Below are 144,179 nucleotides of genomic sequence, written 5' to 3' on the forward strand. Positions count from 1 at the left end.
GGATCTGTTTCAAGTCAAACAGAGGCTTCAACGATTTCTCAAACATCAAGCTCTTCTAAAACAGAGCCCTCCACTACAATATCAACACAGGCTTCTTCAGTTGCATCACCTTCAATCACAACTGAAAAGGAATTTTCCACTATACTGGAAACAACTGGTTCAAGTCAAACAGAACATTCAACTACTCCGCGTTCATCAACTTCTACTCATACATCAACCTTACAGACTACTGAAATTTCCACATCTCATGCAGTGCCTTCAACCTTTCCAGAAATGTCACATTCAAGTCCAACAGAAGCTTCAACAACCGCAACATCTGTCAGGTCATCCCCTTCTGAAACCTCAACTATTTCATCAACGCTCAGCTCAACACAATTAGAACACTCAACCACGGTATCGCCATCAGTTTCAAGTCACATAACACCTTCAACCATCTCTCAGTCAACTTATTTTCAAGCAAAATCTTCAACCGCAACAACAGAGGTCTCATCTGTCTCATTAACTTCAAGTTCATCTAAAACTAAAAGTTCTACTTTAGTGAGAACAACGAGAGGCCCCTGCCCTTCTTTCGCCTTTGGAATATCTTGCGATATTGGATATGGGAAAGTGCCTGTTAATCTTAGTAAGGAAATTTTTTTTTTCTTGTCATACACAGTTTTCATTCCTCTAAAACACCTTTTAGCTTTTTTAAAAACAAACAAAAAACATCTATTTTCAGGTTTACTTTTCCTGTGTAATTAAATATCGTGAGGTATAAGAAACTGTGTATAGAAATGAAAAATGTCAAATATGAATCACCCCTTGGTTAACTTTAAACTTTGATGATTTTGGTGTGGTTACCATTTTCTTGTTGCTAGTTTTGGAGTAACATAATATTCTCGGATAGGAGCTTAAAGCTATATGTGTCTTAAGATTTTCCACCCATCTAGTCTGTCCATATTTCCCGTCTGTAAAGACCTAAATCTTAGTTAGTCGTTGGTCTTGTCATATATTCTGTTTAGCCACATGCCTTTCCCATGCATGTTTAAATATATTTACCATAATTAATTCATATAAAGGCATATTTAGGTTAACATGAAAAAAAAAAAAAAAAATGCACCGGAAACGAATTACATCTGTATCTCTGTAGATTATTTTTCTTCTTCAACCCGTAGAAGTAGAACATTTAATAAGCATTTAAATGTTGATATATATGTTGAGTTTTGTTAATTTAAACAGCCCACCGAATAAACAAAAAATGTATTGTTTTCACAGATACTACATTGGCTCCACAAAAAATTGTGATTGTTTTGGTTTCAATTAATCAACCTTTTGATAGCGACCTTGAAAATCCAAACACTACGCTGTACCGGAACTTTTCGACAACCATTGAGAATGTGAGCAAAAACTGTACTATTTTATTATTACTGCACCTAATTGTAAATTGGCATTTCTAGATGACTATTAATATTGATAGTTTGCTTTCAGTGCAATTAACTGTATCACAGCTATATCATAGGGGTTATAGGTTTTTGGTTTGTTCTAGGCCCATACGATACTTAAATAAAATATAATAATTTGTTTTAATGCAGGTAATGAACTTGCTGCTTGATCTAACTTTCATATGTTTTTTCTTTAGAACTTCACCAAACTATATAGAAACCCAGCGCCAATGTATTTTGACAAGATGGAAATAAATAAATACAGGTATTAAAAGGGAACTTTTTTTTTTTCATTAGTAGCAATTCTTTTAGCAAACATTTTATCAAGGGAACATAAAACATCTTGGCATTTTCTTGGCATATTGGCTTTTAACATTTTATACATACTATTTCATTCTCATTACTGTATACACTTTGGATTTTAATTTGGAGCTGTCTAATATCACAGCTGGTCGTCGATCCTCTAGGGCTGTCCTTCTATCTCTAGGTGTGAATGATTGGCATTTGGCTCTACACAATCCCAGCCCTTTTTTCTCAGGCCCAGCCCTTTCCTTCGGCCATAGAGAGCTAACCATATCTTTACATTGGCCCAGCCCTACCTCCTAAACACCTAATCCTTCCACCTCCAATGTGAAGCTGAACCTCTAAGAACCCAGAAACTCATTTAATCCATAAAATGATGACACGTTGGGTTGGATTTCGAAGATCTGTATTTTAAATTATTAAACCCCTGGTTTTCTTTACAGCAATGGAAGTATTCTGGTAAACACTTCAGGAATTTACAATTATCCCAATAATCAGACGGGGATAGACTTTATAAATGAAAATCTGACGTCAGAAGTTGAAAAAGAATTTAACCTTATGGAACTAACCATAAATAATTCAACAGCCACCGTCCTGAGCGTCACATCTCCGTCTTCTCCAATATCAAGTATGGAACATGATGAGTATTCATTTTACTTTAAGTAAATGTTTCTGTGCAAGGGGTAATATGTGTTAGTAACTCTTGTAACTGTACTATTTTGGGTATGAAAAACTATAAAATTCCGAACAAACTATGTATCTCTTTTTCTTTTAGACGTATCACAACTGATGAACTATATAACATGTAACACAACTTTTGCCAACTATACCAAAATATGTAACCAGTCCTGTGAGTGCATTGGACCCTGTGAAACTAATTTAAACTTTTGTTTAAATGGAGGAACATGTACGAACCGAATAAATGGCTCTGTATGCACGTAAGAAATTTTAATTTGATATTAAATTCTCATTGAAAAAAGATTATCAAATAAAATATACATCATATATGAAGTAATGCTCCTCGAACTTAATTACAGTATTTTTTCTTCCTCTTTTACTGACAATGTTTGCATATTTATGATCAAGTGTTGCATGTCATGATATTTTACTGTAGAATGAGTATTACAACGATTAACTCCTATCACTTCTTATTGTCAAATAGTTGCACCGATTCATTTTCTGGAGAAAACTGTGAGATTTCAAAATCCACAACAATTGAACCTATTACACATTCAGAAAACTCAGAAGCTTCAACTTTACCAACAGCATCAATGTCCAGAGAAACAGAACCGTCAACTATCATCCAAAAATCAAGTTCCACCCCCACCGAACCTCCAACTCTAATACCGAGTGAGACGTCATCTGTAATACAAAATTCAAGTTCTCCTCAAACGGAGTATTCCAGCACAATACCATCAGAAACAACGTCTTTCGCATTCCCTTCGATTTCAACTGAAAAAGAAATGTCGACTACACCGGAAATATCAACTGAGACATCAGAGGTTTCACAGCCATCACATTCTACACAAGAAGGATCTTCTAATATAACGCCAACATCTATAACAAAAACATCAAGTTCGTTTCAAACAGAGAACTCTACAATAATACCGATACAAAATTCATCTGTGACCCCAATGTCAACGTTCTTTCAAACACAGCATTCCACTACACTAACAAATTCAATGTCAAAGCAAACAGAGCCTTCAACAATTCCCCAAGTATCAAGTTCCACTCAAGAGCCGTCAACTATAACATCACAAGAAACCTCCTATTTTTCAATATCTGTTTCAACTCATTTTCAACCATCAAGTTCTACCATTGAAGTGACTTCTACTCTTGTACCAATAAAGACAACATCTGTTACAAAAACATTAAGTTCATCTGAAACAGAGCTTTCTACAATAATACCAACATATATGTCATCTAAGGCACCAACTTCAATGTCCTTTGAAACAGAGCACTCAACAACAACAGTAGCACCCATTTCAAGGCAAACCGAGCCTTTAACAATTTCCCAAGTATCAAGTTCTACTCAAGCAGCGCCATCTACTATAACATCACAGGAAACCTCCTTTATTTCAACATCAGTTTCAACTGAAAGAGAACTTTCTACTATACAGGAAACATCAACTTCAACCCCAACAGAACACCCAACTCTTCCTCAACTGTCAACTTCTACCATTGAAGTGACTTCCACTATTACACCAACACAGACTTCATCTATTACAAGAACACCAACTTCTTCTGAAACAGAACCTTCTACAATAGTAAGAACATTTACCTCATCTATGGCACCAACTTCAGTGTCCTTTGAAACCGAGCATTCAACAACAACAGTAGCACCCATTTCAAGACAAACCGAGACTTTGACAATTTCCCAAGTATCAAGATCTACTCAAACAGTGCCGTCAACTCTAACATCACAGGAAACCTCCTATATTTCAACAGCATCAGTCTCAACTGAAAGAGAACTTTCTACTATACAGGAAACATCAACATCAACCCCAACAGAACACCCAACTCTTCCCCAACTGTCAACTTCTACCATTGAAGTGACTTCCACTATTACACCAACACAGACTTCATCTATGACAAGAACACCAACTTCTTCTGAAACAGAACCTTCTACAATAGTAAGAACATTTACCTCATCTATGGCACCAACTTCAGTGTCCTTTGAAACAGAGCATTCAACAACAACAGCTTCACCGATTTCAAGGCAAACTGAGCCTTTAACAATTTCCCAAGTATCAAGATCTACTCAAACAGTGCCATCTACTATAACATCACAAGAAACCTCCCATATTACAATATCCGTTTCAACTGAAAGAGAACTTTCTACTTCAAAGGAACAATTGACCTTAAGCCAAACAGAAGTCTCACCTCATTTTCAACCATCAAGTTCTACCATTGAAGTGACTTCCACTCTTGTTCCAATACAGACTACATCTGTTACAAAAACATCAAATTCTTCCGAAACAGAGCATTCTACAATAATACCAACACATATGTCATCTAATGCACCAACTTCAATGTCCTTTGAAACAGAGCACTCAACAACAACAGTAGCACCCATTTCAAGGGAAACCGAGCCTTTAACAATTTCCCAAGTATCAAGTTCTACTCAAACAGTGCCATCAACTATAACATCACAAGAAACCTCCTATATTTCAACAACATCAGTTTCAACTGAGAGAGAACTTTCTACTATACAGGAAGCATCAACATCAACCCCAACAGAACACCCAACTCTTCCTCAACTGTCAACTTCTACCATTGAAGTGACTTCCACTATTACCCCAACACAGACTTCATCTATTACAAGAACGCTAACTTCTTCTGAAACAGAACCTTCTACAATAGTAAGAACATTTACCTCATCTATGGCACCAACTTCAGTGTCCTTTGAAACAGAGCATTCAACAACAACAGCTTCACCGATTTCAAGGCAAACAGAGCATTCAACAATTTCCCAAGTATCAAGTTCTACTGAAACAGCACCCTCAACTATAACATCACAGGAAACCTCCCATATTACAATATCCGTTTCAACTGAAAGAGAACTTTCTACTGCACAGGAACGATTGACCTCAAGCCAAACAGAAGTCTCATCTCATTTTCAACCATCAAGTTCTACCATTGAAGTGACTTCCACTCTTGTTCCAATACAGACTACATCTGTTACAAAAACATCAAATTCTTCCGAAACAGAGCAGTCTACAATAATACCAACACAAATGTCATCTAAGGCACCAGCTTCAATGTCCTTTGAAACAGAGCACTCAACAACAACAGTAGCACCCATTTCAAGGGAAACCGAGCCTTTAACAATTTCCCAAGTATCAAGTTCTACTCAAACAGTGCCGTCAACTATAACATCACAGGAAACCTCCTATATTTCAACAGCATCAGTTTCAACTGAAAGAGAACTTTCTACTATACAGGAAACATCAACTTCAACCCCAACAGAACACCCAACTCTTCCCCAACTGTCAACTTCTACCATTGAAGTGACTTCCACTATTACCCCAACACAGACTTCATCTATTACTAGAACATCAACTTCTTCTGAAACAGAACCTTCTACAATAGTAAGAACATTTACCTCATCTATGGCACCAACCTCACAGTCCTTTGAAACACAGCATTCAACTACAACAGCTTTACCGATTTCAAGGCAAACAGAGCATTCACCAATTTCCCAAGTATCAAGTTCTACTCAAACAGCGCCATCAACTATAACATCACAGGAAACCTCCCATATTACAAAACCCGTTTCAACTGAAAGAGAACTTTCTACTGCACAGGAACGATTGACCTCAAGCCAAACAGAAGTCTCACCTCATTTTCAACCATCAAGTTCTACCATTGAAGTGACTTCCACTCTTGTTCCAATACAGACTACATCTGTTACAAAAACATCAAATTCTTCGGAAACAGAGCATTCTACAATAATACCAACACATATGTCATCTATGGCACCAGCTTCAATGTCCTTTGAAACAGAGCACTCAACAACAACAGTAGCACCCATTTCAAGGCAAACCGAGCCTTTAACAATTTCCAAAGTATCAAGTTCTACTCAAACATCAACTTCTTCTGAAACAGAACCTTCTACTATAGTAGGAACATATACCTCATCTATGGCACCAACTTCAGTGTCCTTTGAAACAGAGCATTCAACAACAGTAGCACCCATTTCAAGGCAAACAGAGCCTTTGACAATTTCCCAAATATCAAGATCTACTCAAACAGCGCCGTCAACTATAACATCACAAGAAACCTCCTATATTTCAACAACACCAGTTTCAACTGAAAGAGAACTTTCTACTATACAGGAAGCATCAACTTCAACCCCAACAGAACACCCAACTCTTCCCCAACTGTCAACTTCTACCATTGAAGTGACTTCCACTATTACACCAACACAGACTTCATCTATTACAGGAACACCAACTTCTTCTGAAACAGAACCTTCTACAATAGTAAGAACATATACCTCATCTATGGCACCAACTTTACAGTCCTTTGAAACAGAGCAGTCAACAACAACAGCTTCACCGATTTCAAGGCAAACAGAGCATTCACCAATTTCCCAAGTATCAAGTTCTACTCAAACAGCGCCGTCAACTAGAACATCACAGGAAACCTCCCATATTACAATATCCGTTTCAACTGAAAGAGAACTTCCTACTGCACAGGAACGATTGACCTCAAGCAAAACTGAAGTCTCACCTCATTTTCAACCATCAAGTTCTACCGTTGAAGTAACTTCCACTCTTGTTCCAATACAGACTACATCTGTTACAAAAACATCAAATTCTTCCGAAACAGAGCATTCTACAATAATACCAACACATATGTCATCTAAGGCACCAACTTCAATGTCCTTTGAAACAGAGCACTCAACAACAACAGTAGCACCCATTTCAAGGGAAACCGAGCCTTTAACAATTTCCCAAGTATCAAGTTCTACTCAAACAGTGCTGTCAATTATAACATCACAAGAAACCTCCTATATTTCAACAGCATCAGTTTCAACTGAAAGAGAACTTTCTACTATACAGGAAACATCAACTTCAACCCCAACAGAACACCCAACTCTTCCCCAACTGTCAACTTCTACCATTGAAGTGACTTCCACTATTACACCAACACAGACTTCATCTATTACAAGAACACCAATTTCTTCTGAAACAGAACCTTCTACAATAGTAAGAACATTTACCTCATCTATGGCACCAACTTCAATGTCCTTTGAAACAGAGCACTCAACAACAACAGTAGCACCCATTTCAAGGCAAACAGAGCCTTTAACCATTTCCCAAGTATCAATTTCTACTCAAACAGTGCCGTCAACTATAACATCACAAGAAACCTCCTATATTTCAACAACATCAGTTTCAACTGAAAGAGAACTTTCTACTATACAGGAAACTTCAACCCCAACAGAAAACCCAACTCTTCCTCAACTGTTAACTTCTACCATTGAAGTGACTTCCAGTATTACACCAACACAGACTTCATCTATTACAAGAACATCAACTTCTTCTGAAACAGAACCTTCTACAATAGTAAGAACATTTACCTCATCTATGGCACCAACTTCAGTGTCCTTTGAAACAGAGCAGTCAACAACAGTAGCACCTATTTCAAGGCAAACCGAGCCTTTAACAATTTCCCAAGTATCAGGTTCTACTCAAACAGTGCCGTCAACTATAACATCACAAGAAACCTCCTATATTTCAACAACATCAGTTTCAACTGAAAGAGAACTTTCTACTATACAGGAAACATCAACTTCAACCCCAACAGAACACCCAACTCTTCCTCAACTGTCAACTTCTACCATTGAAGTGAATTCCACTATTACACCAACACAGACGTCATCTAATACAAGAACACCAACTTCTTCTGAAACAGAACCTTCTACAATAGTAAGAACATATACCTCATCTATGGCACCAACTTCAGTGTCCTTTGAAACAGAGCATTCAACAACAACAGCTTCACCGATTTCAAGGCAAACAGAACATTCAACAATTTCCCAAGTATCAAGTTCTACTCAAACAGCACCCTCAACTATAACATCACAAGAAACCTCTCATATTACAATATCCGTTTCAACTGAAAGAGAACTTACTACTGCACAGGAACCATTGACCTCAAGCCAAACAGAAGTCTCACCTCATTTTCAACCATCAAGTTCTACCATTGAAGTGACTTCCACTCTTGTTCCAATACAGACTACATCTGTTACAAAAACATCAAATTCTTCCGAAACAGAGCATTCTACAATAATACCAACACATATGTCATCTAAGGCACCAACTTCAATGTCCTTTGAAACAGAGCACTCAACAACAACAGTAGCACCCATTTCAAGGGAAACCGAGCCTTTAACAATTTCCCAAGTATCAAGTTCTACTCAAACAGTGCCGTCAACTATAACATCACAAGAAACCTCCTATATTTCAACAGCATCAGTTTCAACTGAAAGAGAACTTTCTACTATACAGGAAACATCAACATCAAGCCAAACAGAACACCCAACTCTTCCCCAACTGTCAACTTCTACCATTGAAGTGACTTCCACTATTACACCAACACAGACGTCATCTAATACAAGAACACCAACTTCTTCTGAAACAGAACCTTCTACAATAGTAAGAACATTTTCCTCATCTATGGCACCAACTTCAGTGTCCTTTGAAACAGAGCATTCAACAACAGCAGCACCTATTTCAAGGCAAACAGAGCCTTTGACAATTTCCCAAATATCACGATCTACTCAAACAGTGCCGTCAACTATAACATCACAAGAAACCTCCTATATTTCAACAACATCAGTTTCAACTGAAAGAGAACTTTCTACTATACAGGAAACATCAACTTCAACCCCAACAGAACACCCAACTCTTCCTCAACTGTCAACTTCTACCATTGAAGTGACTTCCACTATTACACCAACACAGACTTCATCTATTACAGGAACATCAACTTCTTCTGAAACAGAACCTTCTACAATAGTCAGAACATATACCTCATCTATGGCACCAACTTCACAGTCCTTTGAAACCGAGCACTCAACAACAACAGCTTTACCGATTTCAAGGCAAACAGAGCATTCAACAATTTCCCAAGTATCAAGTTCTACTCAAACAGTGCCCTCAACTATAACATCACAGGAAACCTCCCATATTACAATATCCGTTTCAACTGAAGAACTTTCTACTATACAGGAACCATTGACCTCAAGCCAAACAGAAGTCTCACCTCATTTTCAACCATCAAGTTCTACCATTGAAGTGACTTCCACTCTTGTTCCAATACAGACTACATCTGTTACAAAAACATCAAATTCTTCCGAAACAGAGCATTCTACAATAATACCAACACAAATGTCATCTAAGGCACCAACTTCAATATCCTTTGAAACAGAGCACTCAACAACAACAGTAGCACCCATTTCAAGGCAAACAGAGCCTTTAACCATTTCCCAAGTATCAATTTCTACTCAAACAGCGCCGTCAACTATAACATCACAAGAAACCTCCTATATTTCAACAACATCAGTTTCAACTGAAAGAGAACTTTCTACTATACAGGAAACATCAACTTCAACCCCAACAGAACACCCAACTCTTCCCCAACTGTCAACTTCTACCATTGAAGTGACTTCCACTATTACACCAACACAGACTTCATCTATTACAGGAACACCAACCTTTTCTGAAACAGAACCTTCTACAATAGTAAGAACATATACCTCATCTATGGCAGCAACTTCAGTGTCCTTTGAAACAGAGCATTCAACAACAACAGCTTCACCGATTTCAAGGCAAACAGAACATTCAACAATTTCCCAAGTATTAAGTTCTACTCAAACAGTGCCGTCAACTATAACATCACAAGAAACCTCCTATATTTCAACAGCACCAGTTTCAACTGAAAGAGAACTTTCTACTATACAGGAAACATCAACTTCAACCCCAACAGAACACCCAACTCTTCCCCAACTGTCAACTTCTACCATTGAAGTGACTTCCACTATTACACCAACACAGACTTCAACTATTACAAGAACACCAACTTCTTCTGAAACAGAACCTTCTACAATAGTAAGAACATTTACCTCATCTATGGCACTAACTTTACAGTCCTTTGAAACCGAACATTCAACAACAACAGCTTCACCGATTTCAAGGCAAACAGAGCCTTCAACAATTTTCCAAGTATCAAGTTCTACTCAAACAGTGCCGTCAACTATAACATCACAAGAAACCTCCTATATTTCAACAACATCAGTTTCAACTGAAAGAGAACTTTCTACTATACAGGAAACATCAACTTCAACCCCAACAGAACACCCAACTCTTCCTCAACTGTCAACTTCTACCCTTGAAGTGACTTCCACTATTACACCAACACAGACTTCATCGATTACAAGAACATCAACTTCTTCTGAAACAGAACCTTCTACAATAGTAAGAACATATACCTCATCTATGGCACCAACTTCAGTGTCCTTTGAAACAGAGCATTCAACAACAACAGCTTCACCGATTTCAAGGCAAACAGAACATTCAACAATTTCCCAAGTATCAGGTTCTACTCAAACAGCGACGTCAACTAGAACATCACAAGAAACCTCTCATATTACAATATCCGTTTCAACTGAAAGAGAACTTTCTACTGCACAGGAACGATGGACCTCAAGCCAAACAGAAGTCTCACCTCATTTTCAACCATCAAGTTCTACCATTGAAGTGACTTCCACTCTTGTTCCAATACAGACTGCATCTGTTACAAAAACATCAAATTCTTCCGAAACAGAGCATTCTACAATAATACCAACACATATGTCATCTAATGCACCAACTTCAATGTCCTTTGAAACAGAGCACTCAACAACAACAGTAGCACCCATTTCAAGGGAAACCGAGCCTTTAACAATTTCCCAAGTATCAAGTTCTACTCAAACAGTGCCGTCAACTATAACATCACAGGAAACCTCCTATATTTCAACAACACCAGTTTCAACTGAAAGAGAACTTTCTACTATACAGGAAACATCAACCCCAACAGAACACCCAACTCTTCCCCAACTGTCAACTTCTACCATTGAAGTGACTTCCACTATTACACCAACACAGACTTCATCTATTACAGGAACACCAACCTTTTCTGAAACAGAACCTTCTACAATAGTAAGAACATTTACCTCATCTATGGCACCAACTTTACAGTCCTTTGAAACCGAACATTCAACAACAACAGCTTCACCGATTTCAAGGCAAACAGAGCATTCAACAATTTCCCAAGTATCAAGTTCTACTGAAACAGCACCCTCAACTATAACATCACAAGAAACCTCCCATATTACAATATCCGTTTCAACTGAAAGAGAACTTTCTACTGCACAGGAACGATGGACCTCAAGCCAAACAGAAGTCTCACCTCATTTTCAACCATCAAGTTCTACCATTGAAGTGACTTCCACTCTTGTTCCAATACAGCCTACATCTGTTACAAAAACATCAAGTTCTTCTGAAACAGAGCATTCTACAATAATACCAACACATATGTCATCTAAGGCACCAACTTCAATTTCCTTTGAAACAGAGCACTCAACAACAACAGTAGGACCCATTTCAAGGCAAACCGAGCCTTTAACAATTTCCCAAGTATCAATTTCTACTCAAACAGCGCCGTCAACTATAACATCACAAGAAACCTCCTATATTTCAACAACATCAGTTTCAACTGAAAGAGAACTTTCTACTATACAGGAAACATCAACTTCAACCCCAACAGAACACCCAACTTTTCCTCAACTGTCAACTTCTACCATTGAAGTGACTTCCACTATTACACCAACACAGACTTCATCGATTACAAGAACATCAACTTCTTCTGAAACAGAACCTTCTACAATAGTAAGAACATATACCTCATCTATGGCACCAACTTCAGTGTCCTTTGAAACAGAGCATTCAACAACAACAGCTTCACCGATTTCAAGGCAAACAGAACATTCAACAATTTCCCAAGTATCAGGTTCTACTCAAACAGCGCCGTCAACTAGAACGTCACAAGAAACCTCTCATATTACAATATCCGTTTCAACTGAAAGAGAACTTTCTACTGCACAGGAACCATTGACCTCAAGCCAAACAGAAGTCTCACCTCATTTTCAACCATCAAGTTCTACCATTGAAGTGACTTCCACTCTTGTTCCAATACAGACTGCATCTGTTACAAAAACATCAAATTCTTCCGAAACAGAGCATTCTACAATAATACCAACACATATGTCATCTAATGCACCAACTTCAATGTCCTTTGAAACAGAGCACTCAACAACAACAGTAGGACCCATTTCAAGGCAAACCGAGCCTTTAACAATTTCCCAAGTATCAATTTCTACTCAAACAGCGCCGTCAACTATAACATCACAAGAAACCTCCTATATTTCAACAACATCAGTTTCAACTGAAAGAGAACTTTCTACTATACAGGAAACATCAACTTCAACCCCAACAGAACACCCAACTCTTCCCCAACTGTCAACTTCTACCATTGAAGTGACTTCCACTATTACACCAACACAGACTTCATCTATTACAAGAACATCAACTTCTTCTGAAACAGAACATTCTACAATAGTCAGAACATATACCTCATCTATGGCACCAAATTCACAGTCCTTTGAAACAGAGCATTCAACAACAACAGCTTTACCAATTTCAAGGCAAACAGAGCATTCAACAATTTCCCAAGTATCAAGTTCTACTCAAACAGCGCCATCAACTATAACATCACAGGAAACCTCCCATATTACAATATCCGTTTCAACTGAAGAACTTTCTACTATACAGGAACCATTGACCTCAAGCCAAACAGAAGTCTCACCTCATTTTCAACCATCAAGTTCTACCATTGAAGTGACCTCCACTCTTGTTCCAATACAGACTACATCTGTTACAAAAACATCAAGTTCTTCTGAAACAGTGCTTTCTACAATAATACCAACATATATGTCATCTAAGGCATCAGCTTCAATGTCCTTTGAAACAGAGCACTCAACAACAACGGTAGCACCCATTTCAAGGCAAACCGAGCCTTTAACAATTTCCCAAGTATCAAGTTCTACTCAAACAGCACCATCAACTATAACATCACAAGAAACCTCCCATATTACAATATCCATTTCAACTGAAAGAGAACTTTCTACTATACAGGAAACATCAACTTCAACCCCAACAGAACACCCAACTCTTCCTCAACTGTCAACTTCTACCATTGAAGTGACTTCCACTATTACACCAACACAGACTTCATCTATTACAAGAACACCAATTTCTTCTGAAACAGAACCTTCTACAATAGTAGGAACATTTACCTCATCTATGGCACCAACTTCAGTGTCCTTTGAAACAGAGCATTCAACAACAGTAGCACCCATTTCAAGGCAAACCGAGCCTTTAACAATTTCCCATGTATCAGGTTCTACTCAAACAGTGCCGTCAACTCTAACATCACAAGAAACCTCCTATATTTCAACAACATCAGTTTCAACTGAAAGAGAACTTTCTACTATACAGGAAACATCAACTTCAACCCCAACAGAACACCCAACTCTTCCTCAACTGTCAACTTCTACCATTGAAGTGAATTCCACTATTACACCAACACAGACTTCATCTATTACAAGAACACCAACTTCTTCTGAAACAGAACCTTCTACAATAGTAAGAACATTTACCTCATCTATGGCACCAATTTCAGTGTCCTTTGAAACAGAGCATTCAACAACAACAGCTTCACCGATTTCAAGGCAAACAGAACATTCAACAATTTCCCAAGTATCAAGTTCTACTCAAACAGCGCCGTCAACTAGAACATCACAAGAAACCTCTCATATTACAATATCCGTTTCAACTGAAAGAGAACTTTCTACTGCACAGGAACGATTGACCTCAAGCCAAACAGAAGTCTCACCTCATTTTCAACCATCAAGTTCTACCATTGAAGTGACTTCCACTCTTGTTCCAATACAGACTACATCTGTTACAAAAACATCAAATTCTTCCGAAACAGAGCATTCTACAATAATACCAACACAAATGTCATCTAAGGCACCAACTTCAATGTCCTCTGAAACAGAGCACTCAACAACAACAGTAGCACCCATTTCAAGGCAAACAGAGCCTTTAACAATTTCCCAAGAATCAAGTTCTACTCAAACAGCGCCGTCAACTATAACATCACAAGAAACCTCCTATATTTCAACAACATCAGTTTCAACTGAAAGAGAACTTTCTACTATACAGGAAACATCAACATCAACCCCAACAGAACACCCAACTCTTCCCCAACTGTCAACTTCTACCATTGAAGTGACTTCCACTATTACACCAACACAGACTTCATCTATTACAGGAACACCAACTTCTTCTGAAACAGAACCTTCTACAATAGTAAGAACATTTACCTCATCTATGGCACCAACTTTACAGTCCTTTGAAACCGAACATTCAACAACAACAGCTTCACCGATTTCAAGGCACACAGAGCCTTCAACAATTTTCCAAGTATCAAGTTCTACTCAAACAGCACCGTCAACTATAACATCACAAGAAACCTCCTATATTTCAACAACATCAGTTTCAACTGAAAGAGAACTTTCTACTATACAGGAAATATCAACTTCAACCCCAACAGAACACCCAACTCTTCCTCAACTGTCAACTTCTACCATTGAAGTGACTTCCACTATTACACCAACACAGACTTCATCTATTACAAGAACACCAATTTATTCTGAAACAGAACCTTCTACAATAGTAAGAACATTTACCTCATCTATGGCACCAACTTCAGTGTCCTTTGAAACGGAGCATTCAACAACAACAGTAGCACCCATTTCAAGGCAAACAGAGCCTTTAACAATTTCTCAAGTATCAAGTTCTACTCAAACAGTGCCATCTACTATAACATCACAGGAAACCTCCTATATTTCAACAACATCAGTTTCAACTGAAAGAGAACTTTCTACTATACAGGAAACATCAACTTCAACCCCAACAGAACACCCAACTCTTCCCCAACTGTCAACTTCCAGCATTGAAGTGAATTCCACTATTACACCAACACAGACTTCATCTATTACAAGAACACCAATTTCTTCTGAAACAGAACATTCTACAATAGTAAGAACATATACCTCATCTATGGCACCAACTTCAGTGTCCATTGAAACAAAGCATTCAACAACAACAGCTTCACCGATTTCAAGGCAAACAGAGCATTCAACAATTTCCCAAGTATCAAGTTCTACTCAAACAGCACCCTCAACTATAACATCACAGGAAACCTCCCATATAACAATATCTGTTTCAACTGAAAGAGAACTTTCTACTATACTGGAAACATCAACTTCAACCCCAACAGAACACCCAACTCTTCGTCAACTGTTAACTTCTACCATTGAAGTGACTTCCACGATTACACCAACACAGACTTCATCTATTACAAGAACATCAACTTCTTCTGAAACAGAACCTTCTACAATAGTAAGAACATTTACCTCATCTATGGCACCAACTTCAGTGTCCTTTGAAACAGAGCAGTCAACAACAGTAGCACCCATTTCAAGGCAAACCGAGCCTTTAACAATTTCCCAAGTATCAGGTTCTACTCAAACAGTGCCGTCAACTCTAACATCACAAGAAACCTCCTATATTTCAACAACATCAGTTTCAACTGAAAGAGAACTTTCTACTATACAGGAAGCATCAACTTCAACCCCAACAGAACACCCAACTCTTCCTCAACTGTCAACTTCTACCATTGAAGTGAATTCCACTATTACACCAACACAGACGTCATCTAATACAAGAATACCAACTTCTTCTGAAACAGAACCTTCTACAATAGTAAGAACAGATACCTCATCTATGGCACCAACTTCAGTGTCCCTTGAAACAGAGCACTCAACAACAACAGCTTCACCGATTTCAAGGCAAACAGAACATTCAACAATTTCCCAAGTATCAAGTTCTACTCAAACAGCGCCGTCAACTAAAACATCACAAGAAACCTCTCAATTTACAATATCCGTTTCAACTGAAAGAGAACTTACTACTGCACAGGAACCATTGACCTCAAGCCAAACAGAAGTCTCACCTCATTTTCAACCATCAAGTTCTACCATTGAAGTGACTTCCACTCTTGTTCCAATACAGACTACATCTGTTACAAAAACATCAAATTCTTCAGAAACAGAGCATTCTACAATAATACCAACACATATTTCATCTAAGGCACCAACTTCAATGTCCTTTGAAACAGAGCACTCAACAACAACAGTAGCACCCATTTCAAGGCAAACCGAGCATTTAACAATTTCCCAAGTATCAAGTTCTACTCAAACAGTGCCGTCAACTATAACATCACAAGAAACCTCCTATATTTCAACAGCATCAGTTTCAACTGAAAGAGAACTTTCTACTATACAGGAAACATCAACTTCAACCCCAACAGAACACCCAACTCTTCCCCAACTGTCAACTTCTACCATTGAAGTGACTTCCACTATTACACCAACACAGACTTCATCTATTACAAGAACACCAACTTCTTCTGAAACAGAACCTTCTACAATAGTAAGAACATTTACCTCATCTATGGCACCAACTTTACAGTCCTTTGAGACCGAACCTTCAACAACAACAGCTTCACCGATTTCAAGGCACACAGAGCCTTCAACAATTTTCCAAGTATCAAGTTCTACTCAAACAGCGCCGTCAACTATAACATCACAGGAAACCTCCTATATTTCAACAACATCAGTTTCAACTGAAAGAGAACTTTCTACTATACAGGAAACATCAACATCAACCCCAACAGAACACCCAACTCTTCCTCAACTGTCAACTTCTACCATTGAAGTGAATTTCACTATTACACCAACACAGACTTCATCTATTACAGGAACACCAACTTCTTCTGAAACAGAACCTTCTACAATAGGAAGAACAGATACCTCATCTATGGCACCAACTTCAGTGTCCTTTGAAACAGAGCATTCAACAACAACAGCTTCACCGATTTCAAGGCAAACAGAGCATTCAACAATTTCCCAAGTATCAAGTTCTACTCAAACAGCACCCTCAACAATAACATCACAAGAAACCTCCCATATTACAATATCCGTTTCAACTGAAAGAGAACTTTCTACTGCACAGGAACGATTGACCTCAAGCCAAACAGAAGTCTCATCTCATTTTCAACCATCAAGTTCTACCATTGAAGTGACTTCTACTCTTGTTCCAATACAGACTACATCTGTTACAAAAACATCAAGTTCTTCTGAAACAGAGCATTCTACAATAATACCAACACATATGTCATCTATGGCACCAACTTCAATGTCATTTGAAACAGAGCACTCAACAACAACAGTAGCACCCATTTCAAGGCAAACCGAGCCTTTAACAATTTCCCAAGTATCAAGTTCTACTCAAACAGTGCCATCAACTATAACATCACAAGAAACCTCCTATATTTCAGCAGCATCAGTTTCAACTGAAAGAGAACTTTCTACTATACAGGAAACATCAACTTCAACCCCAACAGAACACCCAACTCTTCCTCAACTGTCAACTTCTACCATTGAAGTGACTTCCACTATTACACCAACACAGACTTCATTGATTACAAGAACATCAACTTCTTCTGAAACAGAACCTTCTACAATAGTAAGAACATATACCTCATCTATGGCACCAACTTCAGTGTCCTTTGAAACAGAGCATTCAACAACAACAGCTTCACCGATTTCAAGGCAAACAGAGCCTTTAACAATTTCCCAAGTATCAAGTTCTACTCAAACAGTGCCCTCAACTATAACATCACAGGAAACCTCCCATATTACAATATCCGTTTCAACTGAAGAACTTTCTACTATACAGGAACCATTGACCTCAAGCCAAACAGAAGTCTCACCTCATTTTCAACCATCAAGTTCTACCATTGAAGTGACCTCCACTCTTGTTCCAATACAGACTACATCTGTTACAAAAACATCAAGTTCTTCTCAAACAGTGCTTTCTACAATAATACCAACACATACGTCATCTAAGGCACCAACTTCAATGTCCTTTGAAACAGAGCACTCAACAACAACAGTAGCACCCATTTCAAGGCAAACCGAGCCTTTAACAATTTCCCAAGTATCAAGTTCTACTCAAACAGCACCCTCAACTATAACATCACAAGAAACCTCCCATATTACAATATCCGTTTCAACTGAAAGAGAACTTTCTACTATACAGGAAACATCAACTTCAACCCCAACAGAACACCTAACTCTTCCTCAACTGTCAACTTCTACCATTGAAGTGACTTCCACTATTACACCAACACAGACTTCATCTATTACAAGAACACCAACTTCTTCTGAAACAGAACCTTCTACAATAGTAAGAACATTTACCTCATCTATGGCACCAACTTTAGTGTCCTTTGAAACAGAGCATTCAACAACAGTAGCACCCATTTCAAGGCAAACCGAGCCTTTAACAATTTCCCAAGTATCAGGTTCTACTCAAACAGTGCCGTCAACTCTAACATCACCAGAAACCTCCTATATTTCAACAACATCAGTTTCAACTGAAAGAGAACTTTCTACTATACAGGAAACATCAACTTCAACCCCAACAGAACACCCAACTCTTCCCCAACTGACAACTTCTTCCATTGAAGTGACTTCCACTATTACACCAACACAGACGTCATCTAATACAAGAACACCAACTTCTTCTGAAACAGAACGTTCTACAATAGTAAGAACATATACCTCATCTATGGCACCAACTTCACAGTCCTTTGAAACCGAGCACTCAACAACAACAGCTTCACCGATTTCAAGGCAAACAGAGCATTCAACAATTTCCCAAGTATCAAGTTCTACTCAAACAGCGCCGTCAACTAGAACATCACAAGAAACCTCTCATATTACAATATCCGTTTCAACTGAAAGAGAACTTACTACTGCACAGGAACGATTGACCTCAAGCCAAACAGAAGTCTCACCTCATTTTCAACCATCAAGTTCTACCATTGAAGTGACTTCCACTCTTGTTCCAATACAGACTGCATCTGTTACAAAAACATCAAATTCTTCGGAAACAGTGCTTTCTACAATAATACCAACACATATGTCATCTATGGCACCAACTTCAATGTCCTTTGAAACAGAGCACTCAACAACAACAGTAGCACCCATTTCAAGGCAAACCGAGCCTTTAACAATTTCCCAAGTATCAAGTTCTACTCAAACAGCGCCATCAACTATAACATCACAAGAAACCTCCTATATTTCAACAGCATCAGTTTCAACTGAAAGAGAACTTTCTACTATACAGGAAGCATCAACATCAAGCCAAACAGAATACCCAACTCTTCCTCAACTGTCAACTTCTACCATTGAAGTGACTTCCACTATTACACCAACGCAGACTTCATCTATTACAAGAACATTAACTTCTTCTGAAACAGAACCTTCTACAATAGTAAGAACATATACCTCATCTATGGCACCAACTTCAGTGTCCTTTGAAACAGAGCACTCAACAACAACAGTAGCACCCATTTCAAGGCAAACCGAGCCTTTAACAATTTCCCAAGTATCAAGTTCTACTCAAACAGTGCCGTCAACTATAACATCACAAGAAACCTCCTATATTTCAACAACATCAATTTCAACTGAAAGAGAACTTTCTACTATACAGGAAACATCAACTTCAACCCCAACAGAACACCCAACTCTTCCCCAACTGTCAACTTCTACCATTGAAGTGACTTCCACTATTACCCCAACACAGACTTCATCTATTACAAGAACACCAATTTCTTCTGAAACAGAACCTTCTACAATAGTAAGAACATTTACCTCATCTATGGCACCAACTTCACAGTCCTTTGAAACAAAGCATTCAACTACATCAGCAATTTCATTTTCAACAATTCCACAAGCATCTAGTTATGCACCGTTGCTTTCAACTGTGTCAAATACAAAAACATTTTCTGTTTCACAAAGTTCAGCTGTAACAAAGTCTAATACAGGTGAATCCCTCAGTTCAAGTCATACCGAGCCTATAACTAGCAACCAGACACCAAGTTTGCAAACAGAGTCCTCATCTGTAACACCAACTGAGTCTTCACAAATAACCAGTTCATCTGAAACAACACATTTTACTATACCATCAACTTCAAACATACATCAAACAGAGCCTTCAACTATCCCTTTAACATCAGGTCCTACTGAAACAAAGCCTTCAACAATGCAAAGTACATCCATTTTTACCTTTTCAACTTCGGAAGTTGCTTCTAGTATACCATTATTTTCAAGTAAAGGACCTTCTTCAACTTCACATAGTACCAAAAGCTCAACACAGAGTGTCCAACGTACATCACCAACACCGTCATCTTCCCAAGCAACAGTTAATAACACTACAACAGTGGTCACAAAAAGTAGTCCTTCTTTACCATCAGAGATACCTTCTACTACCCCAACAAACACTGTAAGCACCCAAAAAACACATTCATCTACGCAACTTTTCAAAACAAGCACAGTTTTGCCAAGTACAACAAATCACTCAACAACACATCCTAGTTCTACTATAAACCAATGTACAAACCTAACCAACCAAGAGTGTACTTACAACTCTACCAGCGGAAAATGTGACTGTAAGTGCCTGAAAGATTACGTTGGAAGTTCGTGTGAATATGGGAAGAATATCACTGAAGGAGTCGTAGGTAAGAAATTCCGATTTATTAGTTTAACAGAAACAATGTTTAAAATTATTTTATATATATATATATGTAATATGATAATGGAAAAGTGTATAAAAAAGCACTAATTAAAGCATTTATGTATTTTTTATTTTTTTTTACTATTATAGCGATAGTATATATATATATATAGTATGTATATATTATTTTTGAAATAATTTCTATGGGGCTTATTAACTGTTAAGGTTGGGTTTCCCATTAATATACTTTTAATTAAAACGTTGGTAGAAGCTTGTCACTATTTTTGTGATACTATTGTGTTGATATCATGTAGCATCTGTTTATGTACTCTTATTCATTGTATGTTTTGTTGCAACTTATAAAGGGGATGTAACTTTATATCCAAAAACGATTTGGATATAAACTATGTGTTCTACATCAATGCAATTGTCTAAGATAATTCAGTTTTTCTTATCGTGTGTTTTATGGTACATGGCATTAATTAATTATTTGTTTCCACAGATAACGCTGGTAAATTAAAGAAGACAATCTTTGTCGTGCTGTCTATAAATTTACAATTCACAAGCGAATATTTAGACAGTTCATCCCAGGCATACAAGGCGTTAGAACATACATTAACACCTATTGTAAGTAAGATGTTACTAATGTTTTATATATTTCTGGTGTGCGAATTTAAATATTTTTAATAGAAAATTTAAATTTCAACACAGTCGAATTGCAAAAATATTACTGAAATATTCTGAAAATATGGGAAAAAATAGCAGATTTATTTATTCTTTATGTGTTTTGTTTTCAGATATTTTAAAGTATGACCTTTTTATAATGTTTCTATTCTACAGCTTACAGCGATCTACAAGGCTGCATCAAAATATTTTGTGTCAATGAAAATCACTGGTTTCCGGTAATTATTCTGTTCCTGATACTTCTATATCTTAAAAATGATTGAATACATTGATCTTGTTGAGGACAAATCTGTGAGATGTCAATAAGAGATATATCGGGAGATATTAGCCATTCCGAGGGAGAGGCTATCAAAGGGATGGGGTTCTACCTGCAAGGCTCCAGGTTGAACGGGAGCGGATACCTTGTTTCCTCTGCCATAGAACGCTATGTTTTCTCCATTGGACGGCCGCACGGTCCAAAACCTGGGAGTATCATATCCTTTATATCGTGTAACCACCTTACGGCAAATCCTAGAGATCTTTGTTCAAAGGGAAGTCCTCTCCTACAAGGCAGTCTAAGCAAAAGATGGTGGATGAGAGTGAATGAGAGTGTTCTCATGGGGTATGCATTTGTATTGAGTGGGGTTGATTTTTCTCCATTACCACATTGGGCCCCTTCGGCCCTTGGATTAGAACACACAGCAGGAGCCTCCAAGTAAAATGGGGGCTTGTAGCTGATTGTGGGTAGAGTATGGCTGGGTCTTCGAAGCGCTAAATCCAAAACTAGAGGACCAGAGACTTAGATAAGGAAGTTTTACTTTACAGAGAGGGTGGTTGATAATGGAACAGCCTCCCAGCAGAAGTGGTAGAGGCTAATACACGAGGGTATTAAACATGCATGGGATAGACATACGGCTACTGAATCTAAGACGAGACCAACGACTGATTTAGGTTTGAGTCTTTACAGCAGGAGAAACGGGCGACTAGACGGGGCTGAATGTTCTATGTCTTTATGCTTATCTTCCATAATGTTCCCCTTTGGGTTTTTTTCAGCCAAGGGAGCATTTTAGCGAACAGCACAGCAGACTACGAGTATCCAAATAACCAAACAGGCATCGACTTCTTAAATAACGATTTGGAGTCGGCTGTAAATACCTCTTTCATGCAATCACTGGTTAACTTATCCACCACGCTGAATGCCAGCACAACACTGAAATCGGTTACTCCGGGGCCCTCGCCTATAACAAGTAAGTAGTCATTTTAAGTGCCCAACCACAATATATGTTTTAATACATGTTTTAATATATGTTTTAATACATGTTTTTAAACAACTGAAAATAATGGCAAATACAGCCAGTTTTTGATTAACATCTTCTGCGGCAGCCATAGTGCTTAAGAGTCTCGGTTAAACTGCAGTCCCACTGATTCAGCTCCTTGCTAAGCAACATAGCCATGAAAAATTAGATAAGACTCTCCAAACATGGGGTGCTTTGACATAGTGGCGGGCGAAGCAGTATATGGCCGTTATGATGTTATATTGGCCAGCCATACCCCATACGTGGCCGGCCTCGCTCCGTCCTATTCATAGTAAGTTGTGTTACTAAGGAGCAGCGCTACACAGCGATTGATAAATGTACTTGTGTTCTTTCCAGTAGTTTTGTACTTGAATTTCCGAAAACATTAAAAAAATATATAGTTTCTAATAATTTTTTCACAAATGTTATTAATTCCTCCCCCCCCCAGATGTGACGCAGCTAAAGCCCTTCATCAACTGCACGGTGGAGTATGCCAACTACACAATAATTTGTGATCAGAGCTGTTACTGCACCGGTCCTTGTTACAAGTCTCCAGCGATTTGTCACTACAACGGAGACTGCTTTAATGCAAAGGGCGGCTTCATATGCAAGTAAGAACAGCAATATATAATAAATATATGTATATAAAAAAATATATATATATATAATAGAAAATGAATTAATTCTACGTAGTATATATATATATATATATATATATATATATATATATATATATATATATATATATATATATAGCATTCACACCAACCAACAAAGTGAAGCTAATGTTATCCTGTATGTTTTATTGTAGGTGTTATACTTTTGGGCTTTACCAGTACACCGGATCTGACTGCAGTACTTATGAACGAAGTGCTGGATTTTACGGCTTAGTGTTTGGTGTTATTGGCGCCGCACTCCTTCTTCTGATTGTTTTAATTTTTGCTATCTTAGTTTTCAAAAGGAAGAAGGCACTTAGGTAAGTCTGTGTGACCCATTTATCTCGAGTGCAGTTTAAAAACATAGAACCATAGACTCTGATCAGACCTTTTCAGCCCACCTAGCCCAGTTTTTTCTAATAAAAAGACTCAACCTTTAATCAGTCGTTGGTCTCGTCTTAGATTCAGGAGCCAAATGCCTATCCCATGTATGCCTAAATATCCTCACTTTATTAGCCACTACCACTTCTCCTGGGAGGCTGTCCCATTTATCTGGGTCTCCTCTGTTGAGGCTCATTTGCATATAGGGCTGAATGATGATATCACAGAGCCAACAAATCAGTTTTGGCTTAATCCATAACAGTGAGCAAATACATCAACCATCATTGCCCCTGAACATGTCTAGAAGATAATCCATGCATTCCATTTTGTTGTTTTGTGATTTCAGACAATTTGAAGACAGACCGGAGTCTAAACGCTGGTATTCACTAGATGAAGAGAATATGAACTTCTCATATACAGGTCAGCGGGAGAACCAAACAATTTCTATTAACATTTCTTAAAAATATATGAACATTATTCCAGTATAAAAACTGGATATTATTTACTGAATCCTGTATTGTATCAAATTAATGGCAATTATCCGATCTGAACCATCTATTAAACTTAACCAAGATTCCCCAAGCTCAGCAGTGGAGCCTCGTAGGGATCAAAAGATCATAGAGAGGCATCGCCGACCTGCATAACGCCATGTGGAGGCCGATGGTCCATGTCTACGGTTTCTCTATGGTGCTGGTTTGCCGAAGACGACAGGATAGCCCCCCGTTGTACTCATAATTTACACTTTGTAGCCATTGACCTGTCACAGCGGAATTCTACCCAAGTTCTGACAAATCGATGATGTGTCTCCATGTTTCAGCTAAAACCCATTGATTAGAGAACGGACATCACATTCACACTAATGTCAAGACATCCATTGGAACGTTGCTACATCTCTTTTGTAATCCCCATTTAGATATGGATGCCGTGCTGTCTGGAGGTCGTTTGGGGAAGTTATCTCGATCTGGAAAGTACGATGTAGAGGGAAGTCAATCTAGTGACAGCGACCTTTCCACGGGAGTGTATCGACCAAGACTGGACACAGTAGACACTTCACAAAGGGTATGGTAACATTATACGGATAAAACATTAACCATTAACAATCCATGGAAGACAACATTCTAAACAAATCTTTAATAGAGTTACAGCCCGGGTTAATGACTCCAATGTCGTCAAAAATAGTGATTCTGGTGTAACAACCAACAAAATGGTCCAATCCCCAGTAAAATACTGTTAAATCAATGTGGATTCATAACTTTCTCCATGGGTCTTTAAAACTGTGATGAGTTGAGCCTTGTTTGTGGTCTTTATTAAAAGTATATTTTGCTTTGCAAATAAAGCCATAAAGCAAAGTGTCTGTAAAACGAGGACGACTGAAAAGTCCTATAATTTATTTTGTACAGTTTCCCCCCCCCCCAAAATTCAGATAACTAATAGGCTTTTGTTTTTCTTTTCACAGCTCAAAATAAAAAGGCCAGAGCTGATCCCACAAGGCTTTAAACAAACATGATTAAAGCTCTCAACGATAAAGTGAACCCGTTTGCTTTCTACGTCGTATGTTGTATTCAACAAATCCTATTTACCTCTCTTTAAAAGCAACATAAAAAAATAAATACTTGCCTTTTGTGATTCGAAAGGGTTAAATAATTTGCACTAATTTCGATCTTTACGCCTATAAAATATCTGTTCAGATTATTATATTATCATTTTTTTAAAGTAATGTTATGTCTAAATTAATATATGAACAAAGAGGATTCTTAATGCACTTGAAACGCTGCCATCAAATTGGTAAGAATGTTTACACATTTTGCACAAGTACATTTTATTAGAACATTTATTTTGATGAACTAAAACTGAAAATTATATGATGTGCTATTATGTTTTATTTCTCTAAAAATAATTATATTATTTATATATTATATCATATAAGGACACTATGTTTGATGGTAAAGAAATTGTTGTCTTTCCAAATGATAACAAATAAAATATTTAAATAAAATATTCTGTTTATGTTTCGTTATTACACATTTAGGTTTTTATTGCAGGGTGGATATAAAAAGAGCTCTAAGGGAGTTGCTTACACGTTAAAAATAAAAAAACAAATAAAAAAATGACAATAGAATTACCATACCGACTGTAAACAAAATTTAATTGTAATTTATTAAACATTATACATTGTCAACATTAAATCTGCTTTCTTTGAATAAGAAAAAGCATTTAATTATCTACTTAGACAACAGTAGAATATTTGAGCGTGCACAGGTTAAATTACGAAAGTATATAAAAAAGCATAATATTTGTCACATTTATTATTACATATACAGGCATGTGGTGTTTTCATTCATCGGCAGTTCAATTAAAACTGTCTTTAAAAAAAAAAATTATCATTATCATCTTAACTTCACAGTGACCCTTAGCAGCCGAGACTCTCCTGAGTTCAACCTCTGTTTCCTATAAACGGAGTTCAAGAACTTGGCAAATGATCAATGAGTGGAGTTCAATGGACCTGGGGTGGACCTGATGCTCCCGATGCCCCCAACCTTCTAGGCCTTTTAACTCAACTGCTAAAACTTGAATCCTTGTGGCTTCCTCCATGCTTGAGTAGATAACGGGTATCACCCCAAACATTTCAACACAGATTTGGCACAACAATTGAACAAGTCATCAGGGTAACAATTCCATAATCGCATTAACTCTTCATTTACTGTGTATATAGGATGAATCAGTGGCTTGTACCAAATTAAAAAAAGCAGACTTAATTGAGTGAAATAATGAAAGCAGGGCTTCTCAGACAGTAGGCTTTGGTAACTTTGTAACTGGATCTAATAAACGTACGTATAGGTTTCTTAAATACTTTCGTGGTCTAGGTGGACCACGCAGCTTTCTTTTCTTGACCGCTCTGCCTCAAACACAAGGAGATGGCTTCGTAGGGTGGCATCTGGGCCCGTCTGAATAAGTGATGGATCGTTCTTCTGTTGGGAACATGGAGAAAGAAACATAAAATAACTTTAATAATAATCAGAAGGCTCATGAAGGAATATAAATTAGGAATACTAATGCAGATCCTGAGAGCTCTGCAAAGAGATAAAATAATATTGCTCTAGAAAAACAAAATACGTGAAAAAAATGAAAAGAAAAGAAAAAAGCGTACTGCAACTGCTGAAATAAAACTGTTTATGAGGAAGTAGTCTGCTCCACTGTGGCCCATCAGCTTAACCGGGATAAATCCAAGCCTCTTTACTTGATGTGAATTTTCAGTTCCTGAGGCAAATTCATAAACCTCAATCGGTCCACGGCCTCTGCAGCGTAACTCTCCCTTTAACAAAATAACATGTTAAAAATTAGAAATCATTTTCTTTATACACATACAATATATATATATAATTATATATATATATATATATATATATATATATATATATATATATATACATTGAATTGTGGTATTAGCTGCACCCATAGCAGAGCCAAACCTGGAAGCGGTGGACATTTACGGGGCCCTTTTTTTAAATTTTTTATTGCCATGAATTTGTGGTCCCCAATTAGTTATCGATTATGTGTTGATTATGTTATAAAGTGGTTTGCTGGAAGTACGAAAACAATTGTTGCACTTACAACTTAAGAGCAAATTATGAGGCTCAAAGACAAACACAAAGCTGTAATGAACCAACAAGGAAAGGGTTAATATTAGAAGGGCAACGCTGACCTATTTTTATGCATTGATTGCGCAATGTTTTGTAACATTTTAGATAAATACAATATTTGTTCTTAACGTGGGAGTGTCCTTCTCAGAAATGTATTACCTGTTTTGGCCACAAGGTGTCACTCTAAGCACATAAAAAGTAACATTGTGACTTCGAGTTAAATAGTGAAGCCTGACAGCAAGGGTTAAACCTGCACAGCATCTGTAGGGGAAATTAACTCTTCAATCTAAATTCGAAAAGGGTTTAGACAGAGAAGCTTGTTATCAGGATACCTCTGAGGTCAAAATGTATCCTAACAAAAATATATGCAGCGTTTGGTTTTATACTTTAAAATAAGGTTGCTTTTTAAAAAAAATAAAAAAAATAAGGAATGGCTTATTACTCTCAAACACTTGAGACATGCCTGCACATGCAGGTAGACAAGTGAAACAGCCTCCCAGCAGAAGTGGTAGAGGGTAATACAGCGAGGGTATTAAACATGCATGGGATAGACATACGGCTCCTGAATCTAAGACGAGACCAACGACTGATTAAGGTTTTGAGTCTTTACAGCAGGAAAAAATGGGCAGACTAGACGGGGCTGAATTGGGTCGATCGGGCAGCAGATTCTATGTTTCTATTTATAAAAATGGCAGCAGATTCTGCGGTTATTGTCTATGCCTTCTTGAATTGTAAAAAAAAACAAGTGCAGAAAAGAGTAAATAAACATTGTAAAAACATATATGATACATGTTCGGAGACAGGGCGTCTCCCCGCGACACGCGCTGTTACTGAAATAAGGCTTTCCCCAGCTCATCTGGCGTACTCTGACATTAAACAGGCTGCGCTGGTGAAATTTGATCTCCATGATTGTAAATCAGAGATTGAACAAAGGCTGAGTGCAAAACCCCGCTGCACACGCTGCACACGGTACCGGCTGTTTCCTTGACTACCAAGGATTTCAATCTACAAAGCCTTTTCTTTCTTGCCTTTTCTCCTTATTATTCCGCCACGAAACTCCTCCAGGATTCGGTCACCTGTCAGTCTCGTGTATGTCGCAATTCATTTACTATTCCCGTGTCTTATAAGGATGGCCGCGGTGAAACAAGATGTCCTAGAGGCTGGACACACCAGTCCTTTCCATCCCTGTTCTGTTTGAATGGTAACACACAGGTCACAATGTAATCATTATTGCGGAAAATATCCTCTTAAAAATACACGCCTTGTTTTTATTTACTTATCTAGAATATTTTTTTTTTTTTTTACAAATATCGTCCGCTATATAAATATTAAAATAACAATGATGCGAGATCCTATATATGATCCTATATATGCAGAGACTCGATACAATAACACCGGTCTCTGGTATAAGAAGGGCCCAAAGGGCCACATTGTAACGGTGGGGGGTTAAAAGTGGCATAAGTTCCTAAACTCGAAAACCATCACATGTCCTATTGATGATGATCCAGATCCACCATGAAACTCTCCAGTATCACTTGATGAGAATAATGTATATCTGTATATAGCCGGATTAGAGAACACAGACTTTAGTTGACGTTGATACATTTTATTGGGACATTTAGAAAAAGATGTCGTTACATAATCTCTCGGAACCTCAGAGATCTCCTCTTCAGATGGAATCTCTAGAAGAGAAAGTCTGAAGAGGGGAACGCTGGTGTCCCGAAAGCTTTTTCTATTTTACCCCCAACAGAAGGTACCGAGATGGAATAAAGACCCCGGTAACTCTTGGAGCTACACGCCATCACACGCATTCGTTCTTCTCTTGGTGGAAGGGATCTCTAAATTAGGGGTAATAGAACTATAGAATTTCAAGAAATTGGGATCTGGAAATGAAGGGGTGGATTCTAAAGTTTTAATGCCCTTATTTTGAAGACCCCTTCCCACCACTGAATGTCTTTAGTAGATTTCCGCAGCCACTGGTGTAGTTTAGTGATAAATTGCTAATATAAAATAATACTATTTCTTAAGCAGTAAATGTTATGAAGTATCCCTTAGTTTATTAAACCGTGAATTCATGGCTGCTACTAATATCCAGAAGGCAAGGCTAGACTGGCGATGACGGGGCGACCCTGGCGCTTTAAGGCCAGTGGCCACCTGATGACGTAAGTGTAGCCGACGGCTGGATATGTGCATGCGTAGCGGGCGGCTGGTATATACACAATCTGATGCTGGGGTGAGCATGTGGAGCTGTAGAGTAACCTGGTTTCCATTCATGACCAGTAATCTCCTTCTATTTTCACATTTAGGATTCATATGTTTCTTTTTCTTTTTTTGTCCAAAATATCGCATTTATCTTCAAAATATTCTCCTGTGTTTGCGTAACTCCTGCAATGTGCCGCCGCGTTCTACGATCTTCTAAAGTTTCTCTTTTACCCGACCCCCTGTGTTACATTCATTCTCAGTTCTCCGGAACACCTAACCTATAAATGTATCTAAAGCAAGTTCTTTCTCCGCGCCGTGAGTCTTCCACACAACACTTCTACATTCCACACCTAAAAATCACCGCACCCTGCGGCCTGCAGCAGACAAATTAAGCATTAAACCGGCTCTTTCCAAATCAGCTTCTAAGTATCACATTAGATCATGCGTCACGGCCTCATAACATTTCTCTCAACTTTAGCTGAAGCCAATGGATGGGAGATCATCGGCTGTGTTTTCAGAACTCTCCGGTAATATAATATTTATTTCCATCAGAACAGTTGATGCACAAAGACTTACCGGCTGCAGAATTTAACCAAATGGGCAATAATTAATACGGTACAGGGAATAGATTCAGATAAATCATAAATAAAATAAAATAAGATCTATTCAGGATTTCAGGTTATGGACACATTGAAAAAGCACAAAATTAAGCATTTTAACCCAGAATGTCATTCAAAGTTTAACTAATCATCCCCAAAAACTTTCCATGGAAATATAGTAACCTCAAGTCAACTGGTGTTTGGGGGGGGGCGGGTTCACAAATGGGATAAAAGCTATTGCTAGGAAAAGTAACGATGTGTATTATATAGTATATATAATTATATTATTACCTTTTAAGTATGGAATTGAACCGTTTTATCTGTTTTTCTTGTGATTTTGTATTCTTTTGCAAGCCACATCTGCACGCTGGTTTTATCAGTTCCGAGCAGATACGCTCCCTTTCACTAAAAGGAAGCGATGTTATGTATTCTTTAACGCTGACTTGGGCGATAGCGAGAAAATTTATCCTCTTAAAACAACAATGATAGATGAGCTACTGTTATGTCAGAACCATTCCAATGTGAACGTTACTTCGCCGCTGTTAAAATAACACGTAATCGTGTTTACACCAGTGTTGACTTCCAGCCTGTTCTATCTCCATATTTGGGAATATTTGTATTTCAAAAGATTTCAAAAATATTTTCTGGAAATGCTGCTTACTCTCGGCGGTGCTTAAAGTGCCGGCGGTGCCCATAAGAATGAAAATCCAACCAGCATGTTACGGACACCAAGAGTAACCGTACTGTCTATGACAGGGGAGGCCTCGCACTGTCTGGACAGAGGGCAAATACAGCTGAGTGGCCCCTTGCCCCTTCAATAACCTACTAGCCCCCCAGCCCTTTGCCCCTTCCATAACCTACACATACGCATTCACTCTAACACACACACTCATACTAACACTTACACATACACTGTCACTCTAACACACACATTCATACACACTCTCACACGCTTACATTAACAGACACAAACTCCAAAACACACTCACTCACATGCTGTGATGTTACTGAAAGGTAAGTTACGCTTGATGATTTTCTTAACCCCTTAATGACAAAGCCTGTACATGCACGGGCTCAAAATGCATTGTTTTCAATGGGTTTAGGGACCGCCCATTGTCCTTAAGGGGTTAAGGGTGAAATAAGTTTAAAGTTACTTTAACTACGATGGATGAGAGGGGGGCTCCCTCCCCACAGTCCAAGTGATCACATAATCTGGCGAATGTATACAATTTTGCTATAAAACTAAAATACACAACTCAAAGCAATTGTTGCCGATTCGCACTGATCGACTCACTTAGAATGCACAAATAACTTAAATCTCTTGATTGAGATACCGCTTTATCTGACCCAGATAAAAGCCTTAGTGATTTATTTTAGGTTTTCCAGCAAGAGGCACTTTAATTAGGTTATCATAATAAGATTTCACTTTATGCCTTCCGGGAAAACATATTCTGATTCATTTATGTGGACATATAAAAAAAAAAAAAAAAAATAAAATGCAAGGAAATCATGAAAATATGATCAAAGCCAAAATGTATTAAAAAAAAAAAATCTACAAATTTTAATTACTTAAGGAAATAACATAAAAGTATTTTCTGAATTCTAAACTCTTTTCGTGTCTGCATTTAACTCGCTTGTATTTTCAAACTCACCCCACTTTAAATTGATGAAGAAAATGTCAGACGAGATTCTTGCGCTCGCACGCTTGCACGGACTTGCAGCGTACACGCTGGATTTTGTTTTTTACGTTACAAATATGCTTGTAGGAATCACATGAAGGTATGAATTACAATGCGTGCTTTCCTCGCCTGAAGCCTGACAAAGTTTTATTTTTTTGAGATAATTTTTTATATAAAAAACTGTTTTTCATTCATGGGGAATCAAGACACTTAAAGGGACATTCTATACATATTTGTAATGCATGCAATGCGCTCCAGTGCATTTTACTTAATTGAAATACATTATTATTATTTATTGTTTTATACAGCGCCACCAAATTCCGTAGCGCTGTACAATGGGATTCATCCATTAATTGTTGGGAAATGAGATCTTGGAAGAAGCAGGCATCATCAGGGCTCAGGGATAACAAGGCGCCGCTGGCACTTTAAGGCCGGCTGCCGCCTAAAGACATGAGTGTGATCGATGGCTGGATATAACATGCCATGTGTTGTGTTTTTATGGTGACGTAGTGTGTGGTCGGACATATCCAGCCAGCGGTAGCACCCAACCTGTCACTTGAGAAGCAGATCGGGTGAGTATGTTGTGTTGTCGGCCAGTGGCCCATCAGGGACTTGCCCGGTGAGCCAGATGGCCAGTCGAGTCTCATCATAGCCCCAGCCTCAAGAAATATCTGTGAATCTGCAGGATTTGATTATTTATGTCATTTAAATCCGCATATTTGGGGACTGAAGGCGGAGTAAGTGTAATCATGTACATATGAAAGCTGGCTTCTGGTGGGGGAGGGGTACCCATTAAATCACCGGAGGCCAGGGAATGGTTGATTGGGAAATGTCTAAGGGATACATAATGGAAACAATTTAATTCCGTCTTCTAGATTCTAAACTCGTTAGACCAGTGCCTTTCCAAACTTTTGTTTCTGTAAGTCCAAGTTGCTGTGTGATGCGCTGCTTGTTACGTTCTATACAGCGCTACAGAATATGACGCCGCGAGATAAACCAAGAAAGAATAATTCTAGAAATCCTTAAAATTTGAATTACATTATAAAGGAAATTGGAAAATTAGATAAAAATATGAATAAAATGATCTATGTGTCTGAACAGCAACAGTTCCCAAAATATTTAGATTTTTTTTCCTAAAATGTTCTTGATTTTCTACAACGTAAAGATTTTTTTTTTTTTTTTTTTTTAAACTGACCACGCTGCCAGCACAAGCTGGGCGATGATTTCTCATCTGGTGCCGGAGCTGACATTCAGACCTCCCTGTCGGCAAATTTTGGCTTTAAATGATCAGAAAACTTCCTGCTTACAAAAACATGAAGGATTGGGGGATGGAGGCTTAGAAAGCACTGGATCTTCTAGCCGGGTTCCATTCCAAAAAGATACAAACAGCATCACTGAGGCTACCTCCTAAACACAAAAAGAATAAGATACGATATAATTCTCCACCGCATGGTATTCCGAGGACGAGACCTCCCTGCGGAGACGGACTCTGCTCTCCACTTCTTACCGATAGAACCCCATTGCCCAAATCTAATCCTTCTGGCCACTAAACTTAAAAGTAAATAGAGATAATAGCTACGTTTATGCTGGACTGCATGACACCACCGTTTATTTATGAGTTTAATATCAATTCTGTCTCCATGATAGCAAAGCTCCATATAACCATCACATATAACACCATACAGTCACTATAACACCAGTCTAAATATTTTATCTGAATAAGAAAAGGGGGCAGTTATTTCCCTTTAGGGTATCTTTGAAGTGCATAATACATATTGTTTTTTAAGATCTGCAGCTATATAGAGGAGCTGTATAAATTCTACTGTCTAGTTTTGAGCACAGATGACGTCTATGTGCAATAAATAGATAAGATTGATACATTTACAGGGTTTACTGGCTATCCGGCAAATGGTATGCTGGTGGCAAATGTTTGTATGTCATTTAGCGGCCGTTGGCCTTAAAGTGCCGAGGACACTTTTCTACCCCCGGTTCAGCCATGGATAGCTAGAGGATAGATAAGTATTTTAGTAACAGCTGGAAAGCTTTGCGAAATTGTGGATACAAGTTGCAGCATATTCCTGTTACAAAACTTTTTCACGACTGCCAAGTTTACTCTGGAGCAGAGACTAAGGAACATTAGCCAATCAATGACTAGATGGGAGATGTAGTTGCAGATCCAGCACTGTCAGACGTAGGGTTAACCATAGAAAGACAGCACTTAAGAAATATTCATTTATCAAAACCAGCCTGCAACTCGATATTAAATATTCAGGGGAAAAATTCAAAAATAAGCAAAAAAATAAAAAAAATAAAATAAAAATTTAAAAATAATTTATATATTAAAAAAAAAAAAGCTGAATTAAGGTGGAAAAAGTAACTTCAGTACTAACTGGTATTTTATGACGCGCCTTGTGATTTATATCGTGAAGTTTAATTTCGCTGCATGTTTTACTTGCTCGGTAAGAAGTCACATCCTAACAGGCCTGGAATAATTATTGGTCTTTGTGGAGTCTATAGCCTGAAGGTGCAAAGACGGCTACATTCCTCTCTCAATTACTATGCCAAGGAGCGGCATCAGCTTACAAGGTAATTGGCCCGGCCAATCAACAGGCTGTTTACTTTCAAAATGAATCAATCACAAAGCTATTTGACAGCAGGAAAGTAAGCACTAAGGGGAAAGGCAGATTCTTTAACTTGTTGATTGCCAGAGGGATATGCATGACTTCCAGCGGCACCATTTTCAATCCCCTTTAGCATAAAATCCAGTTTAATTTATGACTCTTATGGAAAACGTATAACTACTCATGGTACTGCGCCGGAGAATATGATGGTGCTATATAAAGGTGCGATACATAATTACAACGGAGTTTAACGCAACCTTCCAGTACATATTGCATCAATTTTTTATACGCGGATACCGGTTCACCTTCTAGATTGTAAACTCTTTGGCTTACTGTTTGTCTAAATTGTTATGTGATGCAATCAATCAAAATAAATCAATAAATAGTAATAATAATAACCCTAATAAAAGTAATCATAGTGACTTATGGTGATTTCCAGGTACGTTGATGCTGGGTTGTGTCCAAATCAGATGTGTAATGAAAACCTACATCCCCTTATTTGATGATTATTATAAAGTACGGACATGTTATCAAGGCAGAGCCTTCTTCTACATGTTACCCATATGGTACAGACAATGTGAGGAAACATTGTGTTACTGTAGCAAAGTTAAAGACGTTCTAGGGCTTCCACGTGGCTATGATGCAAGACAGTCTCTGAATCTCGTTAATATAAACCAGCATTTCAGGTTTTATGTTACAACGCGAACTACGTTTCGTCAGCCAACACCCTTTCAAACAGAAAGAGCGTGTCAACCAAAGCAGAACATGTACGCCAGAAAAACAACATGCAATTGTGTTCTAAAAGGCTATGGTCTCATGTCTACAAGGAGAAACTGTGAACGTTCTAGGTAACCAAGCTTTGCGGAACCCAGTGTGAAGCTGCTCTACTCGACATACAGGGAATTCGCGACCTAGACTATGACTTGGGTGTTTCCATCACATATGTTTGGATTTATTTGGTGTTTTATTTTTATTGGTCGGTATTGATTTTTTTTTTTTTTTAAAGATCTACCGACTTTCAAAGCACATTTTGTAGCTGGAAATCGAGACCGACTGAAAGGACAGGCTAGATGGGCTGGAGGGTTCTAATCGGCCATCAAGTTATATGTTTTGGGATTTTGGTCAACAGAGTGGAATGACTAAATAAAAATGATTAAGGTATTAATAAAAGTGAGGCCTCGATATCACTAGTCTTTACCATAGAAACATAGAATTTGGCAGATCGGCCCCATTCGGCCCCCGTCTAGTCGCCAGTTTCTCCTGCTGTAAAGACTCAAACGTTAATCAGTCGTTGGTCTCGTCTTAGATTCAGGAGCCGTATGTCTATCCCATGCGTGTTTAATCCCCTCACTGTATTACTCTCTACCACTTCTGCTGGGAGGCTGTTCCATTTATCTGTGTCTGTCTCAGTAAAGAAGAACTTTCCTAGACTACATCTAAGCCTCTATCTCTCTTCCAGCCAACAGACAAATCCACCAAAGGAACGCGGAACCTCTGAATTTGTATTGCTGTATTTTGTTCTTCTCGGCGGGGATGGACATGTGGACGTTCTGCATTTGCTTAAACTAATCCTCAGAATTTGAAAGACTTTTTCACAAACCCGAAAACAAATATCCCCCTCAAACCTCATCTTGTGGCAGAATGTAATTCATCCTTTTTTAAAAAAAAATAATAATTGACATAATGTTGACAAAGGATGCAAAACATTTGCCAGCAATAAATTGCGAAGGGAAGGCACGCAATCCCAGAACAAAAATTCGAATAAACAACAGATCACAAAAAAAAAGAAAAAGAGATTAGAAAGGTGTATCGTGTTACCCGTTCTATCTGCTCTGCTCCCATCAGGGAATTCCCAAGAAGAAGTTCCTACCCGAATGTTTACATAGAAAAATCATGAATACGAGAAATATTACATTTAAATTAAAAAAAAATAATAATTTGCACTAAAAGAGACATTATTACTGTGAAAAAAACACTATGGATAAAGAAAAGCAAGAGGAAAAACAGGATATTACATTTCTGGTCTAATGTCAGACATATATGCTCTGTATAATTATGATTAATCTTAGAGCGCATGCTGCTATCGGGTTGGCTATTATACTGAGCAAAATAGTTTATTGTAAAGGATAAAAAAAAAATAAAAAAAAAAATATTTAAAAAAAACTCCCAGCAGGTTCCTCTCATTGACCGGCTTGTAACTTTTAATCCAATTAGCTTGTTTTAAACATAGTCGATCCACAGAACAACAGGAATTTCGTGAAACTACATTTACCCAGCTTAACACCGTTTAGTAAATCGACTCCCTTGTCTGTATATCAACACTCCGTGACCTTCTCAACTGTGATCATGAGATCATTTTTTTTGCACGTATTAATTTATGACATTGTTAAACTTAGTATCAAAAGGACTGACTGAATATATTGCGCTGTATAAACAACATATTATCTTGAGTCCCCGCGCAGTCTTTGTCTATATAAACAGGAAGCCTGGTAGTAAATAAGTTTCAAGCTGCTCCGAGAACATTTCTAAACTTCTGCAGAAGGGGGCGCAATAACACAATAATCAGCTGCTAGCCTTGCATTTGTTTCTAGATATTTGGTGCCGAGCAGCAACATGGATGGAGGTCTACTCTTCAGGCGCAGGGCCCACTACAAAGCTAGCTAGAGGACAGTCCTATTTAATAGTAACACCTGGAGTGATACCATAGACCAGGGGGTGTCCAAACTGCGGCCCACCGGAGACTACATCTCCCATACTCCTCTGCCAGGTCCTTAGCTGAAAGAGCATTATGGGAGATGTAGTCCTGTAGCAGCTGGAGGGCCGCATAGACAAACAATGGCAGAGAAAAACTTACGAATTTATGAAATCGGTGGTAAATGTATATTTTTTTAGGGTGTAAGGAAATGCAGTAATAATTCAGAGACTGTGGATCTACAGACTGTGTGGAAATTATATGGTTTGTAGTCTGGCCAAGTTGGCCAAAGAGTAGTCAACTGGTGAAATATTTCCATCTTAGGAAGTTTAGTATAGCATAAGAAGGCCAATCTTTTTCTTTCTCTCGTTGCAAACTTTTAGGGCTCATTTGCCATCTCAAGGTCCTTTGGATAAGCATACTCCATCCCTGTGAGTTAAACAATTCAAGCTATTATGATTTTATACATGTTCGGTCCTCCTTGCAGACAAACAAGTTTCTGATCAGTTATCCCAGAGTTTAGGGTATAATAGACTTTGGGGCTGAATAAGCAGGATAAACAGGAACGCGGATGTCTTGAGCATTAAAACAAATGTATTTCAAATAATGCCAACCCATTAAAATACATGACCTTTCGCCCTTCAAGGTTGGGTGGGCAACGAAATGGCCATTCAGTCATACTGTACATGGGTTTCCATTAGGAAACCCAATAAACCTAAACGTCATGGTATTGGTTACCCATCTCCTTAATTATAATGGGTTGAAATGTATTCAGCTGTATAAAACATTTACTACCCATTTATCAGAAAAACAGAGAGGAAAACAAGCGGACCATTAGTGACATTAAGCTTGGTCAGACTTCACACGCAATTAGACGCTTACTTAGAGAAGTGCTTAAGAATCCTAGTGATTTGTTCACTGATCACTAAGAAATCATTAATGGTAAGAGCTCATGCATCACTTTCTTCTTGGTACCTACTCAGTTGGTAAATGAAAACTTGGCACCACCTTCTCCTATAGATACATTAGCCTGTTACATTGTATTGACCTTTTAGTTCAGCTAACCAACCTCAAGGTTCTCGGTGACAGAACACTTGTGTGCAAAATGATGGTGGCCATGCCATGTCACAGGAGGTTCCAAACACGGAACATTGTCTTTATGTCCCCTGCCTAAATCCCACAGCCAGGGCTACCAGCCATACCAGTTCCTTGCCACGAGGGCTTGAAGCTATACTTAAGCCTAAGTGGATTGACTGTTGCAGCTATGGCGGTCGTTTAATCATTGTCCACAGACTCCGAGTGGTCAAAGGTCCTTTCAAGTTTGAAACAGTGTTTGAGAACAAGAAGGAACATTTATTTTTTGAACATTTGGACTTTTTAAATAGTTATTTTTAGAAACAGCAAAAGGAACAGTATAGTGAGATAGTTCTTTGGCCAAAAACACATATTAGCCCTGAGACATATAGACAAGAGTAACAGGGAAAAGTGAAATATTAACCTGCTCCCTGTTGCTCTTGGCAGGGCGTATTTACAAAAACAGATAAAAATTAGGGTGTCGGCGGCAGACAGGAGACTGAGGTAAAAACATTTATCGCTTCCTGGTGTTCGTAACGCTTTGCACCTGGTGCTATTTATTAAGAAATCACAGAATACAAACCAACGAACTGTAAGTGTGGTTTTAAAACTAGAGTCACGTTAGGCTCAGAGAGTTTCGTTATATTATATTTCTTTGATGAAGGCAAACATCAGTTCGGATTTGTTGCTTCTCCAAAGACATATTAGTATAACAGCTCTGCAGAGTCGTCCGACTAGTTCGTATCCGGATGCATTTTCATGTTTAAGGAAGCAACGCCTTCACAATCTCTCCACTGGTTTTTATGGCAAAGACAAATTCTAGACATTCATGCTTTGGCGATGAAGACGTTTTGGCCCAGACACCCTTTTCTGGGAATAATCTATCCATCCATTCATCCTAACCAATAGATAGCATTTCCCAGGACAGTCCTGATACCCCAGACTTATGTCCTAGTTGCCAGCTGTCTCTGCCACCATTCCTATTTCCAGGACTGCCGAGACTCCACAGGGGCCGTTGCCCAAACTGACTGCCTATCCACCAAACATCACCGAATGTGTAAGGCGTCTCACGTGACGCCACAGGCCGGTACAGAGATAGGATTTACACGTGTTGATGGTTTTACATCGGGACTCGTAAGGTCCTGACCAAAACTGAGCTGGTCCCTATTTTGTTGGACCAAATAGTATGGCTTTATCCCAGCCACAGGTTTGAATGTGTAAGACGCAGAGATGAAAAGTTAAGTATTTGATGGATCAGAAGCTTTAATAGAATGTCATGGAGTATACATTATTATTGTTATTTTTATTAAGTACCACCCTATTTCTCTGTGCTGTACAACGAGGCGCATACGTTTATCATACCGATAGAAATATACCATTTGCCTCCTTAGTATGTGCTTTATCTCAAAGCTATCACGAGAAGGGATCTGACAGCTGGGGGTCTGGTAGAATGGAACCCCAGTGATCTGCAGCTGCAATTAGAATGCGGCTTTTGTTAAGCAAATCATCGGAGCTTACACAATAATGAGATAAGGAGAGGTTAACGGTATCACTGCTGGAGGAAGGCATCACAAAATAAACAACTCCGAGCAAGGAAGCCACAAGTCCTTCTCTGATATGGATGGAAAAAATGCAAGCAGATGACTTTTTATATTGGATTAACTTTCGGGATATCTAAATATAAACCAAAATGCGTACAGTTGTCATTATCCTCAGAAAAACAGGAAGCCTTTCTACCGTTAAACTTTCCTGATATATTATCGTACGCATTTATAAGATTTGTAATGTTACGTGGCTTTTAGATCCGTTCCTCGGAAAGTTTGTGTGATGATTATCAAGCTTAAAAAAAAGTATCGTGCCCTATAATATACAATATAGCAAAACGTATTTTCTTGTATATATTGTATTTTTGTATATTCTACCACCAGGTTCCTGAATAATGACGCAGTTTGATCTATACATTGTTGCAAATGTATAGATCTTTTTTTGGGGGGGGGTTAATTACTAAATCTTTTTAACCTGGGGCTGCACATTTGCTGGAAGGAGGAGTTCCCTGTGCCCCCCTTCCTGGCAGATTAATGTTACCGTACAAAGGCTAACCAAATTTAAACTACTATGTCTTGTCCAATTAACGTAAAGGGCTGTTTGTATAAGCCATAGATGGATCCGAGACAGGACCAGCCAGAGGGCAAGCGATGCCTTAGCATCTGATTTTATCTGATCACAGACAATGTCTTAGAACACTGGCCAGATAAATTAATGACCACTGATGACCGAAAAGAATTGAAATGACAAGAAGGATGGAACACGTATTTGGAAAGTCTTTTGTATAATTAAACGGAATAAGACTTGCTTTATGTTTCCATTAAAGAAGGCTAAGGGGAGTCAGTCAAAAGGTATGTAGTCGACCTTAATGGAATTCAACATCACAACAGTAATTTAGGATTTATATCCCATATGAAAGGCTACAATCAAGAGGTGGAGACGCATTGTTGTGTATATTCCAGGTATATTGTTAAACAAAGTTCTTTGGAAATCCATCACGTTTACCTTAGATCCATAGATCGTGGTACTTCTAACACCAAGGGCGTGCGTAAAAGCCATCATGGTAAAAGCAGCAGTGAGACCTCCTTCAAACTCCAGGTTAACGACCTGCGAGATACAATAAGATGCTGAGGGTTACGAATACCTTTTTTTCATAGGGTTTTTTTTTTAATAGGCAAGGTTATGCTATAGGATGTCCTAGAGCCACGTCGCTAATGTTATATTCAAACGCAAAGCATCCAGCGGTGGTCCTCAGAGCCTATCAGTGCAAACCAGATGCCCCCGGGGAACAATGTTTATAGAAGGAAATCACCAAAAATAAGTACTTGTCAGCAGAACTGGTCTTTATCTCTTCCTTCCGAGAGAACGAGAAGAAGCCTCGCATGCCCCTTAGCAGACGTTGTAGCCGAATCTCTTAACGTGTATTAATGTTACAGTCAATTTTGTATATTTTCAGTTTTATTGTTTTTATGTTAGTTTTAAATGTTCACTGTCCCCTACTGTAATAGCGCTACGGAACCTGCGGGCGCTCTATAAGTAACATGAAATAATGTCGTGAATAATGATATATTTCTACATTTTGGGGTTAATTACCCCATGCATCCAGCGAGTGCTATTTGTTGGATCTTCCCTCCTGTAAGCTGTTCTGACATAATGTGCGTTTCTGCTCCGATTAATTAACCTGACCTTATGACTTCGGAGGTGACCTGCTGGCTTGCTGGGTCTTTTTGGGTGAAATAGGAAGCTCTTCATACATCCAGTTCCCCTTCGGTAATTATTGCCACCTGCGGTAACCAGAGAGGTGCATGGAAGAGTTGCGGTATGTAGTTGTGATACCACTTGTGGCAATACATTATCCAAGAGGAAGGCTTTGTGGTTCAGCCATGTCATTTTTCAGGTTAGTAGTTGATATGGTAAAAAGACGTTCGAAAATTGCATATGTAGGGCCACAAATATTGAATTGGCTTTCACATGTATCACATACAGGGCCAGCCTTTGGGGTGTGCGACCTGTGCGACCGCACAGGGCGCCACACTCCAGGGGGCGCCGCCGCGGGGTCCGCCGCCGCCGTAGTTTGAAGGGGTAGAGGGGGGTAGTTTGAAGGGGTAGAGGGGGGGGTAGTTTGAAGGGGCAGGGGGGGTAGTTTGAAGGGTCAGAGGGGGGTAGTTTGAAGGGGCAGAGGGGGGGTAGTTTGAAGGGGCAGAGGGGGGGTAGTTTGAAGGGACATGGGGGGTAGTTTGAAGGGGCAGAGGGGGTAGTTTGAAGGGGCAGGGGGGGGTAATTTGAAGGGGCAGAGGGGGGTAGTTTGAAGGCACAGGGGGGGGTAGTTTGAAGGGGCAGAGGGGGGTAGTTTGAAGGGGCAGAGGGGGGGTAGTTTGAAGGGGCAGAGGGGGGGTAGTGAGGGGGATACCAGAGGAGTAGTTCGCACAGGGCGCCGGAACACCTAAGGCCGGCTCTGATCACATATGCCCAACCAGGTGTCCATGTCCAGTCCTCAAAGTCTACGCACGCTGCTGAGTGATAATGAATGTTACCAGTTTAATAATGTTTGATGTTTTGATTAAATGAATGTGGAAACATAAATGACCAAGTCCTGTGATGTCTACCTGACATATAATTAATCATACACAATAGCTAGATAGTCAAAAGCAACTCATTTGTACATCATTTGCTTTAGATTGTAAGCTCTAGAGTCCAGACCATTATTTTCACAGTTCATGTTTTCAAATGGTTGGCTAAGAGTGCTCTTGTGTATCATTTTATACGAAGACCAAGATATATGTAGATATGCCAGCTGTTAGGGACATAGGGGATAATAGGGGTCACCGGGGCTAAATTCCAGACAACTTCCTGAGCCAGAGAATAATTGTTTTTTGGTAATAATAAAAAAAAAAAAAAAAAAAGAATAACGTATCAGCAAATTTAAAATCTAATTTGACTTTTCTGCAGGTATTTATCCTGATGAATTTCTGACATAATGTAGAAGCCGTATAAAAATATATAATAAGAAGATATTATTGAAGGTGGGTCGATATGTGGGGAAGATTACTGTATAGGTAAAGTGAAGAAGAAACAACTTTTTTTCGTACATAAATGATCAAAAGTTAATCATATTTATTCCCCAAATCTAGGAAATTCTTTCATTTTTTTTTTTTTCTCATCAACAGCGTAAAATGTATAAAATGCAAAAAGTGAAAGCTTTTTCTTTTTAAGATAAAAATGGAGGGTTAGGTATATATTTTACTGAAATATTTCTTTCTTATTTCTGATAGATATATGTGTTAGATCCACCACTTCTATAAATAAAGCGTACTCAGTGGCAACTAGAGAGCAACTGGTAAGGGACCTTAATCCAGATCACTTTAAATGAATTTTTCACACTATTTTTTAAATCTCTGGTTAATAATGTATTTCGGGGGCAGACCATTTCCAAAATAAAACAGAACTCTACATGGATGCTTACATTGGTTATTATAAAGTAAAGCGTGATATTATGTTACATTTGAGATTACCTGATTGGTTGCAACATCATTGTCACATTCGTATACGCATCTCCCATAGGGACCTGTCCTCAGAGCCTCAGTTAATGATTCCACGTCATAGACGCCATTACTGCAAACAACATCCACGGGCCAGCCAAACATCCCCTAAGACAAGAAAAGATAAGACGGCAACTAGGTATCTGTAATGAATTAGAGCGGAAGCCTTTAGGACAAATCAGGTGCTCTTCAGGCACGCTGTATAATTAAAGAGAATTAAATGTTATGTATGGGTTTTCTAAAATAATGCCAAGTTGTTTTTTTTCTGTAATTTCAGCACTTTTGGGGGGGGGGGGTTGAATGGGGGGGGTGAATAATAATAAAATAAATAAAAATTGGAATGTTTTTAGGAGTGCATGCAAAGGTGGATTAAAAATGGGCACCAGGGGTGAATTTTAAGATATTTTTTACAGTTCAATCCATTTACCTCATTATATTATGTATAATATAGATATATATAATATTTATTTCTTGTTTTTTTTGTTCTAGTTATAAAATGTTTTGTAAAGATATCAAAAAAAATAAACAAAAAAAGCATGACAAAAGTAATAATAAACAAATAGCACAAAATAAAAATTATTATATATGATATTATATGATTAATATAAGGTTTTTTTTTTCCAGGTCACAAAAAAATGGAAAAATGAGCAGCCAATCAAAAGAGGGATTTTTTTTTATTTTTTTTTTAAAGTCTACTGTTTAAGTTAGGGGATGCCACTAATGAATTAAATAATAATTAACTAAAAATAATAATAATAATAATTTAACTTGAAGGTGTGGGTTTTTTTTTTTTTGCAGTAACATGGAATAAAATAGTAATAGATCAATGTTCGATCATGTTTCCATTACACTGTTTAATATTATGTACACTGGATGGATAATTAGCACTTTTCACAATTTAATAAGATTTGAAACCCTAACCATATTTGTGGGGGGAAAAAAAGACCCTCTTTCAAAGATCCTGCTCAGAAATATAGATGCGGAGCAGATTTATTTATTTTTGTAAACACAGATTTATCCCTCAATTGTTAAACGAGGGAAGCTGAGCAGATGTCAGATTTTCTTTCTAGAAAAAGAAAAAAAAAACACACAAAAATACAATCTGCTCAGCAGATGCGTAATAAGTATCTTGCGTTTGGCTCCCGGCAGAAGGCGTAGTCCTTTTGTATGCTGCCCCTTCTACGCTCCCATTTATTTCCAAGGCCTGTTTGTCTGGTATACTTATGTTGAAGGTTTGGCACGGCTTTAATGAACAGATGGTAACTTTCTAAGTAGCCAACTCTGAACAATGGAGCCCTTAATAGCTGACCTTTATTTATTGTTATTTATAGAGAGGTTCAGCCTTCCTCCGCTCCGTGCTGACAGATGTATTTCCTTAACTTGATACTTAGATTTTTTATTATTATTATTATTATTTATATGTGTATTACACAAAACGTTTTTAACTTAGAAAGTAGGTTCGTATTCCCTTTTTTCTTTATTATACGTTGAAAACTACTTTTCAAGCACTGAGGCAAAGCTGACTGTTGATCAGGAGACATCTGCAGTTGGAAAGCTGGCCCTGGACACACTAACCACACATCTTTGTCATTGTATACGTAAGAAGCACCTTAGCTTTGTTTTGTTAACAAAAGGATTTGCTCAGAAAAGTATAAGTTGTCAGTGAATTAAAGGGTTAACCAGGTTTATATAACTCAAATACACTCCCATGCCCCAACTCAACAAGTTATACCTTTTTTTTTTTTTACTATATTAACAACCCCATCCCATTACCATACTTAGGGGATTGGGGACACAATGGCTACAGCAACAAATGCCCCTACAGAGATATCTCAACTACCCCAACCCACCACACTAAGGGCACAAGAAGGATATAGAAATGTTGGAGAAAGTGCAGAGAAGGGCTACTAAAATGGTTTATGGATTACAAGATAAACCTTACCAGGACAGGTTAAAGGATCTTAACCTATATAGCCTGGAAGAAAGACGGGACAGGGGGGATATGATAGTAACATTTAAATAATTAAAGGGAATCAACAAGATAAAGGAAGAGAGTTTATTTAAAAGGAGAAATACTACCACAACAAGAGGACACAAGCATAAACTAGAAGGGCAAAGGTTTAATGGTAACATCAGGAAATATTACTTTACGGAAAGGGTAGTGGACGCATGGAATAGCCTTCCAGCAGCAGTGGTAGATCAGTAAAGTCATTTAAGCAAGCATGGGATAGGCATAAGGCCAAGCTAGATATAGGATAAGGGCAAGTACTAAAGGAAAGGACTCAGAGGTTGGGCAGACTGGATGGGCCTACTGGTTCTTATCTGCCGTCACTTTCTATGTTTCTTTAAGGGGCTTCAGGAAAGAGCCATAGATCTCCCTATCCTTTAAGAGCCTAACTTCCCAATCCCACACAAATGGGATAGGGGGTACAGTGACACCCTAACGCTGATATGATGGGACATTAGGGCGAGGCTATAAGTAACCCCTGCGCTAGTTAATATGTTTAACCCCCGATTGCAAAGCAGAAAGGAGGAAAGAAAGTGCAGGAGGTTTGTAGTTCCTCGCCTGCAAAAAAAAAAAAAATATATATATCTTTTATGTACAACTTCCGCTCTGTGGAATCAAATAAACGGTTATATGGAGCAAGTTTCCTCTACATTCTAAACAATTGTCCGTCGAACCAAAGTGGCAACAATTCTGCACCAACCTGTTCACCCTTCTTCAAATATATCTTCTTTGCCGAATATGGACAGGTCCCTTCCACTGAACAGTCTAAGCATCGGCTGCTCGCATCCTTGGGCTGGAAAGAATATGACACTTCTGGACATTTAACTCAATACAACACAATACAGTATTACAAAAACACATAGTTTTAACATATTTATAAAAAAAATATATATATATATGTAGTACAAAGTGTATTCCAACATGCATTAAAAAAAGAAAAGAAAACTTAATAGGAATAATCTTGCAGATTCTGAGAGCAGGAAGTTCTTAAACAAGAACAAGAATTCATTTTATTTTTATAAAATCTATACACACCTTGTTTTCTTTAGTAAAATGGGACAAAGTTCCAAATGATGACACCTTTACACATCTGCAAAAAAAAAAAAGAATTAATTAAACAGTTAAAAGTAAAGACATTAAAGATGCATCAAATTGTATTTGGAATCCGTTAAACCGCTGCATAGTTATTACAATTAGGAAATATTGTCTGTACATTTTTTTGTAGTTTTTGTTCTCTAACTGCCCAGGAAATGTCCTATAAAAACCACAACCCTTCATTGTTTCTTTCCGTTCAGAGTCAATACAGTTAGTAAACGGCTGCTTCCTTTCTACAAGTGTGGAACATACTGTGGGCCTTAAAGGAACGGCCACGCCATTTGTTTTGTATAACGTTTTGTTAAATAGCAGTTTATTAAGTCATTCATGCTTTGTTGCTTCTGCCTTCCATTGGTTTACCAAGCAGGCTATTTTTACAATGGGACAGGGAATAAAATCTCGAACCCTAGTTAAGAATTTATTGGGAGTGCATGCATGCGCAGTACACCGGGTGGTGGTGCATGCCAGGAAACCTATAAAGTAAATGAGTTGTTTCTGATTGAAACACTCCTCGTTTCAACCAAAAAAACCAACAGGGGTCTCTGTGATGCCAGGAACGATATTGTTCGTTATTGCCCCTTTATTGCCCCTTTAGGCACTAAACACATACACTGCAGCCTATCTAAGGAAACTGATGAGCGTCGATGTGTGACTCGGCCAATGTGCTTCGATCTTATTGGGAAGTTGTCAGCCTTCCCCTTATGAATAAACTCTATTCTTGTACCTTTTCTTCCCCATCCAATAACATATGAGGTCAATGTCATGACAGGACTTGGCTAGCAGGGAAAACGTGCTCTCCTTCTCATTTCTCCAGTTCCCTCTCACATAGGAGTGTGCAAAATGCCAGTGTCCAACCTTAACACACAACAAAAAGCAATGAATGTAATCATCAAATAATAACGGGTTTTAGCTCTGTGCAATCTAGCCGTAAATTGTTTGGGCAAAATTACTGGTGTAGCTGCAGCGAAAGGGGATAGCACAATGCTTCCCCCAAGGAGGGGTATGGCTAGTGCGGTGGGGGGCAATGGAAGGTATGGGGGGGCAAAAGCCTTTGTGGGGCTTACTGGGGGCATATCGACGGGCTCCCTGATGGGCCACTTCGACTTGCACAGGCTGCAGTGGTATCCAGTATCCTTCGGAGGCAAAGAGCCAGAATGTGACATCATGTATCACGTGTTACAGCGGTAACAGAGGACACATTTCCCGTATCTTACCCCCCCCTCGACAGTGACAGGGGGCAGACCTCAAATAATCACCGCAGACAGTAGCATGTTCCATTGACAGATACTTACCGGCTCCATGTGTTGAATGTGAACAACATCTCCAATAACTCCAGAGTCAATTAACTCCTTCAAAAAGAATTACAATGATTGTTAATATCCACTGAGATGCTGCTGGCAAACATTTCTGGATTATACCGTCAGTACCTTCCTTGGGGAAAAGTGTGATGGCAAAAAGTTGCTAGAAGGAAACACAATGAGTAGGAGAAAGGTCTGGAGAGGCAAAGATATGAAATAAAGAGGGTCCTGAGGACTCTTTGTCCATAAGGGCCAGTCTGGGGCAGTATTCCAAATGTTGAGCAGCCACCATGGCCACCGATGGAACGTTTTTGCGGAATGCTGCACATTTGGCAATGTTCACAGCTTCATAAATATGGCCAACTCCATCGGGAGGGGAAAAGTTTCAAGTTGCACCACATTTTCTGCAAACCGTCCAAAGTAAATTATCTCATCAGATATCAGCTTACTGTAATTTTAAGCATGAGTTCCATTTACTGTATTAAATCAGTACCCTTTACACTTTATTATAGTGATCAGTAACCACATAAAACATTGTTTCTGTGATTTGCTTCCTATTAACAGGCAGCTTAACCTACAGGTTTGAGGTCCCAGCTCATCCTCTACGCATAACCCAACGCTCAATAACAAAACCTAGTGTCCAAAAATGAGGCAATAATACTATGTTCTTGGTGATATGGAACGGCTTCCAAAGACTTACAATATGCGCTCTACTAACTTGTGGTAAGGGGTTAATCATTAACGGATGAGTTGGTCCAAAAGAACATGAATGTACGTATTTAGGAGCCCAACTCAAACCAAATTGGGTAGAGCCAAATTCAATTTTGAGGCTCATCTCTTGGGAATCATGGGGCACTACAGATGAAACGTTCCCCCTTGCGTAAAATAATTTAAGGAACCATTCAAAGAAGCAGATAAATATTCGCTGGAGTATAAAGGCATGGAAGGGTCCAGGCAGGGCTCGTTGAGAAGGTCTATTTATCAGTTCCCTAGACAGGCCGGATACCACAGCTCACCTTCAGAGGTCTAGTGGAGTCCATGCCTCGACCAGTCAGGGCTGTTTTGGCGGCAAAAAGGGGACCTACACAATATTAGGCGGGTGGTCATAATGTTAGGGCTGATCGGTTTACATATCTTGTACATCTTTAATGCTTTTGGACGGCTGTCTACTTAGACTCAGACACAATTCGCTTCTCTTTCCCTCCCCTTACTTGTGATCCTGTAGTTAGCAGCCATCATGTCTTATTAGGTGGCCTTTTGCCCTGTCGAAAAGATCGTTCACGTCTAATTTCAACTTACTTTTATTTTCTGCGAGACAGGATGGTATCGCATTACATGGCCAACAGCAAGCATTATACCACTCTCTTTGCAAACCGCAACAATTTCGCGACAATCTTCAGGAGTTACCTTAAAATAATAATAAAATAATCACAGAACCACATTTAAAAATTAACATAGTTTAAAAAAACATTTTTACGTGTAACATTTATTTTGGCTAAAGCAGATATATATATATTTTATTATAATGTTTTAAATCGTGTTTATTGCGTAAGGTGTTATCAAGCTGTTTACTTAATCAACCGACAACATTTCAATTAGAACACTAGGAAAGAGATAATGAGCGTGAAACTTTTCGAGCGATCACCGACTTCACTTCAAGGAGGTGTCGGTAACATGTTTATAACGCTTCTCCTTCATGGATGAGCAACTCTTTTAAAGTGTGAATAAACGCAATACAAACAATTCTACGAAACTTTTATAGAGATAAAGGGACTGGGAACTTTGCCAATATACAATTACCTGGCCTGTACACATACATATATATATATATACGTTGCCTAGTCGAGCAGCCATTTTTAACACGCTGCATGCCACCACCCCATCCATACCCTGATCCTTCTGATGAGCACATGGTGTGCCCCATCATCCAATTGTCTAACTGTTTACAATATATCATATATTATTAACCCCTTAATGACAAAGCCCGTACATGTACAGGCTCAAAATGCATTGTTTTGAATGGGTTTAGGGACCGCCCATTGTCCTTAAGGGGTTAATATCTGAAAATATGACACGTACATAAGTTGTGTGTCTAACAACCTACTTTTAGGGTTTTACCCCATCCCGCAGCATATGAAATGGGTTAAAATCCCCAGAATTGGTGCTGAAGATACCATTCAACTTATTAGGTCATCTCCCATCCCATTCCATAGCCCATCCAATGAAATTATTATTCCTCTCATCCAATTGTGTGCATGAATAGATGGAATATACCAAATAAATATTTAAGGCCATTGAAAAAATGTACAATTTGGTACAAATAAAGGCAAACCCTGAATTACTAGAAACATTTCCCCTTTGTCTCTTCTACGTTAGAAGAAATAGCTACTTACGGCCATGGGTTTTTCCAGTAAAATATGGTAGCCTTTCCTAGCAAATGCTACAGCGGGATCCTAAAAAAATAAAAGGAATATTATTAAGAATGTTTTTTTTTTAAAGTAAAGGATGCAAATTATTAAAGGGCTCATTAAGTACCCATTTATCGTCAGCGAGGATGTAGAGCGTTCCTTTAATGGTTTAATACCTTATGCATCGAATCCGGGGTTGTTATTATCACAGCATCAGCAATTTTTTCTTTTTCTGCCGCATCTCTCCAGTCTACAGAAACAAAAAGTTCGAAGTCAACATTTAGGCTTTTTTTTTTTATCACCAGATACAAATTTCCACTTAAATTGCTACACTAAGACATCAAGTAAATGTATCAAGTATACAATTTTTATAACATCAGTAAATTTGGAAAGCAGAGACTGATGAACCTTTTACTTGACTTGCGTTTAACGTTTACCATTATGTGATAAATTAACCCCACGGAATAAAACTTTTACTATTTGTCATAATTGTAAATTAATATATATTAATGTTTTCTTTAATACCTTCAAAAACATTGTCAGCGTCAATATTATGCATGAATTTGAGATCTTCTCTGACACAGGCCCGGACATCTGCCACGCCAACCACCTGAAAATCAGCCAATTGCAAGACAAGGTGAGGCAATATTTGTAAGAAGCTTAATAAGATAACATATTATGGTAGAATTCTATGTTTCTAATTGCGCTTTGAAAGTTCGCTGTTCTACCTCTTCTTCAGTATTAGAAACACCATTCCCGATTCTATGAATACCCAAACCCTTCCTAGAATTAATTCTTTCACCATGTAAAATTTTGCCTCATTCACAGTTTTGCTGGGAACACTTAATTGTCATGTGACACAAAAGCAGGCACTGATAGGTTGTTGCCATAGAAACGGAAAAGATTCTGTGGTGTTTTCTTGCGTCGTGGAAAATTCCTAGAACATAATGTATAAAAGACATTGATCGAATAATTCTACCAGGTGGTGAGTCAGAACCTCAAACTTTTTTCGAGCACAGTGTATAGGTAAAGTTAGACAGTGTATATGTAAAGTTGGACGGTGTATAGGTAAAGTTGGATATTGTATAGGTAAACTTGGACATTGTATAGGTAAAGTTAGACAAAGTATAGGTAAAGTTGGATATTGTGTAGGTAAAGTTGGACAGTGTATAGGTAAAGTTGGACATTGTATAGGTAAAGTTAGACAGTGTATAGGTAAAATTGGATATTGTGTAGGTAAAGTTGGACAGTGTATAGGTAAAGTTGGACATTGTATAGGTAAAGTTGGACATTGTATAGGTAAAGTTGGACAGTGTATAGGTGAAGTTGGACAGCTTAAGTGTTAAAAACTTGGTGGATGCTTTCATGCTCTACTGCTCGAGGTAAAGTTTATGTTAGCGTGTAATCTCATGTTCTGCGAACACGGAAATGTTAAACAATATAAGGTTGTGTAAAAATAACCCTTTCAGTTCTCTTTAATTTGTGAGACAGCTATTATAAAACGGCTCGCGCTCTTCTCCTTTCAGTTCCCTTTTTCTTGTTTGCTGCAGGAGGGGAGGTCTCCGTGTCTCGACGAGTCCACCCTTTTCTATGCAAGGGGAGCAGAACACTATGGTGCAGAGGGAGGCGACTATTCTGTGTCCAGCCAACATGCTGATCAATGATTAATTGACTTCTCAACCAATTAACTATATTTATACATTGTAACTCTGCAAATCTTATCTACGTCCACGCAACAGAGAACTCGTTCTTTCCCTGGTAAACCATTAAACAGGATGTCATGTCTCCCTGTAACAAGGAGAAAATGAAATATAGAAATCTGCTGGCAGATCGGCCCCATCCGGCCCCCGTCTTTCCTGCTGTAAAGTCTCAAACCTTAATCAGTCGTTGGTCTTGGCTTAGATTCAGGAGCCGTATGTTTATCCCATGCGTGTTTAATACCCTCACTGTATTACCCTCTACCACTTCTGCTGGAAGACACTTATCTAGCACTCAGAATAAAAGAAGGGCAGATATTTCATATAATAGAGGGGTTAAGTCTCTTACTTATATATAAAGTAGGTGATAGGTACAGTTTTATCATTTAAAAGCTGTAATATTATATACAACTATGTAAGGTTTTGGTATAATTACAGTGCCCTCCACTAATATCGGCACCCTTGGTAAATATGAGCAAAGAAGGCTGTGGAAAAACTTTATTGTCTTTATTTGTTTAAACTTTTGATTTTTTTCTTCAAAAAATACACAAAACTACTCTGCTCTCATGGATGTCAAACAATTACAAACACAATAAAGGTTTATCCAAATAACCTCAACAACCCGTTGCCGCACATCACAGCTATATTCCTTCTATTCCCATTGTGATGAACGTCTAATGCAATTTGGCCTATGTGTTACCCAATATTTATACCCCCGTGAAACAGGAAGTCGCCATTTACCAATTTCCTGTTCCTAGTCACCCAGGTGTACTAAAAAATGTAAAATATCCCTGGCAATATACTACAAATATATTTTTCTATTTTCCATACTGGGTGCCAACAATTCTGCCACACACATTTTTAACATTTCGGCTAAACCCGTGTTGTGTTTGCAATTTTTGACAGCTTTCCTTGCTCAAATGTACCAAGGAAGGTGCCAATATTAGTGGAAAGAAATTATATATATATAATATATATATATATATTCTAGATCCTAGTCGTGGGATTCTAAAATGTGGATCTTTCTAGTCACTCTAGAAAAGTGATGACCAGTGATTGGTCGATGTCTTGGGACCGGTTTAAGCCGGCTCCTTCCTTACCGGTTGTTTTTGTTTGTTCTGGGTTTTTTTTTTTTTTACATTTTTTTTCTGGCTCTTTCTTGCCTCTTAATTCAGTCAGATCCTTTTGTAAATACAGTCGTGGAGGAGGGGTGGAAAAAAAAAAAATCACAAAAAAAAAAATAGTAGGCTCAGTAGTTTAGAGGGTTCTACGCAGAATGGAATAGAAAGGAAATTACAACACGTTTTTTCCACTCCTTGCTGGCTTTGTTCGCCCTCCCTTTTGCTGGTTTCAGAGCTGTTTCAGGATCCATTACAGCGCCGTCGAATGACACGTATTTAAGCCTCGCAGAGAATGCGCTCATACAGAGAAATGGCAGAGCTTTCAGGGGACGGATCTGGTCATTTCTGGAATACATCGGAGATCCCATACAGAAGATGAAGATTGGGGTTTTTTTGGAGGAGAAACACATTTTTGAAGATCTTTATTTCAAGATTTCAATTTGGAACTCTTAATTGGACATTTAACGTACAATAAGCATGGTATTTTGAGGCACATATGGAGGTGATTTTGTTTCTATTTTGCTATTTATTTTATGAGTTCATTAAATAAAAAATATGCTAAATTTCAGATTTTTTAATATCAAAGTAGTGTTTTTTTAATAATGTAAGTAAATTAACTATTATTATACAACATTTTGCTGATATAAATATCTGGAGTAACTTGTTACAATAATGTAGAAGCATTTAAAGAAAAGGTACAAGGTTACTTCATCCCAAAATGCCTTCAATTCTTAGATTTGAAGATTTTGCGTTAAAAAAGATTTTGCATTAATTGCTTAAATCCCCCAACATCTCTATATTAAATTTTAAAAAATGAAGAGCTTTTTCAATAACTACATCATGAGCAAAATGCTATACATAAATAAATATATATTTTAAAATGGCAGATTGTGTTGACAAACAACCCAATTGAATATATATATTTATTATATTGTGTATTTGTTAGCGATTCATGTTAAGCACTATAGTGTAATTAGTAAATATGCATCTCTTGCTTATCCATATTTATTATCCTTTATTAGGCTAAAAAGGTACAGTATATAAAACATATCTATAGCTATAAAATTTTAGGAATAGGTTTACAAAGCATTTAGCTTATATATATATATATATATATATATATATGTGTGTGTGTGTGTGTGTCTGTGTGTTTATAATGTCCTTTTGTGTGTTACATTAATAAAATAATAATAAATATTTTTCATTTCAATATCTTATTGTAAAACAAACTTTAAATGACACCACAACTTGTGTTAGAGTTACATTAAAGCGAAATTAAAAAATCAAAATAATAGGTTGGGAGATATTAGAAGGATTTCTGTAGGGGTTGGAAAATGAGAATCGCTATTTGGATGAGTTTAGTAACAAACATGCCTGTTGTGTGAAACTTCTGGATTAGATCAACATGTGATAAAATGTATTCAAAGTAATTTACAGCAAAAGCAGCTGGAAATTAGACACTATCGTGGGTTTAGAAAGGAAAGCAAAGATGGAAGAGAAACCACGGATAATGCTATTAACAGATTAGATGCTCATATAATCCATACTTTATCCGTTCTCCATCACTGTAAGTAGGGGGTAAGGAGGGGGGAGGAAAATAATACGGAGCCCATTCAAAATAATTCATTCTGATGGAGAGACAGAAAATAGCAGCATGATTCTCTCCAAAACAAGACAACTGTAAACAGATACATCACACCAGATACCACACACACACACACACACACACACACACACACACGGTTCGAATAAATGTTGGTCCACTACATAAGAATGGCAATACATATATCCTCGGTTCAATTTCTGGTGTACTTTACAAAGGGGGGATGTAGCTAAATGGAACAGCCTCCCAGCAGAAGCGGTAGAGGGTAATACAGTGAGGGGATTTAAATATGCATTAAATTGCTACAAGGTTTGGAGGGCATGATGTGTCTTTATGTGTCCTACAGCAATGTTTAGTCTCCATTCCATGACAATGAACATTCAAAGTGCTACTTTGATGAATGCATATGCTTGCATGGAATGGGTGCAATTGTTGCAACATATGGAATAACTCACAGGCTGTTCTATAACTAATAAGTAAGACCTGTATCGTCCACAAGGAGGCGCTAGCGGTTCGTATAAAGCAAACCACGCAACCACTACTTCTCGTCTTCTCCCCATTGTTCAGACTGCTGTTTGGTAGCTTTCTATAATTTCTCCATAATCACATTTATTTAAGATACTATCATTAAATTTGTATGTGGCGTGTACACTAAAACATAACCACATGCCGCACAGCACACTAACAACATACGTGGCAATAACTATTCAATTCCAAACACTGACTTCAAACAATATGTTTACGCTGGGAATAAATTTAGTATTTCTGGATTAAATTGTGTTATTTTAAGAAATTGCTCTCAGTTGTACATCTGTTTTGTTTTCCCAGCTGGTTGGAAATGAGTTATAAAGACCCGTAACCTTAGATAAATTATTATGGCCATAAAGCAGCACGTCAGTGTTTTGTGTTCATGAAAAGGTCACCAAGATTTATAGCTCTAAAAATGCAAAAAGTGGATACAGTTATGAACCTAGAGATTGAAAACACGAGTCATGAAGAATACACATCAAAACTTAAACTTGGATTAGAGAACACAACGTGCCATTGGAACACAGGAGTGATGGGAGTGATAAAGGGCCATTGGAACACAGGAGTGATGGGAGTGATAAAGGGCCATTGGAACACAGGAGTGATGGGAGTGATAAAGGGACATTGGAACACAGGAGTGATGGGAGTGATAAAGGGCCGTTGGAACACAGGAGTGATGGGAGTGATAAAGGGCCGTTGGAACACAGGAGTGATGGGAGTGATAAAGGGCCATCGGTATGCCTATGAAGATATTCCATTAAAAATAAGTCATTTCCAGCTACAATAGTTATTTACAACATTAACACCTTCTGTGCTGGATTTCTGATCCATTTCGTGTTATTTTAGTGGACAAAATGTGTCTTTAAAACACAAGAACCCCAGAAACAGTCACTGCATGCTACATGAGCTCGTAAATGTATTATGCAGCCGCGCATATCCAGCCGTTGGCTGCACATATGTCATCAGATGGCCACCAGCCTTAAAGTGCCAGGACCAACTCATCATTGATATATTTATATATATAATGCACAGAAAACGTGTTACCTTCATTCGGCTGGGGAAATTCACGGCATAATAAGTGTAGCATTTCCCGCGACTTCCGGCACCCACCACCAGCACACTCACACATCTTGCGTCCTCTTCGTCGGGTCTTGGCTGCATTAAGAGCGAGATTATTACTTTTTTTCATTCTATAGGGGTTACGTAGAAAAATGTTTTAAAAAATGTCCTCATCACCATAGTAACCAATGGAATATTGCGCTGTATTTAATGTGAAAATCAAATTTAAGAAACAAAAGTCAATATTACAATAATCAAGATGTGTTTGTGGAACTTTCACATATCAGATGAAAACTCAGGTAACAGAAGTCAGAGGGGTTGCACAGTTTTCAGGCCTCTACATTGGGTGATCTAGAAATTTGTTTATACGAGAAAATAATAGACATTTATGGACAGTTCCGTGTGATGGTTAGTTCTACATTAGTCTCGATGTCTTTCGTTTATTAGACTGTGAAGATACTTACAATATCAAATTCAATATCGTTGTTTAAGCAAGCATCTTCAGCTTTCTTAACGCCCTAAACAAAGGAAATTACAAAGGAAGATGTATCAATGACAGCGTCTTGGGCAAAAAAACACAAACATAGCCCACTGGCAAACAATAAATACACGCCACAATGCATTTAGGGATATAATTGGTTTTAAAAAATGTATATTCCATCCACCCATTGACAAAGTCCTGCAAGAGAAAAAAGCAAGTCTGTTGATTGACTTTCCTGGATCCAGAAATTCTGACATATTTATATAGTATGTGGGTCTCAGAAACATTTACCATGTCGCTTTAATGTGTATCCACTTAATATGTCCACACTTAATTTATATATTGCCTTTGACCAAAGCACATACCTCCCAAGTGTCCATCTTTTCTTAAAGCGTAGAATGTTTGCAGGGTATGAGGTTGCATCAATGTCATAACGAGCCATTTACTACTGATTATTATTATTATATTTCCTTTCTATGGCACCAACAATTCTTACAGTCCATGTGTTCCAAGGTTCTGACAAAACTAGAACCGATAGACTAAGACGAAGCGGTACATTAGGGGAAGAGAGCCCGGCCTGCAAGCTTACAGTCTAGAGATACAAAAGAGATTGCATTGGAAAACATTTCCTTCCATTGGGTATATGAGAAGTCTATGATCCCATGGGACATCTGAGCTAAAGGGCAGTTAAGGTTTCCTCCGGCTCGTAAGCTATTATTACATTGTTTTTTATAACTCCTACTGAACACAATATGTAAGATCTAATGATGTCGCTAATGATGATGATAGCTAATGCTACGTGAAAGGCAGAAAAAGTGGCTCTGACAATTACATGGCCTCCTTTCCGATCTTACCCAGGGAGGAGGGTGACCCACTCATTCATCCTGTTGAAATATCAATTTTGTTGAAATATCATGTTTTTTTCTGGCAGCAATTAACCCTGTGTGGGAAGGATCTCGAAGGGGTCCAGCAGATCCCACCTTAACTACGTGTCCAATCAGAGTCTAACCGCTGGCCAACACTGGCTGCGTACTATGTGAGCATTGATTTGGAACATGCGGCTTCTCATATCCAGCCATGATTTAGCACAAATTGGCCTTAAAGTGCCAGGGTCGCCTCGTCATCAAAGGTCCACCCCTGTTCCTAAGGGGTTAAGAAACGAGACTTCAGTTCCATTTAGGCTCTAACCTGGCTGTCATGCGATTGGCTGCTGCTACTCCCTTTCATTTCAATCAGAACACATCTCTCATTAATTAGAATGAGAGTTCTATTGAGCATGTGCAAGAAGCATACTGAGGTATGCTCCATGCTTTCAAAAGAGGCAGCTGAGGGGAGGAGTTAAATGAGAAAGAAGTTTCACTTCTAACTTTTCTAACTAAGAAATACACTGGAGTCCACCCAAAATAAACTAAAGTATTGACATCTTAAAGGCCCAGACTGATGTTTAGTGCATATTTTGTGCAAAGATGACTTCCAGCTCATGTATGGGTTCCTTGGGCGGAGCATTTGGAGAGCAGAGCCGGACCTGAAACAGGTGCAAGAACTTTAAAGTTGAGTGTCACAATGTCACCGTTTGGCAGAAAATGAGTGTTCCTGAGCCTTATAGACCTAGAAGACCATGCTTAAGATTCTAAAAGTGACATTTATGACCCTTGAATACAGAATTTTATCACATTATGCGTTAAAGATCCAAAAAGTGCTGCCTGACTAAAATCATATTGTACGAAATGCAATGTGGTCCCTCAGCACCAGGGACTCTGTAAAGGTTAAGGACCGTTGAGACTGTATTTTCTGTTCTTTTGAGTTACTAAGCTCAACGGGATCTCAGCTTGGGACAACCTTAACAAAACCAGAACTGCTCCGTGAATGGTGAATCCGTAGAATGTTCTAAGCTTTGTTTGACGCTCTGAGTTTAGTGAATAGATGTCGAGGAGACGATGATATAAGCTCATAGGACATGTTGATACTTTGTAGTACGTTCAGAAAATAAGTAAAAACGGAAATGCTGGGAACACACAGGAAACGTGACTGTTAGGTGACTCAGAAACAACCTTTTGTACTCTACAAAATGATCACTGATATATATCACTGGCTGTATGTTAACAAAAAAAGAAAAATGAACGGCACTTTAGCAACGAAAAGAAGAAAAATATGGGTACAGGAATAGACACATTAAATATCATTGATAGTTTGAAGTAGGTTAGTAGCAGTTACACAATTTCACGCGTTTATATGCCCAGGTGGGAAGCTAAGTAATAAAAAAATAGGTGCTTGTTACGATGATATAAATGTTGGAGAGGGGGGGGACTTTTCAACACAAAAAAGTCCCAAATTTTACTAATAAGTGAGATTTAGTCATGAAAGTGCACTTGGCAGTAGAGTTTCAACACTGAATGGCCCTGCAGAATGTATAGTTCAAACAGTGATGCTTATGACTACCCATGATAGATTGGCTCAGTCTTGATCACCCAGACGGACACATTTACTAATGAAGTCTATGGAGGAATGGATTTCATTAGCATTCCCGTTAAGAATCAGTCACCCAAAGTCACCCAAAATACTGACTTTTCAGTGTTGATACTTTTTTTAAAAAAAATGTAAGAAATGTATTTAACATATGCATCTAAGATACAGAATTTCATACAAGGAACCATCCCATGCATTGAGTTTATATTAATTCGAGACATGCCAGCATGGGCTTTCTCCCAAGGAGACCAAATGTTTTGAAAGTGCAGCAATTTTGGTGGACGTTCACCTTAGGGCAAAATAGCAGTTTTCAGTGACATCCTCTCCCCCGATCGTAGGATCAGGGGACAGGACGCCCTTTAGGTGGAAGTTTGCTCCAGGTTATGTCAGCAGAGATGCAGATGAAGATAGAAGAACAAGAAGCTGAGGTGATCGGCAGAGAAGGTAGGGAAACATTTAGAGAGAGCGTGAGAGAGAGCGAACAAGAGTGTGTGAGTGAAAGGGCCTGTCAATTTTGGATGAAAATTAGGAGCTTTTTGCTTTGTTTTCGCTAGATTCGTGGGGGTCTGGCCCCATTTTTGTGGCTTCGTACAAATCGCTGAATTTGCAGTTTGTACGAATCGGAATGCACAAGTCTAAGGTTAATTCTCTTATAACTTAAGAGTGAGGTGTGTTATCACTCTTAATCAATACTGTCTTGAATTGGGCAGTAATTTGATTGAAAGACAAAATTCCAAGCTCTAGGTACTTTTAATAAAACCATTTAATTGTGATAAAACTGCATGAGAAAATGTATTTAAATAACATTTCCAGTTTTTGAAACGTGTATATGATGGGTGTGCAGTGATTCCTTGCTTGCGTGTACATAATGGTCGTTTCAGCAGCAGCCCCAAAACTTATATGGTAGTTATGAGAAGAGCTTCCTTATTTCTTGTACACAGTCCCTGTATTCCAGCCCTCTTGGGTAATACAATTTTCCACGCTGTTATGTGGACATATGTTACTGAGAGGGTGGTAGATGAGTGGCACAGCCTCCCAGAAGAAGTGGTAGAGGCTAATACACTGAGGGAATTATAAAACGCACGGGATAGGCATATGGCTCCTGAATCTAAGACGAGACCAACGACTGATTAAGGTTTTAGTCTCTACAGGGACTAGACGGGCCGAATGGATCTTGTCCGCCGGCAAAATCTATTTTTCTATGTAAGCCCCGCACTTGCAAAATCCGTGTAACTGTTACTACCCCACTTAAAAGTATCAACCGGTATTTAGGTCCACTTTTCATACCAACATACACAACAATAAAAAAAAAAAATACAAAAACCAAGACAGAAAGGATATTTGTGATAGTGAGTATTACTACTTAAAAGGCAATATACGGTATATACTACAGGTTACTAAACGACACCAAACACATGGCAGTTTCATACAGTATAATTTAATAATATATTTGATTGTGATGTACAGTGAAAAAAATAATGTATTAAATGCAACAAAAAACACTACAAAAAAACCCAAATATTCAGTAGAATGTATTTTCCAAACAATCTGATTTTGACAAAGCTTGTACCCAGAGTCATATGATTTGTAAGCTTTCATGATTTCAAACTCTATCTGAGCAATAGAGTCTCCGGCTGTAATCCCATTAACCCCTGGCCACCACAACATGATTTAACCTGTGATATTTATTTTGATTCTATGTATTTTTATTATAAATAGAATTTCACCTCCTGGGGTGATATTTAACTTCCCTGAAATGTTTTCATCTTCCCTAAATTTCCTTTAGATGACCTAATCCTGAGTGTCCTCTTACATACAAGGTACTGTATACATGCACTGCTTATCTACTTGGCATTCTAAGGGTTAAATGTTCTCCCCAAATAATCAGACACATCATTTAAAAAAATGGTAAAAATATAAATAGTTTATTACTTATAACACAAACCTATAACACAGTCTTGTTTTGAAATAATTCCATAAAGTAACATTTTATATCACTTTGTATCAATTTGCCTCCTTCTCACAAACTGTTACATTTGTCAAAACAAGTTTCATGTTTCACATCCGGTTTCATGTAAATAATCTGATTCCTACCTGATCTGATGATTTGGGGGTGTCCTGCCCCCTGCCTGATTTACTTTTAAAACTGAAGATCTTGGAGAACATCAGGATGGCAGCTGTCACCCCCTTGGGATGACTGTCACAGGAGATGGGGATGTGAAGGCTGAGCTGGTCTAGTGCAGTCTAAGCACAAGCAGGAGGTATCAAGGATCTTTCCAAGCACTGACTATGTTCAGGGCAATATGAGGTTAACTGAAGAAGCCACTCCCCAAAATCATGGCTGAGACAAGCTAGGCATAGAGTGGGAAATTCTCATGATGTCACTTATATGATGTGGCTGTTAGCGATTACTGGACAGTTGGCTAAACAAACTCACATGTTTCACAATCTGCATGTAAACTGAATCCTCCTCTGGCCTGGCATCACCCCAGACAGTGATCTAATTTGTAATATGGATTGGGTGAAATTATGACCTCATAAAATGTAGCAGTTTATAGAACAGTGAAATCAATAACGTATTAAAGTATTACTAGGTCATTTCCTGTGTTGTAGGTGTTGTTCCTCTTAGACAATTGCACTGCAAATAAATTTATAGAGCAGATAAAAGGTGAGGGCTGACACCTTCTGGTTCAGGTAGGGGGAGAATAAAGTTGAGGGGCCGTCACGTTACACCACCCCACTGAGCTACTGCCTCCTTTTTTGAGGAATTTTGGTGGACCCAAAAGTGGTGGGTCAGTCCACCCCTCCTCTGGCCCCTATAATAAGTTATGCATTTTATAAATGCATTGTGCAGGGCAGGAACAATAAAGAGTATCCCTATACCTTTACACCTGCCCTGCACAATGCATTTATAAAATAATGATCTGATAACTTATTATACACCTAAGAGAATTCATAACATGAGTATGGTGTATATATTGTTTCTATACAGTGTATTAATTAAAAAATAATAACAGAGGCTACTAATGTGAGGAAAGTATTATGTGATTTACAGACGAATTAAATTGACAATCCTGACATCTTATGTCCTTTAATGTAAATGATAGCTGAGAGGTCTCTTTAAAGGTCCACGATGACCCTGACCCTCCTGTAGACTGGTAATGTCACATTTATAATTATTTTTGTTGATTTTTCCCCCCAGAAGCAAAGATAGGTCCAGTGTTTGAAAAATGGGATTGCGACATAATGGGATGTATTTATTGAATGCATTTGTACATTTATATCCCGGCACATATTTAAAATATATCATCTGAAATGTAATCTGTTTATATATCTAGAGACCAATCATGGCATGTATGTAACATAAACATACATGGCGAGATATTGGTTTAAACATTTAAGAAATGGGAAGGAAATTAGTGCCGCCATCTGCTGGCAGTAATTGGTATCACTACAGATATTTCCAGCCTTGAAATAAAGCAGATGGAATTTTGCCATTTTTTTGCATTAACAAAAAATAAAATCAGTTCTTAACAATGGTTAATAGTTCTTTATCAAACATAGGGTTGAATTCCCAATATAAAAGAGGCCCCGAAATCCTTTATTGTTCTTTATATTTGTCAATGACCCACACAAAATGATTAGCATTATTATGAAGGGGACCTGTTTGTAAGATCACAGGATAGAGTGATGATGTGCTGAGTAAAGTGCTGCCCCCTGCAGTATGTGAGATGTATAACATCACAGAAGGAAATCAGTTGTTCAGTTATAAATTCCACCTACGGCAGGGGGCAGCACTTTGCATTTGCTGCTCAGCTACACTTTAAATGTATAAGTGTCCTGGAAAAACATGGTGACTCAACAACAATTGATTAAAGGGGCAGTGTCCCATGCAGCCTCGCCAATGAAGACTGCATATTAAAGTATTTTGTAAGCTTTTGGAGAAGCTGCTGCTTCAGAGCTGCAGTGCACTGAGGGTCTTGTTTGCCCCGGACCCCCAAAGTGGGCACAGGCAGTAGGATGTGCAATATCTCTCCATGCATTTGCAAGGGACAACACACCATAATTTAAAGGGACCAATCAGTTATCAAATGCATTAAAGTACATGTGATGGTTGGAACGTCCCTTCGAATAATAATCAAGTTGCAGATTCCTAAACATAGTAAATGTAATTTAACGGTACATTTTTAAGAAAATACAGTCACTGAGGACAAGTTCTGGAAAAGGAGAACAAAGAGTTTTGCTGCCTGGGGCTCAGCGGCACAGGTGGCCATTTGGTCTGCGTGCCCCAGTAAGAGGACTATTCTAAGAAGCCTCCAGAGAAGTCCCCCCCCCCCCGGTCTCTTGTTGTACTCCCTCACATCTGATCCACTGTTTTCAAGGTAAAAATGGGGGCAAGTGAAGCTGTACTTCTTTACATGGGGAGCCTTGGGGAACAAGTGGGTGAGTTTATTAAACAGGAGGGTCCCAGGAAAAAAGGAGGTTGTTTGTTTCTAAACAAAAAGCGCCCAGCAAGACAGATAAGCCTTTTTTGAACATGGGTGGCCACAGAGAAAGAGACAAGCAGTGAAATATTGGGGAAGAGATGGACAACTTTGGAGAATGAACGTTATGGACCATGATGGGGTGGGAGCCTGGGCCCTAAGTTGATACTGGGGCAGTAAATATCTGATGGCGGCCCTGTTGACCAGCATTTCTGGCTGAGTGGGTCAAATCATTGAGACTGTGACATGAGGAGGCAGCCAGGTAGCATTTTGGCAATGACGCAAAGCTAATTTGATGTCACAAACGCCATGTAGGTTAAGAGGCACATTCATAAAACATCATTTTTGTCAATTACAATGATGTCATTGTATGGATTGTTGTTTATGGTCAAACACGAGGCCTTAGGTATTGCGGCATTGAAAGTGTAACTAAAATGGCTAAGGAGAAGCTTCGACAGATGCCTCTGTGACCAGGGCTTTGCATGGAGAATGATTGCAAGGTATTCTTTGGTGGGGGGTAGGCAATGCCTGTGCCTTTGTGGGGGATGGAAGGCAGATGAGTCCTCAGTGGGGGGTGGTAGGATGTGCATACAATGAGACTTTTGCAAAGAACATTGAAAGGGATTTCAGTATAGAATGCAAGAGGCCATCAAAGTGGAAGGCAAACAAAGGGATTTGGCCAGGAAAGAAGAATTCAAAACAGCCATAGCCAAGAAAAATGGACCCGTGTCTCATTTACAAAACAAGGCAGGAGAGATTGAGCTAGGATTTGCCCCGTAGGCATCCATTAGGCCAGGGTCACCAAAGGACCCAAAACACTGAAATTGATTTGTCGCTTGTTTTGTTGTGTAATGAATGAGGTACTGCAACACCCCGCACATCAGGTATGGAATGTACAGTATACTATAGGTGTGCGTCTCACACTTGCACATTATTTCCTGGTACACATTGCCTTCGCATAGTCATATCACAAAGTATCCAGGACTGAATGGTGAGGCCATCAAGAAAACCTTGCAGAGCTATATGCAAAAATCTATTTGATTTATTAATTTTGTACACTGTATGGAAACCCTATATACATATATAAAACATAGCAGCCTATGTGACAGCGCACAAGGTAGTTATTTAATATCACCTATAAGAAGTTTGAATTTAGATCTGCTGCACTCCACTTACCATCCCAAAACGAAGGTCTCTTGAGCTCCCCCAAGTGGACAGAAAGTGCATCACACTGCAAACTGATATATCTTTCTAAAAACCCTCATACAGGTGCAATTAAATCTTGGAAATAAGGCTAAAAAGGTAATACATAGATCACTGTTGTTTTACTGTTTCCTTCTGTGTAACAACAAAAGCACCTAATTTGCATCATTGTTTAAATTCTAATTAGCATGAAAGGTTCTCCATTATTATAGGGAACAAAGTGTTTTCTCTCAAAGAGTTGTGTGTTGTGATTTGCAAATTGTCCGATCCATTGCTTTACAATACATAGCTGACCCCTGCAGCACCAAAATGATTCAAATCTAAAAGATGTCTCTGATGGCTTTAGATGATGACACAGAGATCATTGCTAAAAAAAACCTATACATTTACTAGCAAACTTATAACATGACATCATAATTCTTTGATGACATGTCCGAGTTACGCTTAGGAAATAAAATATATAAATATTCTTTATGCTCTACTTGTTAAAAGTATTCTCATCAGATGAAGCCCCCTGTTTCGAAGCACAATCACAGCAGCCCCTCCAACATAGAGCAATTTAATAATCCATATCCCGCATATATACTTCCAGACATTAGCTCTAAACGTGGCATTCCAACATATCAGCTAATTTATAACTATAAAATATACCAGGGCTCTAAAGTTTGATGCCTGCTTATTTGCCAAGTAAAAAATATATATAGCGGACGTGAAGAAAAATTCAGATTTTCCCTATTTTATCCCAAGCACTTGAATTTTGTCTTTGTTTGCTAAGACTGTGCAATTACCCCACTTCTCCCTCTCATACAGTAATGACGGGTCTAATGTTTTAATCAGAAAGTATCAAAGGTTAGATAAGATTAGTAATTCATCTATTCTTCCGTTAATATACGCCGTCGGTTCATTAAGTGGAACGGCACTTAGATAAGGGCATGAAAGTGAACTAATCACTGAACAAGGTGAACAAGATTGCTTTCATATCCACTACTACAGCTTAAAGAGGAAGGCATCAAGTAGCTGAAGTTGTGCATAGATAGTTTAAAATGTCTTCGCAAATATTCTGTAAGAGATCAGATATTCAGAATAATCATTTTGTAACTAAACTACAAACCTGAATGTAAAAATGCAGTTCAGTGGCAATCGTAATATAGATTGCTTGGCACAGCGTATTGGCTTAAAATGCCAGCACGATATGTATGTCTGCTAGGGGTGAATTGGAAAATTAAGCATAGAAATGCAAGTTTTTTACTACATTTTGTCTCATTCATAATTTTTGCTGGGAACAAATTATTGCTGTGTAAACACAAAAGCAGACACGGGTCTGTATCGGAGATCCCGTGGTCATCGTCGCCGGTTCTCTTCTAAGGTCCTCCAAGAACTGATGCCTGTATGGCAACATTTCTCCGGCATGCAGTAGAGTAGCTGAACTTGACGTCTCTTACAGCAAACCCACTCCTGGGATGATAAACCAACTACTCGGCTGGCCTCTAAGTCTTATCCAAAATGCCCTAGAGGCTCTATTTTCTAGATCTAGGGACTCGCATGACTTACATGAAAGGCTGTGAGTCTTCATCTTCATTGTGAAAACACCCACTAACTGGTCCGACATTCCCCAGTTCATTTATGGGGTTCACTCACTTACCGGTGCGCTGTAGGTATGTCATATTAAATGACATCATTAACCATACGTTATTCGGGGATAGCTCATCCCTCCCTGTAGGAGAAATTCACTGGGTTGGCCCTTCATAATGCGTGGATAATGTGCTGAAACATCTTATCTCACGGTAGCTCACATTATGAGACAGTTGCGGACACATAGGGATTTATAGACTAAGGTTTTCCGGATACTATTACATATACTAGCTGCATAAAGGCTAGCTTTTTTTTCTGCCCTGTTGAAACGGGAATGACATTTTGAGAGATGACCCAAAAAAATTAATCCAGAAGAACAGAATGTGGCATTAAAACATCTGCATGATGGCCAAGTGACTTCCGTTGGAACTAAAATAAATACTAACTTAAAAAGTATGCATAATATAACTTAGTGCCCCATAGTAGAGACATTTCATCCCCTATCGGTTGTTAGTGTATTAGAGGTCCCCAGACCATAGAGTATAACTGCTTCCCACATTCAACTCCTCTTCCCCCCATCTGCAAGCGCACAGAGCTGACGGCAGCCTACTTCCTATAGTGTATTTATAAAAGAGAAAAGATCGCGCCACTACATCAGGGTCCGAGCCAAAAACAAAGTCCGGGAATCCCCTGCTTGAGCTACTGCCATGTGAAGATTTACTTGGGATGTTTCTTTTCAGTATAAACCCCCCTCGCATTCTCTCCCACTTCAGTTTGTAGCCGACCGCTTGTTTCGATGAGATGCGGAGGCCGGAAGGCAGCTACATGTAAATGGAGATCAGCGAGATCAAGAAGCCCCCCCCCCAATGAGTCTCAGATATGTTCAACCACAAAACAATGAACTCCCCAAAAACCAGGATACGGAAAGTAATCAAACAGCAAATGCATATATTTCCCATGGAAAGAAACTTTTACAATTACGAGACATAAACAAGAACTTGAGGTTTGCCCAAATTTAGCCTCCCCTCCCGGCTTTCTTTTAGGAGTCAAAGGCAATTCTTTGGAAGGGGTGCTTATCACAGTATTAAACTATGAAAAGATATAGTTGGTGGGAACCTTAAACTGGTGCTAGGCCGGTAAGACAACATTACCAACTTTGCAAAAACAAATTTAAGATGCGGACCAAGAAAGAACCACTTCATACCCTGGTCTACGGTGCACCCCCGCTCAGAAGCATCTCAGATTTTTGGTCTCTTTGTGCTATTAGAGAAGAAAAATCTCCATCGACATATCAGTCTAAGGACCCAGCAAACTTCACCTGCGCAAGGGAAGCAACAACCCCAGACACAAGCATGAGCCTTGAGCCCTGATCAATCACCTAGCAGGTAGGGTGGTCCTTCCTACCACTTCTGCTAGAGGGCTATTTTCCAATACATCGCCCATGTTTCTTACACTACTTTCTGGCCCTGTAATTTTCAGCTATGGAGGTGTTATTGTTCAGTTTTCTAAAGTATTTTTTTGCACATATTCCAGGCTATATCTGCACATTTTCTGTATGCAGCTTCTCCATATAAAAACACGTTTTTCTATTAAACCTGCTAAGACTGCAGACGATACAAATCTGCTTGATGAGTTTGTCTGCGCTTAACAATGAGTAATACAGGCCAAGGACGTATTTAAAGAGATACTCCACTTCCCAATGCAGTCCCACCAATGAATTCATCTTTGTACCAATGTATCAAGGCAAGGAGTAGGGGGGCAAATGCATAGAAGGGTGAAATACTTAAAGGTGAATCTGGTGTCCTTTTATATGTATATGTGGGTGTGGGGGGGAGTGCTGGAACATTATGGTTCAGGTATGTAGTGAGACAGCCATCTATTATCCGACATGTTTCCAGATTGATGCATGTTGACCCTACTTATAGAAAGGGCATCTGGGACAAGTTTCTAAACATGGAGGAATCATATTAGAATCCATTGTGATGTTCCCAGTGATTCACGAATGTTCTGTATATGGAAGAAGCATACAGAATCCGTACCTATTGTGAAATATAGGGCCCCGTTCGTGTGAGCTTACAATGCGTTGTATTAATGATGATGAACATGAAGAGACGTTGGAAGAGCCTTTATTCCAGTGCCTGATAATAATAGGTAAACCCAGACGCCCCTGACGTACGAGGGGCTTTAACTAAATGGCAAAACTTTCATTACGTGCACAAGTTACCTGGAGGCATACATCACCCCCAATCCATGTACTGGACCATTTATTGGGAATATGGATCTGCTTCACCATGGCAACCGCGTGCAAGAGAGCACCAACTGATGCAGCCTTTGCCGTGTTGGTTATGGAGGTTATTTTCCCCAATTTGGTCTTGGATGCAACAAAAACTCTTATGGGAAAACTTTTACAACATTTAGGTCAATCCTTTTTTGTCTCAAGTGCGGTCACCAATCACAACACGGCTTTATTACTTATCCTTTCATGGAAACATAGAATCTGTAGGCAGGTCGGCCCCATCTGGCCCGTCTAGTCGCCCGTTTCTCCTGCTGTAAAGACTCAAACTTTAATCAGTCGTTGGTCTCGTCTTAGATTCAGGAGCAATATGCCTATCCCATGCATGTTTAATACCCTCACTGTATTACCCTCTACCACTTCTGCTGGGAGGCTGTTCCACTTATCTGCCACCCTATCAGTAAAGTAAATCTTCCTTACAATGCATCTAACCCTGTCTTTCGTTTGAGCCGGGCCCTCCTCACCTGTTGTTTCTGTAAGTCTAATTGTTATGTTACATACTACTTGTTATGTCCTGCCTACCCATTGTACTGCACTACGGAATATGATGGCGCTATATAAAACAATAAATAATAATTTAGATGATGGCTTCTTGTTCTGATATTTCTCCCCTCCGGTACTTTATTAAAACCCCTTTATGTGTTTAAACGTTTCTACTGTATTCTCTCTCTCCTCTCCCTCTCCTTCCTCCCCTCTCTCTCTCCCCCCTCTCCTCCAGGCTGTAACAGGTAATCCTGCCAGACCTCAGACAAGCTTTCCAACTGAGATGCGGGAAACCCTTCTAAGTCCCGGGGCTCCCAGTGAATGGCGCTTCTTAGGAGATTCTGGTAAAGCTGCGGCTCATGTTCCATATTACCGGCGGACCATGTGAATCACGCACCGACTTCACTCAGCATTCACTCGGGGGGGGGGGGGGGGGTAACACAGCGAAGCGCCCCGGGCATGATGCGCATGGCACGGGGAGCATCTCTGCCTCTCACCACCTTTCTAGTCACAAAGAAAACGCGGTAAACACACCGCCTGCCAAGATGTTCCTGATGGCAGCTATTCCGGGGCTGCTCGTTAAAATCTACAAATGGTAACACCGGAAATATTAGTTTAGACTCCTGTACTCCCAGAAAACAGACACCCATCCCCCCCGCCACCCCCTTTGTGGAGCCCTCCTACTAGTGATGTCCGGATCATGAACGAATCGTTCATTTGATCCGGTTCTTTTTAGTGATCCGGATGAGTCGGTTCACTAGACTGAACGATTCGTTTGTAGCGGTTCAGTCTGTGAATCATCATGCAGCTGTAACCTGATCCTAGAGCTGTGAGTCATCTGCAGAGCACTCTGGGGTCAGGTTACAGCTCATTAATTCTCACAGGAACGATGACTCATAGAGTCGTTCAAAGAGTCGAATGATCCGAAGAGTCGAATGAACCGAAGAGTCGAATGAACCGAAGAGTCGAATGAACCGAAGAGTCGAATGAACCGAAGAGTCGAATGAACCGAAGAGTCGAATGATTCGAATCTTACAGGGATCCGGATCTTACAAGGATCCGAATCTTACAGAGATTCGAATCATTCAGAGAATATCACTGATACCATACTTTTATAAATAAATACATTAATAATGTTCACACTGCCCCCAGGATTTAGATTCCCCTGAGTTTGCCCCCATTTACCTATAACTGCACCTACAGTTAACTTTATTAAATTAATTAAATTAACCCTCAGTCATCAGCATAAAATTAACCCTTATACCCCATCAACCATAACTGCCCCTGAAATTAACCGTAAAGATCCCATTAACCATAACGGCCCCTGAAATTAACCCTAAAGACCCCATTAACCATAACGCCCCCTGAAATTAACCCTAAATACTCCATTAACCATAACTGCCCCTAAATTAATTGCATGTACTCCAGATAAATTACCTAATAAATTGGTATGGTTGATGGGGTCTTTAGTGTTAATTTGGGGGCAGTTATGCTTAATGGGGTGTTTAAGGATAATTTAGGGGCAGTTATGCTTAATGGGGTCTTTAGTGTTAATTTAGGTGCAGTTATGCTTAATGAGGTGTTTAGGGTTAATTTGGGGGCAGTTATGCTTAATGGGTCTTTAGTGTTAATTTAGGGGCAGTTATGCTTAATGAGGTGTTTAGGGTTAATTTGGGGGCAGTTATGCTTAATGGGGTCTTTAGTGTTAATTTAGGGGCATTTATGCTTAATGAGGTGTTTAGGGTTAATTTGGGGGCAGTTATGCTTAATGGGGTGTTTAGGGTTAATTTGGGGCAGTTATGCTTAATGGGGTCTTTAGTGTTAATTTGGGGGCAGTTATGCTTAATGGGGTCTTTAGTGTTAATTTGGGGGCAGTTATGCTTAATGGGGTGTTTAGGGTTAATTTGGGGGCAGTTATGCTTAATGGGGTGTTTAGGGTTAATTTGGGGGCAGTTATGCTTAACGGGGTGTTTAGGGTTAATTTAGGGGCAGTTATGCTTAATGGGGTGTTTAGGGTTAATTTGGGTGCAGTTATGGTTAATGGGGTGTTAAGGGTTAATTTTAGGGGCAGTCATGGTTGATGGGGTGTTAAGGGTTAATTTTAGGGCAGTCATGGTTGATGGTGTGTTTAGGGTTAATTTAATGGTGAGGGTTAATTTAATTAATTTAATAAAGTTAGCTTAAGGTGCAGTTGCAGGTAAAGGGGAATGTAAATCCTGGGGGCAGTGATTATTAATGTATTATTTATAACAGTATGGTGACATTCTCTTAATGATTAGAATGCCAATGAAGGCAGAGAGTCGTTCAAAGATCCGGATCTTACAATGATCCGGATCTTACAATGATCCGGATCTTACAATGATCCGGATCTTACAGTGATCCGGATCTTACAGTGATCCGGATCACTGTAAGATTCGGATCCCTGTAAGATCCGAATCTTTGAACGACTCTCTGCCTTCATTGACATCACTGGAGGCAGGGGGGAGGATTCATAATGAAAGGGGCGGGGCCAATCGTTAGTGTGCCTGCACGGAGTTACTGGAAAACAGTAACTCCGTGCAGACACACTGAGTGATCCGAAGATCCGGATCATGAATCGGATCATTTCAGTGAACGAATCGAAATGATCCGATTCACTTTAATGATCCGAACTTCCCATCACTACCTCCTACAGGTCCAATAACCCTGCCAATGGCATCAGGGGAACGGGAGTAAGGCCGGGCTGCGGTACCAGCCAGTAACAATCAGCCGTATGACAAAGGGGGCCAGGTCTGTGCCATTTAGCCCAGTCTCTCTAGGAGCCAATAGATACTCGGGAGCATCTGTGCAACAGAACAGAGGTCATTTGCATACTGGGCGGGGAGACATCGCCTCCCACGAGCCAATCGTAAACAGAAAACCGTGGCAACCGTAAAGGGTGGGGTCTCGGCTCATAATAGACATATTTCTAACCAAACCAAAACTCAGCAAGGCTACAGCCACAGCCAATAAAACAGTCTAAATTACCATAATCCCACCCAGCTGTAGTTCGTATTTAATTCTCGGGTTGTGATACAGTTGTTTCATTCCTCTCCACTCCGCTGTGGGTATCGCTGTTCCTCTCATCCTTCATCTTTTCTCTTACGTGTCCTCCTGGGTTTTACCCCTCTTTGCCACTTGGCAACCCGGATTCCTTGACTTTTTCCTCTTAAAAACCTATCCAGAAGATGGCAGATACCGATGTTGATACCACCACCACTGAGGTCCCAGTCGCCAAGGTAATATGACCCCTGCTCTGTCACATTGTCTCCCATTGTTCGTGGCGGGTTTCTTTGTTGTCCTTCGCGAACACGCGGTTTCAGGTACGGGACGTGGGCATCTGTTTTGGTGACTACCGAAAACTTTGAGGTGCACCGAGAGCCTGCTCCGATGTGCCCCCCCACTCCTATTTACCTGATATTTTTCGGAGACATGCCTGCTTTCTGTCGCTGTTAATAGCCCCCGCGAGCGGAGGTGTCAGTGCGGTATCTTCACACGGTTACCGCCATTTATTAAGCTGACGCTAATTCCCTCAGACGGATGCTTCGTACAATATTTATATTTTTTATTTCTGCGCCTATTTCCCCCTCACACCTGCCCCGCGTTACTTCCTTGTACCCGACCTCATCCTCTCGGAACCTGACGAGTCCCCATCACCTGGCTCTTTGTACGAACCTGCGCTAAGAGCAGATGTAGATGATGCTGTGAGGTACCCCGTCCGGTGTCCGTCGCGTTAAATGACCTTATGCTAGGGGTTTCTGTGACTAGACGGCGGCGCTTACCTCGGTTATTTCATTCTCCCTACGTCTTTCCCGTTGGTTATATATCTGGCAGCTCTCTTTTTCCCTCCCGGTGACCCGTGCCACCTGCTCCGGTCCCCGTGGCTCATATTTTTTTTTTATTCTCTCCCTTGTGCGAAGTTCAAACGCGTCGGGGAATCGGCGGGAAGGGGGCGCGCGCGAGGTCCACAGAAAGTGCGGGAGGCTGACGAAAGGGGGAGGCGCGCCGCCGCGGCGTGTGCGCGCAACGTGGGCGCGAGGCTTTCTTTTGTCCTACGCGCGCTCGTCGCTGCGGGGGCGCGCGTGGCAGATGTTCGACGTTCTCCTGAGCGCGCGCTGCCTCGCTCGCTCCCCCCTCCCGCATCTGATCGCTCATTTAGAGAACATATTCCGTGATTTCTCGCTATTTATTAGCAGTTTCTATAGCTGTGTGGGTGGAAGAAGTTCCCCCCCCCCCTATTACATTGTAATTCTTTTATTAAAGCAACATTGCTGTGGACTATGTTTAGTACAAAAATATTAAATATTACCGAAATTTTTATTTTAATAAAATTTATATTTTTAATTTATATACATTTAACTTTTTTGGCCTATTTAATTAAAATGATAACTGGGGGGCAAATGATTGGACTAAGCATCTCCCTATATGTCTCAAGCATATATATATATATATGTATTAAGGCTATGATTATAACATTGAACATTTGTTGATATTTAATGTTTCTTATTTTCTTTTTTAGGATCTGAAAGAAAAGAAGGAAGTTGTGGAGGAGCCCGAGAAGGCTGAGAACGGCAGCGGGGACACCAAATCTAACGGAACTGTAAGTACCCGTCGCGTTCTGGAGCCGCTCACTCCACAAAGCTGCCGGTGATTGACCTGTGTATGGGAAACATTAACACGTTTTTATTTATAGGAGGAAAACGGTGCTGACCACAGCGAGGAGAACACAGAGGACCCCGAGGATGAGGATGAAGGTATTTAACAAAAAAAATAAAATAGATAGGTACATCGATGCACGGACTTAAGGGGTTTAGTGTCCGGTTTCTAATTTATTATTATTTTTGTTACTAGGAGAAGGTGAGGGAGAAGAAGAAGAGGAGGAGGGTGAAGGTGAAACAGAGGAGAGCGAAGCCGATGGCCATCCTGTAAAACGCCCAGTAGAGGACGAGGTGAGCATCGTTTACCGAGAGCCTGGAAGCCTCTGAACCTCGTAGTTCGGGTTCCCGTGCCACTGCTTTATATACCCGCTCCGTATCGCATTTCAATGTGAAATCCTAATTATTGTTGTCGGCTTTTCAGGAGGAATCTGAATCTAAAACCGAAACTAAAAAACAGAAGACAGAAAACGGAGACTCCACAGAAGCGAAAGAAACCGCCTAATCCCCCCCCACCCCCCTTTTTTTTCTTCCTTCCAGACATTTTATAGCTTAAGTGACACGGTTGACTTAAAATTGTAGAGAACGTGCTTTATATCTGTACATTTTACAGAACAACTTTTTATATACTGTAAAACCCACATGCACTAGAGACCTGTAACATCACGGCAAGATAGCTAAGGTTTTTTGTAAAATGTTATTTATTGGTGCTTGTTTGTACTGGTTTGACTGCTACAATAATAATAATAAAAAAAAAAAAGATCTTAACGTTTTGGTTTTAAGTGGTAATAAAGCTTCGCTAACGTCCATCCCCCCCGAATCGCATGTCTTCCGGCCATGTGTATTCCCGAGCGAAGCTGCCTTCCTGTAATATAATGGTGTTAGGATAGTAAGGTTCATATGCAATGAAGGCCAAAGACGTGGCTCTTATTTAGCCAGGGGGTACCGTAACCTGGGGCATTCTGTATAGATCTTTCGACTCGGATTTGTTGCTGTTCAGTATATAGTTGTGGTGCGGGCAAAAGGTTTGGAAATCGCGTAAAGGTTCAGTATGTACATTTCTCTGTATCCTTACTGTGCTATCAAAGTGTGTTTCGCAGAAGTTCTTGAGGCATGTGATAGTCTTCATACCATTAATGACTAGGTTATAAAATCTATACCTCATTAGTTGATGCTTGAGCACTACTTTGTATATTCAGGTTCAGTCCTATAAATAAATCTTTTATAAAAAGAAATGGCTAATGTGTGAATGCTTTTTATGTCTTTTCTTAAGGAATGCTTTTGAATTATTAACATTCCGCCCGGCTGTACAGTTTAAGTATGGAGTGGCTAACAAATACATAACAAAGATACGTTTACACATAATAATACAACAGAAGTTCCTGGGGGCCCCGCTCAAGAGCTTACAATCTATTTTTAATGTTTTGGGGTTTTTTTTGTGTGTGTTCCCCCAGTAGTCAATCAACAAAACATTGGAGACGTACAGTAAACATACACTTATATAAAACATGTTTCAAACTGCAGGTGCTTTAACGAGGTGTCTGAGCCGAGGACTCGTTTCACTTTAGTTACAAATTACACTTCCTGGTGCTCTGTGTATATAAACTGCGCACGGCCCGCGATAAACTCGCTCGGTCAGCATTAATGCGGAATATTTACTATGTTGCAACAAACAATGTGTATATGTTGCCTTTTGGCGTCAAGAGTTACCCCCCCCCCAGTGTCAAAATGTGAAAAATAGCTTAATTGGGCTTTTCGCCTACTTTTGGATCAAAAGCTGAGAAAGCGTCTGTATGGACTTGGGTTTTTTCCAACCTAAATTACTATGAATATGAAAATAAGTTGGGTTTCAGTTCCTTCGCTGGAATGATAACGGTTTGTACTCACTGAAGCATAAACCCCCGGGCCGCGTGGGGAGCACAGAAAAGCCAGCGATGTTTCGTGTTACGCTTTTTGTATTTAAGTCCTACTTACAAAGTGTGTCCGCTACTGGACAAGCGAGGCGTGGTTATTAACATTTCACTAGCGCGGGTACGTGCACGCGTGTATGTATGTATATGATTCATATCACATTCATCAGCGCTGTATGATTTGTAACAAATAGTGTGTCACGTAACAGATGTGGACTCACAGATACAAAAGGGTTAAGAGGTTACATGTACTACCTGTCTATAGCGATCCCTAAAATCCACACCTGTGGGTGGCGGGTAAATTCTTGCTGCTCACACCTGTCGTAGATCTCTTTAGTTGTCTGTTATTGGCTTCTAAATCCTGCATAGATTCTTAGAATCCCGACTCTTATATTTGGTAGATGGGGGGCTCGATCTGTATTCTGAAATAAGGAACCCACGGCGCATTTGAGGAAATGTTTGAGTTCTCCTATCGGGTATTGTTCTAGAACGTTCTTCCACGCTCTCAGTTCTCTGTAAAGTGTCATTACTGTCAAACCTTCCAATGGGAACACAACCCTGTGTAATTGCCACATTACTTCAAACGCATCCCTTTTGCCACCTGTTGACCTCACAGAAACTGAGTCAATCTTAGCATAAATCGCAAAAGTATAAAGATTTTTACTATGAATAGTTATTTTGCTCTCGGATGATGTCATGATGTCCCGGCGGCTCCCAAACGTGTATTGCTTCTGTCTGAAAAAGTTTGCACCTGATCTATATATGGATTTTAGGTTGTTAATATTATTTTGTCCCCCCCCCAAATCCTCACCAAACCTGCTCTAGCGCCTACTGTGCCTACTGCTGCCCCCCTGAGGATGCTAAATGCACAAACCACAACACTATTTGTGCCGGCTTCACAGGGAACTCCCAGCAAAAATGTTTTAGCACCAATATCAGATTAAAAATACGTTTTCAAAAACATTCTGTTTTCTTTTTTTTTAAAGAAGGATCAGTGGTGGCACCGGCAGGCTGTTTAAGGGGCAGAGGTGGCACAGGCAGGCTGTTTAAGGGGCAGAGGTGGCACAGGCAGGCTGTTTAAGAGGCAGAGGTGGTACATGTAGACTGTTTAGGAGCATAGGTGGCACAGGTAAACTGTTTAAAGGGCATAGGTGGCACAAGCAGGCTGGTTGGGGGCACAAACATGCTGTTTGGGGACAAAGATGGCACATACAAGCTTTTAAGGGGCAAAGGTGACATTGTGGGACATGTTTCTTGTGAAGCTGTGATGGCAGTTTGTGCCCCTGGTGTGGCGTGTGGGCTTGACCACGCAAAAAAAATATACAGCGCAGGTGTCCAAATATTTCAGACGATGATGTAATGTCAGGGAGGGAAAATATAAAACTAAATGAAATGCTAAGTCTTTGATGCTATTCAATGCTGCAATCAGTAAGCTTTTTGTCTCAGATGTGACTTTTAAAACGTATCCTAAAAATACAATCTCTGTGAGCCGGACCCTCCTAACCGTATGGTGCCTCTTTATCTGTCGGTTCTAGTTTTGTCAGATCCTTTGAATGTAGGGACTGTAAGAGGGGCTGCGGAAACCGTTGGCGCTATAGAAATAAAAGAGAATAACAATAATAATAATAATAAAAAAAATAATAATAAGAGTAACAGCAGCATAATGACATTTGTCCAGGATAATATCGTTTTAAAGTAACCGTCGGCACATTGAGCTCTCGTCTGACCTGCCTACTCGCTTCTGCCCCGAAGGCAAAGTATTTGGGGCTGGGCGATCCGGCCAAACTATTCTATCACTTCTATTGTGGGCTTTTTTTAAAAAAACCCTTTGTCTCGCACACTTGGGAGTCTCTTTCAGACAGCTCTGCCTCTTTTGGGAGGCCTAACGCACGCCTTCATCAAAACATCTTGGCGTTGGGTTATTTATACGCCTGCAGCAGATGTTTCTTTGTAATCTTGAACTAAGAATAATAATAATGTATTATTATTATTATTATCATTATTTGTTTTATCATTATTATTATTATTATTACTTGTATTATTATTTAAAACTGTTAATTATATTAAATAACACATAGATTATTTAATCTTGATTAATTAATCGTATTATTAATTATGCTGTTAATTATTTTAATATTAATTAGATGGCAAATGCTTCTAGAACAAGAATGGTAAACTATATATAGTAAAAATATTATAAAGAATAAAAAGCAGAGGAAGGGCACATTTGATTACATTCTTATCAGGGGAATTTGAACATTTTGGTAGGTTTATGACATTTGAGGAAATGAAAAGGTGCAATAAGGGGAGAAGGCGCTGAACAGGGAAGAGGGGCATTAAGTACGGGGTATGAAAGAAATAAGAGCAGAGGTCATTCCCCCCAGCGAGCTGCATTTTACCCCTTACCTAACAAGCTGCCCCATGCGCTTAGCACCCATGATTTCTCTTACTTTACTAAAAAACAAATCCCATCCCCAAAATGATTTACTTAAGAACTTTGTTGCCATTGCAGCACAAAAGTCTGTGTTCTAGATGCTTAAACTATTTAAGGGGAAAAACAGAGCAGTTTCTTTTCTTAACAAAGGTGTCATATGATAAGGCTTTGTCCTTTTCACTCTGTGAACACACACACACGCACACATACACATACACACATACACACACACACACACACTATATATATATATATATATATATATATATATATATATATGTAACTCATGGAAAGCATGATTAATCTAGAAAATATATTTATTTATTCCTCAGACATATACCGGTATATATATATATATATATATATATATATATATATATATATAGAGCTATCACTTATGTTTAACCCCTTAAGGACAATGGGCGGTCTCTAAACCCATTGAAAATGATGCATTTTGAGCCTGTACATGTACGAGCTTTGTCATTAAGGGGTTAATGTAAACTCTGTAAATAGTGTTTATGTTGGCAGCCTCTTTACGTAGTCCCAAGAGCGAGCACTTGCTTTTAGCTTAGCGAATGAGACTCGAAATTCCAGCCTTCTGCATGAAATGTAAAGGGCAGAATGAAAGGGAACCTTGTGCTGGTTTCTGGAAGAGATCAGACCCGACTGGCGTTTAAATACCAAACCATCGCAGCTTCATGGAAGTTGGGACCGGAAGGAAAAGGCAGACTCTTTGATTTAAAGGCTTTGCAGCTTTGGAAGTTGTCACAGACGGTTTGGCAGCTTGTCTCCTAGACTTTGCAATTGAACTTACCTGACCCTGTGGCCGCTATGGTGTGGCAAGTGGTGTGTTAAAGGGCCAGCTTACTAAAGAAGAATGGGTATGAACGTATTTACTCGAAGTAGAAGCTGCAGCTCTGCAGCTGCCTTCCTCCTTAGTTATCGGAGGATCCCTGCCAATGATAGGTTGGTTGATGCAGCCAATCAGTGTTAGGAAAGTGCTCCCATTGAAATCAATGCGAGTGGTATATGTGCATGGGGGTCTGAATAGCTCCCCACCAGCAGCATTAACCATGTCAGTGCTGATGCTGACTGGCAGTAAGTACATAAGGAGATGTGTTTTGTTGGCCATGTCTCTGTCCTGACATAAGTAAGCTAAACCCCGAGACACTTCTAGGTGGGCATGCACTGTAAAGGACCCCATTAAGCGGTTGTCCCCCTTTCCATAAGTTCCTGTCTCTTCTACAATTTTTTTAAAAAAATAAATATTTTATGCAGTTTTGGGGTGATGCATCTTTGATGCCTCTTTGGCTATAGGCAAATAGAAGTATGTTTGTGGGGGCCTTGCAGGTATTTCCAGTCCCATCTACAAGCCTTTTTTCCCAATGGTCTTTATTTTATTAAAATGATGCATATAGGGTTAACAGAAATCAATAAACCACACTTTTGTTTAACATGATTTGAAGAGTTAAGTTTGAAGAACCATAGCTATTCCACAATCCACACAGTTCTGTGATTTCCAAGGACAACAGAATAGATGTGAAACAAATGTAAAGTTTCTTCTAATTCACATTCTAATTTACTCGTGGCTGGCACTTTTAATAATGATTTATTTCGAATTGTTTAATAATAATACTTAAAAAAGAGCTCCACCTTGTGGCTAGTTGGAGGCACTGCTGCGTTTTGCATTTCTCCAAATCAAAATGCAGAATATTATATTTATAATGTATATAAAGCCAAAAAAATTGTTTAGCACTGTAGGATGGGAGGAATGGTATAGATGTCTGTCCAATGAAGACGGACGATATAAATGGTCTGGCTCTTTAGTTTCTAGACGTTATCATTTTTTTTTTATTATTATTTAATTCCCTATTAACCCTTTAATAGCCTATTACAAATAATCTATTACATGGGAGCGACCCAATCGTTCCAATAATGGTCCTTATGAAAACCATGACTTGTCAAGAAGCAAAGATTTTGTGAATGAAGTCACCTGTATTCAAGCAGGGATTTCAGCTGTAATATAGCTTTGAGGGCGCCACCAATTCAAGCTCATTATGAATTCATAGCAGAATTTAAAGGAGTCAGTTCCAAATTGTGTGATGAACCCAAGAATCTGACCGTGACCTGAGATTGGGATAAACACGCTGAGACTGAGGGTCTAAACCTGAGGGTTCCCAGGTAAGATCTTTGTTAAGGTGTGCCGTACTCTTGATGAAGCCTACAGGCCGTCTCCTGATGGGGGTTCGATTCCCCTGTAAAGCTTTGGAATTTATATGGAGGAAAATGATCATCAGGTTGATATTTTTATTCACATTTTAGAAAGACACATTTTAGTGTATTTCTTTTACTTCTAATTATGAAAATCTCACATAAAATTTGTGGTCCCAATGGGCGATAGAATACCAAACCTTTTGGAAGGTCCAGCAATGGCCTACAGATTAGATTCACTTGCTTGTATTTAAAAACTCTCCCCTGTTATTCTCTGTTTTTGTCGGTGTCTATGGTAACTTCAGACTGTTTGCCGCTGACATGGTAAATAAGTCCGGGTGATAAAACCGAAGCTCCACGCCGGAGAAGCCAAGACCGATAAACGGCTAGAGCAAAGTCCAGGAGAGAATGAGTATGACACAACGTAGCAGACACGGCGCCCAACAACGGGAGAAATCTCTGGATATTGGGTTACTGTTCACTAACCACTACGTGTTAACGAGGCTGAAACTCTTCGTATCTTGAGGGACTCATCTTAGAAGCTGAACCTGAGAACCTCTGCTCAGTCTGAGTTCCTTGAGTTTCATCAACATGGGGAAGACCACAAAAGACTTCAAAATTGAATTTAGGTCAACGTTGGGAGAGACTCGATGAGTTTTATTTTACAAGGAAATGCTCAAATATGAAAAAATATAATATTTTAAATATTTTAGCAACTAGACCTCGTGCTGTGGAGCAGGACTTGGCATTGATACATTTATAAAAAAAAAATTAAAACTGTACTAAATGTCCAAATTTCTCTACAAAATCAATAAAAAGAAACAAAGAAGACAACACAGTATTCTACGTGAAAAATGTACACACAGGTATAAGAAGAAGAATAGTTAGTAGTGTGAAGAATTCTTTATTTCAAGCATTTTCATCACAAATTCACACCGGGGCCCAAAAAAATCGAGTCGAAATTGCAAAATTGTCCATCCATCGATTGGTCAGATGTTGAGTAAAAGGGGCTGCTGTTCGTCCTCGTATTCTCCGCAAGGCGGAATATCGTAGATGACAAACAAGGAGGAATAAAAACAGCCAACAAAAGACATGATGCTGGAAAAGTACATCACGCCGTTGGCGCTGCCGACCGCAGACGTTAAAGGTCCCATCACGACAGATACCAGGATCTGTGCAAGGAAATACTGGCAACTTAGGAGGGAGATGTCCACCCCCATCCCACGCTTCGTTCCGTCTGCGCTGGAACCTACAAACTGACGGAGAAACAAATGTATCAAACAATTGGCTCAGGATGTAGCCCCCCCCCAATGTATGATGTCATACATTACGCCTACGTACATAGTGGAACAGGGACACCAAGATTGGTTCTGATGGAGGCATTGTCTACTCGGGAGCACAGAATGGGTGGGTCAGCGGTCCCCCGTTATGCCGTTTAGCCCCCCATAAACAACCACCAAGTTAACCTTATCCAAAGTCAGTTAAGAATAATGTAACAAAATAAAACAGAATGTATCAAGGGAAAAAAGAAAAACAATGACAAATCTTTTAATATTTTTTTTTTTACATTTTTTTTTAAATGTTGTATTAATACAGAGCCATTTTCTAATTTTTTATATTATATAAAAAAAAACTCTGCAAACATACAAAATGTGTATGTTTTAAGTTTTTGGTTTGGATTTTAAAAAGGTTTTGGCCGTTTAAGTTTAAAAAATGTCTTGGTCATATGTATTCATTTCCTATTTCAATATATAAAGCAGTAAAAAAAAGCTGCTATGTAAAAACATTAACATTGTACAGCTCTGCGGAATGGGATGGCGCTATATAAAACAATAATTAATAATAATAATTAAGTCTGAATACGTCCGCTGGCTGTTTACTGAAACGTACCTTTTTATTCTGGTAATAATCACAGAGGAGGGAGTACGGCAGGATACAGAGCGTGGAGAACAAGATGCCGTGTGTTATACAGAGAGCTAAAATGATATATAAATTGCTCGATAAGGTAGCGAGGCCGGTGCCGAGTCCGAACGTGAGATAGGCGATAAAGTACAGCGTGCGGACGCTGAAATAGTCTTCGAGCTTTTCCAGTATGGCTAAAATGACAAATAAAATAGCATGACGGGCGTGGAATGCTGTCAGATTCCGAATGCACACATTTGGGGATTATTTTTCCTAAAAAGGGGGCTTATCGTCTAAACAAGGGGGGAAAAAAGAGGCAGAATCGGACTTGATACCGTAGCATTGGGGACGGGGGCCGCAGCAGGTATAGGGAACGTGGATATGTCACCGGAAAAGGGTTACATCAATTAAAAGGCTGTATAAAGGGTTAACATTACAATTTATCAGCGCCTTCTAAGATGTTAAAGGGACGCGCGCGTCATCGCGCTATTTAACCCCTTAAGGGCAATGGGCGGTCCCTAAACCAATTGAAAACAATGCATTTTGAGCCCGTACGCGTTGTCATTAAAGGGTTAACTGGCTTGGAATCATTTTTTGGTGCTTGCGGATAAAACGATAACATGGAATTACCCGAGTAAAAGGCGGCGCTGAATGCGTATATACACATGCCCCAGCATCCCATGGTCACGCCGTTATTATATTTGTGGTACTCCTCGGAATCGTGAGGGGCTCTTGGATCCCCCTGAAACACCACCTCCCCCATGAAATCGGTATAAAATAGCAGCATTCCTTCAAACGACAGCCATCCTGTATAAAAAAAAAAAAGTAAGCGCGGAATTTTAGCGGCATTTATAATAATCAGAATTATAACGAGAGGAGGCCAAGCCAAAGAGAGGTTGGATAATTTAGTGCCGCAAATCGTTTGTGGCAAGTGCAGCGAGGGTCACAAAAAAAAAAAATTAAAAAAATCGACTACATAGAAGGAGCACAGATGGGATACAGTCACTGTGTATATGCTGCCTATAGCTTTTATTACTCTAGAGGCCCTGGTGCTCAAAATCTTTAATTCGGAGTCATCTGGGAGGGGGTTTTTGATGTTATCGTTATGTGAAAGGCACCAATGCGTCGTCTCGCATCACAAATTCTCTTCGTTAAGTCATGTTTTATTATGCATGCATGAAATGGAAATTAAATGGCCACCTGGCACATCACCTAGGCATGCCCGGCCGACGCTACGTGGGAATAAAAACATGGCATGCGGCTGTGGATATCCATCAGCCGGCCGCACCACGTCCACAGGTGGCCGCTGGCCTTAAAGGGCCAGAGTCACCTTGTGATGGCCATGTATTGCCATGTGTGTTTTTTTTTTTGCTCCTTCTGTATCGACTCACATGGGTTTGCGGAATGGCTGAGCTTGATGGACTATATCAGGGGTGTCCAACCTGCGGCCCTCCAGCTGCTGCAGGACTACATCTCCCATAATGCACTAAGGGGCCGGCTGAGGAGTATGGGAGATGTAGTCCTGCAGCAGCTGGAGGGCCGCAGGTTGGACACCCCTGGACTTTATGAATGGACCATGTAACGAAGTAACTATGTAACCATGGCATTACCTAGGAAGTGATTGATGCAGAGGTTGCGCAGGGCCTTTGGCATGTGGCAGATGGATGAACACAAAAGTCTCATAGAAAGTGCTTGCTGAGACATCTCGCTCGATCCATTGAGCTCACTTTCGTACTTTACGCCATTCAGCAAAATATTAGCCACCTGCACCATAAGAACTCCAAATCAGCATAGAATACAGAAACACCTAGAAATCAAACCACGTAGCATTAATCATGCAGAACTTCCTTCATTTCCCTAAATCACAGGAACAGCCGTCGCCATGGCTACAGAACGCTTTTCAAAAATCTGTACCCCGCGGGGTTTCCACAAATTTCCAAAAAAATCGAAATTTAACAATAAATTAAAACGGCCCCAAGAAAAATAAAACAATTGAAAACATTCCATTTTCACAAATCCTTGCCTGAAATCGAAGCTGCAGATGATATTTTCATATTTTCCAGCACATTTTTCGCATGCGTTCAAACGTTTTAAATATTTATTATTTTTTTCTATAGCCCCTTGTGCCCTTCGCATAATGTAGTCTTTGTTGTAAACAAAGGACTTTTGTCCATGCATCCTAATGTGTTTATTATAATTTTTTTTTTGAATTTTCATTACAATTTCACTAACTGTTGACGTCAATTTTAGTTGGAATTTGTGGCTCACTAGACAATGGAAAAAATTACATACATTCAGACATATATATATATATATATTTGTTTATTAATTATTTTTTTTAATATAGATTATTATAGAATTTTTCCATCCATTTGTTACAGAGATTACATAGTTGATGGGGATATGTAATATATTTTATATATTTTTTCTATAGTAGAGCCCATGAAATAGTTTTGCCGAAACCTTCTATTAGACGTCATTAGACAATGAAAGGAGTTATTTCATTAATTCATGGATTTTTTTTTTGTTTATTCCTATAGGAAGAATCCTACCCGAGAAGTGATGCTGAAAAAAGAGGGCGGAAAGGGCTAGGAGGACCTGTTTGTGCTCATAATGAATTCAGTATTCTGGGTATAGTTTGACAATAACTATATTTATTATATATATGCTGAGCGCTTGATATAATAGGGTATAAGATGGGGAAAAGAAAGGGTAGAGGCAAAAAGCAAAGAGTTAGAAAGAAGAAATTTGGTCTCCTAAATGATTACTGTGGGTCAGGAATGCCCCACGTTAATGTGTAGCGTTTTGGATCTTCTCTTACTGCAAATAATTGGTATTTTGTTCTTTTTTTTCTTAATTTTCATGTCGTAAAGGATACTATGGAGACCTCACATAATGTAAAAAAGTTAGTACTCTCCACCTCGGGGATTAAGCGCACTGACCCAAAGGTTTGTGAATTTTGGGGCATCTGGGGGAAATCCAGGGAGTTTCTAGGTATTCTCATCATACTTTATGACTCTTAGAGAGATTCCTCAAGTCTTAACCTTTAACAAAATTAGAAGAGACGAAATAGCTTTTCCGAATTTCCTTTACCTGTTGACTGAACGTCACGTTCCGCCGCCTGCTGCTCTCGGGGCATGGCGCCGTGACCACATCTGGAATAGCCAAGGTCTGCGGCCTTTTCAGGATCCCCGAAGACCTGGCCTTTGCCGCGTCAAGCGAGCCGACTCTTAAATGCTTCCTCTCGCTTCCGGGACTTGCGATACTTTCGGCCGAGCCCATATTTCCGCAACGCAGGCTGTCGGGCACCCGAGGAAGACTGCTGGACTGCCGCGGCAGGCTGCTGGGGCCTGCCAAGAAGTTCTCGTGGCTTCCCGTGAAACAGTCTATGAGAACGCTATCGATGTTTGTGGTCCCAAACGAAGACGCAAATTCGTTAATCCCTGTAAGGGAACTGTCTCTGCTCATTAAACTACCGTACTTTGGAGTGAGAGGACTGAGGGGAGATATTGGGCTGGTCAAGCTTGCGTAGAGTTGAGTCGGGTTTTGCGTAGAGTGGTTCTGATGTTCGTTTCCTTCAAAAAACACCGGAGGGGATGGAGGGAGCGGTAGGCTCGGGCTCTTCATCACTTTCTTCTTTTTGCTAAAGGACTGGATGGGCCTTTCTGGAATGCTAAGTAGGGTTAAGACGGTGGTAATGGTCAGCGTTATAGACGTGAAGATATAAATAACTCGCAGCTGTCCTCCCATGGCTTTGCCAAAACTCGTCTTATTCCAGTTTATTCCACCAACGACGTATCCAAAACCACCGCCGAGGCCTGTGGGGTTACAGCAAAATTAATTAAAACAATGGCGCTATATAAAACAATAAGTAAATAAAATAATAATTTCCCAAACGAGAAAACCCAATACAATGTACATCAAGATGATAAAAATAAACATAAACTACAAACCTCTACCATGTAACGGTAGAGAACCCAAGACGCTCGGGGAATTCTCCGGCTTAAACCTCACTTTTCTTCACTTTTTTTCTAGAAATTGCCCTCCTCGTTGTTTTGAAACAATAGAACACAAACCTCCTAGCAAGGCGTGGATGTTGAGGCCGCGGTCTTGGTCCTCCGGGGTACATACGTCCATCATGTAAGCATGGCTCGGGTTATCTGCAGAATCTGCGCTGAAATCCATCAGAACGACTCCACAGATGGTGAGGATGAGACCCCATTTGTGGTCATTGACTGTGTCGGACGCAGACAGGCCAATATCTCGTCCGTTGAGGAGAAGCGTCAGGCCAAACAAAGCTCCTAGAGGAAGGACGGACACAGATAGGTCAAGAACAAGCGACGAGCCGCCACAAAGGCTGCGGGTCAAGACTCTCTTCACGGAACGCGAGAATGAGATATTCTAGAACACAACAAAATATATTCATTTGTGCTCCCGAGCTTTTTTTTGGAAACATAGTTTTTTCCCTATTATTAGAAATCTGAAACTCAATACATAAATAAGGTCATACTATATTAATGCTTGTACTTGATATTTACTGAAGGTGAAGGTAAAGCTTCAGTTTTAAATATATATATATATTAAAAATGATTCAATCAGAAACAATACAACGGATGCACATCTTTGCAAAAATAATGTTTTAAATAAAATTAGGAAATGTAAGTAAATGCTTGTTTCAGAGCAAAAAACTTCATAAATTGCGTGATGTAAATTAAATTTTCAGTTTTGAATACCCACCTATGGCAAGGACGAGAATGAAAGGACGCCTCCTCCCAAATTTCGATGTACATGTGTCACTCCATGCCCCCAGGAGAGGCTGAAGCATAAAACCTACGGTATAAGAAAAAATACCTTAACATTATCGAAAGGATATTGATCGTGTGTTAATAATACAAGAGACAGTTTAAAGCACAATAAATAGAAATTGGTACTAGATAAATATAAAAATATATATTTTTTATTATTATTATTATTATTATTTTTTTCTTTCATACACTTCTGTTTACCATCAATGAGAACAGAATTTTGTTTTGTTTAAAAAAAAATCAATATATAAAAATGTTAAAAAGCATAATTGATTTTAAAATTGTTGTTTAGTTTAAAAATAAAAAAGTACTTATTTTTTGATGGTTGATGAACGGACGATATATTGTTTTATAGTGTATTGGCCCAAAAGAATAATATAAAACTGATTACCCAAGATGGGGCTGATAAACCACACCATGCTGTAGAACTCATCCGGAAGGCCCATCTGTAACAGAACCGGCGTGACGTAAGCGGTTTCCATTGCATAACAAAACTCAATTCCAAATAAAATGCAGCCATTGAACAGAAGTTCCAAGAAAGATCTCCGAGGGTGAAGATCCACAAAGTCAATCAAGTCCAGAGGACATGGGGTATTGGGTGGCGGAGGAGGCGAAGGCCGGATGAGTTTTCTTCTCTTTGGGTGTCTTTTGAAATTGTTAGCCCGGTGGCTTATGTGCCCTGCAACAGACGTAGAGTATCCACAAACCTGGGACCTCCAGAACTCTTGTGAAACCAGGTTGGGAAGGACAGTGTCCGCCGGTGGGGAAGTCACTGATGAAGTCATTATGGACAGCAAAGTTATATCTATGAAGAGAAAACACGTTTTTAACTAAAATCATACACTTTTATTATATGATATTATGCATGGATATCGTCTAAACCAGGGCTGTCCGAATAAGGGACAGCCTGTATCCCGTAAGGATACATTTCAACAGCATTTCCATCTTGGAGTAGAGCCAATATATAGAAGAAATGCATGGATCAATAGGTTAGAAATGCATAGATCAATAGATTAGCTCAAAGAAGAGTGCTTTTGAGCTGCCACTCGTATTGATCTTAGTGAATAAAATACTAGAGTAGACCTGAGCGAAAAAACGATATATATTTTGCGAAAAGTAGAAAATCCACAAACCATTCATGAATTGTCCTACATGTATAAAGAGACCCTCAAAAGTAGTGCAGAAACTTCAAATACCCACTCTATGGTGTCCTATCATACCTGACTTATGGGCAGAAAACACTGTGGTATTTCGTGGAATCGTACAGATCAGGCTCGTGGTTTCATAGGAATGGCGTTGCTTCCTAATAGACAACGTCAATGGAATTTAACAAGCTTGGGGTTTTCACAAAAAACAAGACCGTATCTGGTAAATGGGCCTCTAATTAGAAGACAATACATTAACTTGTGTATAATTTTATTTATGACTTGATTTTGTTAAAAAAAACATATACCTGCTTCATATAAGGTAAGTCCAGAGGTCATAAAAGGTAAGTCCAGAGGTCATATAAGGTAAGTCCAGAGGTAATATAAGGTAAGTCCAGACGTGGACCTCCTTGCTCTCTTCTGCATAGAAGAATACCAACCAGACCCAACTGGACCCCAAGACGAAAAATTTGGTTCTCAACTGCCTTTGGGACAGGATCAGTCTGATATGTTGATATTTTTCTCTGTATTCTCATTAGAGAGACAAAACTTGAGTTATTCCCAAGCAATGACGCACTGTAGGACAGGCTATTAAGCGGCCGTAACCATCTCAAATTAGTTTTGTATGGTATTTAAATCTTTGTCTCGTCTTCACGATCATACACATGGTCCAATCTTTCCAAGACCCTGAAAAAATGTTATCTATGATATTATGCTATGTTTCTGTCCAATCACACCACTGTCTACGCAGGCCTTAGCATTCTGAACATTTATAGAAACCAAATAACCAAATTCTACGTTAAAGAAAACTGCTTCCACCTTTTTTACGGTTAACTGAATCAGAATAATGACGCTCAGAACTCTCTGGTTACTCAGCATTATTTCATAAAGATATTGATATGATATTATTTATATAGAGAGATTAATTAGAATAACCTTTAATCGACTGAATCCAACCTAGTAGCACATTAACCCACATGCTGAGTCAGCATCAGTAGAGATGACTAGGCCACACAACAAGATAAACTGGGAACGTCTTGGGCCTATCGCTTAAAATTCTATACAATAAGTGTTATCCTGAAGGCTGCAGTAAAAATCACTTTTTTCCCCCCGGAAACGTGAACGTCTTTTAGGTTAAAACTAATTGGGTCTTGGCCAGTTGACACGGAGGCAAAAACTAACAAGGACACTTCTTGGTGCAGAGAGGCGTGGGAATGAATCCCAGTAATGGATCTCTTGCAGAGGTCTTCTTGTCTTCTCGTTATCTGTGCTAGATATGTTTATAATATACATTAAAATAATTAGGATTTATTGATACTGCAATCTAAAATCTTCTTGATAACGCAAGCTTGTATCGAAATGTAATATAAAAAAAATGAATGAATTACAATATTATCAGCTCTGATATGATACTATGTATAATAATGTTCATCACAACAAAACATTACAATTGCTAGAATGTGTCAACGGATTCCGTAAAGCATCTCGTGAACCGTGCATCATGCTCTGACTGTCTTAAGCTTTCACTTGGTTGTCTAATAGCCGGTCAGAAGCTTCTTCTAACAATCTACAGTCGCCTCGATACAAACCAATTCTATACGGCAATTCTATCAAGCGCCGTATTCTTTTCTGTATTATTTCGGCCGCAGACAGCTCAAATCACAGAGAATCAGAACAAAAGACCCTAATAGAATACAGAAACAATACACCCGGGCATCAATGTATTAACCCCCCAAAAAATAAATCAGCCCTGGAGGATAAACACTGGTGGGTGGAATGGTGGAATCATTCTTTACCTGTGGTTTTAGATGAATGGGCATTCTGTTGAAATGGTCATTCACTGCATGGCTAATTCTAGATGGGGATCCTCAGGCAAACGAGGCTGCATCCTTCCTCCCTGTCTCCTTCCATGTAGGATTCCTCCTTCTGGCTGTGTAGAGGTGGGGGAGGTATGTGTGCTTACATCACTGGTGTAAGCGTGTCTGCTGGGTGTCTGCAGGGATTCTCTGCCTTTCTCCATTCTATTGTTTCACGGCAGGCGGGGACACAGACGGTACAGGTATTATTCATTGATTTATGCATAGCGCCATCATATCCCGCAGTGATGTCAAATGGGCAAGCAGAACATAACAAGTCGCGCATCACATTACAGTTTGACCAAACAGAAACAAAAGGCAGGGATGATCCTGCTCATAGGAGCTTACAATCTAGAAGGTAATATGTGAAACTAGAGGAGTATCTTGTTTTTTTTCCAAGTAAATCCTCGTTTAAGACAGGAATATTTAAACTGAGTTTCAACCCTTAATTTCAACCGATTAGGGAGATGGACAAATAATTTAAATTTTTTTTTTTTTTAAATCATCGGTGTCTTCATTTTTTTTATCAAACAAAAAAAAAAGACTTTTGTGTTTTTGGGTTTTATGATAGGCTGGGATAAAGGAGAGAAATTAATTAAATATGCTAAATTTGTCACCTCCTGCCACAAATCTCAGTTAACTCCTATAAGCATATCCCTTAGTTTTAAGCTAAATATTTCTCAACAGTTAGACTTACTGAAATAATAAATGAGTTTAAGGATTCTAAAAACTGGGTCTATTAGATCAAACCTCTGGGTATAATTTTGAACAGTAGGACAAATAATGTAAATCCCAAACCTGACAGCAGGTGGCAGCAGCATCCTGTTACGAAAGAGTGATGAAGCAGTGGAATCACCTTCCAGCAGAAGTGGGAAATGTTAATGCACCAAGGGAATTAAAACATGTATGGAATAGGCAAAAGTCCAGGCATAACATAAGACAATGATCAAGTAATGCTTAAAGGATTCATGGCGGGTAGAGAAAATGATGCGGTCTCAATAATGGGGCAAAAGGGGCATTTGCCCCGGGGTACCCTTGCTGGCAGGAAATGTTTATACTTGCCTTCATAGCATAGCAATAATCCAGTGATTGCTCTGCTGGATGATGTGGGGTCCAGCTTGGTGCATAGGGTCCATCACCAGCAGCAGGGGTGCAAGCAGAGGACTAGACAGTCTTCATTTTTGGAGTATGATCAGGGATAGCAGTGGAAGCTTCTAACTTACTATTATGTGATGGGATCAGCCAAAGAGAAGGTTCAGAGTTGTGGAGCCAGGGTTCTAAACCAGCAGACTCCAGTCACAGGAGCAGAGATAGTCTATACTGGTAGGAACTTGTATGGAAGCCAGAGTGTAAGCATGTGTGTGTGTGCATGTATGAGTATGTGTCTGTATGAATGCATTAGGTTGTCTGTGCATACTGTATGTGTGTGGTAAGATACATGAAGTTATATCTATATCTATATCTATCTATCTATCTATCTATCTATCTATCTATCTATCTATCTATCTATCTATCTATCTATCTATCTATCTATCTATATTTATATATATAGCTGTGGGATAACTACATGCCATTGTTCGACCCTGTGGTGACTTGGAAGCAGAAGAAATATTAAAAATGATATTTGTTACATTATTGCAGTTGTGCGGCGGAAAACTTATTGTACACGAGAACTTTTTTGGAAAACAATTTCACCAGGTGTTGAGTTGAAAGTATTGTGTTAAAGATGAGTTCTAGACTGTTGCAATTCACAGAAGGAATGTGGCACATGCAGGTCCTCAGTGATTTCACATAAAATGGTAAAAGATTCTCAAGAAGTAATAAGAAAAACTTGTGAATTGCTACATTTTCACTTTGAAACAACCCCTTCAGAATAGTTCTCCGCCGACTCAATTGACAATTTAACTCAAACCAGTGTAATCTCTCTTTCTGCCACTAGGTGGCACCAACATCAAACATATCATCAACCTCAAGCTAATAAAAAGCATGCAGGTAACAAAAACTGAGAATTCTAATCCATGCATTGACTTTACTTTGGAGAATAATAAGAATCAACAGGATGTCTTATTATTTTGACCCACTCACTCATTCTATTATTATCCTCATTCAGTCGCTATATTTAGATACTTCTTCCAAGAGAAACATTTCATCATTGAAGTTTGACTTTGTACAGAACCAGTTTGTTGCATTTTCCTTTTTTTTTGGTGGAGAAAGCATTTGCAAATTCACTTTTAAAAGTGCTGTCCCACTTAGACAAAACAATTGTGCTTCAAACTAAGTATAAATAAACCATAAGGAAAAAAATATCACAGAAAATATATTCACAGATATTGTGAAGCTTTCTCGCTTCTTTGGCAACAGCCTATGAATTTCTGCTTTTGTGTCACATGACAATGAATGTTCCAAGCAAAATGAGTCTAATGGTGCATTTAGTTAGAAAGATGTCAAATGAAGCAGGGTAGCTGGAACAGTACCATTAAAGCGCACACACACACACACACACACACACACACACACACACACACACACACACACATACACACACATACACACACACACACACATACACACACACACACACATACACACACATACACACATACACACACATACACACACACACACACACACACACACACACACACACATACACACACACATACACACACACATACACACACACACACACACACACACTGCCAATAATCCTGTGCCCTACCAGGATAAGCTGCATGGACCAAGAACTAAAATGATAAACTAATATCCTTTACTTTTTTTTTTTGATAATGTGCTTATTGTCTTATTATCACATCAGTTTAGGGTCTTGGGTTACCTTTAATTCCTCGTTGCTACCAGTGGAACAGGTGGACACAGTTATATCTAATCTGTCTCTAATAAAAGGCTAACTGTGTAACAAACCTTTCAAGAGCTGTTGACTCAAGTCATCCGTAATAATTTGCTAGGGAAGCGTATTTGAACACCTGCTTCTGCCATGTGCCAGAGAATGAGCACAATGATGTCATACGTTCAACGTAGATCACAAAACATTGTATAAAAGTTACTATTGTTTGGCAACTTTGTGTCAGCCTTTATAAATGATAGGCTTGGATTTCAGTGGTACTTAGCATGACGCACGCCGACAATGTCAAAGTTTACAGGACCATGTTTAGAAGAAGGAATGATGGAGCAAAGTCTAAAATGTTAAAGGTTCTATACAAAGCGTTAATTGTACTTTCTCGCATGTTAGGCAAATAAACCTTAGCAGATCTATCATTCTATTCTTGCAAAGGTTTGATCGCATAAAAATAACACAGAAACGATTACAAAGCTTGTTTTGGTTTCTATGGCAATGACCTTTCAGTATAAACCAATACAAATTCATCATGGCTGATAAATTGTAAAAAAAAATATATATAAGGAAAGAAGTCGCCTCAATGCACTGCTTCCAATGCCGAGAAACGAATACAATATAAAAGGGGAGAGAAAAACCTAAAAGGATAATATAAGTCCAATAACAACACAATATTGCCCAAAATAACCCAAATTGCACCAAGCCTATAGAGAAAAGCATGGGCAAGTTTGCCATTTTGGGTGATTAGGCCCCTTGGTGTGTCATTGCCCCATGGGCTAGTTGGGCAGACAAGAGATCTTCTTTGTAGTTGGCCCATAGAGGACTTAAATGGAACACTTAGGGGACCTGGAATAATGCAATGAAGATCAGTGATTTATTATGAATATATATAAATATAAACATAATTCAACATATATATATATATACATCTACTACTAACTACAGAACTAAAGATTTATAGCCTCTAATGCATCGTTATCCCTGTAAACCCCAGTAAATACCTAAACATATGGCACATATTATTAGTTTACATCTGGCACGTTTAAAAAGCTATAAGACTTGGCTTACGTAAAAACGAATAGCCTCTAAAATGCTAATTATTCAATCGTTCTGACTATACAGTCTGTAATATATCATATTGAACATATTGCATTCTGGGCTATTTTGTCCCATTAAGTATCTGGAAAAAATATTTGTAGCTCATGTTCAATATTTTGAGATTTAGAAAACAGAAATGTGGCAAATTACGAGGTTTGCGGACTGCCAAGAAAAACAAGAGATTGAAAAATACATGTATTTATTTTTTTTGGAAATGTCACCGGATAATTCTATCTCTTATGGTTCTTGACTCTGGTGATGGATACTCTATGCGCAGCGAGGAAAGACTCTTCTTTAGTTGCCGGTTGGTTTTCATGTCTTTGTAGAAGAAAAAATAAGTGGATCTGTCATAAAGATGGCAACAAAGTTTAAACCTCTAAGTCGATATATCTTTTAACAAAGCTACTTGTTACCATGGTCTAGAACAGGGGCGTCCAACTTGTGGCCCTCCAGCTGCTGCAGGACTACATCTCCCATAATGCTCTTTCAGCTAAGAAGCTGGCTGAGGAGTATGGGAGATGTAGTCCTGCAGCAGCTGGAGGGCCGCAGGTTGGACAGCCCTGGTCTAGAAGATACACCATTTGTGGTGCTTGGTCTTCGTGAAGGCTAGATCCCTGGGGGTTTGCGTTTCATGGTGGACTAAGCTTATTCCCGTTCCAGATACAAAAGAGATGGAGGCTAAAAGTTAATGTCCATGGGTTCTTTCTCTTTATCGACAGCCATAGGTATAAACATTCTATGACACAGGAAAAAAAATCGGCAGATAGGGCTGTAACTTCCATGGGGTGTATGGTCAACTAAATACTTTTTTTCCCCCTAAAACATCACGATTGTGATAGTATAATAAAAATTCATAATTGTGTATTTTAATGTTTTATTTAATGTATTTTTTTAGCTCCTACATACACAGTAATATATATTTTTTTGTATCAAACTAAAGACCCTTTAATGGTTTTATCATTCCGTAATCATTCAAGAATGTGCTTAGCTCAGCAAAATACAATGTTGAGATCTCGGATTAATTCTAACAAACAGAAACTGGCACCGCCGGCACATTAGCTCATGAGCTTTGTATCAATGAGCTAAAAAACAAGAGAAAAGCCATTGAAAAGCTATCCAGGCCTTGCGACACGGAAGAGCTGTGCAGAATCAATCAAAGGGAACGCCGCCAACGTCTTCGGAAAAGGAAATGCAATCATTATCATTAATGCAATCTAAGACTTGTCAAACGCTGGAAATTTAAATATAATATCTTAAACATATTTACAAGTTGTCGACTCTCATCAATCCCTAATCAAGGCGGAACTGGAATTGAAACATTCTGGATTCTATGTGAATTTAATTTGTTTTTACGAAAAATTAAGTTCTTGGGAACTTCCCAGGATAGGCGAACAGAGATCTCCCTTTTCTGGGGTACCGGCTTCCTAGAGGGGTGGTGCTAGCCACATGTAGGGGTGGGGCTAGCTCCAGAAAAAAAATCTTTATTGGAATAGGAGGGATTTGGGCAGGGAGTGGGCGTGGCCAAATACCCCTCCCCTTCCCCGAGAAAGAAGAAACTGACCCGGAGACCCAGGGAAGCATGGCTTTACCAGAGACTCCAGGTCAAACCCTAGGGCTTATAACCCCAGGTATGCTTATAACCCTGTTCAAAAGGGTAAGGTAGACTGGGCTTGAAGGACTAAAGCCGGCACTAATGAAGGCGAGGAATAGAAACTGTAACAGTCTTGCAATCTTACCTGCCAACGCCGGCATTAGTGGATCAATGCCATTGACAAGTCATGATGGGAAATGGTGTAAGCGTTTGCATTCAGATTATTCACTCTCCTTGATGCATGGGATTGAATCCAATTTCTAATGCGTCTTAAAAAAAAACAACTAACAGGGCAGAGATATGTAATAAGTCAATGTGACTGATTTGGGGATTTTTAACACTATATTGTATTAGGCAGACAAGCGTTTTTACATAATTTATATGGGACGACCATCCATTCTATTTTGTATGCTCTTTGAAAGTAGCTTCATTTTTTATGTGTTTTTCTGCTGTTTCTATCAATATTTGCGATACCATCCAACAAAGTGAGTCATTCCTTCGTCATGTCTAGAGCAATGTTTTCCACTCAGACGCACAGCAGTAAATGTTTTATGGATAATTCCCATGCACAATATTAATTTAATTTTACTGAGCAAATTAGTGACCTCTTGGTGGCCAAGAAGAAGACGTCTTCCATACAAACCTACACGTTTTCTCTAACGCTGTTCAACGGTAACATAGAATTTGGCACTAACCACATAATTTTTTATTTCTCACACCAGAAGAAGGTTTTTATTAGAGTCCCAGGCTTATACTTTTGGCATAATCAGTGGGATCAATAATATAATATAATAAAAAAATATCTTATGAGTGTCTAGGGTTCATCCAGTACAAAAACCATTGGACCGTTCATGGTCAATCTTATGGTCTCCAAACGTCAGGTCCTTTTCAGCCATCGTCTAGATTTCATTCTTACGCATACATTGAAGAAGTAAGTGGTTATAAATCTTCTTTATGCTATAATTGTGTTAATAAATGTATGCTACGTGTTAATCCTGCATTATATTAAGTTCCCTCTGATTAAAATGCATCTGGTGGCCTCCATTCATGCGGCTTCTTCTTTACAGCTTCATTTTGGGCACCAAATCTGGACTGGCAACACACAATACCTTTCATTGTTGCTCGAATTGAATGATAACTATTTATTTCTTTAAAAAAACCTCAAAATCCCTATAATCCCCATTCATAGGAAAACATTAACAGCTGAGGAGTGAAATCCATAGGGTGCCACCAACACTGCCGATGTTGTTTGAATTCTAAATGGGTCTTTTTTTTCCATCGGGCCATTCCGCTTGTTCCTTGTGAGTCTTGATACATTCGGATCTTTCACTTGGAAGGCCATCTGGAAATGAGAATACCAATATGAGAATAACCTTATTCTTGCATTCAGAATCTGCGATATTGTGTTAGAGATTCATAGTTTGGAAAACTGGGGCAAATAATTGGGGGGGTTTATTTAGAAAGCACTGGATTGACCCAAAGATCAGATAATAATGGTCGGCAAAAGCTAACCAGTCTAGAGATTTGCGATTTTACTGTTCCTTTGGTCTCTTGCTGGTTATGACGTGTTTACCGTTGTTGAGTTGTGATGTCATGGCGTGGTTTCAGAATCTAGCCCAAACAGGATAGATGTCATACATACGTATGTAATCAACAGCATAAAATCTCTACTACAGTATATAAAATTCTATATCAACAAACACAGACAATACCCACGTGGCAAAAATGTTTGTATGGATCACATGAGGTCAGCCTTGGCTTTATTTCAGTGATATTACAGCGTAAAATGGATTAACGAGATCATAATCGGACTTTACTTTTTCAGGCTTGATCGTTATTGTTGCTAAAAGAAAAAAAAGAAAAATAAAAGAAACTACATATTTCTAGATTAGTGTTTTAAAAGCCTTTTATAATGCACTTTGATAAACTCAGAATGTTAATTATTACTGAGCGCTTTCCATGTCTCCAGGGCAGAGGAAACCACATGACAATAAACTTCATTTCAAGGTTAAAGATGTTTATACGAGCAAAAGTACACGTTGCAAAAGAATTGCTTAGCTATACGTGCAGAACGGCAGGCTAACAGGATTAGGTATAACTGCTGTCCATGTTTAATCATCTATTTCATTTGCAACGGGCTGTTATGAAGACAAAAATCCAAATTAAATTATATTTCACGCCAAATTTGGAATGAAATCATCGCAGTGACTCAAGGAAGAATATTTTTTTAAGAAAACAAAAGTGTCACTAATAAGTCATAAAAAAGTATCCTCCTGACACAAAAGGGTTACTATGTTCCAAGGCACCTTCTTTCTGTATTATATTTACCCTTTAATAACAGCCCATCCCTGATTCTATGGTAATGATTCGTCAATGGCGGACACCGTATTGTTCTATTAATGGTCCTTATGAAAACCGTGACTTGTCAGGAGGAAAAGATATTCTCAACAAAGTCACCTGTATTCAAGCAGGGATTTTAGCTGTGATTTAGTAATGGTAATGCTCAATAAATAAGACCCGTGTGACCCTGAGAATCTACCCATTCACCCTGATACCCCGAGTTTGGGGTAAAAAACCCTGAAATGATCGTTGCCTCATAATGGTGTGCGGTGCTCCTGATGTGGATATTGCAAATTGTGTATAAAATGTCTGTCTTTATGAGTGGATATTTGCCACCATGAAACCATTGGACATATAGTAACCAACAAATATAGCAGAGAGGACCCGTGAGGAGATATATCCTATATATTCTAGTCATACCCTGGACTGGCTGTTTGGCAAATGCCCAGGGGGCCCGTGGCCTATGGTGTGGCCCCTTTACTTTACTGCTACTCAATAGGACATGGTTGCTCATTGAGTGGACGCCACACGCAAGTCATTTGGCAGCCATTGTCAGGCAAATTACACAAAGGCCTAATAGCTCTGCGTGGTCTCTTCTGCGCATGGAAATAAGTATGTTTGTGTATTACGTGTCGTTCTTCCATGTGCAAAATCACGGAGAGGAGGTCAAGGAGCACATGGCAGCGATTTGACAGCTTTACGACATGTAAACAACTGACCTTGCTCCAGAGTCTGACAGGAATTGTATCTGTTTATTATTTAATGTCAAAGGTTCGTTGAGTCATCCAATAATTGGTGTCTTCTGCCACCCTGAAATGCTTAAAGGGAAACACAGGTAAATTCTCTGAAGAAAATAACCCAACCGCTGCTTTATGTTTCTCACTCAATTATGGAGAAAGTTACCCCACGGAAGCTGAGATCGGCAGCGTGCCGGTGGCAGTGCCAGAATTACCTATTCATCTTCCAGTCCTAAAGTTCTTCCCATCGCCTCACCCGCCCTTACAGAGGCTGAATGAACCAATCAACAGCAATCAGCAACTAAACATCTTCAAACCAGCATGTTAGCATGAGTGTGTATGTGTAGGTGTGTGTTAGCATGAGTGTGTAAGTATGTTGGGGGGGGTTGGATAAAACTGACAAATAAGAAACATACTTTAACATAAAAATGTGTAGTTCTAGTTCAACTTTTAGCCAAGAGTTTCGCCAACCCATCCCGCTGAACCCCGGCTTACTCTAGAGATGCAGCCATGTAGCTACATTAATATACGGTGTCCGGTAAATTACATTAAGGAAATCTACACATTAATATTGAGTTGCAGGTTTGTGCCACTAGGTGGCAGTGTTAAATCAGTAACAATAACCCTTTTACCCCCCCCCATAACTCCAGGTAAAGTTTATATATAATATGCAGAATTTAGACTTTTCAGTCTTGTGATAAAAATATCCATACATGCCCATTGTACAGCGCTATGGAATGTAATGGCGCTATATAAAACAATAAATAATAATAATACATGTCTGAATTGTATCAGGCCAATGTGATATATTGTAGATTTTAAAAGAAAGTTTTTTATAGGCCGTATAAAACATTCATATTTTACATCACACTTTGAGGTTTAATTCTCCAGCCTTGAGATAATCATCCGCCTATCTACACCATCTTCTGAAACACTAACTATAAGATATCCTTTATATTAAAAAAAGGCTATTATCCCAATATAGACGCATCCGGATTTCAATTCCAGGTGTAACTGGGAAAAAACGTTGCCTAATGGAGAATTCACCTTAAACTGCTTTAATCTCAACCACTGGAAATAATTTAATAACAGGGTACAGGGGCAATTGAAATCACCACTTGTGTATCACCAGCAGTGCACTTTTACACCATTACTATTACCTAATTGTTGAGATTACAGCATGGAGAGGATAGGCAGCAGATGGGAGTCGTGATAATTCGGCTCACCTGCTACGCTTGCCACCGCTGGCTGAGTCACCACATCTGCGGTAAATCGGATTGTCAGCTGCGCTGTGCCTACCGGGCTGACGGTGCCTTTGGCCATTCACTGCCTGTGCGTCAAATCGCGTGTTCATCTGTCTCATCACGTCTGTCCTCCTCTCTAATGAATCACAACCTAGCAGATTAAAACGAAACATTCTAACGAGAACAGATGATTGTCTTCTGACCATACTCGTGATATAAGAACGTTTGTTAAAGAGACAGCCCAGCCAACCTACGCGCTTTAATGCCTATGATGGCTCCATTCTTCTTTGGACGGGGGGTCAGGGACAGTCAACCGTCCCTTTAAACCTTAATCTTATAATATTAATGTGATCATGCTTTTTATTCTGTCCATGGGCTACTTTCTTCCATGTTCTGTCTATAAAAGGCTATTGCAAGCCCTTAAAACAAGTGCGTGATGCACCAACGCGTTTTATGGGCGGAAATATTCAACTGCCCAGAAAACATAACTGAAAACTCAAAATAATCCCTTCGGAATTACCTATAATCATTTGTAATTTAACGAGCACTTGGTGCCAGCGATGCCTTTGTGGACACAAATATTTTTAGACGCCTACTCATATATGTTATGTTTTTTTCTTTTTTTTTTTTTTTTTCGGAAGTGTTGGGATTTTTTCCGTCCAATCTGCTTCTCAAACAAAATGGCCTCTTGTACGATGTAACGAACAGACCGGTTATCACCTGAATTTCCTTCCCAAAACACTCAAGCACTCTAAATTCTGTCAACAACATCTCCCTCTTCCATTGTGACTCACGTTAGGAAAGCCAGATGAGGAACTAGGAAAGCAAAAACAAGATAAACCTTGACGTCTCGTAAATACACTTAGGTTCTATCTTGCCAGACGGCGCTTTTTGAGATAAGTTGTGATTATAGGTAGAAGTCTGCTGGCAAATGAGAAACAGTCGGTCTCCATTAAACTGTCAACTTCCCATTATTTCTGCTTAATATAATGTGCGGTGGGTAACGCGCTCGTGAGAAGTCCTAGAGGTTGTCTGGGTCAATGTGTCGAGAGAACATTCTTGTAACATTTGTAGACCGAAAGATTGGAGGAGTTCCGCTCCCGGAATATCGGCTCGGCTTACGTTTCGCCCGGCTTTTTTGGTTTACTTCACGTCTCGTGACGAGAAGCATTGCGATCTATATCGACCCTGCTGGTGACAGAAGTCTTGTGTTTACATTTGTAGAGATAGTTATATTGTGCAGACGTTTCGTGGGAAATTAAGAAGAATGTCCGGCTCTGTTTAATGTGTCTAATTTTATTTTATATCGATTCAACTAAATATTCTTCTTCTGTGAAAGGGCAACAAGTTATTTTCATAGGTTTCGTAATAAAACCTTTAGCGGATTCTAAATCTTTACAGCTCTTACAGTACAGAATGCGTTCTTCTGTTAACTGATCTTTGTGCTAAACCCTTCCAGTCTCTGACATTTCTCTAGCGGAGAAGAGAGATCATTGAGTATCTTGGGATGGTTTGCCTTCTGCGGAATTAGTTCTTTATAAGGCCAACAAAAGAAATAAATTCTATACTATATGTTTTATACTTTTTCATGCTACTCTTTGTTTCGCGATTCCCTGGGTCACCGCTGCTGGAATGGACTATTTACCAAGTCCTTCTGTGAAAGTCACGCGGTATAAGAGGACCGTGAACCCTTGTCGATAAGTGACCTCTTCAGGACAGATATGAAACCCTCTGATGCAACTTTTCAGCTGAACGTTCGTACTTCCAAATGTGTATTTACTCTCCGGGAAGCCGGGGAAACAAACCGCTGACCGGATAATTTCATTAAAATGAAAAGTTTAGTTATCTTTACAATTAAAGTTAAGAGGCCCCAATGACAATATTATTTTACTATTATATACTAATGGCACAAGAAAGGAATTATTCTGGCTTAGTCCAACCAGGCCTAGGGTTGCTGTATAATGAAGGTCCGATCGCCCCTATGGGGCATTTAGGCTCCCTGGTGCATCAGTTACTTAAAAAGCTGGATGTGGAGGTCAGAGATCACCCATGTAATCCACCTATTTTCTCTATTGCCGGGACAGCCTCCATAGCTTGCCGAGTGCCAGGATATGATGTCATAGAGGTCAGCTACAGGGGCACTTGGGATACCCCATAGCCTATATACACCACCTAAACAAGTTTGATCCTCACTGGCACCCTGAAAATTATATATATATATATATATATTTATTTATTTATTTATTTTTTGTCTGTTTTTTTGTTTTTGTTTGTTATATATATATTTTTATTATTATTATTATTATTATTATTATTATTATTATTTTGTTTTTTTTATATATATATTTTTTTTCCATTGCTGAAAACAGGTTCATACATAAAAAACACTTAAAAAAAGAAAAAAAAACAAGTGATGTATCACATATGCACCAATTTTGCTTTAATGCATAATAAGATAATGAACTAACAGAGAGGCTTTGGTGGCATAATAATATATCTTCCGTATGATTCATATACGATTCATGAGCTGCGTATACCTTACAGTATACGTAAAAAATAAAAAAAATCCCCCTTTTGTTACAGGGAATGCAGAGTGTGGGGTGAGTGATTTAAGCATTGTCTACTGTGGGAAACCGGGAAATTTCCCTCATCATGGATCTTATGTTAAGATAGTTAAGTGACGCAATACCACCGGTGGGAGGCTTTATCTGAATAACATTAACAACAAAAGAATATTCTTCGCCTATAAGGATGAGTGCTAGCAGGGAAAAATAAATAAAGGATCAGAGGTCGGACGTGTATTTCTCTTTATACAAAGTACTCACAAGGCTGTTTAAACCAGGGACATTCCTAATGCACAGTTACCTTTTTTTGTAGCTTCGTTAAGCAGATAAAGCCCCTTGTGTGCTTCTACTTTGGGCATAACAGAAAACCGACCATCTCCCGCATACGTTTTTAACACAAAAGAGATGTTTTTTTCTTGATCCGCTATAAAGCGTTGATGAATTTATTCTCCACCTTAGACTAAAACGACCCCCAAGTCAGAGCATTATATAAAAAAAAATATATATACAATTATATAAAATAACTTGTTTAATTTCTCCCATATTGGGATTATTTTAATTTATTTAAACAACTCGATATATTTCTATTTATATTAAAAATTTTGCAGAATTCTTATTAGCGCTTATATAAAGAGTTCATGAGTTACATAGTAATTCTTCAAAATATTTATTTATGCAATTCATTTACAATACCTTCTAGAATGAAATTGCGAAATGCGTTGGGCATGATAGATCGAGTTATATTTGTAGCCACGTGTGTATTTTCATGATATTGTAATTCTTTTACAGTATTTTTTTTTCTTTTTTTTTACTGTTTGATAAATTGAATTAATTACATTAGCGTATGGGTGGATACACATTTAAAATGTATAAATAAATGTATAAATATATAATATTTATTTGTCCTGTATTAAAATATAAAGGATTCTGCTTTATAAATGCCCCGGAGCGATGTTGGAAAGTCAATAGCATTGTCGTTCGGAATACCTGGAAGTGACTGAGCATATTGGTTTATGGTGCCAAGGTCATTTCAACCACAGAACAGGAGATTCGTAAGGAAAAGTGAAATGAAACAATAAATATTGCATCAGAGTTCATTGTAAGAATTGTTTCGCCATCACTGTTTGTCTCAGACTGACAACCGGATGTGTAACGCCAAGAAAGGTTTGAATAATCGTTGCACTAATTGTTACGATTCCTTTCCCTTGAATAGTTAGTTACCCTGGAAAATTAGACATTGCATCGTGTTGTTAACCTGCGGAGCGGAGGGACCCTGGGTCTTAAAGGTGCGGTGCTCTCTAGCGCGTTAACCCATTCAGCACTGTGGAGTTTTGCTTGTTATCATTTTTTACCATATGATTCCCGTTTCCTATATTTCATGTACCCACAAAAACGATGCATTGGTTTTTTTCAGGACTTTCTTTTAATAATCATAGAAAAACGTGAAACATATTTATTTGTGATAATATTTTAAAAAAAAAACTACACTTTTTTGAGTTTTGCTTATAATTGTATCCCTGCCCGTATCAGGCCCCTGCTGGCTCTAACCACACCCACCAGCCTCTAACCACACCCCCAACAAAGGTTGTCTTGTTTTTGGCACCTGAAATGTATATGGAGCCATAACCTGACGCGGACTCATTTAAAACCTGCAATAATAGAAGATTGATATAAAATGTCGTGTAATTTATACATTTTAATTAAACTAATTAATGATTTAACCAGTATTAATGGCATCAAGAGTCGCAGGTATTTTTTAAGTGATATCTATATGTGTATGTATATATATATATATATATATATATATATGTAGTATATTTTTTATTATTATTTTTTATTATTATAATTTTTTTTTTCTTTTGTAAAACGACGCTTTGAACCAAGTGCAAGATAAATATTTTATACCGAGATTAACAGCCATAACTTCCCAATAATTATTATTGTCTCTGGCATCAGGGATGGAGTCTTATTTGCTTTGTACTCATTCATTACTGGAAATTGAATCATGTTTACCATCACCCGCACTTAGCAGTAGCACTTAACCCGGGGGGGAAAGACTGATGCATTTCCCATATTCTTTCATTATCCTGCTGCTCTTAGGGTGTAATATGTCCCGCGGAGTCAGATTTATTTGCTTTTCTTTATATTCCGATTATTTTCATTCGGTAATTTTAGTTGACGAGCTGATCTGTGCTTTAAATCAGAATGCATTAGAAAACCCGAAACTGCTTTGCTGTCTAGCGAATCAGAAGGACCTATAGAACTGAAAATCATTTAAAGTGGATTTCTCTCGATTACATTTTACAGTTCTGTTCAACCAATGAAATGTTGGTTTATAAATTAAAATGAGAAATAAATATTATTAAAAAAAAAACCCCGCATTACATGTATACACATATTTGGAAATTCTCCAGGTTTGACCCGAAATAATTCCAGTTCATTCATTTCTCGCTCTCATTAATCTTGATTCATTCTAAGGAGTGATTATTATTATTATTATTATTATTTTATTTATTTTTATTTATATAGTGCCAACAATTTACGCAGCGCTTAATACAATACATATATTCAAGGGGTCTGACAAGACTAGAATACAGACTAAGACAAACCGATACATTAGGTGGAGGGACTCGGCCTGCAAGCTTACAATCTTGATGATGTGCAACCACCCCGTGTAGATTGCAGTACACGGTTTGATTATTCTATTATGATTATTCTATAGCAAGGACAAGGAAATGTTGGGTCGTTTCTGATCATTTGTGATTTCTTTTAAAATCCAAAAATATATATATTTTTGCAGTGCTTTAAAATTTCTCTACTATCCCATAAACTTGCTAACATCTGGGAATAAAGAGTTTAATGGGAGCCCGGGGGTGTATGGAGGAAGTATATAACAGTGTTACCATCATGCTTCACATGAAATAAATCAATATACGTAACACTACCCGTCCAAAGAAGGAAACCTATGTCCCAATACGGAACGCGCAGGACTTGATAGGAGATGCAAAGCTGTTTAGATAATCAAATGTATCCATTGATGAGGATTCTATCTGTAGCCAACATTCTATTATCTTTGTTTTCCTAACAGAACATAGCAACTTATTGTTTTACATGATTTTTTTTTTGCATTTCAGATCTCAATATTATTTTTCAAAAGATCTTTGTTAACCCTTTATGTCCAGAACCAAACTTTCTCGCCGACCGCTACAAAGAGTTAAACTATTGGAGGCTCCTCGGAGACTCTGGTTACCGCAGATGTATCCTCACCCAAGCCATTCTCCGCCGTTACCGATGGATCGTCTTTGCAGGGATGGAGCAGAAATTTTGTGTACTTCATCGCATGTAAACAGAACATGGAGTCTAGACTTGTACTGTCTGTTTCAACCACCTACTCACCCTTTCCTTTAGTCTATGTCGCCACTGAATGCACGTATTAATGTTACATTGTGTCCTGGCTGGGTAGAAAGGCGATTAATCTTGCTTTGCTAATGGACCGTTAGCGGAGTTTATTTGTCTGCCTCAATGACATCACTATTCGACATTAAAAGGGAAGGAGCAGGTGATAATCACAAAAGCCCGATAACTTACATGCGGAAGATAATAGTGTCATCATTTCCAGTGAAGGCACTTGCAAGGGAGTGTTTGTACACCTGACACCCCCCATTGTATAGGACGACTATAGAGACTGACATGAAGGAGTAAAGGTACATGTCTAGCTATGCCTTTCATACAGCAAATACGTTTCATGGTAAAAAGTTTTAAAGAACTATCAGTGATTTACTCGGTTGGGCAATAATTGGGGAGCTATTTTAGAAAAGTCTCCGAAGATGCCCAAAATTAACCCCTTAATGACAAAGCCTGTACATGTACGGGCTCGAAATGCATTGTTTTCAATGGGTTTAGGGACCACCCATTGTCCTTAAGGGGTTAAAAAGCTTTCTGGGATTTCCAATGAATATCAGCCATTTTTATAATAATGTTTGCCGCTCTGAGTTATGTGGAACCAAAATGGCTCTTCTTTTTGGGTAAGAATGCATTATTTATATATATATATGCAAAAACCAATCAAATGCCAGTAGGGTAGAGAATGCTAACCCCAATGTATCTGTAGATATATATTATTTAAGTAGAGGACCTCATTGTCTCCAGAAATGCTAGGTGTCCAACGCCCAGCCTCGAGGGCCACAAGCGGGTCAGATTTTCTGGATATCCCAGCATGACCGCCGGCAGCTCAATCAAAATCGTGAGAATTAATGAAATCAGGAATGCTGGTCTGGTGTTGTTCCTCGAGTTTGTGGCACCCTCTGCCAGCACGTCGTAGGTTAAACGTGGATCACACTTTTCATAATCACTTCTCTGTAATGGAGAATATGACCATTAAACATTCGTCAGCTGTCTGCTAACATTTATAAAATATTACTTCAGAGGGAAATCTTTAATGTGAACTGAAAAGACAAGACTGAAAATGCGAGTTAGGAGTAGGCGGACAGATTATGGACGCCAACTGCTACGTTTTAAGACCCAGCTGAATAAACACTATGACATCAGACAAAATCCACCAGCAGGAACCTTCAGAATTCTAAAGCGGAATATTGACGTACAAAGAAGTGTCAGCGCTTTATCGCTATAGTGAAGGGTGGGCGGTTGCTGCATTTTAATGAGGTACAAATCGTAGAAAATAAAACCTGAAAATAAGAGAAACATAAAGAAAAAATAATTAGGTAAACTAGTTAAAAAGGAAAACATACCACAAAAACCTACTCCTTAAAGCACTTTGGCTGCTTTTAAAGAAGTTACAAGTTGCTTTTTCAGGATGACCTTCACTGCTTGCAAACGGGTGAGCGTCACTTATTGCTCTAGGAGTAAGCAATGCGTTCGGTAACACAGATATAAACGAGAATCCCTTTAAGATTTAACATATCTGAAGATCTGTCTGCTGAAATCTCTAACAGCAAATAAAATCAGTGAAGCCAAAGTTATTTTAAATGTTCGCTCACTCTTTTTTTCTACGTTGCCAAGCGGCGTACCCTGGCCTAGGGCATCCAGGATGGCAGCAGTGCCCCTGCTGCACAACCCGGGCGTAGAACGCCCTCTTGAGCCCAAAGAGGCTGTATCAGAGGCGGCATGGGAACGCTCCGGGTTTCACCCAAAGACTCCTGGAGAAGCACCCCTTCTCCAGGTGGACACCCGAATTCTCCAGGTTGAGTGAGCTGGGTCCTGACACGCCCACTTCCCGCCCATTTCCCCTTAAATGGGAGTGTGTCCCATGACATCAGCAGGAACGCCCACTGACGTCGGCAGGAATGGCCATTTACGGCAGCGAGACCGCCTGCGATGTCAGCTGGGCCGCCCAACAAAGTCATCGGAACTGTCCACCGACGTCAGTGGGACCACCTGTGACATCAGTGGGACCACCCGTGACATCAGTGGGACAGTATATGATTAGAGGGCACTGCACAGCTTTAAGAAACGAAAGGCGAGGATATGACATCATATTTTATTTGCATTTAAAGACACTGTGTGACACAATGCAGCAAAAATGCAGGCCGCAGAGCGTGCAGACCTTGGCCTAGGCCTATGGCAGATCCAGAGGTAAATGTAAATATATATGATGTAACAATAAAAAAGTATCTCTTTTGACTAAAAAAGTCAATTAATAGTTCATTACACAACAATCTTGATAATCATTTGAAAGAATATACTTTACATACAAATGTGCTATTTTGTTGTTTTTAATTAGCCAAAAATGTTAAAATTCCCAAACATGTAATATTCCCTTCATTGGCAAAAAAAGGGGGAATGCAACCTTTTGTTAAGTCTAGTAGAAAAACCCAAAATAAATATTTACTGCGAAAAAACAATTTGTACACTTGTATGTTTATTTGTGTCAGGTCCAATGTAGTTAAAATTTGTAACTTCTGGGATATTTAGCAAGGGTTGCCAAGGTCACATGTTAACTATTTACAAATTCTTGTCTGCCAAATATTAAACACCCAAGGCCACGAAGTTCAACTGAAATCAGAAAAAATAAAAAACAAAATTAAAAACTTTTGCCTAAAGATTCTATTTCCCTTATCCTGCTGAATTTAACACTTGAGTAACTAAACACCTAAGAAACATAACTCCTTAGAATTGTTGATTGTCCAACCCCTTATCAGAAATAACCTTTTAATCGTGTAAAATATTGTCTCGTCCAGACATTTTGCTGGGAAAATTTAATGGTCATGTGACACCAAAGCACGCACTGATAGGTTGTTGCCACAGAAACAAAAAAAAACTTCTTAAAATGTCTGTGCTGCTCTTCTTTGATTAAAGCCTAGCAGGGTGTAACATGATGATAGATCGGCTTTGGTTTTGTCAAAGTGGAACAGCATCTTTACAGAGAGAAGAGGGATAGGACTGGTGAATGAATCTCTCACTGACCCCAGAGGGTATTTAGATTTTGTTAAAATATGTGTTTTATCCACGGTGTGTTGCCCCCTCTAGATACACATGGCCAAAAACTAGAAAAAAATAGAATTTCTCTCTTCTACCTTCTGGTTTTCATCTTCTCTCCTTTATTTTTTATCTTCTCTCTTGTACCTTCGTCCGCGTACATAACCTGGCGTGAACTTCTGCCAAAATGGCCACGATTCTGGAGGAGGTTCACCTTAGGGCGAAGTGGCTTCCACTATTTGATCCTCCGATCTGGGGAGAGGACATCAGCGAAAGCTCGCTTTCAGCAAAAGTTCACCTGTTACGGTGACGACCTCTCCCCTGATTTGTAGGAGAGGGAAGAAGCGGAAGTAGTTGGCAGACTTGGCGGCAGAGAAGGTAGTGAAACACTTAGAGAGTGTAAGATAGAGAGTGAATGAGAATGAGAGTGAGTGAGAGAATAAAAGTGAACTGGGCAATGAATTTAGCTGCTGAATTAATAATGCCCCCCAATTTGTGTCTAAACCGAATGGACAGGGAACATAATTCGTTACTCGAAAACAAATGGGCCAAAAATGTTCCCCCAATGTCTCCTGGGTAACATTTGCTTATTGGAGCATTGTTTTAAGGCTACAAATAATCGTGAGTTACTCCTGTTCTGTTTCTTTTTACCTTTGCATCAACTCCAGACGAATGGCCTTGGCGTATTGCTCGGTTAATTATGTTTAATCTGTTGGTCAAACACAATGCATCAATAAATTAGAATGGGGCATTGTAGTTCGGTTACCCATGCATGAAATGATCCAGTCCAACAGTAATTTCCAGATAAGATTGAAAGAAAAAAGCACTGTATACTTATCAATTAATTATAGGGTAAGGTTCTCGGAGAAGAATAAATCACATTATTCTTGAAGCCTCAATTGATAACCCCGGTCATAAAGTTCAAAGTGGGATGGTTTGTGGCTACAGAGGAACAATGGTAGGCTTTGTTGTGTTTTATGAAAGACATGTTTTTAATTACCTTGATCTCAAAGTGTGTCTGGTGACAGACCTGCCGACCCACCTGGGCGGTTGTTGGTGAGGCCTTGCATATTGCACAGTTGAAAGCATGGTGGTAGATAAGTGGAACAGTCTCCCAGCTGAACCGGCAGAGGTTAAGACGATAAGGGAATGTAAACATGGGATAGACTTCTGAATCTAAGACGAGACCAACGACTGATTAAGGTTTGAGTCTTTACAGCAGGAGAAACAGGGGGGACTAGACGGGGGCCGAATGGGGCCGATCTGCCGGCATATTGTACATTTCTATATTTCATTAATTCTGTCCAATGTTTTCAAACAAAAATGTATCATTCTTGTTTATAGTTTTAAATATTAAATAAATCTCTAATGCATACAAGACCTCTGATCCTCCGGTGCGTGCCACCAGTGTTACCGTGCCCTTGGTTTGAGTGTATTGACTGGACCGTCATTCACCTTATTTGTTCCGGTGAACGTCAGGTGAGCCAAACAGACGGTAGGATTTGCATCAGAGAATCAGGGGTGGTCTTTGCTGTGACGTCTGCTTGCCAGTTTGTGTTAGCGAGACCATGAACTCCACAATGTGTTATCATGTTTTGTTTTTTTTAAGTATACTCTGTAGTATTGGGACATTTTCTGCCTGTTCTATGTGCCAGTTCAGCGAATCCTTGGACTGATTTAATATTAAATATTGTGAGAGGGGTAAGATATGTTACACATCAACCAGCAACATTAACGTCCAACCAGCACCAGAGGTCCATAGCCTATCTATCTATCTATCTATCTATCTATCTATCTATCTATCTATCTATCTATCTATCTATCTATCTATCTATCTATCTATCTATCTATCTATCCATCCATCTATCTATCTATCTATCTATCTATCTATCTATCTATCTATCTATCTATCTATCTATCTATCCATCCATCTATCTATCTATCTATCTATCTATCTATCCATCCATCCATCTATCTATCTATCTATCTATCTATCTATCTATCCATCTATCTATCTATCTATCCATCTATCTATCTATCTATCTATCTATCTATCTATCTATCTATCTATCTATCTATTATCTATCTATCTATCTATCTATCTATCTATCTATCTATCCATCTATCTATCCATCTATCTATCTATCTATCTATCTATCTATCTATCTATCTATCTATCTATCTATCATCTATCTATCATAGAGAGAGACCCTGTCGATGCCCTACAGTGTTGCCGGCCGTGGGGATCCCTTGATCTCATGGTTATAATAGCTGTTTATATAAAAAGTTAATGAATGCTGAGGTCATTCTGTTGGGTACGTCTGTAATGAAAACTTTTTTTTTTTAATGTGTAAACAGAAAAACGGTCAATGTATAAACAGTGGTTTAGCGTTACTGCCTTAGACATAAACATATAGGTGCCAGAGATGTTACTTTGTGTCTGAACTCTAAAAATAATTATTGGAGTTTATTCAGGGCTAAATTTAAAGGGACACTTAATAAATATTAATATATATTTGAGTCTATGTTTTGAAGTATTTGAATGTGTTATGTGCAGTTTAACGTAAGGGGACACTGCAGACATCGTATGCACTTTAATGCACATGTAGGTGAGAGGTCCCTTTAAACTTTTCTGATGCCCCCCCCTGCAAATACATTTGCCCCTCTTCCTTACCCCCAACTATTTTCCACGCAGGAGATGTTTGGCTCCAGTGCTGGCTTGGTGGGTGTTACAGGGGGCAATTAACAAGACCACCATCCACATGCTTGGTAAGTGCAACCATTGATTTCAATGGAACCCTTTTTTCTGCCACTGATTGGCTGCTTCAGGTGAGAAGCTGCAGATCTAGAGCTGCAGATTCTCCTTAAAGTAAGTATTTCATTTTTTAGGCTTCCTCGCTTCCTAGGTACTTTATTATGAATTATTTTAGGGAACTGCCGGAGTGTCCCTTCAATGCTAAAAATATTCTGTAGGTACACAAAAACTATTTTTAAGGAAACAGCCAAACCAGCTGTCTTTCTTACTAACAGGTGTAATTACAGCAGTAGGAAATTACTATGAATTTTAGTTTATGATACTCTAAATAAAGCCAAAATACATAGCAATTATGCGAACCAAGATGTCATTTGTTTTGCTTAAAATAAGTAGATTCAGTTTCTAAAATTCAAAACAGCAATTACAGGGATGCAGAGGAGCAAAGATTTGAAAATAAACACAAGCTTTAGAATTAAAAAGTAAGTAATGTTTAAAAGACGTAAACTCCATGAAGACGCGTGGGCCATCACTGTGCCCCTAGTGGCTACTTTGTGTCCTCACTTTACACACGTTAATGTTTTTGCTTATCTATGCAAAGTCGCTTCTCGATCTGCTGACTCTTTACCCGTGAGAGAGGAAAAGCTTGGTCCTCTGGCCTTAAGGCTGAGGTGGCATCATGAAGCCTGAAGGCTGTCATCGTGTCACCCCTCCTTAAAGACTTCAGTGGGTCCTGTTTTTGACCCTAAACGATCTAGCCCTCCTTAGGCTTAGGGGCCGCATATTTCCCTATAGGGTGGGTTCCAGAAGAGAAAGACCAGGGAACTGGTTTCCACTGCAGCATTCCTGCTTTTGCATCTGCTTTCTTCACAATTATGGAACAGAGAAGGATACGTCTCGTGGGCTTCATGGAAGACAAAAAAATGGTAATGCCTTTTGATGGCGAATAAAATTTTTAATAAGATCTCAACTAAGAATCTAGTTTAAGATGTAGCCTCTTTACAGTCACTTATACCCAAGACACTATCCATAAAACTCCACCAATTTGTCCTAAGAATAAGAGAAATTAGACCATAAATGACCATGGGTGGGATATGACTCCAAGGCTTTTGTACAACCTCCATACTTCCTTATCCGAAAGGTTTATATGCATTATATCTCTTATAAAATTTTGTCTGGCCATTGAACTCTATAATTCTGAATACCTGGGGCTGTAGATATTAAAAAAGTCACACAACACTGCCTTTCATATGTGTTTAACATCCCTCTGCCACATTATTGAACAATACAGTTTATTGTAGACTTGGGCACCGGCCAAGTCTTCGTGTTCATCTTTGTATTCATCTTCGGGGAAAAAAAATTGTGTGTCTGAGACAACCGCTCTGAGCATCTTGGCCCAGGAGGAACGGGGATTCCTCCCAGGCCCAGGAAATAGCAGGGCAAGGTACACTTCAGAGCAACTTGGCCTGGGGAGACCAATGGCCTCGGCGCCAGGAGTACATGGTCCTTAAGAGTGACTCTATTGGTTGAAGGCAGGAGACTCGTCCGCCATCAACCAATGAACAGCAGCTGCCCTTCATTGATTGATGCAAGAAGAGTCCCCTCCCAGTGACCAATAGAGTCGCTCTTATGGACCTTTAACTCTTGCCGCGATCCTACGGATTCCCGTTATACCCCTGCTATACTAGGAAAACTTAATAGGCTGGAGGAAGTGACTTGTATGGGGGAAAGGGATGAGGAATGAATGCGAATGCACAAGTCAAGTTTATTGTATTTTTTATACTGTAGAGTTGAACTGACAATTGTGCGTTGAGGAGTTTAAATGCTTGGAAAAAGAGTAACAAGAACGGAAAAAATTCAAACAGAAACCCTAACGACCCAAAATGACACTCGCCCTTTTATGGAATTAGATTTTATTTCTTTATCCTCCAGACATAAACATGTTTGCGTAATGTAATATTTACAAATCAAAAATATAATTGGGCATTATACGGCTATGTGTCTCTAAAAAGACCATCGCCAGGCTTCTTCATGTAGCGCAAAAAAAAATCGTTGTTAGAGATAATCGCTTAAATGAATTTGCTTTTGCCAAGGATCCCTGTTGTGATTCGCAGGAACAACGGCTCGGCAGGAAGTGAAGCTTAGCACTCTCCATCGAGAAATGTTCGACTGAGTTAGCAGGAGTGCATGAACTCTTCAGTGAGTGGGCTGACAAAGGCACAGTTATGTACGCGTCGTAGTGGCCGGTTAAGTTTAAACAGGTGGGACATCTTCAATAGGCTTTTGTGGCTTGATTCTGTAGCTTGTTTTGCTTTTCGCTCGGCTTAAATATTCCGCAAGCCACTTGAACATTTGTTTTATTGAGTAATTATTTCTCAAACCAAAGATTTTTTTAAAGGTACTTTGTTGTTTTGAACCTTTTTTTTTTAATGGAATTTTTTGGGGCACTTTCCCTTGTGGTGTCCATGCATCTTTCCATTGTTAATGGGACTTTCCCCATACAAAAAGCTCCATAGAAAAAATGATTTGACAGCAGATAAGAACCATTCGGCCCAGTCTAGTCCGCGCATGTTTCCTGCTGCTCAAACCTTAATCGGTTGTGGTCTGGTCTGGGATTCAGGAGCCGTACGCCTGTCCCGTGCATGTTTAAAACAAGGCTCAGTGCAAAGTGAGAGGGAGAACAGTGTGAGTGTGTGCTAGTGTATGTATGGTGTTAGTGTGAATGTGTGTTGTTGTATGGCAGTTGAGTGTGCATGTATTTGTGTATGGTGTTAGAATGAGTAGATGTGAGTGTATGTTATCAGTATGAGTGTATGTTAGTATTTGGTGCAGCATGCATGGGTGATTGTTAGTGTTTGGTGTTTTCATGAGTGTTTTTGTCAGCATGGTGTTAGAGGGTCTGTGTATGTTAGTGAATGGTGTTAGCACGAGTAGGTGTGTGTGTTAGTATATGATGTTAAATGGTCTGTATATGTTATTGTATGGTGTTAGCATGAGTGTATGTGCTAGTATTTGGTGTCAGCATGTGTGTAACAGTGTGTGAGATAGAGAAAGGAGATAGCATGTGTATGTGTGTATACGTGTATGGTGTTAGAGTGAATGTGTACTGCACCTCGGCTCCACTAACCCTTGGGTCACCACTGAGGATAATGCGTGACAACCTAAATCCTCGCAGTGCGTATTTCAGAAAAGTGGGAGCGACTTGAGGCAGAATGGTACTGAGCTCTCTGTTTAAAGGACATTTATGAAAGTCCCTGTTTTCGAATTACTGGAAGGCGTAGGAGGAAGGCATAACGCAGTTTCAGTTAATGATGATATTTTGGTGAGTAATTAGTCCGTCATCAAGTAAAGATGGCTTGGATTAAACATATTTTGATAACAAAGAGATCATAAGTATTAACCAGCGAAATGTAACCATTGAAGATTTAATCATATTTCAAACAAAACATTGCTATAAATGTGTCCTGGGATACATGCGTATGTAAGTATTGCCTATGGATGAATAATCAATTTATATAGTACCATCAAATAAACATTTTTGTGCCCGAAATGTGTTTCTTTTGCCTTAAAAAAAAAAATCCAGCTCTGATATTCTCATTCCCGGTTCCTTTAAGCACATAGGAGCAGGGTTTACCCTGTTTATATGCTGTAAACTAATATAGATTAGATAGATAGATAGATTTAAACATGAATATACAAGTTTATGGTTAACCTCGGGCTTGATGAGAAACACTTCTCGAAGATCATCCCAAGATATATTAATGCAGGACTCCTAATGAGTCACAAAAAAAAAATCCATATTTAATAAGGCTGGAAATTTATAAAAAGAGTAAGTTATAAAAATACATTGATTACTCATTATTGTTTCCTGAGACAAGATGTAACACGTTGCAAGAGAACTCTACATCACTGAAAAGTGCAGTCGGTATAATCTGGAGGAAATTACGTCATTCTTCCAAAATATTCCGAATACTTTATGTATTTATGAGCTATTCCTGGGTTATATGCAAGACAAGCCCTTACTGGAAAAATGTTCCATAACCCATAGTTACAACAATTTCTGTTAACATATAAATTATATATGCATGTAAAAAAAGGATAGATTTTATGTATTTAAGAAACTACACTAAATTCAAAATAAGTAAGGTCTGTGAAACTGTTAGTGCCTTATTTTTAAAGCTGATTAATTGATGAATTGATTAATTTTTAATTAACTTCTTATTCTCCTCACTCCATCCTTTAAAAGGGCTTCCAAAGCCAATAAGCTTCCACCATAGAGTAACAGCAACAAAAAGGGAAAGAGTGGCTTCATGGAGGATCATTACGAAGTTCCTGTGAACAGGAAGTTAAGATGGCTGCTCCCATAGCATTCACATAAGATACATTTCTAATGTATATATTGATTATTTTAAGTTATAAACAGCATTACATTGTTGACGTTGAAAAAAGTTCAGTACGGAAATAAAATTGCGTACCAATAGAGGATTAGAAGGTCTTTTTGGGCCTTCCATGCTGGTAACGTATTACTTGTGAAGGGCGATATATTATATTGTGTCAGCGTTGGTCTGTGATATGAATTTCCTTCCCAGGTGCCTCATTTTGCCTGGTTTAATTCACTGTTAATAGCCTTTTTGTAATAGTGTTCGCTTGGATTACGATCACTTAAGGAAACATTTTTATGACAAATATATTTTTAGTACATTTAGCCTTAAGTCATACGCGTGGGCTAAATGTAGGATATTGTGTTACCTGTTTGCTTAGTGCTTTGGGGGAAGGGAACGGAGGACACCTACACAGTTTTATTGCGATGAGTCCACACAGGTATAAGCTGCCAAGGAAATGCATGTTAACTCTTGTTACAGCTCCGGGTAAAGCAGCAATTTGCATGCAAAGGAGTTAAGCGTTTCCAGAAGGTGGCACATTATTGTAATTATTATTTATAAAACACCAGCGGACTGTTGAGTCGTATTTAATGTGGGGAACACACAGGTAACCATGTGCCAGAAACCCAAAAAGGAAACCAAAGAGGAGCAGTCGTCGTAACTTCCTGTTTTCCTCCAATGGAGTTATCTCGTCTTGAATTGCTGATTGTTGTTGATTGGCTCTGACAACCTTTGGAGAATAGGGAAGAGAAGGCAGAGAACTTCAAGACAGGAAGTTGATTGTTGAGAAACAGATCTCAGCTTCCTTTATGTAAATGTTTAAGCTAAAGCTTTCTGAAGCACAACCCATAGGCAGTTTTAATTAAGTAAATGGATTTATGGTAAAAACGTTGACGGTGATAGTTCTGCTTTAAAAAAAAATCCACGAAGTTTACCAAAGACATATTTTAATAAATTATAGAACATGACATATTTGAAACATATACATAGTGGACCTGATATTGTAAACATATTAAAAGGAAAAGCCTCAGAACTAGTATATTAAGCCTAGAACAAGTATATTATATTAAGGATATTTTCTTTTTCAGGAATACCTTAGAAATACAGCAATTGGTGGATGCCAAGATATTTTTGTATGAGATTAAATCTGCCCTCGGTCGTATTTTTATTGCATAGATAAAACACATTCCGGAAACGGCATTAAAACTATTCGCGACACCAGGCCACCCCATCCCCCCCCACACCCGGGATTCGGTTGCTAATGAGAAGCAGAGGGGAAACAAAAGCATTTTGTAATCTGAGCGCTCGTTTAGGTGAAATGCGAAACATACTAATGAAACGTATAAGTGGTTGTACAAAATGCCAGTCAGGGGAAAGGAATGGGAACACGATCCCGAGGGACACGCTGTGCCAAAGTGACCGGCCAAGTCACTTCCTGTCCCCGGCCGCAGGTATCCAGTGATTCACGCTCTTGTAGCTTTCATTACTCTGCTTGGAGCAGGAGTGGGAGTGCGTAAAGCACTCACACCCACTGCTTCTATATCACTACCCCGAGCTGATTCAAACCTCGAGTATTTGGCTCAAATGCACCGAGCAGTGGCATAAAGGGACAGCGCCATCGAAAAAATCAAAATAACTATTTAATACATCGAGATAAACCAAAATAAGCAGTTATATAAACAAAATATAGTCTCGGGTCACCTTTGGCCACATAGAGCTGTTTGTTTATAGTAGAACTGGTAAAGTCCTCTCTTCGTAGAGGTTAATGAGTCATGAGGTCCTGTGGGGTGATTATGACTGAGACATTCTATCGTTTACACTCGGATAAGATAGAAGAGTTAAAACACACTATTGTTATTATCAGTTACTTTAGCATTTTGTTTTTAGGTAGAAGAACTTGTAGATGTTTTGGCTGGAACGTGTGGGCCTCCATGCTTTTCTAAAATAGGAAATAACCTACCCGTGCAATGTAACATAAGGCCTTATCTACAGAATATCAATATCATATCTTTTGTTATACATGACCTGTCGCTCAGAAACGTACGGCTTCCATGAGTTTTATAAAGTTCCGTCCCACCTGAGTGTTCTTCAGTAGGCTTTGTGTGCATTTCTTGAAAAGCTAATGTTTACAATGGGTACTGTATATGTATATATATAAATAGTAATACTGTATATATATATATATTTAAAATTAATAGATACTGGTAATAAAAGAACATTTCAGTCTAAGTAATAATAACAAAGTAGCGGAAGGACTTGGCAGAAACGCATAGTTCCATGTTTTTATCGATGGTATGACCAGCATCCCTCATTGTGGGTGGTCTTACACAATGTATGTTCCTCTGATTTCCTCTGATACCCACGTTCTCCTTTACCGATAAGTATAATTGCTATAGCTGAACACTTGTTATTTCTAATGCATTTTCCATTTGGGTGTAATTAAAGTAGATTATTTGACACATTGTGGTTCCTATTGTAACTATTTTGGATTTTAACAGAGAAGGAAAGTTCTTTCGAAATAAACCATAAAACTTGTTGGTAACTATATTATATATATATATATATTTATGTATTGTCTCGTACCTATAGGTATCTTTTTGAATGAAGAAGTGGAGAGATATTTTTATTATCTCATACCGATAACTTTTTAATGATCTTTGGCCTCTTATTTATATGACACAGGCCTTGTAAAGAGAATGAAGTATAAATGCCATGGTGTATCTTACGCAACGCTAATGATTTAATTCAGGTATGAGAACCGTTGCACAATTCTACACAGGTAAGAAGCCTTTAAAGGAAACTTTCTATGAATGATGCGTAATAACGCGCAAAAATATGTCACTTGTTGCAAAACTGAAACTCAGCCGTATGAGCTTAAAATAGAATCTTTCTAAGAAGCTAATATGGGGGCTATTAAGCTGTGATTTTATTAAAGTTCAGAATTTATATGAATTATACTATTTTTGGCTCCCTCAAACTTGAATTTTGAATGTTTACTATTTTAAATGGCCACAGAAAATGTAAACAAAATATAGACGATGACAATAACGTCAATACAAAAAGTATATCAAAAAGTTTTAAGGTTCCAATCTCTATACGTGAACATGATTCCTTATACAAAACATGTAGCCCCTGTAGGGGTGTGGTTTTAGAGATAGGGGCGTGGCTAGGGATGGAGCTTTACCAAGCCTATATATTGGGCTTTTATGACCTACCGTATTTTTCGCTCCATAAGACGCAGTTTTTTTCCTCCCAAAGTAGGATGAAAAATCAGCCGCGTCTTATGGAGCGAAGATGCAGGCAGGGAGGGGGGGGGCAACGATATACCGTATTTATCGGCGTATAACACGCACTTTTTTAACTAAAATCCGGAGCTTAAACCCTACCTGCGTGTTATACGCCGATAAATCCGGGGTCGCAACTGAGGCAGGCGGCGGCGGCGGCCGCCAGCAGAGGAGTCATGGATTTCTGCCAGTCAGGGGGGCCCAAGGGGTGCCGAGCGGTTGCTGAAGACAACCGCTCGGCAACTCTCGGGCCCCCCTGCCTGACAGATATACAGGAATCCTTTGCTGGCGGCCGCCACCGCCACCGCCGCCTGCCTCAGCGCTTCAACTCCTGTGTTGGAAGCGTTTGTCTCGGGTGCCGGCGCTTTACGCTGGGCGCTCAGCAGTGAAGCGCCGGCACCCGAGACAAACGCCTCACGCTTCCAACACAGGAGTTTAAGGTAAGTGACCGGGGCGGGGGGGGGAGATCCTGAGAAGGGGGGGTTAGGGAGTTAGAGGGGAGATCCTGAGAAGGGGGGGTTAGGGAGTTAGAGGGGAGATCCTGAGAAGGGGGGTTAGGGAGGGAGGTCTTACTGTGTGTGTGTGTCTTACTGTGTTTGTGTGTGTGTGTCTTACTGTGTGTGTGTGTATCTTACTGTGTCTGTGTGTGTCTCACTGTGTCTGTGTGTGTCTTACTGTGTGTGTGTGTGTGTCTCACTGTGTCTGTGTGTCTCACTGTGTCTGTGTGTGTCTTACTGTGTCTGTGTGTGTCTTACTGTGTCTGTGTGTGTCTTACTGCGTGTGTCTTACTGTGTCTGTGTGTGTCTTACTGCGTGTGTCTTACTGTGTTCATAGCTTATTCAGTTATTGTAATAAATATTTTAGCCCATTTTTTAGCTCAAAATATTTTTTCCTTTTTTTTCTCCTCTAAAATCTAGGTGCGTCTTATCAGCAGGTGCGTCTTATAGAGCGAAAAATACGGTATTTACATACCTGGATGTTGTCTTTTGAAGAATAAATATATTTTATTTACACAATTTATACACCGCGTAGAACCCTGTGTTACCCTCATACCCAGAAAACATTCTGAGGGTTCTAGAAAAGAAGGACATCAGGGAAAGAGAGAGAGTTACAGGGATTCGGAGCCAAAAGAGGGACTGATCATCCAAAAGAGGGGCACTTGGGATGTATGTCTTATGTATCATGTGCAATGGACGGGGCCAGGATTGGAAAAACAAAAAAAAATGATGTTAGTATGCTGAGCCTATACTGTCTTAGAAAAGGTCAAGGAAGGACACCTATAGGTAAGCCCGGTGGACTATAATACCCGAAGTGCAGGAGAGATATTCTCTGCCCTAATTTAAATGGCCTGACACTTCCGCTCTTGTAAATAGGTCTCCAAAGTTTCCACGAAGAGAAATTACATAACTTAATATGATGATAAGCTGGAGCATATCTGAGGAGTGAGCAACACTCACAGCTCTGGCACTAGAATCACATTCATGAGCGATTGGTCACGTTGGCTGGAATACAGCTTCGAGCGCTGCCCTAAGAATAATTCAGGGGCTGGTTTCTCGTATGTCAGACCAGGCGCTTCACATGAGAGACATATGTTTTTAACGCTCTTCCTCTATTTTACCTGTTCCCACCCAAAACCTTCCTTTTTTTAGGATATTTCTAGAGGTACCCAGGATGTAAGTCCATCTATTAACAATTAACTTCAAGGGTGCTAATTATGGAATTACATATAATATATATATATATATATATATATATATATATATATATATATATATATATTTGTGCATTCTAAACATTTTCATACTTTGCCCGCAATTGAATTCTAGATGAATCGGAAGAGGAGACCTCTGAGGTGTCAAAAGCTTATGTTGAAAGCGGTTGATGTTGTCACTTGCTAAAAAATTGATGTTTTCATTCATTTATATAGCACCAGCAGATGCCGTAGCGCTGCAAATCCTATATATATATATAAATAAGCTATTATGTTTGTTTAAGCTGCTGTATTACGGATACGACCTAATAGTGATCCCCAAAGACCATGTACTAATATTACTACCTTAGCAAAGAAGCAGATATTATTGAAAGCGAGCTCTCACACATAATAAAACATATGGGAAACAGGTTCTTCTGGAGCAAAAAGAACATTATACTTCTCTTTACTCGGAGTACGGAAAAGCCCCTTTAAACTGCATTAAAACACTTCATTATAGGAAGCTCGGGGCTCAGAGTAAAGGAGAATTATATATCAGTAATTACCTCTGAGTACAATGAACAATGTTTTACACACAGTCCAGATTTAAATATCTCATTTCATTTTTACATGTATTTACTTTCGTTTTGTTTTAATTTAATACATTAAAGGTGATTTTTGAACAACCAAAAAATTGCGAGTTTTTGGCGAGGACATGTGACTTGTCATTGCATGCCCTGATCTAAAATTTGCAAAATTTTAAGTTCCATATTCTCACATACACTTGCAACATGTAAGGGTAGGCAATCTCAGCCGAATTAACCCTTAACTTGACTGACCATTTTACATGTTATCGAATGTAACACAAGCTCCTGTTGAAGTATTGAGGTAAGTCCACCTGTGGTCAGTAGGCCCTAAAAAAAAAGATACTAGAATTAAAAATATACATAATATTGGATGCTGTTATCATTTAAATCCAAGCCTGGTCAGACAAAGCCTTTATTGTTATCAGACTGTGTTTGTGAGGGCATCATAAGACACATGCCGTATATTTGTCACATTACCTGACACTCTATACTATTGTTTTTTTGTGTTAATTTGATCATTCTGTGATTCCAGGTCCCTTGAAAATGCATGTTACCTACAATGTATTTGGAGTAGGGGGGAAAAAAAGACACCAAACTGCAGAACATGTTATTTCACCATGTTGATATTTCAACTCATTTGCAAAGCTAATGAATTCAAAATAGCTCCAAAAACAGGTCCAGTTTTCTTTAACAGTAGAAGGCAAGAAGAATGAAAAGGCTAATGGAAACCAGATTATCTGCTAAGGCTTCTATTGAAAAGTTCTATAAGCTGTTTCTAAGGAAGTGCAGGAGGTATCTTCACGTGTTTGTTCTTTCCTAGTAAATCCAATGCATATTGACTGTAACTGATTTGAAATGCAAACTTATGATGACAGCTATTTTCCCCAAGACATTGTACTTTTGATCAGCTACCGGAAACAAAACCAACAAAGGCCGGCCAAAGTGAGAACACAGGGCTTTTTGTTTTTAAACAGTGGCTCAGGATAAGTTATTCGCCAAGTTCAAAACTTATGCAAGACTCGGTCAGTAGTGGAGTTTATATGCCTGTTATGTATTCTGCCTACGCCAAAGAAATTCAGGTCCTAAATCGCATTCACAATCTGAAAGCTTTTGAGAGCAACTGCCTTTTTTTTTTCCCATGCGACCCAAAAGTAGATTTATTGTGCCAAGAAGGGCAGCTCGGGAGCTGAAAGTACTGAATTAGTACATCAGTGCAATAAATCTATTTGGTGACCATGGTTTATTCAGCTACAATAATAAAAAGGGGGAAAAGGACAAAAAAAAAGCGAATCTACATGTTCCAGACAGATCCACTAATCCAGCTCCCTACAAACTATACAAAGCTCTGTTCTTCCTCCTCAAACATGATTTCACGGCAGAGCGGGAGTGTCACTAATAAAACTTAAAAGCCTTATTCATCAGGGGCTTTCACTTTTTAGGAAAATATTTATTTTTCTGTCAATGGGAGAAGCAGCATTATAAAAATAACAATAAAATACCCTCTACCTCTTGAATTCCAAAAAAATTGTCTAAAAAAAATTAATTAAAAAAATAAAAAATGTTAAAAATAAAATGTTACCAGAATATTTGCCATTGCCGTCTATTTCACCTATAGCTATTAAGACATACTCTGATTTGCATGGGAAAAAATTAATTTAAAGGTGACACTCAGCCAGGGCCGGTGCTTTAAGGCCAGTGGCTGTCTAATGATGTAAGTGTGGTCCCCTGCTGGACATACGCGGCTGCGCATTATGCTTTAACGCTTATGTGGCGTGCAGTCGGGCAAATCCAGCCATTGTCAGCACACTACAGAACCCATGGAGCGATGTAGCGCAGCGGCCCCCCAAAGGGCCAGTCCGGACCTGCTCTCAGCTATCATATGCATTAAAGTACATATGACTGGCTGGAGTATCCCTTCAAAGTGAATTAACTAGTCCTTTCCTACGGCATAAGGAATGTAGGACATGTAATTACAAATGGAAAAAAGTTAATTTGAATGGTAATTATGGACAGGCAGCTGCAAGAGATGAAAAATTAAAGTGTTACATAAATACGTAACCTGTCATCTTGGTTTGCTTACCTTCTTTGGTCTTAAAGTAGCCAAGCAGAACAGTCCTATATTCAGATTATATTCTGTCCTGAACCTCGTCGCCCCCCCCCTCCGCCATCTCTTTCCTGCCAACGTTTTAAATGTAGAACTAAGAAGAAAAAAAAAACATATGAAAATGTTAAATGTAAACATGACTTCTAAGAATGAAAAAGAACATAAAAAGTATAGCAAGCAGAAGGGTGTGTTAAGAAAAACAAAAATGTTCTGTATATATCACTATTCTGTTATAACCACAGAAACGTACACTTTGATGCCAGGCTGGGAGTGGGAGCACTCGGGTAATCCATCCTCTATATTACGTTGGCTTAATCCTTTATTGTAACGTGTCTGACTTAGTTTGGAAGAACTCAAATCATTTCTGGGAGTGACCATTATCTCACTTTTACTTGGAAGTAATTTGTTTCAGAGATGACTAAATATTTCCTATTGGCATTTTAACCATTCCTATCTCCTTCTATGGTGCTCTACGACCAGCTGACTCAACGTCCTACTGGTGGTGCCAACAGCAGCTCTTTTAGCCGAAAAAATTATTTGGGGACATATTTGGACCCTTCCAATGTCTCTTCTCATCCCTCCATTCTCAAAAACAATAAACTTTTATATAGCGCTAAGATTATTACTATATCTTATTTATGTAGCGCCAACAATTTACGCAGACTAAGACGACCCAATACATTAGGTAAAGAGGAGTCTGCTCGCAAGCTTAAACTCTAACTATATCTATCTACCTATAATAATTCCAAGCACGTAAAAAAATATGTTAAATGCAGTGTTTTGTTGTAAATTATATATTTTTCTTATATGGAACCAATTTTGTTTACACGTGTTAACAAAAAATATATAAACCCTCGCCAAGGAATTCCCTAGATGAAAACAATAATAAATTCAAAGTTCATATTTTTTCATAGCAATATCAATTATTACCTTTAACTGCACTTTGGTAAATGGATGTTTTGTGAATTCAATATTTACTGTAAAAAAAAAATCAGATAAAAACTTTTTAAAGGGACTGGTCATTTAAAAATATGCCTTTATTAACCATAAAAATTCTCTGTTTTGCATTTATTGGAGCAGTAAAACAGGAACGACCTGTTCACTATTACCTGGCCACTTTCCAGGGGAAAATTTTAAATGTCATTCTTATTCAATAAATCAGGGCTTAACTGTCTGAAATAAGCTGCACATTTTTAAAGAGACTTTGCAAAAAATTTTAAATGTTTACAAAGCTGAAATGAATAGAAACCATGATAAGACACATGGTAAAGGTGAACTAGGAAATAGCCTGGGGGGGCAAGAAGCAGAGGTGCCCCTGCTAACCGGACATGGGGCATTTAAAAGAAGTCTTTGCCGACACACATCTTGACAAAAGCGCTACATTGTACAATGCGTCAGCCGATGATGCGTAGCAGCGGGATATGATGTCATAGCAGTCAACGCGATCCAAACATCGATCTTACTAATTGATACACTTTTTGGCATGTGTACAAGTGAACTCAATATAATAGTCTTCATAGACTTTTAAAAATCAATATATGTATTAGAAATCAATACATATATGATATGGGAGCAGTCTTTTTAACTTTATGTCCTTGTGATCTTGTATTCCCCCCATTAAATTATTCCTCCCCTTACTTGGTGGAATCTGATTAGTTTGCATAACTTTTGTTAAGGAGTTGGGAGAGGACATGGAACTTTGGAATAGGAAACTAATTGGTGTTTTGCAGTTTTTTTCTAGCTTTCTTCTAAATTGCAACTTTACTTATGTAAACATTCCATTAATTCTCCAAAACATCTCCAAAACAGTCATATTGGTTGAAAACATAACATTCGGGCTGTAGCAAATTAATTTAACAGGTTGTGTTAGTAAGCAACACCATAAATGCTGGGAAAGTGAGGGATTGGAGCTATACTGTAACAGATGGAGGTTGGATCAATAGGGGAGGTAGTTCAACCTCTGTCTGTCCTGGTTTCTCATTTTGCTTACTTTTTTCCCTCCCTCCTTTATGATTGGAAGAATGGGAAAAGAGGTTGTCCTTGTGGTTTGCACTATCCTAGAGGACAGAAAGTAAAATTTGTTTTCCGGATACAAATTAACCAATAATTGCACAAAAACATTTGTCCAAATTATTTTTTGCCACTTGCAGAGTGTTTTTCAGTTGACTACTTTGCACCCAGTAGCAACCAGGCTATACCAGTTTAATACTATCGCCTATCTCAAATTGATATCTTCTAAGTTTTTGCTTTACAGTCATGCTTTCCGCCGTTCAAATTTTTTAGTTCGAATTCTGCTTCTGAAACAAAATTCTTAAAAAATGTTATATTTGGCAGGCCCAAGCGCCATCCGTTAATACCACTCACTTTTTAAGATTCTACCTTTGCAGAATCACCAAATACACCATGAAAGGGCGCAGTGTGTTCAAAGAGGTAGAATCTAGAACGCCTACATTATTTTTTGAAGAACGTTATTTTCCTAAGGTAAACCAAGCGGTAAATGTGGTTTTGAGTGAGATATTTAGATTGCGTAGGTTTATTTAGCGTTCTCCTTTCTATTTTTTAAAATATACAATTTAACAAAAACACACAGGTCTTCTTGCTTTGATATGGTAAAATATATGCTATTTAATTTTATTTTTCCCACTTGTCAAATGTTCTTTTTTAAAAAGTGAGGTGCTCAGTAGTGTAAAGTGAAGGACGCAGCTGTAGCAATAGATTTCTACCTTAACATGAACCCTTATTTTAAATATGTGGAACAAAACTTGAGTGAATGAATGAAACATCATAGGCTCACACTACATGAAAAAGAAATATATTATATATCATATACATGTAATATGACTGTGTAGTGTATCCATTCCATGACTACATTACCGTCCCTGGACACTCTCTGGGTTGGACGCGGAGTCTCTGGGGGAAGACCTGCTTCCCCTGGGTCTCCAGGTGAGTTTCTTCTTTCTTCGTTCTCTGCCCGTGGCCCGCCTATTCCCTACCCACTTTTTCTCGCTTCCCGCCCAGTTCCCACCCACTAAAGATAGTGGGATAGCCATATCCTTATATGCAGAGAACCCTACCCCTTCATGAAGCTATTCCTCCAGAAGAGAATATTCCAAGTAGCCTAAATAACACATATCTGCAAACAACATAATAATAATATAATATAAAGAAAGGAAAATGATGAATAAATACACAAGAGGTATTAAAAAAAAGTTTTCTATTCCCATTCCAGCCAGAGCCTCTAAGGGACACATATTTTGTGCAGGAAACCTAAAATATCAATATAATTTTTCAGATAACGTATATTGAGGTGTAGCTCAATGTTCAAGAACATAAGAACGTAATGGACCCAATGAAGCAGGCGATCTCCAGCAGCCTTACAGCTAAATCCCCCAGAATGTCCATCTAGAACCCTAAACTAAAAGGTGAGTTCCAATACACAGCTCTAGTTTTTTGGGGATGTGGCTAGAGACATGGGTTGGGAACACAGCCATATGATTTCATGATCCATTGCTAATTATTAAGTAGGACACCAACAAGACAAATTATGTTTTTAATTTATGCAGTTTATGCTTTCAGGGCGGTAGAACCCTGCAAACTCATTCTCGGCAAACATTCTGTAGTCCTAGCAAACAGGGAGAAAAGAGGAACAGAGGGAATGGAATCCCAAACTCGGGCTGTCACTCCCAAAATGAGAGCGCTCTGGGCCGCCCCCTCTAGGAAGTTCCCACCATACGTGATAATGGTGGGATTGGGCACCTTGTTTATAAAACTCATAGGGATATCTCTGAACATGTTGTGGGTTAACTGCTAACATCGTCTGACATGGCTGTGTTACAAATTGTTGCCTTTCACCCATTCGTGCAGTTGTTTGGAATGCGACAGCTACAACAACGTACACACTGAGATTTCCTCGCTATCTTTCTAGGAATTGATACATAGACAGAGAGTGAGATGTGCATGGGAAGAGGTATATTCCCAGACAGAGATTAGTCACTAACATTGATATTGCCTTATTGGCCCTAGAGAAAATAGGGTGTATAAAACATGTTAGTGGCAGACATAGAGAGACGCGCGGAGCTACCTAAACTTAGAAAACATTCAGAGACCTGCGGACGGTCAGTTTACGGTTACGTGTACCAGAAGTCCACTGTCAGCTACAGTGTAACTCTGTAAATAAAATGTGATGTTAATAATAATTAATAACAATTAGATTTGATGCTCTGCTCCTTCAAACCCTATTCTTTTGCAGAACATCTGATTTTAAGAGTAAGTGACCAAACTATAGCCTTCTTCTGTCTCGATAGTTGCCAGTGGATCGGTTGATCAGACATTTCATCAAGAATGGGTTTAAAGTACCTTGATCACACGGGACCTTAGCCATCACGCTGCAGTAAGTGCCACAGTGCTCCAATGTAGATATGAGTACATCCTTGCAAGGCTGTCCCAAAGTAGGGGCATGAGGGGCCATATTAGGCCTACACATGACCTACTTTATTCTACCTACGCTCCACTCATTGAACAGGGCTAGTATCCCCCCCCCCATTGGGAGGTCATCCATGTCAACTTTTATTTAAATTTTTCTTTAAAAGTTGATTTTAGCTTGAGGTGACTGATTGAGTGATACAAAGGGGCAAATCATCTAACATCCAAAAAATCCACTCCCATCTATAGCAAAGGATTCACAATCTTTAAAAGAACCAGTAATGGGGAAAAGATAGCAGATGAAGGGGGGGTTGGCCTGGACATTCTTTGGTCTTTATTATTATTAATAAGTCGACTTAGATGCTGGGTACTAGACATATACAACCCTGTCGCCTTTTTTGAGGATAGTCAACAATAGGCGCTGGCCTAGTACAACACTGGCCACTAGTGCAGGATGATAGGGATTGTCGTCTAGTTAGGTACCCTATAGATCCTTACAGACAACTTCATTCAGCGCACAGAGCCATGCTGGATAAACTGGAATATTTTGACTTTTACTTTAATTATTACCTTGTAAACAGGATGAATGGGATAAAACAGTTTGTACTACGGAGAACTTTCCATACATTGCTCAGCAACAAATATTTTGCAACAGTTCACCTACCTGTAACAAAATACTACGCTCTGTTCCCGTGTTATTTTCTGTTGGCAACTAGAGAAAAGTTTTTGGCCATGAAATTAGTTGGCAGTAATGCCAGGAATTTCGCCTGTGTTGCAATTGTCTCAATAAAATAATTTCCAAAATATTATATATAGTTTAATAACAGTGTCATATATATATATATATATTATTCTTTTTATCTGTTTAGCAAACAATATGGAGTGAATTACATGAAAAATGTCTAGATAATTAGTAGAATGTTTTTATTGCTACTATCAGATAAAAAATAGGGTTTTTTTGCTGTTTTCTTTTTTAAATCACAATGTTTTCAGGCAGCTGCATATTAGCCATTTGTATGAGTTCTCGCTCTGTTATCTGAGCCCCAATCTACTAGACATTACATTTTCTTATATCGCCCGCAGATTCCGTAGCGCTTAACAATCAGAGGCACTAGGATACAGATTCTGAAGCTCTTTTATGATGTAACCTTTGGGCAATTAGTCGCTTAGCCCTCTTATGTCATAAAGTGAAGACCAGACTTCCCTCCGAGCCAGGTGTAGGCCGAAGACAGGAGTCATCAGCGGGCCAAAGCAGCAATTTCACGACGTAAAGGCATAAAACACAGCAGGCTCCCTGGACGAGCGAGCGAGGGTCTCTTTCCTGACATTTAGCTGAGGCCCCCGAGCTGATCTGTGAAGCGCTCAGAAGTTTGACCTACGTCCCTTAAAGGTTTTTAGGAAATAATGGATTCTGCCCTCTGCCCTTCTGCTCTTTGGTTCCATTTATCAACAACTCTTGCATTTGCCCTCAGGAATTCCTAAATACTCCACTTAATGTACATAATTCCAGCAATCTATAGCTGCTGAAAGGAAGTATCCCCAGGTCCGGACTAGGTATTTGGCACACCCAGCGAATGTCTGGTGGGCCGCTGGCCATCACCTCTTCATACTCATCCCATTTTCGATGATCTGGCATATCTTGCTTCTATCCTGTGACGGAGATCTGGGGGGCAATTTCCCCCCTCGGCTGCTCCAATTTAAACTTTTTGTCCTCTACCTTGAATTTCCACATATAGCCGCTATGGTGTCTAGAGTAACAAGGACTTCAGGATAACATTTACATGATGACTGGATCCCTTCCGTGTTCTGTTTATACATTTTTCCTGCATTCCCTTTCTTACAGTGTGTTTTGGACAGGTCGCGTTACTACTGGGCCGCTTGGATAAAATTGCCTCCTGGGCTAAATGTTGCCGTCTCTATGTAATATTAATAATAGTTAAAAATAATGATTCATCTCTTACGTAAAGGTAGGAAGTTACCCTGACCTCTTTACAACATCATGCAGTCCAAACACTGTCCCAATATCTCTTAGTTAATGAATATGAGATTTGAACCTCCATGACCATCGTGCTTATCTTAGGACCGAGTCATTCCACCCGGCGCATAAAACTAGCTCTGTTTCTGGGACCATCGACATAGACTGAAGGTCTCTAAACCCGTAGAGATTTCCGAGAACTGATTCTGACGCGGAAACAGACTCTTCTCTGGATATCTGATATAAAAATGATCTTATGTTCTTATCAGGGGATGGCTGGCATCTTTAAAACCCCAAATGGCAATCACAGCCAGGCAGCTCCCCCATCAACGTACCCCATTTCTAGTGCGGGGTCACATTACATCATAACGTGACCCTCACACCATCCAGATCAGGCCAGCCACATGCGAAATATCAGACTTTAGCAAGTTTGCAGTAAGAGTGGCCCTAAATTAAGTATTTGGACAGACCAAGGGGCCCTCCTGCTACCTATGTACCCCTATGTGCGTTATGGGGGAACCCATGTAATAAATACATGCAAAACTCTAAGAAAAGTTTATTTAATTTGGGTCTGTCCCTTCCCACTAGATTATATATTCTATCCCTGATTAAAAAAAAAATAAAAAATAAATAAAATAAATAAATAAAAAATGTCTTTTAGAGTTTTAGAGTAGCCTCTGATTGACATTGTGATATATGGCAGACTCTTCCTAATTTTTTAGGGTGCTCATTATCTTAAGCAAACTTAGCAGACCAGTCACATAAATCAACACAGAAATATTGAGAGGATCTTTGCGCTATGGCAACAACCTATCAGTGCTCACTTTTGTGTCACATGACAATTCAGCATTCCCTGTATAATAATGAACAATGAAACATTGGTTTTGAGCATATTGAAGTATATGTAATATTTTCCACCCATGGGTTATTATTTAAAGCCTATTAAAACTTAATATTTATTGAAATACAATAATTACTTAGTAAGAATTCTAGGGATTCCCAGTAACCGTAGTTACATATTATTACAATATAACACACAGGGTTTCATATCTAGTTTTCTTATTCTGTATTTCCCATGCAATCAAACTTTTCCTTAAGAAGCATAAACCTTTCTACCCGCCTAACCTGCGTGAAAAAAAAAAACATGATTTACCACATTTCTATAAGTGACATTTCAGAGCAGAGAATAAAGAAGATTGATAGATACATGTCAGAACCTTCCGGATAACGAGTCCGCCGAACACCCAGGTTTTTAGGCATCTAAAGACTAAAGTGATTTATGTTTTTTTCTTAACTCCGTCAGAAAACGAATAGAAATATAGATTTTTTTAAAAAAAATAAAAAAAAAAAAAAAAAAAAAAAATTTCACGGATGAATAAGCGCAAAAAAAAAAAATCTATTTTTTGCAGTTCAGTATTTTTACGAAGTATTTGAAAGTACATGCGTCAGTCCGAATTCCAAGCTCTCAGAAACAGGTTGGTTAATGATACACCCTGTGTTTGTGCGTTCTGTTTAATCCCATGATCCTTTGCGTTGTAGAACATCCTGTCTCTCTGGCTGGAACTAGTTTGCAGGTAAAGTATTTTGGACCTCATCCAAACCCCCGCTGTCACTCATTATATTTACACGATGTGGAAATGGGCCATCCTTAACCGGCGTGTGTGTGTTTTTTAACTTCCTAGACTATTTCGCTTTGTTTTTTTTAAATATGTAATTATAAAGAAAACCCTCCGATTCCCTGAATTTAAATCTAATTGGAGGGTTTTTTTGGGGGCAGAGTTTACTTATAGATTAAAAAACCTTTTTGTGTGGCCTTCGACATCTTTAATTATAACTCTGCTCCCACGGGGTTTCTGAAGAACCCTATTGTTGGCTACCAAGAGTAAGGCCTCGTGGTAAATTATACAGTAGTAATTATACATTGGTGAGAGAGTCAATATACTAAATTAGAGAATAATGGTATAAATTAGGTATAATTCTCTCTTTTTTTAAAAACTAATTAAAAGTCTGTTGGAAATAGAGCAAAAAAAAGGAGCAATCTTGCTTAAAGTATTCTGCCACATCTACGAAAGCCTAACGAGAGATCCGGCTAATCTTAGTTCCTCGACAAATTGTTCTCGGAATTACGTGTTACTTTTGTTTATTTAAATCCTTGATTATTTTCCGTCTATAAGGTTTTCCCGGAAATAAATGGTATCGAGAATTAAATATATGCTCTTCGAAGACAATGTTTTTAATGAATAAATAATAATCTAAACTTGAAGAAAGAAGTAAAGCTGTAAACGCCCCTTCCTAATTTGCATGTCTCCGTTGGGTTTTGGGATTGGGCGGAATAGGTTATTTGCTTTTTAATTTTTAAATTTATAATTTTATTTCCACATTGGCTTACATGTGTTACAAACCAGCAGAATCCTAATATAATAATATGGCCTGAATCTCACGTGATTGAATAGAAAATAGGATTTAACCCCTTAATGAAAAAGCCCATACAGTACGGGCTCAAAATGCATTGTTTTCAATGGGTTTTGGGACCGTCCATTGTCCTTAAGGGGTTAATGCGCTTTTAACCATTTAATAGTCTGTCAAAAAATTATTTCTAGTGAGCTTTTAATGATGGAAACCAAATGGCTCGAACAGTATTTCTATATGGAAAGCATGACAGGAGGTAAGTATATTCTGAATAAAATCACCTGTATTCAAGCAGGGGCTGTGATTTTAATGTGATTTATAACTAGTGATAAAAGCATCATTCATTAAATCAGGTTGGAATATAGCATCAGATTATGTGACCCTAACAATCTTCCCAGTGACCATGAGATTGGGGTCAAAACCCATCAGTTCTTATCACTCTTACATAACTTCTTATAGAAGACGCCGTCTACTCATATTAGGATCTGCTATGTGATCTGATTCAGATATCATCTCATGAATAACTGAAAAAGTGCTCTTTAATAAATACCAATCTATAAGGATATCAGATCCTATCTCTAGATAGGAGCCGGCGAAATGCGTTGTCAGACTGTCTCTTATATTTTATGTGGATTTCTACATTTCCTTATTGTTTTGACCCCTCAACAGCACTTTGTGACCCATGAGTTGACCCTTCCAGGAGGACCACACATTGGACTGAAGGGCTTTGTTCTGTTGATGCAGCGGGGGGGGGGGGTCTCGTGTTTAAACATATTATGGATCTGCTTGTTTTTTTCTTTTTCTTATGAGTTTGTTTCAGATGTTTTGTTTTTTTTCAGTAAAATTGTCATGTTGACTTCTTTTTCAGAAGTGTAGAGATTTGGTGTTTATTAAAGACCCTTTTACCAGCCATTCTCTGTTAAAAAAAACTTTATTATTATTTTTATTATTTTTTCTTTTTCTTGTACATGCACCATAGGGAGTGGATAGTATAAGTCTCATCATAAACATTATTAAATACTTTCCATATCAATATTTAGGTACAAAAATAATACACTTAGGTTATTTACAGTTTATATGCTAAAAAGTAGAACTACGTTTCAATTGCTTAATTGGGTAAAAAATTCATTGTGCAATTTTTTTGCTCAAATATGAGATAAAACATACATCCCAAACCTTTTAAATCTTTTTTAAAAAATGGCAATTTATTTTTCATGGAAATACAGAAAAGTTTTGTTTAAAAACAACAAAAAAGTAGCTTTCTTTGGGACAAGGAGATTTCCTTAATAAAGCGCTCTGTTTAGAGAAGGGTTATTATGTAGCGGGGTGACGCTAATTTGATACATTGCCTGTCAGCAGAAAAGCGGTAGGATGCAGGCATTAGAATGGACCTCACAAAAAAATCTCTCAAGAAACTTTTGTTAGGAGAGTTCCTCGCAAGTGAATCGCTACTTCATCTTTTCATTTCTTCGGTCTTAACTATTAGTGCGCCTATTACTTCTTTTGTGTACGAGTAACGGTTTAATTAGATTAAGGCAACAAAAGGAGCAGAGGATCATGGGTAATGGCAGAAAGTGAGAAGGGGAAGCATGCTGTTAGTACGAACGGAACATTCCTCAACTTCAGAAACTTTTCATTAACTGTGTGGAAGTGGAACGGAGCGCTGGGATGCATATTGAATTCATTATTTTCTCATACAATGGTTGAAGCGGACGCCTGTTTTAAATAATGACGGTCACACATTCTCAGAACTTCTATAAAAGAAGGTGCAGACCATTTTGGGGACCCCCCAATCACGCCGTCGATCTTCCTTCCTCTGATGCCCCTCTCTTCTAGGAGCTCAGAATGTTTGCTGGGTATGAGGGCTATCGCAGGGTTCTAAAAGTCACAAAAATGTGTATAGAAACAGCAGGAAATGGGATTATAAATCAAAATGTGTAAATAAAACACACTAGTAGTCTAAATGCCCTACCAAGTTATATAAAAAACTACCCCAAAATAACTACCCCAAGCCATAATTGACTTCGGTGATGATCAGGCGGACCTGGCACTTTAAGGCCTGATAACGTAAGTAGGGCATATGGCCTGTGTTTTGGGCAGGTAGCGGGCAGGATGGGGAGTGGGCATTAACAACGTTGCTCTTCTACCTTGAGAGTGAATAAACATGACCCAAAGTCCCAGAGAAATAGGTGAAACCCAGCAAGGTTCTAGGTATGGTCTTAATGCAGAGGAATAACGTTTTCCATACAGCTGGTTTTGTGCTATTTGTTTATTATTTATATCTCACATTCCTTCAGGTCCTCCACGGTATCATGTTCATGCGAACTATTGCAGAGTACCAATATATGATGTCATACCGGGCTCCCTAGAGGAAAAGGAACCAGAGGAGGTACTCATTAGGTCTGAGGGACAGCACCTTACGACAGGCCCAGGCCAGCAGACCTCACTAAGATCTCTAAAAGTTGTATATTAAATCCTTAGATCCTAAAACACTGTTTTGTTTCAGAATCAACCAATTTCAGTTAATGCGATCCAAGTTAAACTTGAAATATCTAAAAAAAAGCGCAGACTGCTGCCTTGCAAGATCATTTTGTTGTTTCGGATGCAGACCTAACGTAAACATTTCAAAAGATTGCAATAGTGCAAAGGATTTGTAAACGTTTCACACACCGGTGTAAAATCACAAGAATCTCGAATTTCTGATTTTCAGAGATAAGTTGATAACCCCCCCCCCTTCGTCTGGGGTCTTACAATTGTGTAATTGTTACAGTTGGGCTAAAATCAATAGGGTTTAGGTCAAGGAACTGATCTTGTGGGATTAAGGCGTTATGCAGACACGGGATCTCACTTTTTTGTTCTTAAAATAACCAGGTTTTTCTTCTAGGAAACAAACTCAAGATCTTTCTTGTAGATTAGGCTGGTATTGCGTAGATATATGAACGGTCCTGGGTTTTTTCCATTTCATGCATTGATCTCACGTTTTGGCAAAGGCACAGGTATATACCCCTATAGACGTATATTTATCTTTGTATAAAAGCACCAGTGCCAGTTAGAATGCCCTGGGGGGGTAGTGTTTTCCTATTGTACAGCGCTACGGAATAGGATGGTGCTATATAAAATGATAAATAAAAATAATAATAACTTGGCCTCCAAAGTACAGTCCTACATGCAGTTATTCATCTGACCACTAGGGCACCTTCAGCCAGGACACTGATTTATAAGGAGGAGGTTACTGGAGCCCCTGCATTCTAAAATACAGATATAGTTATGATAAAGAGAAGTGTAGTTGGCAACTGTACATATATCATGCGTGAGGATGGTTCAAGTGATAATTAAGCCAATTACTTAAAGGAAAAAATCCCATAATTTTGTGTATAACTACTATCCGATTAAAAAAGTAAGTTTTTAAAATAGTGTGCTTTTTTAAAAATAGTTCTAGTTTTCACATAATCAAATGTTTTCAGGCAGCTGCATATTATTAACCACTTGTATGAGTTCTCGCTCTGTTATCTGAGCCCAGTCTATGCCTGACACCTTATCACACTGCCTTGTGGTAAACAATAGTATGGCTCAGTCTTAATCACTCAGCCAGTCACTCTGACTGATCAAAACGCAAGCTGAATGTGCATATAAATCAATGAGAATATTTTAAAAATAATATTCCCTGGAATGAAATAACACAAACAACATGTTTTTTAACAGTTTATAATTAGGGTATTTCTTTCTAATGTCCTTCGCGACACGATAAACAACCCAACGCTACATTTCTATATAAATAAAATGATTGTAAATTGATTAACCTTTAAGACATTTTAAGAGCTATTATGTTCCCTGCTCATTTACTGGAAGATTCATCTGTCCACGTCTTCGGTTTGAAGATTTATTAGCTGGAAGTTAAGAAGCAGCATTCATGCCGAAATAAAAGGCTATTGTACGACTGTGCTACATTCACTTAAATGTTTACTCTCTTGTTACAAAACGGAACAGGAAATGAAATGTCACAAAGATCAAAACTTTTTCATTCATCTCTCCACCTCAGGCCGGAATCGGAGGACTTGGACATTCTAATGCTTCCTAACTAACCCCCCCCCACGAACACTTAGACGGCCAGAGGGCGAGAAACATAACCATAACTGGTTGGGATCTCTCAAGATACGACCCTGAGCTACGGGGCTTTTACCTCAATGTCAGGGCATCGTTGTTCATGTGTAGCTCCTCAGGGTCCGTAAGGCTGAAGCTGGCTCCATCGCACCCAACTCTTGTTCTTTGGTTTGAAAATTTGAGATCTATGCTTTAACGCAGGTATTCCAACTTGTTCTTTCACCCCGAAGTGGGAGAATCAGCATGTAAGCTGCTTGTTTCAGTTAGGTTCCAAAATTAAAGAGCTGCTACATATCATCTGCGATGGACAAACAGTTGTTACCGGTGTTCCCAGATATGAATATAAGCCAGAGACAGACTGTAAGGTGGCGTTTGGTTGTTTTTGAAGGTTCTATTAGCGGTAAACATGATTATTTCAGGTTCTACATGGTTAAAACACAATATTATTAATTTAAAGAAACATCTGCCGGCTTTTGTACGTTAATTGGTTATACATTGCCGGGGTTTCTTCCAAAACCCAACATCTGCACAACGCATCCCACACAGTGTCTCGTTTGGAGACAATGGTTTTGGGAACAGGAAACCCACAGACCTTTATAATATCTAAATGCAATCATTGTTTATGATCATGTATTCAGTTCTGGAACTCCGCCAAAAGCCTGTTTTTGGGATTAAGTCGTCTGAAGATTTTCAGAGAAGACCCTTTCAAAATTCGAGCATCTTCTACACGATTAAGGTTCACACATAAAAAAGTTATAAGAAAATAACGACTAGTAGGGTGTTGGCATCAAACAACAGAACATGATAACATTCAGGACCCAACAGGGGATTAAAATCTGTATCATAAGGACCGCAGCAGCTACCATATCTCCCAGATCTTTGTCTTCTCAATATGGGACCCTTTCCTTCCCTCCCCGGCCAAAAGGACCACAGGAGGGCTGCATCTTCTTGCCGCTTACCCACATGGGGAAGGGGTCTCTGCAACAGTCTTCTGAGAGAGGGGGAGGCACAAGGCTCACCAAAAAGCCCCCAAATCTTCCTCCGTGACCTTTTTTGCGAAACAAAACAAGGTGCAACATGAAAACAATGACTGCCACTCAAGGCCCCGGGCTTTTTTGTCCTATCCTAATGTAATGCAAACAATATTTGTGGCAAGAGCTTTAGCGAAGAACTTGAAGGATATAAAAACTTTACAGCTTGAGGCTCATACGCAATTTCTTGCTTGTGCTGAAGATATAATTCCCATGCAATAATCACTGAGCGATCATGGGATATGAAAGGGAAAATTTGCATGATGGTGGAACATATACACTTAAATTACCTAAAATGTTCAAAAATGTGTATTATAGGAGTGAGTGGCTGCCACTAATTCATTCACTTAGGTCTCATCGCAAATGTAACAGTTGTAGAACGGAGATTCCCTGGCACTGATGTCACCTGGAGCTTCCTTGCCTGTTACATTAAAAGCAGTTTCCGGGGCCCGAGGACATGATATAGCAGATTGTACAAAAAGTCCATCAAATACTGCATCCGGAGAAGGAAAGACAAGGTTACCGTATGTCAACAGTGCAAAGGATTGGGTAAAAAACGTTAAAAACCACAGAGAGGACGTGCAAAAATGTTACATCATCTTAATGTGTCAACTTTAACTTGCCACCACTAGCAGAAACTTTGCTCTAAAGATAAGAGCCTTATTGCTTACAATCCAATCCACCTTAAGCGGCTGCTAATTAGATGAAGTCCACCTTAAATGGAAAGTGTTATGTTCAGCTGCTCCGGGTTTACCCGTCAAACCTGTCACCCAAATTTTTGTGTTCATTATCTTGGTAAGAAAACAAAGGAAAGAAAACACCCCAGTCAGTCTCTTACCTTAAGATGACCCTTTTAAAAAATTTCCCTATTAAAACCCAAAACAAAAACAGGGTAAAGATTGCCACTAAAAAGACGAGCAATAACAATGCGGCCGGTGTCTGGTATTTTAACTCTATTTATCTTTTTCCCCTCTTAATTTCCTTGAACCATTTTTTTTCCTGTTTTAGCACAATGCACCAGTTTGGTAATTAAGTTACTTGTTGGGAAAGGTCAAAACCTCAATTTTATTACATTCTTGTCATTGTTTCCCTATCTTCATAAGGGTTCAGTTGAACTTGCTGTTTTTTTTATGACTTGCTTTACATAAAGGTACGAAGCAGGGCCTGAATGGGGATGGCTGGGCGGCTCTGCCGCTTTAAGGCCACCGGCCGCCAGATGATGTGCAGCCACCCACTGCAGAACCTGATCTGTCTCTGGAATAGCAGATAGAGCAAGTATATGACTTTATATTGGCTGGTGGCCCCTTGGACATATGCCCGGTGTGACGGGAGGCATGTTACCAAGTCTTTGTGGCAAAGATTTCAGCTCCTCACTGATGTCCGGTGCTCACTTACATGGCAAGGAGCACCTGGAGACTAGATTGTCCCTTTAGCATAGGTTAGCACATAGAAAGCCATCATACAGGACATTCATTATCCCATGGCGGCTTTGAATTACTCAAGTAGAAGAAGATGTAAGGGGGGGGGGATTTATTCATCACGGCCATGGTTGTGCCTCTCCCTCCGGAGCTGGGTTTAAAGTTTAAAGTGCCAGAAAACTTTTAAAAATGACTGATAGAAGCCAGCTGGCCTATGTTTGGACACTTTGTAACTTTCTTAATCCTAAATGGAAGTTAAACTTTACTTTTGACAGGTGTTTTCTTTCATGATGCCTTGCGATTGCAGGTGCTGTGCTCTCCTGATCCCCAATGCCGTGACATCACCCACGCGTCCACTCGCAATATGTGAGTATTATTATTATTTATTGTTTCATATAGCGCCATCAAATTCCGTAGCGCTGTACAATGAGTAGTATCCTCACCCCATTACCACCGTTTTAACATGCAGAGTGCACCAGCGGTCCCATTAGATGTGACACTTTGGACACCTAACTAGTAGGAAATAAACCTGGTAAGTCTGCCCTGGAAAATCTCAAGACTGTTGGCAGCTATTAGACAAATACACACAAATTTTACCTGTCCCTATTCCAAGCATGTAACATAATTTTTCAGTTCGTCTTTATACATTTACTTAATAATATCTATTAAACTATGTAACCAACTAATAAAACATAATCACTATTTTTTTTAAATGTGATTTTATTTCATTTACATTTATTGATATATTCAAGTCATTGGAAGGCGTATAGAATACAGGATTAACTTGCCCTAAATACAAATGCGATATGTTTTTTTATATAAAAAATATATTTCTGTCAGCGCCTACTTGTCTTTAATTAAATACAATGTGTGGATGTTTTTGGATTTCTCGCTGCGTTCACATTAATACGATCTGCCTACTCTAATTAGCTGGCGTAGGAGTGGCGCTAATATAGGAAATTATTAAACGCTAATAAAAGGGAGCGTCCTTCCCGGTGGCTAATTGCATGAGGTCAACCCTTTAATTAAAACGATGTGGCTGTACGTGCGCAGGGTCCTTCCACGGGACGTAGCAGATGTTTCCGTAGTGAAATCCAGGGGGCTTGTTTCTTCCCTGAGTGCCGATTAGGGGTGTCTTGCAAAAAAAAACAAAAAAAAAAAACGGGACACTTGGGAGATTTATGATCATCGATCTCGCACACAAAGGGTTAATGGGCTTAGCGTTCAAGCGAAGTGATAAATCTTGCCAAACTTTTTGTTTTCCATACACATACCAACACACCCTGATTACAACTCCACAACTGCATGCAAACATTCCAACATCTGGTGATGGATTTCTGGTGATGAAATCACTAATAATATCCACAGCAGGAGGCTGGCAGGAGATGCTTTATCCGAGCGGCACAAAAGCGCAAAGCTGGACAGCTCTTGGCTACTATGTTTCTTTATCCTAGTGATGGTTGCTGTCATATCGCTATCTCAGATAGACAGGGGAATAAGGAGCATCCCACACACACGAGAACTTTAGAACTTTATTGCATTGAGTAGAGAATTCTGTTCTTCAAGCAGATGTGAAAGAGACACAGATGTGACCTGGCGGATACATCAAATAAGTAAATACTTTACGGGCTTATAGACTCAGAAACGGTGTTGTGTTCTCATAGCTAAAGATACTTTCCATTTAGACAAAACATTCACTAAACACCCAACACAGCACTTTCTTCTTAAGCAAATCCATATTAGCCGATCTCTCATTATAATCCCCCCCCCCCCGGAAGGTTTAATCACAAAAAAACACAGACATTTTTTTTAAGCAGTTTTTATGACAACGGCCCGTGCTTGCTTTTGGGCCACGTGACAATTAAGTGTTTCTGGCAGAATCATGAATAAGACAAACTTTTACGTTTGAACTTTTTACTGTTTAAAGTTAGCAGAGTTGGTGGGACTGCACCTTTAACATTAGGCAGGCAATAAAAAGAAAAAAGTTAAAGGTGTTTTTCCAGCTCCATGAGTTATAGAAGTATAGAGCTGCCATGCTATATTTTTAGTGTTGTATATGTTATACATATTGCTCATTATATAAAACAATGTTGGATACTTAAACCCAACAGGGGTTATCAGAGACCTGAGCGTCTGGGCTGCCTGCTCATCTTTAGAGTCTCAAGTTCATCTTTCAATTTGGAGAACAATTACTTAATTTTGTTAAAATATGCTGTCTGCTCTTTCAGGGTAAACCCAGTTCAGGCAAATCCACGTTAATCCCGTCTTAAACATGGTGGAATGTGTTCTTCTTTCTAACGACTTAAGCTTCTTGTGATCGGATAATGTGCCAAGATATCGTGTTAAGATAAAGCACTCTGTGCGAGTCCGTCCGAAGAAGAGGAATTCATGATACAAACATACTGAAAGCTGGGACATGTCTAAATTGGACTTACACTCAGTGAGGAGGGCAGGGGTAGGCAGGGGTAAAACTAGCTAATGAGGCTCTTGGTCTCATGTACACTACCATTCAAAAGTTTGGGGTCACTTGGAAATTTCCTTGGTTTTAAAAGAAAAGGAAAATGTTGTCCTTTATAATGAAATGGATCAGAAATCCAGCACAGACAGGGTTAATGTTGTGAATGACTTTTGTAGCTGGTAACAGCTGATTTTTTATGGAATCTCTTCAAAGGCGTAAAGAGGCCTTTCATCACTCCCATCACTCCTGTGTTCCAATGGCCCTTTATCACTCCCATCACTCCTGGGTTCCAATGGCCCTTTATCACTCCCATCACTCCTGTGTTCCAATGGCCCTTTATCACTCCCATCACTCCTGTGTTCCAATGGCCCTTTATCACTCCCATCACTCCTGGGTTCCAATGGCCCTTTATCACTCCCATCACTCCTGTGTCCCAATGGCCCTTTATCACTCCCATCACTCCTGTGCTCCAATGGCCCTTTATCACTCCCATCACTCCTGGGTTCCAATGGCCCTTTATCACTCCCATCACTCCTGTGTTCCAATGGCCCTTTATCACTCCCATCACTCCTGTGTTCCAATGGCCCTTTATCACTCCCATCACTCCTGGGTTCCAATGGCCCTTTATCACTCCCATCACTCCTGTGTCCCAATGGCCCTTTATCACTCCCATCACTCCTGTGCTCCAATGGCCGTTTATCACTCCCATCACTCCTGTGTTCCAATGGCACGTTGTGTTCGCTGATCCAAGCAATTATGTTACAGCCAGAAATGTCCTAGTTTTCCATGACAACAGTAAGTGACCCCTAACCTTTGACCGGCGATATATATTTTAACCCTTGTCGCTTAATCATTTTTACTCTTTTATTTCTTTGCTTTTTTAGACTTTTATTTCTTCCCTTTTGTTTTATTGCACTGAACCCAAAAGCTTCCCAATATATGTTTCCTTTAAACCTCTAATATTAGCACCTAATCAGTAATGACAGTTCCATATGTCTAGAACCTTCATAAACTGCATGCGGTTTCATCTATTATGGGATCATTATGTTTAATGTTGGTTTTCACATCACATATTATTTTTTGCATATGGGATGCAGAACCCGCTTAAAGCCACTAAGCCACCGTTAATACATTTTCGTGTGAGATGATCATAATCTTGCAAAACATTTAGTCAAAAGAGAAAATGAGCTTGTGTCATGCTGCTTTAAATATGAAACCTAGAAAATTTGGGAAAATAATTAACGCCACAAAGATGTCCCAATGGGAAATTCTAGATGCTCATATTAGTGCAGACTGACTGGCGAGCACAAAAGGAACCAAATAACAGTAGATTCATTCATTACTAATGATGATGGCTGTTGGGTGTCCATTGTACCAGGAGCATTGCTTTCTTACTGTCATTTCTCCTCATTTTCCAGTTCTAAACATGAAATAAACTGTAATGGAACTCATCGTAGGGCAGACTATTAAGACGCTTCCCATTCTCAGTTGAGTTCCTTGGTTGGATGCAATTTCTCCCTTTGCTCTTGGGGTTCACAGGGTAACCATGAGTCCAGATGTGGACCTCTAACTGTCCCACTGATGAGTCCCATGAAAGCAGAAGAGTAAATCTGGGCTTGATGGGTCCCTCGTGCAGAAAAAATGTATCTCATATTTTCATCCAGAGCTGTCCTTTTAGGCAAGATCAGAACGCTATGTCTATGGAGGGTCTTCCTCTGTAACTGCACAAGAGACCAAGTTGCATTGTTGGTTGAGTTGGTCTCATACCTCTTTGGTATCAAGAAATCAAACCTGAACAATCAGAGAATTAACCCAGTTGTGTACAAGCATTATGCACTACAGACCTCAGAACATACTCAATGTACGTTTGTATAGAATGATAAGAAAGTCCATTCACTGTTTTTTTTATGTTATAAACCAATCCAGTAGATCGCACGGAATAAGATAGGAGTCCATAAATCTACACAAAATGGGAAGATATTCCTTGACGTTTTGCGTCATGCTTTGAAATCAGAGCCTTTTTATAGAAGGAAGTAAATGTTTCTTAATCGTTATTAATTCTGATGTTACTATTGGGAACAGAAATACAAAACTAACAATATTCCAGGGGCACTTCCTCATACTCCTAATTGGTTTAAGTCAAAGGTGTATATATTTATTAAACTGTTCATTGTGAATAAAATAAATCCTAATAAAGACATAACCAGCATGTATTTTGTTTATACTTCTAAAATTTTAATTTAAAAAGTAATTTAAAAATGCATAAAATGATATACAGTATCTTAACTTTAAAATAAAACAATAATCTACCAATAAACTATAGAATCTTTTTAAAATA

At 39.0% G+C, this 144,179-nt stretch overlaps 4 protein-coding genes across 4 annotated transcripts; 2 read left to right on the forward strand and 2 right to left on the reverse strand.

Annotated features, from left to right (window-relative positions):
• Nucleotides 1–3,664: 3,664 nt before the first annotated feature.
• Nucleotides 3,665–25,651, forward strand: LOC128470519 (mucin-17-like). The gene is made up of 9 exons (XM_053452411.1): nt 3,665–21,050; nt 21,549–21,673; nt 21,887–21,948; nt 22,763–22,956; nt 23,453–23,615; nt 23,816–23,980; nt 24,388–24,461; nt 24,955–25,100; nt 25,498–25,651. Exons 1-9 carry the CDS (start codon nt 3,665–3,667, stop codon nt 25,546–25,548), a joined length of 18,366 nt encoding a protein of 6,121 aa, XP_053308386.1. The 3' UTR covers nt 25,549–25,651.
• An 882-nt stretch (nt 25,652–26,533) lies between these two features.
• LOC128469571 (uncharacterized) lies at nt 26,534–61,631 on the reverse strand. Its single transcript, XM_053451383.1, has 15 exons — nt 61,492–61,631; nt 56,915–56,968; nt 56,436–56,546; nt 50,968–51,052; nt 50,619–50,692; nt 50,428–50,487; nt 49,334–49,441; nt 48,029–48,085; nt 47,461–47,591; nt 46,677–46,731; nt 46,342–46,434; nt 43,607–43,741; nt 41,100–41,201; nt 27,190–27,354; nt 26,534–27,010 (listed from the first exon to the last, which is right to left on the reverse strand). The coding sequence occupies exons 1-15, from the start codon at nt 61,561–61,563 to the stop codon at nt 26,885–26,887; spliced, it is 1,428 nt and encodes a 475-aa protein (XP_053307358.1). The 5' UTR covers nt 61,564–61,631; the 3' UTR covers nt 26,534–26,884.
• Nucleotides 61,632–72,477: 10,846 nt separating this feature from the next.
• Nucleotides 72,478–75,340, forward strand: LOC128469576 (prothymosin alpha-like). The gene is made up of 5 exons (XM_053451388.1): nt 72,478–72,689; nt 73,970–74,050; nt 74,144–74,204; nt 74,302–74,399; nt 74,530–75,340. Exons 1-5 carry the CDS (start codon nt 72,639–72,641, stop codon nt 74,608–74,610), a joined length of 372 nt encoding a protein of 123 aa, XP_053307363.1. The 5' UTR covers nt 72,478–72,638; the 3' UTR covers nt 74,611–75,340.
• Nucleotides 75,341–81,304: 5,964 nt separating this feature from the next.
• On the reverse strand, nt 81,305–90,434 carry SLC45A1 (solute carrier family 45 member 1). Its single transcript, XM_053451375.1, has 9 exons — nt 90,309–90,434; nt 87,759–88,172; nt 87,300–87,392; nt 86,639–86,863; nt 85,656–86,380; nt 84,173–84,326; nt 83,193–83,369; nt 82,551–82,756; nt 81,305–81,916 (listed from the first exon to the last, which is right to left on the reverse strand). Exons 2-9 carry the CDS (start codon nt 88,150–88,152, stop codon nt 81,650–81,652), a joined length of 2,241 nt encoding a protein of 746 aa, XP_053307350.1. The 5' UTR covers nt 88,153–88,172; nt 90,309–90,434; the 3' UTR covers nt 81,305–81,649.
• Nucleotides 90,435–144,179: the final 53,745 nt, after the last annotated feature.

The sequence above is a fragment of the Spea bombifrons genome, chromosome 12, assembly GCF_027358695.1.
Source record: "Spea bombifrons isolate aSpeBom1 chromosome 12, aSpeBom1.2.pri, whole genome shotgun sequence".
In the NCBI taxonomy this organism is placed as follows: Eukaryota; Metazoa; Chordata; class Amphibia; order Anura; family Pelobatidae; genus Spea; species Spea bombifrons.

What these genes read in the sequence shown, in the direction of transcription:
- LOC128470519 (XM_053452411.1), top strand. Translation starts at nt 3,665, where the DNA reads ATGTCCTTTGAAACAGAGCACTCAACAACAACAGTAGCACCCATTTCA. An exon ending in ATGAAAATCACTGGTTTCCG is followed by an intron (nt 21,949 to 22,762) that starts GTAATTATTCTG and finishes GGTTTTTTTCAG; the next exon opens with CCAAGGGAGCATTTTAGCGA. An exon ending in GGGGCCCTCGCCTATAACAA is followed by an intron (nt 22,957 to 23,452) that starts GTAAGTAGTCAT and finishes TCCCCCCCCCAG; the next exon opens with ATGTGACGCAGCTAAAGCCC.
- LOC128469571 (XM_053451383.1), bottom strand. Translation starts at nt 61,563, where the DNA reads ATGTTCTCCAAGATCTTCAGTTTTAAAAGTAAATCAGGCAGGGGGCAG. An exon ending in CCCCGGATTCGATGCATAAG is followed by an intron (nt 50,488 to 50,618) that starts GTATTAAACCAT and finishes TTATTTTTTTAG; the next exon opens with GATCCCGCTGTAGCATTTGC. An exon ending in TATTGGATGGGGAAGAAAAG is followed by an intron (nt 46,732 to 47,460) that starts GTACAAGAATAG and finishes TTTTTTTTGCAG; the next exon opens with ATGTGTAAAGGTGTCATCAT.
- LOC128469576 (XM_053451388.1), top strand. Translation starts at nt 72,639, where the DNA reads ATGGCAGATACCGATGTTGATACCACCACCACTGAGGTCCCAGTCGCC. An exon ending in CTGAGGTCCCAGTCGCCAAG is followed by an intron (nt 72,690 to 73,969) that starts GTAATATGACCC and finishes TTTCTTTTTTAG; the next exon opens with GATCTGAAAGAAAAGAAGGA. An exon ending in ACACCAAATCTAACGGAACT is followed by an intron (nt 74,051 to 74,143) that starts GTAAGTACCCGT and finishes TTTTATTTATAG; the next exon opens with GAGGAAAACGGTGCTGACCA.
- SLC45A1 (XM_053451375.1), bottom strand. Translation starts at nt 88,152, where the DNA reads ATGACTTCATCAGTGACTTCCCCACCGGCGGACACTGTCCTTCCCAAC. An exon ending in GTTTATCAGCCCCATCTTGG is followed by an intron (nt 87,393 to 87,758) that starts GTAATCAGTTTT and finishes CTTATACCGTAG; the next exon opens with GTTTTATGCTTCAGCCTCTC. An exon ending in CAGCGCCGCCTTTTACTCGG is followed by an intron (nt 82,757 to 83,192) that starts GTAATTCCATGT and finishes TTGTCATTTTAG; the next exon opens with CCATACTGGAAAAGCTCGAA.